The 144179-nt window shown below is 39.8% G+C and overlaps 10 protein-coding genes across 10 annotated transcripts in view; 5 read left to right on the top strand and 5 right to left on the bottom strand.

Moving 5' to 3' along the window:
• Positions 1 to 5712: 5712 nt before the first annotated feature.
• LOC119652602 lies at positions 5713 to 10699 on the bottom strand. Its single transcript, XM_038056833.1, has 2 exons — positions 10218 to 10699; positions 5713 to 6702 (listed from the first exon to the last, which is right to left on the bottom strand). Exons 1-2 carry the CDS (start codon positions 10543 to 10545, stop codon positions 6053 to 6055), a joined length of 978 nt encoding a protein of 325 aa, XP_037912761.1. The 5' UTR covers positions 10546 to 10699; the 3' UTR covers positions 5713 to 6052.
• A 5561-nt stretch (positions 10700 to 16260) lies between these two features.
• Positions 16261 to 17686, bottom strand: LOC119651334 (omega-amidase NIT2-like). Its single transcript, XM_038054880.1, has 5 exons — positions 17534 to 17686; positions 17127 to 17461; positions 16783 to 16951; positions 16488 to 16721; positions 16261 to 16425 (listed from the first exon to the last, which is right to left on the bottom strand). Exons 1-5 carry the CDS (start codon positions 17535 to 17537, stop codon positions 16334 to 16336), a joined length of 834 nt encoding a protein of 277 aa, XP_037910808.1. The 5' UTR covers positions 17538 to 17686; the 3' UTR covers positions 16261 to 16333.
• A 10438-nt stretch (positions 17687 to 28124) lies between these two features.
• Positions 28125 to 36413, top strand: LOC119652268 (alkyldihydroxyacetonephosphate synthase). Its single transcript, XM_038056253.1, has 5 exons — positions 28125 to 28705; positions 34300 to 34386; positions 34457 to 35642; positions 35711 to 35815; positions 35879 to 36413. Exons 1-5 carry the CDS (start codon positions 28626 to 28628, stop codon positions 36236 to 36238), a joined length of 1818 nt encoding a protein of 605 aa, XP_037912181.1. The 5' UTR covers positions 28125 to 28625; the 3' UTR covers positions 36239 to 36413.
• Positions 36414 to 41349: 4936 nt separating this feature from the next.
• LOC119652562 lies at positions 41350 to 45975 on the top strand. The gene is made up of 6 exons (XM_038056770.1): positions 41350 to 41869; positions 41931 to 42194; positions 44897 to 45023; positions 45096 to 45273; positions 45334 to 45536; positions 45595 to 45975. Exons 1-6 carry the CDS (start codon positions 41697 to 41699, stop codon positions 45895 to 45897), a joined length of 1248 nt encoding a protein of 415 aa, XP_037912698.1. The 5' UTR covers positions 41350 to 41696; the 3' UTR covers positions 45898 to 45975.
• Positions 45976 to 54068: 8093 nt separating this feature from the next.
• Positions 54069 to 87788, top strand: LOC119651177 (BCL2/adenovirus E1B 19 kDa protein-interacting protein 3). Its single transcript, XM_038054604.1, has 6 exons — positions 54069 to 54708; positions 77716 to 77896; positions 77962 to 78046; positions 86320 to 86390; positions 86450 to 86599; positions 86738 to 87788. Exons 1-6 carry the CDS (start codon positions 54666 to 54668, stop codon positions 86787 to 86789), a joined length of 582 nt encoding a protein of 193 aa, XP_037910532.1. The 5' UTR covers positions 54069 to 54665; the 3' UTR covers positions 86790 to 87788.
• Positions 87789 to 93608: 5820 nt separating this feature from the next.
• On the bottom strand, positions 93609 to 94745 carry LOC119651281 (integrator complex subunit 12-like). Its single transcript, XM_038054790.1, has 2 exons — positions 94308 to 94745; positions 93609 to 94226 (listed from the first exon to the last, which is right to left on the bottom strand). Exons 1-2 carry the CDS (start codon positions 94647 to 94649, stop codon positions 93696 to 93698), a joined length of 873 nt encoding a protein of 290 aa, XP_037910718.1. The 5' UTR covers positions 94650 to 94745; the 3' UTR covers positions 93609 to 93695.
• A 3451-nt stretch (positions 94746 to 98196) lies between these two features.
• On the bottom strand, positions 98197 to 106254 carry LOC119651274 (programmed cell death protein 6). The gene is made up of 4 exons (XM_038054779.1): positions 105986 to 106254; positions 105802 to 105908; positions 105468 to 105736; positions 98197 to 98462 (listed from the first exon to the last, which is right to left on the bottom strand). Exons 1-4 carry the CDS (start codon positions 106039 to 106041, stop codon positions 98361 to 98363), a joined length of 534 nt encoding a protein of 177 aa, XP_037910707.1. The 5' UTR covers positions 106042 to 106254; the 3' UTR covers positions 98197 to 98360.
• Positions 106255 to 106652: 398 nt separating this feature from the next.
• Positions 106653 to 113806, top strand: LOC119650812 (nuclear pore complex protein Nup58). Its single transcript, XM_038053950.1, has 7 exons — positions 106653 to 106708; positions 106761 to 106852; positions 112011 to 112266; positions 112330 to 112397; positions 112454 to 113097; positions 113152 to 113338; positions 113533 to 113806. Exons 1-7 carry the CDS (start codon positions 106653 to 106655, stop codon positions 113757 to 113759), a joined length of 1530 nt encoding a protein of 509 aa, XP_037909878.1. The 3' UTR covers positions 113760 to 113806.
• Positions 113807 to 123648: 9842 nt separating this feature from the next.
• LOC119652566 (pollen-specific leucine-rich repeat extensin-like protein 1) lies at positions 123649 to 137675 on the top strand. The gene is made up of 11 exons (XM_038056779.1): positions 123649 to 123915; positions 128398 to 128442; positions 128779 to 128918; positions 128975 to 129181; positions 129639 to 129727; positions 130309 to 130400; positions 130454 to 130728; positions 133748 to 133969; positions 134294 to 134575; positions 136884 to 137436; positions 137493 to 137675. The coding sequence occupies exons 1-11, from the start codon at positions 123843 to 123845 to the stop codon at positions 137531 to 137533; spliced, it is 2019 nt and encodes a 672-aa protein (XP_037912707.1). The 5' UTR covers positions 123649 to 123842; the 3' UTR covers positions 137534 to 137675.
• A 2145-nt stretch (positions 137676 to 139820) lies between these two features.
• Positions 139821 to 144179, bottom strand: part of LOC119650811 (mismatch repair endonuclease PMS2) — a 4498-nt gene continuing 139 nt past the window's right edge. The window contains exons 1-8 of the mRNA XM_038053948.1: positions 144063 to 144179; positions 143843 to 144002; positions 143569 to 143712; positions 142960 to 143507; positions 142274 to 142865; positions 140320 to 140961; positions 139969 to 140219; positions 139821 to 139906 (exon numbers count right to left, since the gene is read on the bottom strand). The exon at positions 144063 to 144179 is cut by the window's right edge and continues 139 nt beyond it. Of these exons, the coding sequence (XP_037909876.1) occupies positions 139838 to 139906; positions 139969 to 140219; positions 140320 to 140961; positions 142274 to 142865; positions 142960 to 143507; positions 143569 to 143712; positions 143843 to 144002; positions 144063 to 144155 (2499 nt within the window). The 5' untranslated portion in view covers positions 144156 to 144179 and the 3' untranslated portion in view covers positions 139821 to 139837. The remainder of the gene's footprint in view (positions 139907 to 139968; positions 140220 to 140319; positions 140962 to 142273; positions 142866 to 142959; positions 143508 to 143568; positions 143713 to 143842; positions 144003 to 144062) is intronic.

Genomic DNA, 144179 nt, shown 5'->3' with positions numbered 1-144179 from the left:
AAGAAACCAACGGCACGGCACGGGATTCTACCAACGGCAAATACACGCTGCGTTAACCGGCATGATGCAAAATATTGGAGGACCAAAACCACCGAGGATGGAGGAACCAGCTAACTACACTATACTTACAGCAAGCAACACTGGATCTCCCAAAATGCATTGGCATGACCCACTCCATCCCGACATATAAGCTACGGCGAACATTTGAAATGTTTAACATACCATAGGGTCCAGTAGAGGGTCCAATGATGAAGGCGAGCAAGTGGTTCCCGAAATATCAGTATATGCAAACCAAATAAATAACACTAGCGGAAAAGCAAAAACAATCTGATTATTTCAAAGAAATGAATGGTATCTACAAAGTGTCTTGCCCGGAGTGCCCAATATATTGAACAAACACAAAGGCTGGTCACCATACGGTTCATTGAAACAGCAAAGAAAAATAATAGAGAAGCTACAGAATACATGGTGGCCTAGAACATGGTAGAGGAGGGACACCACACAGCATCAGCAGTTTGAGGCAAGTATGAAACATCAATCAATTGGGCATATATTTGGATATTGAGAATTACAGTTTTTCCTTATTTAGATTAATTTATTAACTATTACGATAATGAAAATTAAGTACAATTATAGTAACTTTGGCTGGGTTTAAACAGGATATATAGTGTCTTAGTCTTATCCGAAAAATTATTGTCAGCCACCTTGCACTGAAGAAGGAAATACTTTTTATATAAAAAAAACTCATTTTTAATGAAGTAATAAAAACTTGTTGTTTCTTTTTCGTTGGTGTGGGTATTTATTCTTACAAATACCGATATTTCGGGAACCACTTGTTCCCTTCATCAGTGCTACCAAGTTTCGAAACTTCCTAATGCTATCTATAAAATCCTAATGCTATCTATAAAATACTCTCACCCCTTTAATTTCCTCCCATCCTTCCCAATTTCACACTGACCTTGGGTAAAATTCCTTTCTGATTCTCGAATAATCAGGAAATCAATAATTCATCCCGGGACGTGATGATGAGAGAACTTTCTAGAAGGGAATCATTTAGGGTTGCAATACGAACTGCGCATGGAATATCAACCCCATTCAAATGTGCATGTATCCATACATCCGTACATATGTGCGTCATATGTCGTCAGAGAAGATGCGCATAATAGGAAAAATCTGTAAAGGTGGGAAGACATTTTCAGCTGCCTGGGCGGTGATGGTTTGAAAATAACTTGACCTTGATAATTGAAGATTCTTTCTGCATTGCAGTTTTATTAAGGATGTGGTGATTCTCATCATAATCCTGATTTTTTACAACAAACAACACTTCAAAATCATAGAAAGTGCTTCCACCCCGAAATTTACTTTTATATAGGTGTGCAAAGTATGAAAATTCAATAATTTTTCACTAAAACATATTGAAGTCTTTGATAGTATGAACGAATGAATAAAATAAAATGAAAATGAAAATGTTTCTCTTTTTGAAAGTTGAACGTCTTCTAATCAACACGTCCACGTACACCTGATCCATTCAAGATTGTATTCGGCTAGAACACTCCATGACTCGGCGGAGACAGGTGTTAACGAAGGCTTGAAGCCTTCGAGTAACAGTCATCATCATCAATGGCACAATCGATATCCAGTCTAGGCCTGCCTTAATAAGGAACTCCAGACATCCCGGTTTTGCGCCGAGGTCTACCAATCTGAGGCAGGATAGGCCACGCCTTATTTTTTTGTCATAAATGTCGCCCCTATAAATTTTCGGGTATGGATCATCCTCATTGATTTTTTTCCACAACCAGCCGGTCATGATTACGTTCATAGATTTCATCGTCACATAGGCTATGTAATCGTCTGTCCTCATAAAGGGAGCCAAAAAATCTTCGGACGATTCTTCTCACAGACGCGGCCAAGAGTGCGCAATTTTTCTTGCTAAGAGCTCAGGTCTCCGAGGAATACATAAAGAGTGGCAAGATCATAGTCTTGTACAGTAAGAGCTTTGATCCTATGGTGAGACGTTTCGAGCGAAACAATTTTTGTAAACTGAAATAGGCACTGTTGGCAGTCAACAACCATGAGCGCATTTCATCGTCGTAGCTGTCAGCGTTTGTGGTTTTCGACCCTAGATAGGAGAAATTTCCAACGATCTCAAAATTGTAATCTTCCATCTTTAATGAAGTAATACAAACTTGTTGTTTCTTTTTCGTTGGTGTGGGTAATTTATTCTTGCAAATACCGATATTTCGGGAACCACTTGTTCCCTTCATCAGTGCTAACAAGTTTGCTCAACTGTAGACATTAAGGTTCTATTTATACTATTCTAAATCTATACTATATACTATGATATTATAATTATGACTAAAAACTTATATCTAGGTCCTGAAAAAGAAATAAATATTTAATTGACTTCCTAATAGCTAATTTATCTAAAAACTTATATCTAGGTTCTGAAAAAGAAATAAATATTTAATTAACTTCTTAATAGCTAATTTATCTATCCTAAAACTAGAAGAGATTATTTTACTTTAAGAGTTTTCTAAACAATGGGGAATAGCAGTTACCCAGATCTGAGTTCAACCTAGTGTCAACCGGTTGTTTGCTAATGAATCAGCTGTCATAAGCATCCAGCTGGTTAACCAGCTGGATTATTTCTTTTTCGATGATGTTCTAGGCATATGGGGCTATCCGACCTAGCAATATAGCAGAGAATATATTGTAGATAGTACTCAGCAACGTAATACTATCCAATATCCTGTCCAATCTCCTCTTCTGTTATATCCCTTCTTTCCCTGCTTGCCTGCGATGGCACCCAACTTGGTTCACAACGGAAATCTTTAATAACATTAGCCTGAAACATTCACTGCGAAAGAAGTTTCGGGCTTGTAAGAATGACGCCGACCTTGCTCACTATGCGCTCGACTCTATTACTCTATTAGTTTTGCTGACTCCACTGTCAGCTCCCCGCAACAATACTGCGACCTTCTATGCACCTACTTCTCATCCGTGTTTTCTCCCTCGACCACTTCACCCTTTTAACTGTAGACTGCTCCAAATCTCTGGCCATTCCTCTCCTTACCCCTTCCTTGATTGCGTTCCTCATTAGTAATCTTGACCCAAAAGTCGGACCTGGCCCCGGTGGGCTTCTTAACCTCTTCCTTCTTAACTGTAGAAAACACATTCTCCTCCTGTGTATAATCTACAACAAAAGTCTAGAAGAATGCTACTTTCTCCATCTCTAGAAAGAGGCCCTTATCATCCCGAACCTCAAAAGCGGAGACCCTTCTCCTGCTGTGAACTAAGGATGGGGCTTTCTTATCTCCTCTTGCTCCAAAATCCTCAAAGGATACGTGAACGACTGGTTGATCGCGTACTTCGGTTACTTCATTGTCAACGAGCAGCATGGCTTCTGGTCTTTACCAACTTCGTTGCTAAATGCTTTAATTCACGACAGGAGGTACATGCTATTTATACTGATTTCTCCAAAGACTTTGATACCATTGACCATAATATTCTCCTCTCTAAACTCTCTCTACTCAAATTCCCTCCCTCAATCATCTCCTGGCTTTCCTTCTATCTCTCACGCCGTTCCTGCAGAGTTTCTTTTCATGGTGAATCATCTCGTTTTTTCTCACCTTAGTCTGGTCCCCCTTCCACATCCGTGACTGTCGCACTCTTGATGTTGTACAACGCAAATTCACCCGGAACCTCTTTTACAAAAAGAACCTTCCACGGATTGACCATCCCTCATAACTCCGCACCCTTAATTTCCCCTTACTGCAGCCACGCCCTATCTTCCTTGATATGTGTACTCTTTTCAAACTTTGCAATTGCCTGATGGACTGCCTTGCCAACTCGGATATTACTTTCCGCACCGCATCTCATAACACACGTCGTAGTGCCGACATTTTTGAAGTACCCTTCACAAAGCTCGAGATTTGCTTTCACTCCCCAATCCCGAGGCTATGCCGGTCATACAACGCCCTACAGCTGGGGTCCTTTGACTTTGTCTCCTTCTTTAGTTTTAAGCGTAAAGTACTCGCTCCTTTCTCTGAGGACAATTTCTAACAAGGAACTTCTTTCTGTATTTTGTCTTAATTAAATAAATAAATAAATAATTGCGGCACTGCGTGATGTCATCATCATCAACGGCGCAACAACCGGTATCCGGTCTAGGCCTGCCTTAATAAGGAACTCCAGACATCCCGGTTTTGCGCCGAGGTCCACCAATTCGATATCCCTAAAAGCTGTCTGGCGTCCTCACCTACGCCACGGCTCCATCTCAGGCAGGGTCTGCCTCGTCTTCTTTTTCTACCATAGATATTGCCCTTATAGACTTTCCGGGTGGGATCATCCTCATCCATACGGATTAAGTGACCCGCCCACCGTAACCTATTGAGCCGGATTTTATCCACAACCGGACGGTCATGGTATCGCTCATAGATTTCGTCATTGTGTAGGCTACGAAATCGTCCATCTTCATGTAGAGGGCCAAAAATTCTTCGGAAGATTCTTCTCTCGAACGCGGCCACTGCGTGATGTCACCGTTTTTATGTATGGAGCAGGTGATACCTCTTTGCCAGTCATCAGGCATTGATACGCTGTCCATACACAGACCTATTGGTTCTCCCAAGCTTCCTTGTTCCGTCCGTGAAGTCGCTTTTCTGCTTGACGAAGTTCTTTGAAAGTGCGGCATTACTCGGTATACAGCACTTTTCCGACTCGTTGCTAGCTTACATTCATCATCGGACCAGCCGTTCCGATTTTTTTGTCACTGGGGTCAAGTATGTTTGCGGCCGTATCAATGATAACGTTCTTCAGTTGGTTATCAAGATGACCTCTGTTAGCTGCGGTTACTACGGCATCCATTTCCCCTCTTATAGGTGTTACGGAGGGCTTTGTTGTGGATAGCTTCAATATTCACTCTCACCTGATTGCCTGTCTCTCACCTAATTCTGGGTAGTGTTGTAATTCGACCCCGAAGCATTATGGCAACGAGATGGTCGTCCGAGTCTATATTGGTCCCCTTATATGTCCTGACATTCATCAAAGATGAGCGGTGGCGGCGCTCAATCAACACGTGGTCAATTTGGTTGTAAGTGGTTGTATGAGGAGAGGCCCATATTTGTCTGTGGACCGCTTTCGGCGCAAACCAAGTACTTTCAACAAGCATTTCATGCGATACTGCTAACTGAATAATCCGCAGTTCGTTATCATTAGTGTTTTTATGTAAGCTATGGGAGCAACGTATCGCCTGAATATGGGTTCCGTCCCTACTTCACTGTTAAAATCTCCAAGTATGATTTATATAAACGTAGAAACTTCCCTCCAATCAGTAAATTCTCAAGCCAATGGCTATACTCATCTGTTCTAGTCAAAATGATAGTGAATATACTATTCTTAAAAACAATGAGCACAACGTAAAACAGAAAATATTCGTTTGTCCGGTAACATAGTTTAATTTCTTGTCGACAAAAAAAAATGTAATCATACTTAGTCTACTTGCCATGAGATTCACAAATCGCCACCGGTTATCTATCTAAACCACAAAAGCACTTCGATTTATCTTAGACAATGCAAGCACTTTTTACGCACATAAAAATAAAGAATTACAAAAAAAAATTAATTTTTTCAAAGCGTTTATTATGGAAACTTTGGAGTAAAGAACGTAATATGTACATGAATTTATCTTGAAATAAAACAAAATTTGATTTAGACGAAGTAACTTATCAGTATAATGCATAATACTAACCCCTATTATATGTTTCGTAAATATTTGGAAAGAAATAAGCATCTGCTTTGTTTGGCATTCAATCATTTTATATTTCCATCAGAGTCTATTTGTTCAAAACTTAAATACATCCAATCTGGTAAGTTTTATTTAAAAGCATCGTATTTGATAAAAACAAACTAAAGTGCCTTAAAACACATAATCCAAAAGTTCTTTCAACAATCACAAATGATTGAATTACATTGTTCAAGTGGCCTAAATATTTACACAGTTTACCACCCAAACTTTCTACCAACTTACACTAATGATAAAACACGTAACTCATCCTTAATCAATTTCCTGCTTAACAGACCCATTATGATCGTGCAATCCATTGTGCACATATCCTGGATGAATTCGGCTAGCCTGCAAGCGTGTCAATTGTTCTATTTTTCGGGTTTGTTTAATTTTGCGAATTAATTCCAACGCTCCTATACGAAACTCTAGCTTCTCATCCTCCGTCATATTTCGAACAGATGGAGTGATTGAAGCGAAAAAGGCCGTATCCTCATCAGGCAATTGATACAACTCCTGCTGAGGTTCAATATACGGGTGTGATATTTGCTCTTCTTGCTGATGTTGAGCTTGTGCCTCCTCCATATGACATGGATCCAGTTCGTCGTTTGAGGTCGCGGATTCCAAAGTTTGATGATGTGACGTATTTGATGATGGTTGCACCCCTTCGAAAGGTTCAATCATCGCCATGGGCGAAATTTCATTATGCATACTTTCTTGGGATACATTCTCCACATAATCGATGTTAGATTGCGTCACGGTATGATCACGCTTATATTTTTTTCGATGCAATAAGAATTTCAGGTGATCATAATAAATATAATTTTTTGCAACTTCATAATTTTGTTCTGCCGATTGTTTTCGTTTTATCGAACGGATAAATGCATCACGTAGATTTCGCCACTTAGCTGTAATTGCCGCACCTGAAAATGAAACACGAAATGAAATAAAGCAAATAACAAATATATTTACTTCGCTTATTTATACATACGTCCGACTTTATTTTGGAAACGTTTTTTCTTGCTACAAGACAGACCACAAAAAGGATCCGATGGCAAGTGAAAAGGCTTTAACAGGAAATGATTTCCTACGGTAATGAAAGTTACGAGGGATACCTCAATACCAGACTAATCAAGTTTAAATGGAAGAAGTAGTGTTCAGGTGATGTGAAAGGTGCAGCTCATATTTCGTTGCATCAGTTGAAAGCCTTATTTTGAGGTAGCGTTATCGTGTATCTCCTCATAAGGCCTCATCTCCAACTACCCAAAGAACCAAAATTCCAAGAAGTCGACAACCTTTAAATCATCAGTTATTTTGACGGATCCTCTAGATACCGAATTGTTAAAGAAGGAACGGGTTCGACCACAAATTTTAAAACAAACATGCCAAGGTATAGATCGCAATATGCTGTAAAAATAATGCTTGAATTTGAAATATTAAGCACCATAACAAAATATTCTCTCTTATAATAAAGACAAGGTTAAATGCCTACACAAGCACCTCATCAATACTAAGGACTCAGTCTCTTACTATCAAAAGTCGCCACAAGAGAACGGATCCAAAGGATATCTTTTCAGATCTTATCATCGTACACCCTCAATTAAAATTGTGTTCGACTGCTAAAAATCCTTCGCCCTCAATGAAGTCTCAAGCAGGCTTATTCACTGCCACTTTCAAACCAGCTAAGTGCTAAATGAAGTGAAACGCGCCAACAGTGGGACAGTTGTCACAAAGTTTAGCCAAACCGAGTATCACCAGAAGACCGCTGCCTAAAATTGCACCCCAAACGATTTCTACTTCTTCTTTCAACGTCTTTCAAAATTTGTTTGAAACTTTCGCGAAATCCCACAATAATAAACAGCGACAATTAGCTGCTTTCAAACTTATCATGAATTTATGGAGTTAAAATGTCTTTACATACAACTTTGCGTCGTTGATTTCACCAAGCCCACATACCACTGCCCAAGTATTGGTTGGTCCTCTGGAAACACAATCCACTGCATTTCAGAGACTCATTTAAAAAGCACACATAATGTCAAGTTCACCGGATATACCACTATCCGAAATGATTACAATACTGGTGCTGCCTTTTAGACAGGAAAGACTCATGATTTGGGAAAAGTTGTCATCGAGAACCTACTTATCTCTTCCTCTGCGGTGCCAGTTGTTAAAACTACTGATAATTAGCGGATTTTGATAAGCAAATATTGACCACAGCGAGATTTTTCGCCCACACTAAGTGGAAGGAAATTTTCATTAAAATGAAAAAAAAAACCTAAGGCTGAATTTAAAAGCATTGCTCTCCTAGATTTATTCTCTGAGCATAATAACTTACTGTGAAGTCGATGATTGAAAAAGCACTTAGGAGATATTTGTTGAGCGTCGAGGCCTCCCTTGCCGGCAGTAAAAAAAAATTGGAAAAATTGTGAGAGAAGCGTCTTCGATGGTATGGTCACGCAATTCGCGCTAACGAGAATTCACTTGGGTTCTTAGCAAGAAAAATTATGAACTATTGGCCGCGTTCGAGAGAAGAATACTCCGAAGAATTTTTCGCCCCCTACATGAGGATGGACGATTCCGTAGTCTATATAACGACGAAATCTATGAGCGATACCATGACCGTTTGATAGAGTCAAATGGCGAAATCGATTGTCACGAAAATTGGTGAGATCGTGTGGTCTGTCGTTCCCTTTACATGCAGCAAGTGGGGCCATTTTGTATTAACTTTGAGGGGAGACTCCCCATACATGTGAATGGAGGGTGCAAAATCTTCTTTTTCACAGAATGTAGCTATGTGAGATACCAAATGAAAAGGTTCAATTAGTACTTTCCGCTCCGATTTGCGCTCAATATAATTCGTAGTCATGTCGTGTTCTACGAATTATATAAACGAGCACTCAACATCTGCGAGCCGCTACGGTCACGCTGCTCCCAGGGCAGAGGTTAGGCAGCGTCTGACGATTTGCCTCTGCCCTGGTAAGAAACCGTAAAGCCGTCATCGCTTGACTTTTTTTTATAAAGGAATATTTTGGGTTTTTAGCCATATATGAATGGAAAATGTGCATAGAAATTTTCTTACATATGATGAACATAAAACCTTTATATCCGAAGGGCCAGCTTCCGGTATTCCGACTTATTTATCTAGAGTTATTGCATTTTAAGTTTGTTTGTTTGACAGAAAGATTCTTTTGTTCAAATGTCACTTATAAACGTTTATCTAAAGAATTTAAAAAGTGTCATTCAATATATTTTTCTCACATAAAACTTGTGTTGTTTTATTAAGGGGGTCATCCCGTGTGTCGAATCCGCGGAATCGAATTTTTTTTTGGCATCAATTGTATCTAGATATAGTGTAGAATATATGGGTAAAGTGATTTTTTGATATTCGGATTCGTTTGGTAATTATAGTGTTAAACACATGATAAGTCACATGCCCGATTTATGTCGATCGCCGTAATGAAGCTCGTATTTATCGGTCCGAATGACGTTCAAATGAATTCGCTAAAAGGATAAGAATTGAAGCCAAGGCTGTACATGTGTTTCCTGAAGAAACCTAAGGTTTATGGATTAGGTATAGCCAATTAATAGTCAGTGAAGGTTTTATGGCTAAAAATCGCATTCTACTTTTTAAATGCTGTCACCATAGCCCAAAATCGATCCTACCAAATTCTTTGAAATTTTCACGACTTATTCAGAACATATTTCTACGGTTTGCAAACTAGGATATTTGCGATTCATTCAGTAGATTTTCTTCATATCAAAAAATTACTTTGCCCATATTCTACACTATATCTAGATACAATTGATGCTAAAAAACTCGATTCCGCGGATCCGACACACGGGATGACTCCCTTAATCAATGCCATATTTCCCTACTTTGATTTCATAATGGATGAGACTAAAAAATGAATCTTATTTTCGCTGGCAAAATCATATTTCGCTACTGCTAAAATATATGTATATATGCACATGTTTCCTACCCTCTCAAGTAAGCAGCTTGGCTTCAAACATACAGGCATGTGTACATGTTTCTTTTATAAAAACATTTAATTTTCAGCAACTGCCTTGTCCCTTCCCCAGCCCCATTTGTCCCTTCAAAGGATAGTATTGAGAACACGGGATCCGTACATACGACGATTTCTCCTGAGCCTTACACATGCCTAAAAACAAACATATACCCTCCATATACAAATGAAATTGCTACCCAGGCAAGTTTTTAAAAGGGGCAAGTGATCACTCCGATACACACACGTTGGACGGCTCAGCCCCTAGTAACTCTAGTAGTAAAAATATAAACAACCCCTACTCCTACAGACACAATACAGATCACTCGCACTCATACCAAACAAATTCCCTATGCGATGAAGTGGATTGAAGCGAGTGCCGCCGAGTGTAAAAAAAAAAATTGGAATCAATTCCCGAACTCAATTATTCTCACCTAGGATTTGCTGCTCTTGCCGCGAAAACGAGCTAAAACTCGGATACAACTGATTGTAAATCTCGTTCCAGGCTTCGTCCTTTGAAATCTTATTCACGTATTGAACGCACGTCCGGTCCCATAACATGGGTCGCTGCTCCACAAGCCGGATCAGGTCAGTACTTTTGAATTTCAACTTATGCATCGTGCACTTCACGCGGGACGACTTGTAAAATGGAAACTGTCCGACTTCCGCAAGGTTTCCAGACGGAAAATCGCTCGAACCAGTATTCATCCGACCGAAATCACTGACAATGGCGTCCTTCGCACGAATCGCGACAGACCGCATAGCAAAGTCGAACGATTTTCCATTGTACGGGCCTTGCCTTGGCTAACCTACACCAGCATAGAATGCCTCAGCGCCGGTCGCAGTCAGTCGTCTCTGTCGTCGCAGGTTTGATGGATCCGATAATTTTCATCGCGACGACCACGACACGATGCTTTCTGTATGCCGTTGTTGCATACATAGTTGACGGTGGATGTCGTTGCGGCCGCATCAGCGGTGGCCATGTTTTGTGTCGGTGAGCGCTCTGGCGATAAATGCGACAACGCATACATGCGCTGGCCATGAATCCGATAACGGCATCGCAGCAGCAATTTTATCGCACACTGCGGACGCCATGCTTGAAAGTGTGAGTGAAAGTTGCCCGGCAACTAACCCCTGATGAGTAATTGCTGAATGATTGAATTCAACTTGGTGTGGAGTTGAACAATAATGTTTCCAGCTGGCACATCGTGGCCTATTCCAATAGGCGTGTTGTCATCAGAAACGCTTTGGAATGTCTTGAAAAGATATATTCTCAGCTAACATGGAGGAAATCGGCAACTAGGCAAGGGGGAAAGGGATCGTAACTTTTCTAACACATTAGAAATGAGTAAATGACAATGTAATATTTTCATATTTATTGCTGGTGATGGAAAAAGTGGGAAATCAAAAATTATATTTCTCATTTGTGTTCATATTATACATATACAGTGAACAAAAATGAAATCCGGGCACCGTCGTACGAAATACCTAAGTGTAAAGAGGGTAAAAGGAGTTATATGGATTTTGTTTTTTTTTTTTTTACAGGAACTTAACGTACAGTCTGTTTGATACAGTGGGAAAGAAATCAATGAGAAAGGATACAATAAAATCCTTACTGACTTACAAAAGAAACTTCATTTTTGTATGCAAAATTGAAATCCGGAGAGTGCCAAAAAATCGTCATAATGACATTAAAAACTCAAAAAATGACTAGTTCAATGTTCGTATGCTAGCATCATATATATCCTTCACTGGCCAATGGAACGAATTCAACCAAATGTTGGACATTTGGCTGGATTTTTCCCCATTTTTCGAGAAGGCGTTCCATCAAGTATTTTTTGCTGGAAATGGGACTTTCGCAAGACCTACCGTCGACATAATCCAATTCTCAATAATATTGCAGTCCAAGGATTGTGGAGAGGTTTTGACTAGCTTCGGACAATTGAACACTACCTCATACGTGTTCTTCACGCTTTGTGTTCTGGGTCACTGTTTATCGTGTATCTTCTTTTTCTTTAGCCTTTGTCCCAGGGTCGACTCGTCGTGATCGGTTTCACAATTTTGTTGTCAATCGTAAGGCTTTTAAATCCCCATCTAGCGTATCGAGCCACCGTTGTTTCGGCCGACTTTTTAGTCGCATACCATCGACTTTGATGTTCAGACCAATCTTGGAGAATGAATTCTCGTCAGCGCTAATTGCATGTCCATACCATCGAAGATGCCTCTCTCGCAATTTTTTCCACGATCAGTGCAACCCCATATCGGCCGCCGATATCCTCATTTCGGATGTGATCAAAGAATGTCACGCCATTAGTCCAACGCAACATCTTCGTCTCCATTACCGCATGACGCCGTTCATTGTCTTTTGTAGGCCAACACTCAAAACCATAGAGAGCAACGGGACGAGCAACACTACGATAAATTTTCGATTTGAAATGTCCGTTGTTACGTCGGTCACAAAGAACACCAGTTGTGGAAAGCCACTTCATCCAGATTGCGATAATGTGTGAAGCAATTTCACAACGCAGTTTTCCATTGGCGGATAGCATTTACCCGAGATATTTAAATCGCTCGCTGGGCAAGTCACTGCCATTGACAGCAATTTGCCTTTTTCATGGAGATTATTTATTTAGATTCAGTCTGAGACCGTGTTGCATGAGGCGATCATTCCATTTTTAGACAAGTTGCTTGAGATTATTTTTGTTATTGGACGCTAAGAAAACATTATCTGCATAAAGGAGTGTACAGAACGCTGGACGTTGGATGTCCCGTGTGACAGTGTCCATAACAAGAACAAAGAGGAGTAGTGAGAAGGTGCTTCCTTGTTGAACACCAACAGAGTGGTCTTGATACACCCACCATACTCCGAACTTTACTTTTCGGATTGTGGTACAACAGTTGGACCCAGCGCACGAGTATCTTTTAGCACTAAGTGTTATCATAGAGCATACCAGATGAGTTCGTGTGGCACACGGTCAAACCCTTTCTCCAGATCCTGAAATGCAATGTAAAAAGGGTGATGTTTCGCGCAGTGTTTTTCCATAGTTCCGCAGTTCTTGACAAATCCGGCTTGATTCACGGTTATTTTAACGATTTCCCAAATACGGTTGTCAAGAATGCGTTCAAAAACCGTCATGGTATGGGAAAGTAACCGGATCGGACGGTAATTTGAACATTCTGCTAGACTACCTTTCTTTTTCCATATTAGAACTGTGGTACTTTCTTGCCAGTCAGATGGTGTACTACTTTTCTTAATAACTCGATTGAAGAATTTACTAAACCATAGTCTTGGGTCTCAGCTCTTCGTTTTCCAGAGCTCGACGTCGTCAGGTCTCGACTTCATTTGCGCTGACAGGTGGGATTGCCTCAAATGTCAACAATAATCGTGAAAGTGGAGGATATCCATCGTGGCTCGACGATCGGTAAGCAAAGTACGGTTCTTGTCATAAACGCAACAGAAGTGTTCGATACCCTGTGTGCGTTCGAGTCGGCTTTTGGCAAGTTTGTCGTAAAAATCTTTGTAATGGACCGCTCGGGTGATAGCGATTGCTTTCTTTGCTTCTTTGTTAGCATCCTTATAAATTTGCCAATTGGCCAGCGTTTTATCGTCGAGAAAGTTGTGATAGAGGCGTTTCTTTTCACAGACCTTAATTTCAACACCGTCATTCCAAAGCCAAGTATGTCTGACGTGAACGAAATATCCATATATCACTTCCGTGATCTGTTATGGGATTTTACCCTAATAGAATCAAAGAAATCGAGCTCAAGTCCTTCGAATACTAACCTGACTGGGTCATGCGTAATAAGACATTTTCATAAAATACTCAAACCCGGACTAATATGGGTCTTATTCCTAGTATTCTTAACCCTAGAGCTACCATAAGTCGCTGGTCATATATTTCCCTGAGGTAAATACTCAGTGGTGCACTAATACATAGGAGAAGTTACGCATCGATCTCAGGGCAGCTGATGGGACTAGCCGTTCAAAACTAGATAGTGTTTTTACGAGGTGAATAATTCTCTTTACTCTCTCGCTAATTTTGTTTTTATGCTGACTTAAGACGCAACTTCAGCTTCTATTGATTGTATTGAAACTACTTAGATTGTAAACAATCAACACCAGTTGAATATACATCAGTCGTTGGCAGTTTCCCAATTGGAGAGGCAAGAGGAAGCAACGTTACACACTAAATGGCTAGAAAATCTGGATTCAAATGCGATGTTCCTAAATGAATATTTGATATGATATATATTCAACTCAGATGCTAGTCTCCTTGAATTCTCATGGATTACAAGAATTGAGACCCTCCTTTCCACATTCTTTCATTCTTATTCTCCACCGGGAGCTAGGGGAGAATTGAAAAAGGGCGCGAAAGAGACTTCTGTCTGTTTCCCTCCTGGTGGGCGGATCATATATTCCGTATGGATGAAGATGATGCAGCCCGGGAAAGTCAACAGGAGGAATATCAATGGTAGAAAAATAAAGTACGACAGGTTCTGCCTCAGGTATAACGATGGCGTAGTTCCGGACGCAACGCAGCTGTTAGGGATATAGATTTCATGGAACTCGGTGCAAGAAGCACAACTAGCATGCTCCTTATTAAGGATGGTCTAAACCAAACGTGAGGATCCGTTGCTTCAATATTCGCATTAAATTTTGTGTCAATAAGTTGTAATGACTAAAGGTGCATTGCACGATGGTTAGTATTGTGCTCGGAGTGGAGGGGAAAGCCATCCATCAAACTTAAAATTTTGACGAAATTGAAGATTCACTCGCAAATATTGAAGCTCAACTAAAGTGTTCTGTCGACATGCTCTTGCACGCCTCTGTTTTGGCCAGGCTCATGAGAGGGGTGGGTGTGGGTGTGTCCCTTTAAAGACCTCAGCCCCTCACACATCATTATACAAAACTTCATGTACCTTTAAAAAGATACGTGCGCCCGCAACCGAATCTGAAAAACAAAAATATAGGAGCATCGTCCGAATAAGGCGGAAGAAAAAAATACGAGCTAAAATTGAAACACAAGTGCCCGGGTCGACATGGAAGATCTCCGACGGATCCTGCCTTAGATTTTCATGAGGCACGGACTTTGGGGTTCTCACTCTGCCTTGGCATCCTCAGGCCATAATATTGGTGGATGCAAGGTGGGAACTCCAGAGATCGTGCTTCATATGGATCTTAGACAGGAGAAGTATCGGTTTCGATCCGTCGTGGATCGTAGAAAAATATAAACTGAAATGAACCTTTTCAAGGCCTGTACTTTACTTACTGTACTCTACTTTAGTATGCCGAAATTTTTCCATTCAAAATGTAAGGTTGGGGGCATTATTGTACAATTCTAAATATGAAAATAACCGCCAAATATTGCTTAGCAACAATGTGGAAGCTCCTCCTGTTAGTTTACCAGTCGGCACATAACATCTCATGCGCAACAAGGGACCTGATATCATGGAGTTCAAAACTCAACAGTCTATAATCTAGCCAAATTTTTGTAAAACAAATGGTAGTTCATATATCACAGTTTTAACAGATAATCAAAAGTCAAGAGGCAAAAAGCATCCCGTTTCCAAAGACCCGCCTGCTTCTATATTACAAGTGCTACGAAGTGTATATCCACCCTCGCCGTGGGTCCACCGTCTCGACTACCCCTTCTCTATCCTATAATGATAAGAGAGTCGAGACTTGAAACATACAGACTATAATCAAAGGGCATGTGGGCACCTGTAGCAATCGGACGCAACAAGGTTATTCATATAAGAACAAAACCTAATTCTGGAAATGGACAATGATATCATATTCCCAAAATTCTGCGAGGATCCCAAAAACGAGACTTCATTAATTAGAGAGGATTAAAATTATTAGAGAGAAATTAAATATTATGATACCCGGACGAATCTAAAACAGAAGATGGTAAAGAAGCAGACAAACATGGAATTTATCTGAATGATTTGAGAGCCACTAGGTCCTTATATTTCAGGTGGAAGTGCACGATCTAAACAAATACATCAGTGAGGATGTACGTAAATAGTACAGGTCTAAAATCTATGTTCTTTCTGAGGGCTAGGCCTCCTTGAGGCTAATCAAAAGGTAAATGTACTTACAAAAAGAATTCCAGTCATCGCTTAGAGAGGACTAGGAGACCAAATAACTACAGACACAGACAATTTATGATGCAGGGGGGACGGCGAATCAAAACGGCTGAAATTGTGGAAGTGACTAAAATCGAAACAGTAGGTCTAGTAACCAGTCACTGTCCTTTACAAGAACATCTGGGCAGATGCCCTACGGTTGACTGTTGTCTAAGAGAACTGCCCAAAGCGAGTGAATAAAAGAAGATTATAGCATACCACACATCCCAACAATCTTCCTGAACTCCCATAAGGACAGGCTATATTGAACTGGTAACGACCAGATAACCACTTATACCTAACTATTTAGAAACTGATAATATTCAATCTTATTTTTCAAAAACACAGTTATAATTTTAGTCAACTTTTGCGAGTATATTTCAATTTCAATTGTTTCAATCAGTCTATGAAAAAATATCAGTTAGTGCTTCTTCCTTTCGCACGCATACAAATCAGTACGTCGTTGTTCAAAGAGATGAACTTGGCGGCGACAGTCTTGGACAACCTTCCAGTCTGTTTAGATGAAATATATCGAAATGAGACTTAATGATGTACGTATGTGGATAATAACTTACCAATATCGGTAACGACAACTTCATCGCCAATGCCAGCTTCCTTCACAATCTTTCCCCAGGGATTTACTACCATCGAATGCCCCCATTGGACGCAAGGTGAGTTTTCATCACGCGCTGCTGAAATTCCACAAACATATAATTGGAGGTCCAGAGCTCTGCATCGTAGTAAGGTCTCAAAATGGCTTTGTCCTTGGGAGGCTACCAGAGCAAATGGCCAAATTAACATCTCGCAACCTAAAAAGGGCATAGAGTTGGGTGAAGAAGGGGTTGAAAGAATTATTATATGGTAACATACCTTCGTTACGATATACACGGCAGAACTCGTCAAAACGCATATCGTTGCAAATACCAATTCCTACCTTGTGGCCGTCGATATCAACTATAGTGAAATCACTTCCTGGGGCGAATCCATTGGATTCAGTGAAAACAATATCACCTTCAATTGCCGTATCGTAAAGATGAATCTGAAAAACGATGCAGAAATAGAATTTTCCAATTTTTTTTCAAAACAAAGTCCTTAGAAAATAACTAAAGGGGGGGGGGGGGGAGACCATGTTTCCAGCCGTCTGGCGGTTAGAGCCTCATTGTATAATACTATCCTCAGCCCTGCAAAAAATCTAAGATATCAAGTTAACTCACTTTGCGATGTTTCCCAATTAATTTCCCAGCGGGTGACCAAATCGTACTGCAGTTATACACCTTGTTTCCATCCTTTTCCGGAATAGATCCTGCCACTAGATAGATATTCAACTCCTTAGCAAGTGCAGATAAACGCCCACAAGTGGGACCATCTGGAACAGGTTCCGAATAACCGGCAAAGTATTTCGTATCGTAGGGGGTATTGAAGCACTCAGGTAGGGCAACGATCCTAGGTTTCGACTCCTTAACCACTTGACGAACCTTCCCAATTACACGTTCCAAGTTATCATTCTTGTCATCAAAGACAAAGTGCTGGATTAATGCAATTCGTGTTGCTTTAATGAAGAAATTTCAGTAAGTTTTAGATATTTTGAAACGCGTTCTCAGAAGAAATGTTCTATACTCACTCATTTTGTGGCAATGAAGCTGTGCACGTTGGGTTTGAAATCAACGGACTACATTTGATGTTAGTCAGGCGCAGCCTTATATAGGTAGTAAGGTGGTGCAAACCAAAACAATATCAATATAAACACTGATTAAAATGCCAAAGAAGGTCAAGAATTGATAAGACCACGGAGCGGCACATGCAGATGAAATACGAATATGTCAACAGTGGGATCAGGGCAATAGGACATATTTCGAGAGTAGTGATAAATGCATATTTGTATACTATTCGGCATTTTAATTGGGCGACCCCTTTGTGTGCGATTCGCTTGAATCTTTCAGTTCCAGAGCTTTCCACAATTATTGTGAATGCTCTTTGAAATGGGAACAAAAATGATTTCCAATATTTACTATATTTCAAATATAATATAATTTTAATGATAATAATGGAATAGAAATTCTAGCTCATTATATATTAATGATGCATTTGGAGCTAATCCGTGAATGCCATCTTCTTTAAGGTTCATTTTTGATTACTATAAAAAAATAAAAAAAAGTTCGCCTCTGCTTGAACTCATAACTTTTTAAGATTCGCCCTAAAATGGAATTATTTATTTCAAAATAATAATAATAATACGGACTACTATGTCCAAATTCCGGATGATGCATCCAGACTCTGCCGTGGAGCGGATGAACCTCGTGACATCGGAGGTCGGGACGTGGTTTTTTGCTGCGCCCTTATTTTTACAGCATAAAGCAGGCGAGTCCTTTGCACGCAGCTGCATGTAAGGGAAACTGTGGACTGACTTCACTCAACTTGAAGCATCGATCTTTCAATCCTCTGAGTGGGGTGAAGATGGACCAAGATTGGATCGATGAATGAAAGTCGATGGAAATGCACGGTGAATTGTCTTCGGCAGTTATGGCTTGTGTGATGGCTTGTGCTGGGGGGTTCTTTGCTAGAACGGAAGAAATCATGTGTGCCATTCAGGGTGGCGTGGTCGCCACCCGAGCTTATAAAAAGCTCATTATGAAAAAGCGGATGGAGAATGACTAGTGCAGAATGTTTGGTTCGGCGTTAGAGACGTTGGACCGTCTCATTTCTGGCTGCACTGGTATGGCACCAGTGCAATACACGAACAGGCATAATGCTGTATGTAAGTTCATCCATCAAAACCTTGCATACAAGCATCGACTGATTTCGGGGTCCGGTTTACAGATATGAGCCGCCAGCATTACTTGATGGTTCTGCTTACAGCATGTATTTGGACCAGCAAATTCTAACTGATCGGCACATTCCACACAACACGTCTAACGTACTGTTAGTTGACAAGACGGATCACTCAGCGTATATTATTGATGTTGCTATCCTCCATAATAGCAACATTGAACAGAAATACGTGGATAAGAAGGTGAACTATGAGTCACTGGCTCGGGAAATCAAAGAAATTTGGCGTCTCGAGTGGGTGGTTGTAGTTCCCGTAATATTGTCAGCTACAGGTATTATACCTAAATCCCTTACGGCCTCCCTTGATGTCCTGGGACTTTCACACAGTCTGGTTCAAACCATGCAGATATATACCATTCTGCATACGTGCTCCATGTTGCGGAGAGTTCTAGACGGATTCTCCCAATAACCTACCAGCGGCCACCACCACCAGCGTCCCTTTATAAATTAATTAAGTAGGGTCATCCAAGCCTAAATGTTTGGCCTGATTTGACTCAGGTAATCATTTACAGCTGAGTCGACTGGTATCCGACGTTAAACCACGATACAAACCCCACTGCCAACAGTAAGATTTGAACTGCGATTTTCCGTACGACAGCCTTGTACTCTAACCACTCAGCTATCCAGACAGGCACCTGAATCTAAGCGGTAATCAACACCTCTCCCCCCCCCCCCTAAGTCAAGGTGTAACTATCATGCCGAGGGCTAAATGCTCACGGCGGTTAAGATGTGGCCATGAACGGTGAACTCTGGGTACCCGGCGACCCCCTGTTTCAACTAATCTTGTCACGGAAAATAGACACTCTGCCGAGATCGGCTTATTTTCCCCGGTGTAGGCCACGGTAAACAACAGCACTTCGAACGTGAAAATCCAACCCTGAGCGAAAGGGCAACCCTGAACTCTTCGATGAAGAATCTGAATCTAGACTCAGTTTCTCAACTTATTCAAGTGGGTACCAACCCTATTAGGACACAGTCCGTAACAAACGAACCAAACCTCTCCTTCTATCACCACTCCTGACCTCAGGCTCCAATCGGCGCCACCTGCTGAGGCTAAAGTCTTACCTACGGGTAAGCACCTGTCTTTAGGCAGCAAACAACCTCCGACAAACCGCCTTTGGGCAAAACACAACCCCCGGGCTGTGCCAATGTTGAATGAAAAGGATCGTCTGGGTCATCTGCGGCTAAGGGCAAACCAAAGCGATAGCGGTTTTCCGTCGATCCCAACTCTTCTCCTCAAATTCCTGCAAAGAACGCACATTGCATCCTATAGGGTACTATAATCCTGTAATGCACCGTTACGGATTTGAATGAAGTACTCTAACGCACTTCAAGGCACAGATCCAATTGGATTGTTCCGCCAGCGATTATTATTATTATTATAAGAAGTGGGATATGAAAACCCTAACGCGACACTGCCCCTTAAACTACTACATGGAAAAAATCTGAGTGGTGGTCTCGGCCGTGTACAGCCAATTTGAGGGGGAGGAAGAGATGGCCCTACACTTCGTATGCAGCTGCCCCGCCTTCTCAAGCCTCAAACGAAAATACCTTGGTGAGGTTTACTTCAACGAAGAGTCTGCGCATTCTCTGTCTCTGGAGAACGTACTCCAGGCCGATGAATAGGCGATCTCCGGGAATAGTACAATGGACTTAACAAAGGTCTGAGGGCTGGCAGCTGCGGTTCCCATACATTGGATTTTATTTAGAAAAAAAAAACGACCAGAGACGATTTTGTCCAAAGCAAAAGCAACTCATCCTACGGAGCGTGATCGAAAACGGTTACAAAGTGCCATTTGCTCCATTGACATTAGTAAACACGATGTGTGCATGGATTATATTAAATCAAAACACGCCTTGTTCTGACCTGAGCTTCGCTTGTTTGCCACCTTTCTGAGCAGCTTCAATTGTCTGTTGCCCGTGTCGTAATTTACGGTGTTACCCTCCTTCATCTCTTTCGTGCACTCTGGCTGCCGATTCCTTATCCTTACCCAAAATGAAATATAATCTTCCCCCAGATTAAAGTGCAAAGTTGCCAGCAAGATATTCATTATCAATTAAAACTTGCTTCCACCAATTCTTCTCTATTTTACTTTTTTTTCTTCAAATATTCAAACATTGCATAGCCCACACATTAAAAGGAAAACAATAGTCTTTCTTGCTGACAGCATTATCAGTAAAAATAAACAACGAAATATCATTTGAATGCGAAGCATGTGTGAATATAGAGGCTCAAAGTAGATTAAGTGGATGTGGTTAAAAAAGACAAAATTAATTCGTTAGAGCACTTTAAAACTTGAAAAAATCAAAATGAAATACATTATAAAGATACAGGAATGATCTGATTTAGGTATTGCTTCGAAATAAGAATAAAAGTGAACCTATTTCATTTAGGTATGTTCTAATTGAACAATTTATTTGAATGTTACAAATATATAATAATGACCAAATTATTATTTTAATAATTATAAATCTTTATCTACCAAAATCTATAATTCTAAGCCTTCTCACTGCCGTTATTTCACGGAATTATTATAAAACGTATATTGTGACTTAAAGTTCTAAATTCCGACTTTCATTATCTTACTGAAATTATGAACCGAATACCGATTGATCATGGATGTTTTCCTTTATCTTTGTGTTGGCTCGCTGTTTCAGGCTTATCATTTGTACAGGATTAGACCTGATGATAAGAAATTAAATCACATTCTTATTCAAAATTAAATAGGAAAAGATGGGTGAACAGGAGACATACACTGTTTATTGCAGTTTAGTTATCTATCGCCTCCACAGTGGGTCTCTCAAACGAACACGGAACAGCAACCGTAACCACAAGTTAGACTAAGCAGCTCACATTCCAGATCTTCTTTGTTGCCAACCTTTTCTCATATAAAGTTTGTAGACCCTATGAAACTATTGGCACAGCTGCAATTATTTAGTTTGTCTACTACGTTAGTTTTGAAAATTAATGAGCATCATTCGAGAAACTACACTTACCAATAAGGTATTATGCTAAATCCAGTACTCTGTATGTGACACTCCACTAGTTGGTAGCCTGATGACTCAGTTCATTGCTAATTATATTCTTAAGCTTGATAATGTGAACACATTTTTTGTTCCATATTCTTGTTGATGGGTGTTCCTTTAATATAATTAAAAACTCAAGTTCAAGTGATTAATTTACACAAGGTCAAAAATCCGTAGATATGAGGGTGGTGTTGATACTAACAAAAACATTTACAAGTAACGAGAATATGCTCGCTCTGGTTATCAAAATAAATTCATATCATTTCGGGTTCATAATTTATATAGCCACAGTTTGGCAAAAATCCATAGATATGAGGGTGGTGTTGATACTAACAAAAACATTTACAAGTAACGAGAATATGCTCGCTCTGGTTATCAAAATAAATTCATATCATTTCGGGTTCATAATTTATATAGCCACAGTTTGGCCTTGGCTTTCAAAATTTATTGCCTCTAATGATTTTGTATTCCCCGTCAACTGGATTCCCCCACCCTTTGATTGGTTTTCTTTATAGTTGACTATTATAGGGTGTCTTCTGCCGTTCTTTTGTAGATCATAATGGTCCATTGTACTTGACTCCTCCGTCTAACGCAATTTCCAAAATTCGCTTATGTATCACAGGATTTCTGCTAGTGGACGTCTAATGTGATATCTGATACTTCCATAGGCGGGGCACACAAAGGAAGTGTTCCGTGGACTCCGTTTCCTCATATCCTGAACATGTGCCCAACTAGTGAATTATGGCAAGTGGGAATCTCCTCAATATTTCTGCAAGCCTTCCTGATTGTCGACAGGATAAAAGACGGAGTGAAACGCTAGATTTCGTTTTAGAGAATTTCAATTCTACTCCAACCAAGCCTATGGCCAAGAAATGGCGAATTCAATCTAAACGAGCCGACCCTGCTATCGAAGGTGACAAAGCCTACTGAAGAAAAACAAGTCTCGGCATAAGATAAGAGACTTAAGAGTACAAATTCTGCATGGAAACATATTGTTTTTCAGATGTCCAGACAGTTTAAATCGTTTCACATGAATTCCTAATGTGAAGCATAATTCTAACTTCGTAATATGACTCCCAATATGGTCCTCGAAATTGTTACGATGAGAGTCCAGCGTTGCATCACCTTGGCATCAGCACGGTCACCAAGGAAAGTCAACCAACCAAACTCCCCTGACACCGACTGCCCGAGACAATACGTGGAACCGGACGGCACGTGCTGCAGCTAACCCGAATGCTAGCAGTTTGGCGAGATGTGAGTCTAGGCTCTTGGTTTTCACATATTACCTCCCTGTCAGGACACAGAGATTTTATCACGTGCCTTGACTCAGGAGTCAACAAAACTAAACTCACCCGAGGTAAATAACTCTATTAGAGACGTGACGAGGCGGATTGATACCACTGATTATTTTAAAGGAGCTAAAATGTCAAACGGCCTAATAAAGGAGAGGACTAACTCAGAAAAAAAAAACATAACGCGCGAGGAATGAACGGGGTAGGGTAAGCTCTGAGCCGATTCGGGCATCTACGTGGCGAGTGGCCCCCGTCTTCCTTTCTTGGGGAGCAGATGATATGGTGGACCTGCGGCCGCCCACCCAAACCTACTTGTTGGCCTCACGTTGCTTTGAATATAATGGGGGAAACCCTAACTAAACGGGAGGACTGACGCCTTCCTAGGAGGGGTAGAGCCAACCAACTTATATGCAATTCATAATTACTTTAATCTTACATATTCTACCGGATCGAAATTAAAACCAACTTAGTAGCTCCCTTCTGCCCAGTAAACAATATTCAATGTTATCTACTTATTTTTTTTTTTGTTCAATTTATCTGCAGTTTAAAAATATATGTATGAACCTATTTAGTGCTGGTATTTTATGAGTGAATATATTCGACGATTATGATAGATCCATTGATCCTATTTCACTTTTGAAAAACCTAACAACTAGGCATCTTATTACTATGAATATTTCGTAGAGCTAAGAATTAATAAATGACTATACCTTAGAGCTAAGACTTAATAAATGAATATTGCTAAGAGCTAAGAATTAATAAATCTAACTAAAGTCCACCTGATTACTATGATCTCCAATCGATCATGTGTTTGCAAAGGTATTACTCAAGCGATTTTTTTATCTTTTTTTTTTTAATTTCCTGTAATAGAAACACGTGTATAGCTCATACTTCTTCAATACATATCTTTTGTTCATTCGATGATCATTTTTGAGTGATATACACTCGCTAGAAAAAATGTGCGTACACTAAGCAGTTCCTGGTTATTCGTTAGTAAAACACACGAATAAATTAGTTTTATTGTTTGCATATTGCTTGTGGTCTTGCTGCTTTGATAAGGCCACTTTTACGAAATTAGAATTCAAGGAAACTGAAATAAAAAAAGGGTAATAAGAAAAGTCACAAATGTTCAGTAGAAAAAGTCTGCGTACAGCCACATAATTAGGTGATTCCCCGAAATATAAATCCTTGCCATTTGGAGTAAATTGATTGTGAGTTATTGGTTTATGGCTGTGTTTGAAGTGTGAAAAATAATGACGTTTTTTCGTTATTTTGTGTGTATAATTGTTATTATGGAATTGAAGCGAAAAGAGATTTGTGTAAGTGAAAGAAAAGTTATAATAAAATTATGGGAAGAAGGAAAAAGTTTCCGCGAAATAGCCAGGATAGTAGGAAGGCGACATTCATCTATTCAAAGGGTAGTTAACAACTTTAAATCGACGGGAATAATAACATCGAAGCCACGATCTGGTCGCCCATCGAAGTTGTCGATTAGGGAAAGGCGAAGTATTATAGGTTCGGTGAAAAAGAATCCACGAATAACTGCACCACAAATCGCGAAAGATATTGAACTTAAGTTCAACAAAAAAATTTGGGCTGATACTGCACGGAAAACACTCAAGAGAGCTGGTTACCATGGGCGAGTTGCACGTAAGAAACCATTTATTTCATTAACTAATAGGCGAAAACGAATAAAATTTGCGAATAAGTACGTAAACCAATCAAATGAATTCTGGGAAAATGTGCTTTTCTCAGATGAAAGTAAATACTGCATTTTTGGAATAAAAGGAAGAAAAATAGTATGGAGAAAAGCATGTACAGCATTGAATAAAGAAAATTTGATGCCAACGGTAAAGCATGGTGGTGGCGGAATAATGATTTGGGGGTGTATGGCAAGTGGTGGCGTAGGAAATCTGCAATTTATAGAGTCTACCATGGACAAATATGACTACCTAAATATTTTAAAACGTAATTTAAAACAAAGTGCTGAAAATTTACGCCTGGGTGACGAATTTTATTTTATGCATGACAACGACCCTAAGCATACGGCTGAGGTTAATAAGCTGTGGCTATTATAAAATGTTCCCAAACAGTTACATACACCCCCACAATCGCCAGATTTAAATCCCATAGAACATCTGTGGGATTTATTAGAACGCGGAATTCGCCAATACGATATAACTTCAAAGGATATGCTGAAAACTGTATTACAAGAAGAATGGAATAAAATAAGTGTTGAAGAAACATCTAAACTTGTATCTTCTATGCCGAAAAGATTAAAAGAGGTCATAAAAAGAAAAGGGTATCCTACAAGCTACTGATTTGTTTTTCATATTTACTCAAATATAATTTTTTTTAAATATTTGTTTACTGTACGCAGACTTTTTCTACTGAATTATTGCGATTCTTTTAATTTTTGGCTTTATAACCTGGTTTTTGTAAGACTTATAACTTAGTGAATTAAATACACTAAAACTACGGAACTATCTGTAATGTTTGGATAATAAATTCGCCACAAAAATTAGCTTAATTTTTTTTGTTTTACTAAGGAAAAGTATCATACTACTGAGTGTACGCACACTTTTTCTGCCTAGTGTATGTAACTATTTTAGTGACCTTGGACGCCTTTTTACATCGTATTCTTTTTCTAGTAACCCTCGTTTCACACGCCGCAGATAATCAACAACATACTGAAATCGTAGGTCAAAGCCAGAAACAAAATCGAAACATTTTTATTAAATGTTCATAAAGATGTTTGCGGCAAATCAAAATTTTGAATCTATACAGGGAACTGAAGTAAGATTACAACCGGGTAAACCAGACACTGGGAGTCTGTTTAGATTTCAGAGACTTTCGCATTGAATTTCGTCCTAAATTACCTGCTTGTCGGACAGCGTGGCGGTTCGATTAGAAGCAATTTTCCTTTCTCGTTCCTCTTGGCCAATTCCAAGTAAATTCGGAACATCGATGGTACGGGAAACTCACAACAATCATTTCTCAAGAGCAATTCGAAATGTTTCCTCTACGTTCTCTTGCTTAATTACTACGAATTGTTTTAATATCTTCTCCCTTTTCTAGATCCGAAGGCGGTGCTCGATTCAATAGCACGATACACAATATTTGAGCCGAGTTGGGCGGAAAACGAAACAGTCCGAGCTAAGAGAATTTCCCACTGGACAACTGTCGATGATTCCTAATTGTAAAATGTCTCCACAGTAGGGACAATTTTCCCTGATATTTAGTGTCAATTTGTATGAACCCGGTTTACGCGGAAATCGAGATCTCACTTCTTTCGAGGCTACTATCTCTTATTCAACATACAATCAATTCTTATATAGATGTAAATAAATAAGTTTTTCAACGTTTTAAAGAAAACATTCTGTCCACAACCTTCTTTCCCCGCCGCACCCAATTCCCCAGCCATGTAGCGTGGCAAAGCAGACCAAGGCAACCACAGAGATAAATTTCCCTTCCGTGGCCGAAGCATGAAGGTTTAAATTGGAATATTCAAACCTCGAAAGCGGCCAGGAAAATCACATCGGCGTAACACCTCCTTCTCCCATGGCACCTGTTACCACCTGCCTTTTCACCCACATGACCATTAAGGTCGCCGGCAACGATTATATAGTCATTAGTAATCACCTTGCATGTCTTTGCATCGAGGATTTGCCAGAAAGCAGCCTTCTCGACATCAAGTCAACCTGCCTGGGGTACGTAAGGTAGGGCGAAGAAGTGAATAGTGCGATCAGTTGATATAATGGTGAGCTTCATTAGCCGATCATCAAATCGTTCGACTTCTTTAAAGACGTCACGGAAATCCTCTGAGATGACAATACCAACACCGTATTGAGTGTGTGGACTACCAAAAATAGAGAAGTTTATATCCATTTTTACCGCGTTCGCGTTCAATATCGCAGCTTTTCGCACCAGACCATCGGGTTTCTTTCTAAACGCAGATATGAATGCGCCTTTTCTTAAGGGCTCTTGCGAGTTCCTGGGCTTTTCAGTAAGGGTGCCAATATTCACCGTGCAGACACATATTTGTTTTGTTTCTGTTTGAACTAATTTACTTACGTCCTGACGCCGTCCATGCGTCAAGAACCCTTGCCCAGTTCTCGATAGGACCGGGACCCGTCCTGCCGCGTCGACTTAGGTGAACGCCCTAGCATTTCTCCAAGTGAAATAATAAAAAAGTTGTTTTTTTCTTTTTCGCTGGTGTAGATATATTTACTTTTGCAAATACTAATATTTCGGGAACCACTTGTTCCCTTCATCAGTGCTAACAACAAGTCTTGTTAGCACTAACCTGATCTATAACCAAATCCGACCATGTTGTTTTTAACGACATTGGATGCATTTTTTTGGTCAGCCTGTCGTGGGACCTGTCACCATTAGAGATCAGGTGAGATAGCACAAAGTACGTTGCCCCAAACCCTCCTCCTTTACCTGGGATCGGGACCAGTGTACTATGTAGATAACATGGTGGAGTTAGAAAGGACTTTACTGGAGGAATTCAGGGACACTTATGAAACTTTGGAAATATTGAAAATAGCCAAGGATAAAGTTTGATCAAGGGGTAGATTCAGCAAACTTACTGAAAAGGTAGGCAAGTATTCTGCGAAAAACGGTGTAGATATGAACAAATAAAATTTCCCAAGATTGAGAAAATTTCAACTACAAACATAAATTTTCAAAGTAGTTTTTATAAGCTTCTACAGTTTATTATATTTATAATAATATGAAATATTCTTTCAGTTGTCTTCAGGAGAGAACTAGCTGCAATCGTTACAAATTCAAAGGCTTCACTCTGGCAATTCTATAACTTTCGCCGTATTCTTTGACTAAATTCGCTTGTAAACGTATCATGACAGCCGATTGGTGTTCTACCAATAATACGGAACGGTGTGAATGTGGAACGTCAGTGCATTATTTTTGTCCATTAAATTTGTTAGCGGTAAAAAGTAAGTGGAAACTGGAAAGGTGCTAATAGATTCCCTCGATTTTATGTTTAATAAAACTAGTTGTCTCCAGTTCCTTCCGTTACTTTGCAGTCGAGCGTCTTCAATTTGCACTAGAAACGAAAAAAATAGGCAGTGGAAAATCCAAAGGTCTCAAAAAATGCAACCAGGTGCCTCATGCCGGCAAATCCCGCTTCGTAGAGCATGGCCCGTACTGTCATGAAGACGCCTGAGACCGGCCCGCAAGCAACCGCGCAGACTCCGATTCCGAGTCGCTGCCGAGCAAAACAAAAATCGATTACCGTCAAACGCCATGTGTTCGCGTTGATTACCTCCTAAAGCCAAAGAAAAGTGACTTCGGCGTTTCTTAGCGATTCCGGCTGGGGAGTGAGTAATGTTACCTATCTAACGATCACCGTACACTCAGTCGCATCAAGATAGCTTGAACAATTGCGTGGAGTTGGAATTTTAAGTGGGAAACAAGTCGATTGACTCGCACTCGATTGCATCACATTGTCATAGCGCCACCGCCCGTGCGTGGATTAAAACCGCCGCTTGCTTGCCATAAACATATTTGAAGTGCAGAAGAGTCTTTTTAGCTGACCCAGAAATGGCAACGAATCTGAGTTCAGGGAGCGTCGTCGATGGAAGCCTGTCCAAAGAGGTGAAGAGCGTGATTCCCCGGAATAGGTAAGTCGAGAAAAAAACAGCTGGAAGTTTCCCACGTTTGGATGTCGTCCTCCGTGGATTATATCGATATATTCACCTTTTTGTCCAGTAAAAACTGGATAAAATCCGCTTTCGTTTTCATTGGCAGCCGTTCTGTTGGCCGCGACCCTATAAGCGTGATGATTTTGAGAAGTTGATAAAGTACAGATCCGTCCGGATCGGAAGCATTATATGTTAGTTATTCATCCCTGGATGATTAATGAGTAGAACCTGTGGCGATACGTTATCGTTCGTTGTCTCATATTTCATCTTATCAGTACAGTGATAGGTCATGCAAACTGGACTGGATATCGTATTAATGTGTGGTATTTAGTAAGAGCTAATAGTTGTAAACCTGTAGTAAATGCGTCATCTTCCATGTGAGATTATCCCAAAAATGGGAAATTACGGAAATTTATTTGCGATTAGCTCACGGTCCGCCATAATGAGGGCTCGGATACCCGAAGACCAAAGCAAGAGTGGACTAGCAGACAGCACTTAGCTATCGCTAATTGCGCTAGACGAGCACTTGCCTAATAACCGACAGTAAAATTATAATTCTATGAAGCAAGCTCCCAAAATTACCTTGCCAATTTCATTGGCAGGTGCTACTTGCAAAAAAGGAGATTTTTTTTTGATTTCTTTCTATTTCTTTGAAACTGGGAGTACTAGCCAAGTTTAAAGAATCAACCTCTGAATTACAATTACGATTTGTGAGGTAATGCAAATGTGATTTATCTCCGCAATTTGCATGGTGAGCGATAATAATTAAAATTTAGCTAGAGTACATTCCGAAGGGCACTGTGTAAGTCGTGCCAATATTCAGGGACTAGTTACGATTGGCGTCTTTACTACGCATTATTTCGAGTTTTCCTTATAATTTGCATTCATTTAGCTTCGTGATTATTTTATATGCAATTTCTACCAATTTTTCGAAAACAATAGACTATTAGCGTAGCATTAACCAATTGCAAAAGCAATTGAAACGAAATCAAAGATCATCCTAGAAGTTTTCAATAGAATTATTGTGTGTTTAAACATTCAAACGAAGAAAATTATACGCCTTCGTTTTGGATGTAGTAGGCATGGGTCGAAGTCTTCGATAGGCGCGAATTAACACTGCTATCAAGTTTCCAGTAAAGGCCCAAAAGCGGTGTTCACAACGAACCTAGCTATTGTGCTGCACGTAAAATGCTGGTGGACAATCTTCTTCAATTTTCAGGCTGTTAGGGTAACTGGGACTCTGTGTTCTTTTGTCGCTGGCCACGGGCAGTTCGGATGGTCGGACAGGCCATTACTTGTTAACTGCTTGAAAGGTACGGACGAATAATTCAAAGCCAAAATTTAAAATTGACACCTCGATCGCAAACAGTGCAACAATATTAGCAACCCTAGCACCTGGTGACAAGTGGTGATTCTATGACAAATTCGGCGAAGGAAAAAGTAGAGGAGACCGGGGCAAATCGTCTTATTTTGGGTTTGCGATTATAAATAAAATAAGTCGGGAAACCGGAAGCTTGACGTTGGTTTTGTGTTTCCCTATGTGAGGAGCATAACATAGTTCTCCATTGGCTTGTAGCATTGACCCGAGATATTTAAATCGCTCAGTTCTGGGCAGGTTACCGCCATTGCCAGAAGCGAGCGATTTAAATACCTCGAGGGGAAGGTTACTGCCACTGTCAGAACTCAATGCTATCAGCCAATGTAGAACTGCGTAACGAAATTGTTTCATGCATGATCGCAACCTGGATGAAGTTGCATTCCCCAACTGGTGTTCTTTGTGATCGACGTATCAGCGCACGTCCCTAATCTATAATTTACTGCAATATCTTCCGTCTGCCGCTCTGAGTGTTGGCCGACTATAAAAGACAATGAACGGCGTCTTGGGGTAATGGGGACGAGATGTTGCATTGCACTCGTGGCGTGACACGTTTTGATCACGTCTGGAATGAGAATATCTGCGATCGATATGGGTTTGCACCGATCGTGGGAAAATTGCGAGAGAGGCGTTTTCGTTGTTGCGGTCACATAATTCACGCTAACGAGAATTCACTAACCAGTATTGGTCAGAACATCGAAGTCAATGGTAAGCAACCAAAAAGCCGGCCAAAACAATGGTGGCTTGATACACTGGATAGGGATTTAAAGGTCTCGCGATTACATCCTGATCAGGCATCTGGTAGAATAAAATGACGAAACCGATCACGACGAGCCGTTTGTGAACGAAACAAAGGCTGAAGAAAAAGTAAAAGATGTGAGGAGCGACGGGTGCACGACAGTTCCGTGTCACATAGCTAAAAATTCCATTGCCCACTATTTTCCAGAAAGCGATTTAAATGAATCATTTGATGAAAAGCCCTGCATTGATAATAGTCAACATCATACGCTTCACACTCTGAGTTTAATATTATTAGCAAATGCCAACAATTTAACCAACATCAAATATAAAAAAGGGCTAGGGAGAATTAGATTCTTCTTGAATGGAATTTTAATATTTCACTCGAATGTCAATTATTCTCGTTAATTATGACGTCAGCATCTTATTTGTATGGCTTAGGATGCTGTTAATAAGCACGAAATTGATAAGTTTGAATTTCTATAACTTTGACACTAATAGTTGGATTTTCATGGAACTTGTCATGTGTATGCATGAGACTGTCCCCTATGTCGGTGCAAAATTTAGTACACCCAGGATGAACTTAAGGGCAGTTTTTTAGTCAAGTTTTAAAAGTTGACAATATACTATTAGTAAATTTATTTGAGCAGATACCGGAATGGGACATCTCTGGAAGATTAGATTTCACATAAGTGTTTTACACAAAACCTTAACAAGGGCTGCAGATAAGTAGATTCTTCATAAATGCGACTTTAATATTTCACGCGAATGTCAATTATTCCCGTTAATTATGACGTCAGCATCTTATTTGCATGGCTTTGGAAGCAGTAAATTCGCGCGAAATTGCTAAGTTTGAACTGCAATAACTTTGGCGTTAATGGCCAGATTTCCACGAAATTTAGCACGTATATAGGAAATATTGTCTTCTATGCTGGTACAAAATTCGGATAAATTTAAGGGGGGCTTTTCAGTAAATTTCTAAAAAGTAGTAATATACTATTAGTATGTTTATTTGAGCAGATATCGGAATGGGACATATTTTGAGGCCTAGATTTCATCTAAGCGCACCACCCTGATTTTTTTCGGATTTTTAGGTTGGGTAGTTTCTGAAAATGAGTCCTGTCTCACTTTAAGTGCGTACATTTTGACTCCTTACTCACGCACTTTGCAATTCATGTCAAAACTAATGTCAGTTTCGGAAAGTACAAATCGAGACTTTTCATTTGATACCCTACATGCCTATATCCGGTGAAAAAAAATTTGAATCCCTCCTTTGCATGTATGGGGAGCCCCTTTTAAAACCCACCTAAATTTATACCACTCGCTGTATGCGTGGGATTTCATAGTTCCCATCTGTCCACCAAATTTCGTTCGGATCGGTTTACCCGTTTTGCAGAAAAATGCATGTGACAGACAAACAGACATTGAATCGATTTTAATAAGGTTTTGTTTTACACAAAACCTTAAAAAACAGTTACTATTTGTTTCCAATGGTTCAACCCTCTACTTTACACGAAAAATTCGTGTGTTTCTTTTCTATGATATTTATCCAAGATAGAGCATAAAATATCAGGCCGTGCCACATGTTACGAATTACCCCGATACCGAGGTAAATCGTGACAGAGGTCGGGGCAATTCGTGACACTATATTTAATTAATTGTTATTCCTAAATCCTGACAAAACTCTAATAAAGTGGATCTACGCTATGCTAACGCAGAGATCGCTATATGCTGTGAAGTGGGTGCTGATCACTACCTAACTACAGAAGCTATCGCCACTTCTGTATAGTATGCTGATCAACTCACTACTATACGAACTGCAAAATCTGGCAATACACGTTCAAGCTTATGCGGATGACGCACAGAGCATTGGAAGAGTCATTGGGAGAACTGAATCTAGTTTTCGCAATACCTTCCGATTTTCGTATCCCCATATATCTGTTTGGTAGAAGATATGATGTTATCTTGAAACGAAGAGAAAACTGGGACGACCCAGAAGAATGCGTGCCAGTTTATACTGTCTTCTACACCGATGGCTCAAAAACAGAAAATGGTTCTGGAGCCAGAGTCTACCTCTCGAATAAAAACAAGAAATGAGCTTTTCCCTTGGGACAGGTTGAAGTGTATGCGATCCTAAGGGCAGCAAGCTGCATTGAGGGCGTTCAGCAGTCCATTGATCACTTCAAAAATCATTCAGAAATGTAGAAGTCGATCGAACTGTTTGTAGATTCAATACGTTGGAATTACTCTGGGTACTTGATCAATGTGGTGTAAAGGGAAATGAAATCTCAGATGCCTTAGCGAAAGAGGCTTCAACTTCTCCATGCCCGGAACGGAACCAGCAATTGGGGTGTCAGTAGCATTGGCTGATGCTGCTATCAAAAACTGGGAACAAGCTTCCCAAAATGACAGGTGACGGAGCCTTAATGCTGCTAGACACACCAAACTTTTCCTGTCAGAACTAAACAAACATAATGCAAAGTTTCTCCTGTCGAAAAGCAGGTAAGCTTGCAGAAGTATTTTGGGCATCCTGACTGGCCATGATTCACTAGCTGGGCATATGTTCAGAATAGGAATTATCCAAGATAATACGTGTCCATCATGTAATGCATGGAATGGAATCCACGGAACATTTTCTATGTGAGTGCCCCGCCTATGGACGCATTAGAAATCAGATTTTTGGTGCTGATGTGCTCCAACTGCAGCGGGTAGCATCACATCCACTAACGGAAATTCTGCGATACATAAACGAACCCGGGATATTCCAGGTTTCCATATAAAGTGTTCGGACCATAATCACAAAAGTATAGAGTGAAAAAAAAACTCCATTTGTGTTTCAGACCAATTGGATTTGCCATTTCATGCGAACTATTGATACACTTTTTTTTGCAAAATATCACTATTTTTTTACTCTAAGGGTTAATAAAAGTTTTTTTTAAAAAACCCATTGAAGAATAATGACTCTTAAAACGGCCGTCAGATGAGAACACCCTCTTGATTCGATGAATTGCATAAATATCATGCCAGGAATATGGTTGCAGCAGCATTTGTTCGTGCCTAAAGCCGTCAGTATTTTGGTTTCACGTTTGACTCTCGAATTTATGAGCACCATTTTTCCATTGCGTTGTAGGGAAGCGATTGCTTTTGAGGATGTTTGAAAAAAATGGTATTCGGGTTGCTACTGCGACCAAAGCGAACGTATAACTCAAGCTATAGTAATCATTTCAATTGTCTTGCTCTTTTTGCATTAAACTTGAAAACATGTCTGCCGTCGCGTACATGCATTGCTATTGCCAAATTGCTTCCCTGTATATATGCATTTTGCTCCAAAATATTTTTTTGTTGAATTTGTTAAATTTAAACGGATTTACCACCAAATAATATTTAAAAACCGATACTAAATTACTTTTATTTAAATGAACCCAAACTTTATCTGATTCTCTCTTTTCTTGTTCTACAGACAAGATGTCCTGAAGTGGTATGGGTGGGGATATAAAAATGCAAAATTCTCTTTCAAAAACAACTCAATAACATTTGAAGGAGATCAGTGAGTTTCATATAAACCAAATTGAGTTCTTATCTTTATAATTGTATTTTACGTTATTCACGCATTCCAGGTATACTTTAGGAGGTCAAACCTTACCGCATTTCACTAAGTGGGTGGAAGATCAATTTGACTTTAAACTAAGCGATATCGAACGATATCCTAACATTCCTCAAGAATTTCCAGAACCAAAAAGAAACGTCCCTTTCCTCGAATCGCTACAATCAACTGGGATATTATTTTCAGATAAAGGAGAAGATCGTTTGGTTCGTTGCCACGGTCAAACCTTACACGACATCTACACTTTGTGGGAAAATAGTTATGAGAGAATTCCTGACTTGGTGATTTGGCCGAAAAATCATAATAATGTAGTGAATATAGTAAAACTTGCCAATGAACATAACGTTGTCCTCATTCCTTACGGTGGTGGAACATCGGTTTCGGGGTCGATAACATGTCCCCAAAATGAACCTCGCATGATAGCCATTGTGGATACATCTCAAATGAATAAGATGCTTTGGCTAGATAAACAAAATTTGACGGTTTGTTTTGAATCTGGAATCATCGGGCAGGATTTGGAGCGCGAATTGCAAAAACTCGGTCTGACCGTTGGTCACGAACCTGATAGTTATGAGTTCTCAACGCTTGGTGGATGGGTGGCAACGCGAGCTTCGGGAATGAAAAAAAATGTTTATGGAAATATCGAAGATATTGTGGTGAGAGTGAAAATGGTAACTACGAAGGGCGTGCTAGAAAGAGAATGTTCAGCGCCACGAGTCTCCTGCGGACCAGATTTGAACCATGTGATACTAGGTTCAGAAGGAACACTGGGCATTGTTACTGAAGTTGTACTTAAGGTTCGTCCACTACCACCTGTTAAGCGATACGGTTCTTTGATTTTCCCTGATTTCGAAAGCGGTGTGAAATTCATGCGTGAAGTCGCTAGACGCCGCTGCCAACCAGCTAGTGTACGTCTTATGGATAACGAACAGTTTCGTTTTGGACAAAGCTTAAAACCTGTTAGTTCCTGGTTTCATAGTGCAATTGAGAAAGCCAAACAGGCGTATGTAACTAAGATTAAAGGTTATGATTTGAGTATGGCTTGCGCGGCAACTCTATTGTTCGAGGGTGAAGCAGAAGATATTCAAAGGCAGGAGAGTGTGATTTATGAAATCGCCAAAAAGTACAAGGGATTTCCTGCTGGAGGGACAAACGGTGAACGGGGATATATTCTTACATTCGTCATTGCCTATATACGAGTAAGTGTCTTGGATCGTATTCCATGTAAAGCGATATAGTGATAATGTATAAAACTTTTCCTTTGCAGGATTTTGCTCTCAATCATCAAATTGTTGCTGAATCGTTTGAAACATCGGTACCTTGGGATAGATGCGCTCTGCTCTGCCGCAACGTCAAGTACAAAGTAAAAAGCGTAAGTTTGAATTGAATTGCAAACGAATGATGACTGCCTGACCTAAATATTCATTATTCTTAGGAATGCGAAAGACGCCACATAAAAAACTTTTTAATATCTTGTCGAGTGACGCAAACTTACGACGCCGGATGTTGTGTTTACTTTTATTTTGCTTTCAAATATGTTGGCATCAAGGATCCAGTTGGAACTTATGAAGCAATAGAAAATGCAGCCCGTGATGAAATCTTGGCATGTGGGGGATCACTATCGCACCATCACGGTGTTGGGAAAATACGAAGTAAATGGTATCCAAAAACTGTTTCTGAAACAGGAGTAGGACTTTACAAGGCGGCGAAAAATGAATTGGATCCTAAAAACATATTTGCCGCTGGAAATTTAATTCCCAATGAACATGATCATCATACTAAAGCCAAACTATAGTATTAATTTAGAGGTATTATCGTTGTGTTTCTAATTTGTCGTAAGAGTTTTGATTTCGTGTCATTTTATTTTTACTTTTGCTAAAGTACCAAAGATGCTACTACTGAACAATACTAGTAATTATGTTGCCACATTCGATTTTAAATAAACAAAATTGAGACTAGTTTTTTCCATATATTTGTTTATTTCATCTAAGAAAAAAGATAATTGAATCAAAAGATATGCTATTTCCGATCCTCGCGACAAATTAAGCCTTGTTGTGCAGAGCGGATGTGTCGAATTAACACACTAAAAGCCTAAAAGCTAGCAAAGAGAAGGAGTCTGTTTAGAAGGAACGATTTGCTTTTGTTATTATTGAAAACGCCTATCTATTTGATTATCGTCCGTTTCATTCTTACTCACACATTGTTTATTGGCCATGGAGACACTCTGAAATGTTGACCTAATATGCAACGATTACAAATTCCTTTAAAGACTTCGCAAGCAAACACCATATGGGGTTTGAACAAAATTCCAGCTCGAGCCGCCAACCATTACAGATTGCAACTTGAGACACCATCATTCCTTCCTTTTGTGAAATTGTTCGTCAAATTTGGCATTGATAATGCCTGCATCTTAGCGTTGTATCGCTCCTCCATAGTTCGACAGTATGAATGCAAAATACTTATAACTCCAAAAGAGATTTTAAGTGAATTAGAGGCATGTCGTGTGTTTGGACACACAATTTAAAATCAACAAAAGAGTTATGTAATATGTTTGGTTGCTATCCAAGAAGAGTACGAGAAAAAGAGCACTATTGCTAGTTTGAAATAGAAAATGCCAACCTCTAAAGGAAGAAAAAAATGCACGATCAAGTAGACAAAGTACTGAGCAAGTGGTTTCAACAACTAAATGCCAAAAACACAACAATTACCGGTCTGATGTTAAGAGAAACAGTAATTAAATTCGTTCAAATGCTTAACGTTGGTGGTTTTGAGAGCGAATCTGGGTGACATCTAATATTGGAACGTCTGTGAAAATGTTTCCATTCATAACGCAAGTGGTGGAGGAACTGAGGCTTACCGCCGAATACGTAGCAATTGCTTGGTGAATGTTTTTGCTCTGCTTAAGCGTTTGTTCCTATGTGATTTTTTTCAGAAATCGTTTTTTCAGGTAGTATACTGCAGAATTTTGTTCGGAAATCGACAAAAACCGCCTAGTAAAATATAACCCTAAGCCTGCCGAAATCAAAGTAGATTTTTCTTTAGTAGCTGAGGGACCCTAAGTCCGCCATTCACTTGATGGCAGACCTGACGAATTGGGAAGCAACATACTTTTACGGTTGGTTCCACGGACCCCTCATTCTTGTGTAAGCACCGAAGTTGTAAAAATTGTATGACTTGCGGTTTCGTCCAAGGCAGAGGTGACGCAGCGTCTAAGAGTTACCTCTGCCGACCAAACCACGAATCATATACACTGCAGAAATTTCAGACCGAAATTCAAAATATTTATTAAGTTATAGCATATAGAAGAGCGCACACGCATGTTGACGTGCTTGAAAGACGAACATTTTAAACGCGTTTTTTCTCGGAACCAATCTCTTCAGCCGGTGGGAAGCACAACTAAAATTCTGTTCAACCGGTCGAGTTGAAATTTTTACACATTATTTTACATAAACGTAGTTCTGGTCCGAACCACGATTATGCATTTTCGTTAATAATTTCTTATTTTTATTCTAGATTTGTAATAAGAAATAGACGGGTATTTTGAAGATTTTTCTTTACAACTCCGCCATTTCAATATTAAGTAAGGTAAAATTATAATCGTGGTTCGGACGATGGAGACTAGTATACAGAATAAAAAAAAAAGTGTTTAGTTCCAGATTACCACAAATGGAGATATACTTCCCGCCAGCAACCCAATTTTTTTTTATAGAGGCCCAAACAGGATACAAACCATTATCAAATTCATTAATTGAATTTTAAATCATAATTCAAAACCCCAATAATAACATAAAAAGATTGAAAAGATTGCATTTGTTTTTATAGCCAAAAAAAATCTAAAAAGAAAGGTTGAAATGTCGACCGTCTCATAGGAAAATCTCCTTAAACTTGAAATATGAAAGTAGCTGCTTTCGTAATACGGTTGATTCAGTCCTGTATTACGAAGCGACAATGCCCCTGGGATAAAAATGGTTAAACAGAAATTAACGTTGCTTTTTGTATGCGGACCTGGTAGACATATTCTTACAATCGGAAAACTTTAGAGGCATGACGGTTTCAGTAACCTATTATAATCCATAAAAAATCTAGTTCCTACATATGGTGAAGTATTATCTGCACTTTCTGTAAACACAGTCAAAGATCACACAATTTCTGAAATAATTTAATTTTTGTTTATTATTTTTCTTTTGTTTATATGAATAATTTGTACTGCCACTTTTGGAAATAACAATTGAGTTTAATATTTTGTTTTTCATTAATGGTTAAATGATTTTTTAATAAAACCCAGATGTCTCGTTTGGCGGAGAAATCGATTTATTATGTGTGTTATAAGCAAAATGGCTTTTATCCTAGTTAGAGGACCGCGTTAAACGACTGTTGATTGCTTTTGGGCGGACTCCACTGTAAAAGTCAATGCCCCAGTGTGTTTTCGATACAATGCATGTTCCGACTAAATGCGTTCGATGAGTAGACGGTATTTAAAGCATAAAATAAAACGCCATTCTTGCATCCATGGCCTTATAGCTTAGCATTTCCCTTATCCCAACTTATCGTTCTTCTACTTTTTCTGAAATAACACTAAATTACGTTAATATTATATAATGAACTCCTAATTTGCTTCAAACAGAACATAATAGAAACTAGTGATGGGAAATATGACTCCTTTCAGTGAGTCGACTCAAAAAAGTCGACATTATTTTCACTTCGCCTATTGCACTATGAGGGAAATTTCGTATCGAAAACCTGAAAACTGCCTAGGCGAGCCTTGGAGTTTTGCGGGACGAAAAATGTGTCAGGAATGTAGTTGCGTTCTGCGAATCATGTGCGATGGTATTAGTTCACCCGACCGCGTTCGATATAGAAATTTTCGAGCTTAGTCCCAAAACCAATCATAGAAGACGGCGATCCGAATAATATTGATGTTTATAGCTGGTTTCTTAGTTACATATATTTGCACACACAGAAGTGGTATAGAAACCGGATACACAATACATTAACATTTGTGCAGAATACACTGCGATCCTGACTCGATCGACTAAATTGCAATTAGTTGCATTCAAACCGTCAATAAAAAAAGGTTCAATTCCGAAATTCAAGTTGTTTCATTCCCAACTCCCTAACTCCCATTGCTCCTGCTTCTCACAATAGCATGCATATATGTATGTGCATACTATCTCATGTTGTTCACTAAAACGTGATATGCTCATGCGAAAAATTGATGTGACATTGTAATTACGTGACTTGCTAGAATATCACTTATATGTAATATTAGGTGTCGAATTTATGAATATTTATGTTATGCACTTCATCCCATATTGAAATTTGTACACATTTTGTTCATACTACACTTCACCTTATAATTTTTTTTATACAAAACGTATATATAACAAGCTACAGCTAATTTCAACCAGCTGACAAAACACCGATTGATATAAACAACTTTTAATCTAAAGTTTAGTATGCCTAACCTTTTAACAGATGACAGCTTTCAGCCTTTTTGATAAAGATTCAACCAACCTTTGTATAGTTTGGGGAATTATTTCCTCCCATTATTGAAGTAAAACTTTTTAAGATCGTTTTTCCTCAAAATTTGGTAACTTCGTTTGTTTTTATCAAAAATAGCCCTTGAATTTTCAATTGCAACGAAATCAGCTGACTGTTCTGGCGGTGTTATTAAATAAGGGCAATTATAACTGAGCCAAAGCACTGCCACCCCATGGTGGTTTACGCCAATGAAGCTGAAAATATTAAAGTTGGACTCGTCAGCGAATATGACATTGACCCAAAAGCCGGTGTTCTTATTAATATGCTCTTTTACAATCAAAATATGACTTTGCTGTTTCTTTCTACTTATTAAGGGGGTTTTTCATTGATATTCTACTATGAAAGTCATGCCCTCGGAGGACTGGTTTCTACTACGCCCAATGAATCATAATAATCCTAGTTTGCGAATCGTAGAAGTATGTTCTAAATAAGTCGTAAAAATTATTTTCGTCACCCGATTTTCAACATGCAGTTTCGAGAAAATAAACCATAAACATTCAGTTTCTTCAAAAGCGTCATGTAAAGCCAATTATTGCCCCTTAACTTCAATTTCCGCTCTTTTAGCGAAGTCATTCGAGTGTCTTTCGGGCTAGTAAATTTGCACTTCATTACGACGATTGATATGTGACGCCTTATCTGTTTAACACTGTAATTTCCGAATGACTCGAAATATCGGAAAATTACATTGCCCAAATATTCTACACTATATTTGGATACAATTGATAGCAAAAAAAATCGATTTCTCGGACCCAACACACGGGATGATCCCTCTTCAATTTTCTAACATGTGCTGGTTGAAATAAGCTGTGAACCACTAAACAAACCAACCAACCCTTAAGGGTTACAAGATTTTCAGGTGGAAACGAGTTTTTTAGTTTTTTATTTTCAATAGTGACTTACATCACAACATTCGTTGCTTATTTCTAGCTCGAGTTGTTCTATTGCAATGTGTGGCTATTACATTTGTTTGGCCTACCCGACTTTCTATGTAAATTTATTTTTCTGTGTACTTCATATACAATACACACATAAATCTTGCCATTTTTTCTTACTTAAAGGTGGAAACGAAATAAAGCCGCTTTAACAGAATTTCATACTTGAAGAAAAACAGAAAAATCATCCCTTTTCTTCCGCCACCAATACGCTGTTCGGATCCTCAATCACCGGCCGCCGACCCCGGTGTTCCGTCAAAATCTAATAAATATTTACAGACGGAAAATATAGACGAGGCGTCTATATAAACGTAATCGACACAAATTCGGTAATTGACCTCCCTTTGTTTACATTGCTTCTCAAACTGTCTGTGTTTATTTCCCGGCGCCAGCTGTTGACGTGGAATGCGAACGTCGGTCATCACGAAATGTGTAGAAATTGAATCGAGTCAAGTTCATGATGAGAACATTCTTCACTAGAAACTTATCTAACTCACTTTCATAGTTGCGTACTGTACTCTCCCGTCGGCAAGTGAGTTGCCTTTCATCTTTGTGGAGTGAAGCGAGCAACACTTGAGGGTGCACTTCAGGCTTCAAACGCATGTTCTATTGTACGTAAATTAAACACTTGAGTGGTTATTGATTATCACCGGTACTTGGATAAGATTATCAATCGTACTTGGAGTGTTCCCTGCCAAACACTTCAGAAACAATACACCGCAAGTGTGAATAGTAGTGACTTTCTTGCCCTTCCCATCATTCGTTGCCTGATAATCGAAGATGCAGCTGTCGGACATTTCAGACAAATTCACAAACGTAACCTTAGATGAAATTATCCAGAAAGCAGGAGGCACTAAGTGCACGGGATGGTCATTTGGGTCCGGCTTCAAGAAAGGAGATTTCTACCTAAGCGAAGTGTTTCGCTTGAAAGTGGAAGGAGAAGATGCCAATGGGTGAGTTGATCATTTCGATGCTTTGTTGGTATCAATTTTCTAATCTAGAAATTCGTTTCAGCCAACCATTAAATGTTAATCTAGTAGTCAAAGCTTTACCTAAAAAAGCTGCCAGGAGAAAATTATTCCGTTCCGATATTTTCTTCAGAAATGAAATAAATTTTTATAAAAAAGTTCTTCCGGCTTTCGAGAAGTTTCAGAAAGGAACAAAGGCGAAAAATCCATTCAACGAGTACCCTCAGTATTATGCCTCCCACTGCGACGGAGTGAATGATTTTCTTGCTTTGAGAGACATCAGTGAATTAGGCTATGGCGCTGCATCAAGGTAAATATTTAACATATCATCACCTTGTAGTACCAATAAGTCTCTAATGAAGTGAAAATATTACTATGCATCAGAAGTGTGGGTGTGCTATCTACTAAGATAGGTGAACATATCAGAAAAGCAGAATGGCGAAAATCAATGTACATTTACGTAACGTACCTTACATGGAAACTGATAAGTAGGTTCCCTATAACGATTCGAGCGACGAATCTCTGTTCATGAACCAATAGAGAGCTCGACATTTGTGTTTGATTTGTTGTTCTTTGTTCAAGCGCAGTCCAATATATTTTGCTTGGTGAGACTGTGTAATTTATATTCCAGCAATCTCAACCACCGGGCACATATCTCACCGCCCAGTAATTGTGACGTAACTGCATTCCGTTTGATTCTCTTTAATCATCTAGATTTGAACCAATCACTTCAAAAAACCCGTATCGTCAATAAATGTTGATATTATTAGGTTGTCGTCTATTGGTATGACCGAAGTATATATTAGGCATACAGAGGACTTATACACTTCTTTGCGCCCCCATGTTGACATTGTTGGTCTCGAGATGTGAAATTTATATTTAACAATAGTTATCATTCCGATGCTTGTAGTTCTTTTAAATAAAACTGTGTAGCTTTCCCTACTACAATATATTTATTATAATTTCGTCGTGGATTCTAAACTCCGTTGTGCTGGACTCGCTAGTTCCACGCCGACGCAGGCCATCTTCGCCAATACGGATGGACCTCCCCCCACAAACCGAAGTTTGAATCTCACTGCAAAAGAAATCATTAAATTAAAAATCTACAACAGAAAAGTTTTTGAGAATATCTATTCAAATCTTGCCGCTGAAAATGGTTACACGCCCTGTTTCAAAGTCTTCGGAAAGATCTTTCATCAGATCAAACCCGCCCGAACACTCACCAAGTCCATCGAAACCTAAACCACCCAAATTGCATCACAATGTTGCCCATTTATGGATGAACTCACTTCCACCTGCTTGGAACAGATGTAGCGCGCTCGGTGGACTACACAGGCAGTGCTGTTGTTTTTTTTCTATATCTGGGAATGTTCACTCTTCAATATAAGTGAAGGTTCGATCGTCCCTGCTGAGCTAGCCGCCAACAAATTTACAACCCGTGCAGTACAGAACCGAGATTTCCAAAAAATTGTATTTTTACCCGGCAGCCTAAGAGCGGGCAAATGCATGGTATCTCAATCACCCACCCACTAGCTGCAGAAATTCATACCTTAGTTGAGGATTCTTACCTTGAGTAAGTCGAACTAATTTGGACTTAGGCGTACAGCCGGGCTCCTATTAATAAACTAGCACACCAGGCTGCCAAAGAGCTACCCTAGCGGGCACATCCACAAACGTCCTCCCGTCCTCTCATGGCTTCCAGATTCTTCGCCAACATCTTCCGATGAATTCCAAACAAGCCTTGGTTCTCCATGCTAGGACTAAAATCTAAAACCACCAAATTTGTTAGCCACCTTGTCACCAACCACAACTTCAACCAGGTCTTCCTGGTCGAATAGGTGTCTCAATCACGGACCGCTGCGAAACAAATGACCACATCATCTTCCACTGCCTCCACCAATTTCGTCCATGGCACTCCCTCTTCAAAGAATAGAAATATCTGGCTGACCTTTTTAATGGCATGAAACACGATAATATAATTAAACTAGCATCTTTCATTGAAAATTCAAATGTTGATATCTAATACCACACAGCAATCTGGAAACAATGGTAGTCAAAATCCTCGCAGCTGACAATTTCAACTAGGAAAACTACTCCTTACACAGTCTACTACAGCGTACTCCTTACACAGTCTTTTTGTTGTTATTATTTTTTCCCCTACACCTTTCAATGAGACTGTGTTTCAGTTTCATTATCATCCCAAGCAGGGAAACAAACACAGACATCCATGGCGGCTAAATTTTGAACCCAAAGTATCGAGATTGAAAGGCTGGTGCTCTACCCGATCAATCATAGCACCGCTAAAACTATTATCGCTGAAAAATTCTGTAAAACCTGTAAGATCTGCTAAAGAAGAGATACAAGTACAGAATTGTGAGATCTGTAAATTGTGATGATAACTTGAAGATCTATTATGATGGTCAGATGAGGAAGATCAATATTATTATCGGAAGGAAACTTGTCACAGCATAGTACTTTAGGGACTGCGTACAGGGAGGATGTCCTTGCCCGTTGCTATGGCCTCCTGTCATACATACTTTATTATGACTTATGAAAAGGCAAAGGAAATTTAATAATAATAGTGGCGTAACCGTTGGCGGAATAATCCATATTGTACCCTGTAGGAGGCAATGTGGTCAGCTTTGCGCTCGCCCGTGATTATTACCCGGATTTGACTCAAATACAAACGCTCGATTCGAGTTTTCCAGGAACAATATGCTTTTAAAGAAAACTTCTAATTGAACTCCGCCCTGTAGTACCACCAATTATCCAATTATAAGAGAAAGGTGAGATAATTGATACCAAATATGAATGAGGCGGCTTTGAAAGGCATGTCTATATGAAGATTGTAGAACAGTTATTTTAATCCTAAGGATGAAAAATCAGAAAGATATGAAGTGTCAATATTACATAGATAGCTCCGCTCATCTAGTGTTATTAAACCATAATAAACCACTAAAACCTATATTGAAAACCACTATGACAGCAATAATAATAATCAATATTCCCTAGGCAAGAAACAATTGACTATGAGCATTGCGTTGCGATTATGAAATCACTTGGAAGGTTTCATGCTGTTTCGATAGCGTTCAAGGATCAGCAACCGGATGAATTTGCCAAGGTGGCTCAATCCATCGAGGTAAGATATAGGATGGAATATCAACTTTTCAAAATATTTACTCAAATAAATTTCTATCAACTTCTAAAACAGGAGACATATTACAATGATAAATTCCGTGCCTGGTATACACCATTCCTCAAAGACGCTATAAAAGTGGCCGAACATGCAGTTTCAACCGAATTCCCAGGGACTGTATATGAAGAAAAGTCTAAAAAGTTTCTGCATGATGATGTGTTTCAAGTACAAATCAATTTAGTAGAAAGGAAAAGTATAGAATTTTCGATTGTAAAGTAAGGGAGTGAATAAAATCCATTTTAATAATTTTCAGATAAATACTCGGTCATTCAACACGGTGATTGCTGGATGCCGAATTTCCTTTTCCGGTACAACGAAAATAAAGTTCCGGAGCATGTGAAAATTATCGACTTTCAACTAGCACGATACGCTTCACCTGCTGTCGATTTATCGTTCTTCACGTACTCCTGCACGGATAATAAAATGCGCACTCAGTATTATGACTCTATGTTGAAGGCAAGTGAAAATGATTTGTTCTTAATTCACTTAATAAACGTTGCATTTCTCATTGCAGATTTATCATGAAGCAGCTGCAGACCTAATTAAAGATCTTGGTTCAGATCCTGATAAAGTTTTTCCGTATGAAGGATTTCTGAATGAAATGAAAGAGGTTGGCAAATTCGGTTGTGGAATGGGAATTGAATCACTACCACTGTCCATGCAAGAAGAACATGAAGTCCTCGATATAGATGAAATTGCAACTGATCAATCAATTCTAACGGATGTGTGGCAAATTGCCCCATTAGAGGACAAGAACAGTCGCCTGCGTTTAGCGGAAGCATTCAAGCATGCAATCGATATGGGATACATTGAATAATGAAAGAAAATTTAATTTTACTCTAATCAGATACAATTTAAACTTTGCGCAACAAAAACAATTTGACTTCATATCTATTGCGAACATTTTTTCCCATTCAGAATTTTTGTGGATCTTATCAACGTATATTGTCTGAAATATAATTATGAAAAATTCAAGTTCGCAATTTAGATGAAGTTTGCACCAGATGCGTTTATGCATTTTCTATAAAATGCGGCTTTGCAAGAGAGCTTTTAAGGCGAATAATCCTCTAGATAAGCTTCGTCTAAGCAATTGAAAGCCGCTGGCTGAAAAAATAACTCGTGAAATCTTTGAATATTTAGATTCTCTTCTCCAACACAAACAATCTAAAAACTGGAATGGAAGTCTAACAACGAATAGAACAAACATTGCTTTTCCCAATCATCATTGAAATCATTAAAAGGTACAAGTTGAAAGATCCGGGTCCAAGGTTGGGTCCTTCTTGTAGATGCGAAAATAATAGCTAATTAATGTTTAATCAATACCCTTTGGGTACCCTGTGAGGTTAACAAAGCAATCAAGGAGATATATAGTAAATCTCCGCCCGACCAATCTTTATTTATCCCAAGAGGTTAATCGATAGGGATAATATGAAGCACTCTTCGCTGGATAGTATTTTGGAAAACTTCATAGCCTTTTAAATGCGACATATGGGGACAGGGAATGTGATCAGAGTAAAGCTGCGAAAGAGTTTCAAGTGCAAATTGGAATTTGGTTCTGTCCTGTCGGCAATATTGGTCCACATTGCCATTCTTGATTATGTAGAAACTAAATAGGGTTACATTATGTGATAGATTAAGCGATGTCAAGGACGAAAAGCAGATAGTTTATTTTGACAGCTGATGATACTTTTGTATATCACAGTTTGCATTTCTAGGCATGGTTTCTGTTTAAAGTAGTTCTCGTTAAGAACAGGGTTGTAACGATTGCGGTGGTAGGCATCATCACTTTTATTCCGAGTCTTTAGCTTTGCAATCAGAAACATCCTCTTGACCACAGGTTCTGCAAAGTCAATACGAATCCGCCCCTAGGTTCCTCGAAGATATTCCTTACCAAGGAACAAAATACCGGGTCACGGATTTCATCGTAATTATTCCTTGTCCGCAATTCGCAGCCATTTATTTTCAGCATCAGGAATCTCACATGTTAGAAGGCAGCCTGCCCTCTTCCAGAAGGCGCGACACCGCCCCTAAATGTCGATCCTTACCTGCTTTTCGAGCAATGTACTCAACTCGTGTTGTAAGCTGATTGACATCTTGGAGGATGAAGTAGCCATTTCATCAGACTTTTCTCTCCTATGTTTTATGTGGAATCTGCAGCTGAATTTGGTAGATTGTCTTTGGTTAGGGTGTTCGAGACTTATTCAAAGATGTAGTAGTAATTTCTCTGGGTGCAGGATGTGCGATAGCCGATTCTCATTCGAGCAAATTGTGCCATGACAAGCATATAGTTCTTTGTCGCGGCCGTAGTTCAGGGAAGCCGCGCCCAAAGTAACGAATCGTATGGCATCAAAACTTACAGTAAAATTAGTTTGCTCTTGATATCCTCATATGCTTCGCCAGTCTTCCTGTTTCAGCGGAAATGTCTTCCTTAGGCAGCCTTTTCAGTCGTCGGCTACTCGTGGGCAAGTCTGACATTAATGTTCTGAACGAATAGTATATCCCTATATCCGAGGAATAACTGATTTGTATATTCTGTGGACGTCAATTCGGTGACCCAGGAATTCGACGGAAAAGCAAGATCATCACGTGTCGTGTCTTGGAATCAGCGAACAGTTCGCCAAAGTTCCTTTTTCGGGGAAGTGGATTATCCGCTTTCATCTTGGTCGTCTTCTACAACAAAATGATTTAGTATTCATGTTTCCAAGGAGACATTTGTTTACTTTCTCCTGTGATGACTTCGCTGGTAATGTTCTGAAATCTCAGCAGGCATTAAACCGAGTCGATATTCTTCTTCAGCGAGATATTGTTTTTTCATTGATTTACAAACTGCGACTAGATATGCATTTCGGCCATTCTGCTTGCCCCACGCGACTTAGTTCGACTTGAGGAGAAACTTGTATTCCTTCTCTACTGCGCCATATATTTCTAGGTTGACTCACTCATAAATCATACTAGAGCAGTTAATTCCAAATTTCCACTAGAAAACGCCACGACACAACAAATGATTTTAAGTCACACTCGCAACCATTCCAACCGATAACGGCAAAATATTGTTCTGCTGATACAATTACTAAATCACTATTATTAAGTTATGTGCAGGTCAAGAAAATGTCTGTGTCTGCCTCAGACCTCGCGTTAGTCAGTCGAGAGCACAAACTCTTAGACCACCGTAATACATCGTTAGCTCTCCAGTGTTGTTCCTTTATTATCTTTGTTTATAGGACTGAAACTGGGAGAATTTCAATACGAAGATCAACTATCTTCCTTGAAATATATAGAACCCCAGGGAACTAAATACATCTGTGTCGAGCCTTATATATACGAAGCGTTTTGCCCGATGTCGTCAGCAGTTCGTAATTGTATGATGCTTTTAATTTTTTTTCTAGATCTTTCGAAGTTACTTGATGGTCTTTGTTCCTATGGATGATACAACTTAAGAATATACAACCATAATGAATTTATTGAGCAACCATTGTCCCTCTTGATGTTGTTAAGCCCTTTTCGAATTTTTATGGCTGCATAGCTTTTCTATGGATAAAATGCAAAAGTTTTTGAGAGTATTTCGGTTTTGTCAAAGGAAAATTAATATTCTGATTCTAATTTGTGCTATGCTTAAGCCGACTGTGGCGTCGTTGGGCCTTTTTCGCATTCTTTAATGTAGTGTAAACTGTAAGCGCAGAAGTCTAGAATTTTGAACACGTCTGGTGTGTATAATGGTGGACTTTTGCCTTTCGGATTTTAGAAGATCTGTTTTCTAGAAGGCTTAAAGATACTGTGGATAAGGATTCTGCTGATTTCTTCTGTTTTGCCTTTCTTATAAGGTAATGCTGCTATTGAGTCTGTTCCGCTTTGTGACTTTTTATTTTGTTTGAGGTTTGTTTGTTTTTTATTGGCGCAATAGATTTATCTTGACTGGTATTCCTTGAGGACGAGAGCTTATATTACCGATTTTTAATTTATAAGTACAGTCAAACCTGTCTAATTGGACCACTGACCGGATCCATCACAATTGGCCCGATTACAAGGGAATACAAAAACAAAAAACTATACATATGTATATAGATGCATATTTATTCTTCTTACTTAATAGTGCATACAAGGAAATACATAATACAAAATCCAACTCATATTATGCATCACCAAAAAAATCGGTTTTTTTCCAACCCTTTTTCTTTGAATAATAGCATTTGTGAGATATTGGTTACTTTTTTTCCAAATTGATCCAAAGTTCACCTAAACAGTTATTAATTACACAAAATTAAGACAATTTAAAGCTTCAACTTAATCTATTGTAGCTGAAAAGTCTGTAACATCAACTACATCTTCTTCGGAAATATTGAAGATTTCATCTTTTTCACTCGAAGCTGCAAGTGAATTGAGAAATTCATTTTCCCAATTTAAGGACCATGGTTCGGATGTCAAAATGTCATCATCCATATTAACCACGTTTCCAGGAATCGTTTTATCCTACGTCAGATCCGGGCGATGATGAACTTGATGAAAAATGAAATCCACTATATTTGAAACAGTCTCGCTTACTTTGTTCCATGCAATCTTCAACCAAAAACAAGCTATTAGTACAGTGATAGATTTAGTCAAGGCTGTCGCAGAAGTAGCTTCATCGATTGCTGATATTAAATGACATATGCAAAGCTTGCGATAGTGTGTTTTAAGGCTTCTTATGATCTCTTGATCAATTGGCTGTACCGAACAGGCGGTGTTTGGTGGGAAGAATGCAAGCTTGTTTTGTAAATCAATATTGCTGAAGAGAGAGGATAACTTTTACAATTTTTTTGTCAACTCTTCAAAGAAATGCGAAGTTATCCAGGCTCTCCTGTAATAATGACTCTACGTCGTTTATGTGCAATATCTTTGAAACCGCTTTAAGAATAAGAAGACTGACTGTTGATAAATTTGAAACATCTTACCAATCATTAACAAAGGTTCTGTTTCACCAAGCGTATTGCAGAGCACAGCAATCTCTCAATATCCTTTCGTTAATTTCCCAACAATGCACTTTCCATTCTTCAAATGCAAAAGCGTTGCTTTATAAAATAAGCCACTTTCATCAAGATTGTAAATGTCCTTTAACTCATATCCATCGCATATTTTTCAAAGGTTTCCTTTAAACTTATCAACTAAATCTGAATAGCTTCACCATTGATTGTTTTAAAAACGATGTTGTGACGTTTTCTAAAACACTCAAGGCATTAATTCGTTGCTGTGAAATTGGTAATATGCAATTTCTCGGGAATTTGTTGTGCTTTGTGTTGCAAGCCTACTCCAGATATAGGTAGACCTTTCTGTCTACCCAGGCAAAACCACATATAAAAAGTACTCTCACGTGGTTTCGTATAAACGCTTAGGAGGAGGTTTTCAAAGTACTATTCCAGGCATATTGTATCGTCTAATTGTGTTCCATGGGTCCGATTAGCAGATGGTTCATTTACATAGGTTATTTTGTATGAAAAACCAAATAAAATGGGGCATGGGTGGGCCGGTTATAGAGTGTATCGATTAGGAGGTTTGACTGTAATTTTTTTAGAGCGGTTCTACGATATTTGGTTTCTATGCTTGACTTTTTTGAAGGATAAAACATAACCGCTAACATATTTCATTTATTTTAAAGCTATTCGTGGCCTGTAATAAATAAATGGAAAGGTGCCCACTTTTATGTATATTTATTTATATAATTTAAAAAGTTAAGCAGGAAATATATTATCAAGGTAGATACAACGTATAGGAAATGATATGTATTTGTGCAAAGGAGAGCTTTCGTTATTGTAGAATGTGATTGAAATAAACCTGCAATTTATCAATAAATAATATCTTGACTTTTATTTTGAATAAGTGTTGTGTGTTGAACATATTGTAACAATGGTCTCAAGGGAAATGAACATAACTACAATATTTTTTTGTTCTTCATGATGGACCGGACCAATTGGTACAATTTCCAAATAGAGGTGATGATATCGTTTTTTTCGGAGTAGGGTAGGTGAATGCGTTTACGCAAAGAGTGTTGGACTCCCGCAAACAGTACACCGTCGGACTGCCAACTAAATACCTTCCTGTTCACAGTGCGATAAGCAGACGCCACTTCCAAAGTTTTCCGTCTCTGCACTTGAGCTAGGCGCTTCGATGCACCTCCTTGTCAAGGGCATCAGCCCATATCTCCGCACCATAGAGCAGAACGGACTGCGTTGCTTCCATAAGAAGGCATCTCCTAGTAGATATAGGGCCCCCAACTTTCGTCATTAGCCGAGTCAAGGCCAAGACTTCAGTTGTAGCCCTGTCCGCTGCTGCTTTGATTTGCTCGAAGAAGTCCATCTCCGAGTCGAGCATTAAACCAAGGTATTTAAACGCTGGTTTTCACTCTATAGTCAACTCGCCGATCGATATGGGACGCAGGGTCGGAATTCTATTTCTGGTCAAAACTACTTCGGTTTTTTTCCCGCGCAAGGCTAAAACCATGAGCATTCATCCGTTTACCCGTCGTATCAATATGCCAAGTCTGTTTTGCGTCCGGCAACAAGTGCCACAGCGTTGTCTGCATAACCGACCAGGCGCCATTCTTCTGACATTTCGACTCTCAGCAAACTATTGTATGAAGCGTTCCAGAGGTCCGGCCCTAGAATGGATCCCTGTGCTACTCCCGATGTGATCTCCACCATCATCTAGCCCCCTAGCATCTCATAGAGTAGGAAGCGATCTTTCAGATAATCCCTCAAAATCCGCAATTGATAGCTAGGCACGTGGAATGAGTTTCCTAATGTGCCTAGCATATCTGTCCATCTTACGGAATTGATGGAATTTCTGACATCAAGTTTTATGCGAAGAACTATCTGCCGAGATCGGCGGCTGTGTGCCTCGCCTCGATGATCCACAACTTCCATAACAGCATCCGTGGCTTTTCCTGTTTTGAACCCGAACTGCCTTGGGGATAAACCGAGCTAGCGAGTTTACTCCTGATGAGCTTTTCGAGCATTGTCCTGGCAGCTTCAAACATACACAACGGTCGGTATGCAGACGGGAGCTCCGGGTTTCCTTTTCCCCTGCTCATCAGCGCGAGTCTCACTACCTTCCAGCGACAAGCAAAAAGGCCCTCCTTCAAGCAAGCTTTGAACGTCCCGAGCAGCAAGTCTGGTCGTTGGCGGAACACCAGATCGTAAACTTTCGCCCGGATACCATCAGAACCTGGCTACTTCTTGTTTTTCTTGCTTTTCTTTGTGAAAAGGGGGCAATTCTCGACGCTTTCTGCGCTAGTGACATCAACCCGTATGGGATGTCTGAAGAATAATGCTCGTACAATGTAGTCCACCTGGTTGATACTTAATATGCAGGGCTTCCGCGCGTCCCCGATTTTCCGTTTGCCTGTAGAAGGAGATGCGGTCCAATAATTCCTCCAGTTCCATAAGTCCATTTTTTACGCCTTTGTTGACCCGGGGGGAACGTTGACGACCGCATACGCTTCGCCACTGCCGCGCATTTCCTGATGAGCCTTTCCTCTTCGACTCTAGCTAGGACGGTCGACTGTAGTTCTACTCGGTTCGTGTCCAAATCCATCTGCTCAGGACTAGCGATTCTGACTGGCTTTTTTTCTGGGACAGGGACATATTATATTATATTGCAGTTACCCCCCCCCCCCCCCCCCCATTTGGTAAGTCTTCCTCTTTATTTGGGAGTCCCGGGGTCACATCGGGTATTTCAACCCTCGCTGCCCGCCTAAATCTAGTCAGCTTTTCCTCCTTCCCTGCTATTTTGTCGATTTTTTTGTGTAATTAGGTTTATTCTCTATGAACATTCACCAACCCATCGTGTGCAAGGGAGCGAGCCGCAATAGTCAGGAACGGGTGTGCCCTTGGGAACACAGCCCCTACTCCAGTTCCTTGAAACTGGATCTATGCTTAGCTAATGCCGGAACTCAGGGACGGATCAGCACTCGCTCGAGGCTACGCGGTCCACTAACACCAGTTCAATGCACACTACCTGACAAGGATCCCCCCTGATACCATGTCACAACTTACACCTTGGCAGAGCTAGACTCATATCACCCCATCGACGTCGACGGCGCTGAAGACACCCAGTGGGTCCCGACGTGTACCGGTCATTCGTATCGTATCCTAAACGACCCGTTATAGCTCACTGACGACTCCTGAGGACGATGATATTGCTCTGGATCAGTAACATGAGTACATCCGAAATGGTTAAATCTATGATCGAAATTACGTTGCCCCCATCAGGCAAAAATTGCGAGATGGCCGCCTCCGATATTATGGTCACTATTAGCTACTACTGACTAGCTAAAATTGGAGTGAACATCAAAGTAACTGGGAAAAGATCCCAAAAGTCGGCCGTAGAAGCGATGGCCATAAACCAATATGGCAAATATTAAGTCAATTTATGTTCGCACTTTCTTTTTTATTTCTAATGAAGAATATAATATTTCTTCAATAATTTTCACATAGCCGACTACAGGAGACATCAGAATACCAATTTAAGTAATATTTTTAAAAATTCGATTCAATATTTTTAATTATATCAACATACCCTATCCTGTTTTAGAATGCTTTCTCAAATGTTTCCACAGTATTTAGCGATTGTCGTCATAAAATCCAAAACCCATAAATAAAGGAGCTTGCGTGCATCAGAGGAGGAAGCCCATTGTTGTGCTCGTACAGATCCCTCAATGATAAATTAATGAAACGGCCCTTCTATCCGAAACCCAGTTTGTTTTCTCTAACTATAGTAACATCTCGTATGATAGAAGTTCACATTCAAAAAAAGGAAGCCTAAAATTATTTGCAGGCGTCATATTGAACAGCATCATGAAAATTGACTATTATGAGATGCCTTACAACTGTTCGATTCAAAAACCAATCAGAGGAACGTTAACCTGTAAACGGACTGAAACTAGTACTACAAACACCGTACCAGATTATTGTAAACACTAAACTTGTCTAGACGTACGTGACCGAACGTTGGCAATCGCGCAAATATCGCGGCCGTGTACGACCAGTGGACGAATCAAAACAAAGACGGACGTGGTGTACGGCAGTTTCGTTGCAAGTTGCGGGGATTTTCGTCTTAAATTCAACGCAACAAGAGCAAAAAAAGTTGCGATTTCATCATTCATTTCTCAGTGCCTGGTGCAGTAAACTTGGTCTTCAGAACGTACGATTCGCCAGTGGGAATTGTTTAGCAAATCTGTGTAGTTCGGATCCACGTCAACGCAAACAAAGGGCGGCGAAGAAAATCTGACGGCAGTCGTACAAACGCCATTTCAGGCCGCTGGTTCCGTGTGTAAGTGCGCAAATTTCCGTAGCGGGCATACGACCTGATTGCGAGAGTAGCGGAGTTTTTGTAAACGGAAACGGTTGAAATTCTGTTGTTGAATCGAGGAGCCAGTGCCATTGAATTTGCAAGCGTGCCCCACAAGTGAGGAATGCGTTGTTGATTCTCGGCGACCTCGAGTTCTCCACATTTTCAGTGAATTCATCAGCGGCTCCATCAAGCGAGAGCTTTTGTTTTCAAAAGTTTCGTATCTGTGTTTCTTCTATTGCCTGCAGACCACTCAACACGACAAAAATGACGACCACACCACCCAAAACAGGAGACGACTTATTAGGCGGTAAGTGTGACATTTGCCGAGTGAAGAGTTTATAGTTGGGCAAAACACCTAATTCGGTGCGGCGCAGTTAGTCGAAAATATCGAAAATACGGGATGACAAAAGATCAAAGGCTGGGTGGGATGTTGTCGACTGGCGAAAATATTTAGAGATCGTTCGTCATCGCCTCGGCGGCCAGGCAACGCAAAATTGCAACAAACAAGCCAACAGGCGAGTGAGGCTTTTTCATTGCCACGAAGAGATTTTCTCTGCGCAAAAGATCTTTACACTCCACGACACGTTCTTCACAACGCCTGGGACAGGTGCCAACTATAAAGAATGGGCGGTCGGGAAGGTCAGCTGCAGGTAGTCGCTAGCCTGCAAAGGCGGTTAACCTATTGAAGGATTAGATACGAAACTTGCCGCTCAAGATATTGTCGAAACAAATAGATTGGCATTTTTCTATGCGCTAGTTTTTACAAGACTACTGCGATTTAATCCTAGATCGCTTTGAAATAGAAATTCGCAGAAAGTAAATGTGTTTATGAGAGGTGACCTTCGTGTCACTCCACATTGTTTTTCTCTTACGTATGGCGTAAACAAAAGACGTTGAAATTTGTTTTTACCGCTCAAATTTCAACACTGGATGAAATAATACATAACCGCATATACAATAATAATAAAGATATCTTCCAGCCTTGTCTGTCAATGGACTGCTCCTTGGAATATGGAAGCCGGTTTTTTTTTTATTTTCCTTCATTTGAAAAGGAGGAATTATTCCACAAAGGGCAAGGAAATGCATGTGGTGTCCGGAATCCCAAAAAGTTGTAATAATTCAAGTTTTTCCCATGCACTTTGTGGACTTCCCACTGGTCACGTATGTGATACGGGCGATAGTGGAGAATCAAATAAAGGTGGAAGAACATGGCGGAGTGGAGTTAGATTTTATGAATTCATCTTGGCAAATGAGCGTCATTTTTTGGAACGACCTTGACATTCATTTTAATGAAAGTCAAGCAGCCCCTTCCGTCAACAGTTCGATCTGAGTTTGAGCGTTGTATGAAGGTCATTTGAGAGATTTATTTGCATACAAACATTTGTTCTAAATTGTTTCCTACATGACAGGAAAATGGCACGGGTATAGCTTTTTGGTTATACATTTTTAAGATCTTGGGTAAAAAGAAATCTAATTCTTGTTAACTATCATTAATGAAAAAACCCCTCTTTGGTTGCACGCTTCTGTTGCCAACGGACACTATACTATAGACCTAGAACATAGGATCGGTCTCCCATTAGTCCAAAGCTACAACAAGCGCAATTGCTGATCAAGAAAATTATCCAATGAAATTTGTCAACCTAATCAGATATGGAGTGACTCATGGGAGGCTGACCGTGTGTAATGATAGTTCTTTGAGTGGCTCCTGGTCTTAGTATTAGTGTGGACGTGGCACGACATGGTTCCCCTTATGATTGTGCCCAAACCTATTCCCTTTATTGTTCCTTGCTTGTACTTCTTCTGTTCTTCCCTTTCATAACTTGGAAAGAAGTTCTAGTTTTTCAGAAATTTCAATACACATTTAACTTATGTTTCGATGATAAAAATGGTGATAAGGCGATGTTTGACAGGCATCAAAGCCGCTCTAATACGCGGAGGTTTCTAGTCCCTTTTGCTCCAACGTCGTAATTCCCCTTACTCTATTCTAGTGCGGACAACCTTCAGCATTTTTGAATTCTTTCCAGAATTTAAATATTTTTGAAAATCCCTTCGGAAAGCTCGAAAGCTATTTTCACTCCCTAAATTTTCTACAGCTTGACCCTGTTTCTCTTCTCAATTTTAGGCATTGAATAAGTTGTTTACTTTCTCCTTCTTCTATTCAGATATTCTATCTTTCGTTGATCACGAATTAAGCCCCTTTTTTGAAATTCTCAATATTAACGGAGACACGGGCGTTTAAAATTTTTCAGAAGATTTCTCCACATTGTGGCCATTTTCCCAGCACCCATATCCCTCAACCTCTATACCATTATACAGATCTGATTCTCACTTTACGAGCAGGGAGTCAAAAGTAACGGGAATTTGTAACCGTTGGTCGGAGAGTGTGGAAACTCATTGTTCGGCAAGGTGTCCGTTACGCTCACCCCACCTCAGTGGACGTGCGAAGTTATGTCGCTTTGATGATGATGTGAAGACCGTCGCCGAACCATTGATCGACGCTGTGAGATGTCTGGCAAGTTAAATGAACAATACTTGTTCAATTTGAAACAACAAAAAAAATTGTGATAATAATAATATTTATTATTATAAAAAAATATATCTTAACTCTAATACTGACAGTTAGGTAATGAGCAACGATTCAATAGTCGTTCTCATATTTATAGTATGGATAAGAACGACTCTGCTCTGTTGATTTCCCATCATAGAACACAGTTCGATCCTTATCCTCTCGTTTTATGATCACGTTACATTTCTTCGTAACCATCAGATAAGATACACATTTGTTTCTTAAGATGTTATTTTCTTATCTTTTAGTTTGTTGAAGAAATGCAATTCCTTATCGATATTGGATTGTGAGTGTTTATACATAACTCCTCCATCCTTAGATTGATCAATGTCCTCATGATCATTGTTTACATTTGTTTACATTTAAAATAGAGATTCATTCCTATTAGGATGAAAATCATTGTTAATATTAATGATGTTCCAAGATATAGTACATGTTTTTGGTATTCGACTTTAATCTCTTTTATTTCTTTGAGATTTTTTTATATGTTTTAGGTGCATTTCATTTTCTGGATAAATTATTTCTAAATTTTTTATGTTATTGTATAATGGTCTAGGAATAATCTGTTGTACTTTGTCATTAGTATTTTTGTATATTTTATTGGATATTACTGTGTGTAAATAATTTATTATTTTCTCTCTGTCCTCTTCATCTAAGACTCCAAAAAGTTATTTAAAACCAGTACCTATTACATTTATAAGTCCTCTTCTAGATCTCGTGGGGTCCTAAAAAGAATTTCGTAGGTCTTTTTAGATTGTTTTTGCTTATTTCACGATTTCTATAAAATAATTTATTTTCTTTCTGATCTATTGGAACACTTCTAAATTTTGGTAAGTGTTTATGACGATGTGTTTCGTAGTTTTTTATGAATGCTCTTTCATGGTTGTAATTTATATTTTCCCTATTCTTGTTAAAATACTTTAGCCGTTTTTGCTTTATTTCTAAGTTTTTCTGAGAAATTGCTAGCCTTTGTTCTGGATTCATATTGAATTGGATGTTATACGGTTTTTCTTTTAGAGTTGAATGAATAGTTGAGTTATATTTTTCAACAGCTTTATACAAATTTACTTTGAAAGCATTTTCTTTTTGAGTTACACTAAGGATCCTAAAATGTTCTAATAGACTGCTGTGAAATCTTTCAACATTTCAATTCCCTGTATGTGTATTTGGTTTAGTAAAGTGTATTTGTATGTTATTTTCCCTGCAAAAATTTTTTATTTCAATATTGTTAAACTCATTGTCGGCAATAATTTTGTTTGGTTTCCCTAAATTCGCCATTCTTTCTTGAAGTTTTTCTTTTACCGTAACCATTGTCTTGTCTTCTAGTTCAGATATGTGAGCATATTTTGTCATTTTGTCTATACTTGTTAGGAAATAATGATGTTTTATATGGAATGTATCAATGTGAATTACCTCATTAATATTTTTTGGAGTTTCGCTAAGTTGATATTCCATTTTAATTGGATTTCTATCGTATTTACACCTATTACATGTTTCACAATTGTTAATAGTTTTTTCTATTTCTTTAAATAAGCTTGGGTTATATACGTCATTTTTCAATTCCTCATAATTCTCAATTATACCTCTGTGATTTGTTTCTTGGTGTTTTTTATCAATAATTTTATGTAGATCTTCTAAATTAGATACATCCTTCAGAAATTTTGTTGTTTTGTAAAATTTCAACCTAGTGTTATGAGAAAAAAGTTCTATTAACTTATTTTGGAGTTTGTTGTATTCACGATCTTCCAATTCACTATATATGGCTATTACCCCTTTAAATATATATCTTCTTAATATGTTAGATAGATCTTCGGGATTGTTAAGAATGTTTCTTGAAATAAATACTCTTTTTTTATTAAAATGTATTTCAAATTCTGTACTAGGACTATCCTGCAAAATAATTTGTGTTTTATATTTATTCACACAAGTATCATTTATGAAAATATGTTCATTTCTTTCTTCTCTAGAAGTATGAACTGTTGCCATGGTTGCGTCATCGTTTTCGTCAATGTGATTTATTTCATCGCATTTTAAATGACTTAGAAAATCTGCAACTTTGTTCTCTTTCCCTTGAAGATATTCGATTTCATAATCAAATTCGTTTAATTTAATTTTCCAACGAATCAATTTTTGATTTGGTTCTTTTAGATTATTTAACCAAACTAGTGGTTTATGGTCTGTTTTTATCTTAAATTTTACTCCAAATAAATATGGTCTGAAATACTTAGTAGCCCACACAATCGCGAGTAACTCCTTTTCAATAGTCGCGTAATTGGTTTCACTATTGTTTAACGTTCTAGAAGCATATGCTATCGGATGGCTGTTTTGAGATAAAACGGCTCCGATTGCGAAGTTAGATGCATCTGTTGTTAGCGTGAATTGTTTCTTAAAATCAGGGTATTTCAATATCGGATCTGATATTAGAACTGCTTTAAGTTTTTCGAAACTCTTTATGTATTTGATGTCATTGATATTAATTTTCTGATCTTTCTTTAAACATGTTGTTAATGGAATTGCTATTTTCGCATAATTAGGTATAAATTTCCTATAATATCCGGTTATTCCTAGGAAACTTTTAATTTGTTTCTGTGTTTCCGGAATTTTAATATTCTTTATTTTTTCAACTTTTTGTGGGTTGGGCTTGATTCCATCTTTAGTTAAAATATGCCCTAAATACTCCGTATCTTTTTGTAGGAAGCTACATTTATCCGGTTGTATTTTCAAATTGTATTCTTTTAATCTGTCGAATATTTTCCCCATGGAATCTATATGTTCCTGTAGAGAAGTACTAAATATAAGTATATCGTCAAGGTATACGATACATATTTTATTAATATAATCCTTAAGGACATGATTAATCATTCTTTGGAAGGTAGCAGGTGCATTTTTCAATCCGAAAGGCATTCTCACGAATTCATAATGACCTGTATTAGTTGAAAAGGCGGTTTTAGCTCTGTCTTCGGGTTTAACCAGAATTTGGTGAAATCCCTTTGCTAAATCCAGCGTGGAAAAATAGTTTGCTCTACCAAGTTTGTTTAAAATGGATTCTATGTTAGGAATTGGCATTTTGTCATCTATCTTTTTTCATTAAGCTTACGATAGTCAATAACTATTCTCCATTTAGCTTTACCACTATTGTCCATTTTTTTTGGAACTACCCATATCGGACTGTTATATGGAGAAGTTGACTCTTGAATAATATTTTGTTCCAACATTTTGTTTATTTGTAATTTGACTTCCTCTTCGTGAACTTGAGGGAATCTATAAATTTTAGAGAATATAGGTTTCTCATCTGTCGTAACAATCTCGTGGAAAACGTCTTTTACGTTTGTGAGATTCGTTCCTTCCTGATAGAAGAGGCCTTTATACTCTTTTAATGTTTTACCTAAAGCTTTTTTTTCCTCTAAATTTAGGTGACTTAGATTGAACTCGCAATGTTCAATTGGTTCTATGTAATTAACATATTCTAATGGACATGAATAAGTAAATGGGATTTGCTTTCCGTTTACTTCAAGAATTCCCTTTCCTAAATGAAGTATCGCATTCATATTCTTTAAAGTGTTATTCCCGATTATTCCTCTAAAGTTTTTATTCCCTAAATCAGTTACATTCCAATACATGTTAGCGTCGTCATTGAATTCTGATGGTAAAGCGGTCAAAGTTTCATGAGTTATAACTTGCGAACCAGTTACCGTTTGGACTCTTAGAGGTTGAGAGAGTTTTAATAAATTATTTACTTCACGTTTATCAAGTAAATTGACAGTACTTCCCGTGTCTATTAATATTGGAAGTTTTTTATTATTAATTGAAAGTATGACTACCGGTAAGACATCTTCGAGGCGTGTATTGTAAAATTTACATCTACATCCATTGGTTCTTCACGGTTTCTAGAAACTTGTGTTGAAGGTTTGATAAAAGATTTTTTTTTCAAAATTTTTACGCGAATTATCAATGTTACGATAATTGAAAGAATTATTGGTGTTACGAAAATTTACATATTTATCTTTAGTAGAACTAGCACTAGCACGATTGTGACTATTTCCTTGATGCCTTTTATTACATGATTTCAATAATCTAACTGCGGATTCTAATTCTATCACGTTTTTAGTTTCTAATAAAATAACTTGATTTTCACTCAAACACGATTTAAACTTTTCTAAAACAAACGATTCGTTTCGGTCAGGACTATATTGATGCGGCTTATTTGCGTCTAACTGATATTTCCGATTCATTTTCACTAATATTTGACTTAGGCAGTTGTACACATTTAAAAAGTTTTCATGGTATCTTATACTATTCACCTGATTAATTAGCTCCATGTATTCCTCCTGTACTCCGAATCTGCTGATAAGTGCCGTTTTCACTTGACTCCATGTGGGGTTTATCAATTTTCGAAGTTCTTCTCGAGCTCGTCCTTGTATCTTTGATTTAACAATTTTCGTTAAATACAGCTTTTGCGATGCGTCGGTAACCATAGCCATGATCGTTTCTCCTTCGTCCAAAAAGCACTCTAGATCATACTCCTCGGTTCCATTGAAATTTGGGATGCTTCTCGCTTCTCGTAGAACATCGTTGAAACTGATTGTTGCCATTTTCGTCACTTTGCTGGGAAATTTTCGTTTCAATAATTATTTTCGGGTTAAGTTGCTTAGATTTTCCGCAAAGAGCGAAAAAAAAATTTTGGAAATGTTGGCTTTCAAGCTAACTTGCTCGAATTTCTCGGCAAGGGGCGAATTCTATGAAAATTCAGCCTAGTCGTCAGTGTAAGATATTTTTTTGTACTTTGTAATAAGGATCTACGCCGGTTTCAAATTAAAATTTGACAACGTTTCTATGCAAAGTAATTTGACTTTTACGTTGGGCGATCCTACCGACTGCGCCAGTTAAATGAACAATACTTGTTCAATTTGAAACAACAAAAAAAATTGTGATAATAATAATATTTATTATTATAAAAAAATATATCTTAACTGTAATACTGACAGTTAGGTAATGAGCAACGATTCAATAGTCGTTCTCATATTTATAGTATGGATAAGTAACCATATGTTAAATGACAAGAGAACGACTTTGCTCTGTTGATTTCTTATCATAGAACACAGTTCGGTCCTTATCCTCTCGTTTTATGATCACGTTACATTTCTTCGTAACCATCAGATAAGATACACATTTGTTTCTTAAGATGTTATTTTCTTATCTTTTGGTTTGTTGAAGAAATGCAATTCCTTATCGATATTGGATTGTGAGTGTTTATACATAACTGGCACATCAAGGAGTTCAATACAGAGAATTTTATCCGAATATTTGCACATGACAAAGGGTGCAGCCAAATTTGTCCCACGCCTTCTTACAGACGAGCATCAAAATCAGACATGTTTTGAGCTTCGAAATCAGCTCAAAGAGGACCTTATATTTCGGCCAAGATGATTACTGAAAGTCCTGAGGGTTTAACGTATCTGCCGTGTAGGCATAATCCCACGGTCCTCTTCGGACACGGGTTGAATTTGTGACCACAATCAGAGCCCCGCCATAACTGGCACAGCCACATACTGAGTGCAGGCTCAGAATTCATACCAGTGGATGCGAGACCTATCTAACACCTCTGCCGCAATTAAGGGGTAAGGCACCCGAGTTGTACAGCGCAACTCCACGCTTGAGCCCCGAGGAGCTCTGCCTGCGATGTATGAAACTCCCATTAGGGGGCCAACCGCAAATAACCGGGCCGAGAACACATCCTCCAGGAATTCTCCTAGAGCATATGCTCTCAGAGGGCCATCCCGGTTCCCATGGTACCAGATAACCTCCGGTGAGGCTTCGTGGCAGAGCCACTTCAGATGAGCCCCTTGCCGACTCGGATCTGATCGCCCTCCTCGAGTACGTGGGGACGGAACTCCAAGATGATTACTAGTGATGAATGGTTGTGCTAGCAAACTAAGCAATCATCAAAGCAGTGGAAGAGAGCTGGCTCCTGACCTTGTCCTAAAAAAGCTCGCCAAGTGAATTCAAACATCAAGACAATGCTTATTTGTTGCTCCGATTGCGCAAATTTCAACACTGGATGAAATAATACATAACCGCATATACAATAATAATAAAGATATCTTCCAGCCCTGTCTGTCAATGGACTGCTCCTTGAAATATGGAAGCCGGTTTTTTTTTATTTTCCTTCATTTGAAAAGGAGGAATTATTCCACAAAGGGCTCCGATTGCGCAGAGGTGTTGTGCTCGTTTCCTGTTAACAACTGTTAACAAGAAGTTATACTTGGAGGTTTTGATGATGACTAAAGTGCCGCCCCCACACTGTCCTCTCTGTAAAGCAGTTTTCGATCGATTTCGCGTCCGGAGAAATTGTCAAGGCTGGTGGCTTTACTCCGCTTAAGAGCACTGAACTCAAAGATACTTTCACTTCGCCTTGAAGAAGCAGTGTCCGGATAGCTGAGTGGTTAGAGCGCAAGGCTGTCATACGGAAGGTCGCGGTTCAAATCTCACTGGTGGCAGTGGAATTTGTATCGTGATTTGACGTCGGATACCAGTCGACTCAGCTGTGAATGAGTACCTGTGTCAAATCAGAGTAATAATCTCGGGCGAGCGCAATGCTGACCACATTGCCTCCTAGTGTACCGTTACGGTCTTGAATGAAGTGCTCTAACACACTTCAAGGCCCTGATCCAACATGGATTGTTGCGCCAACGATTATTATTATTATTGAAGAAGCATTCCGTATTTGCGTGCCACGATGGCTTGCCATATCATCCACAAGAAGTGGTACGACGGTGATCTGAAAAGTTTCCGATCTAACAATGATACAAGACATTTTTTCTTTAAATTTATTTTTATTTTTCTACATATTCTCCTTGTAAGTGTTCACACTTCTCCCAGGGATGCTTCCATCTATTTAACCCGTCCAAACAGTACTCGGCGTCTTTCTCCTCAAAATAATTCCTTACTAAGGTGATGGCCTCCACCGAACGCAATTTTTAGATTAGGGAATAAATGAAGTCACTTGGGATTAGATCTGGTGAATATGAAGGGTGGTCAAGCAGTTCAAACCGTATTTCGTGGATTTTCGCCATTGCAACCACAGAGGTGTGAGACGACGCATTGTCTTGGTGAAACAGAATTTTTATTTTCTTCAAATGCCGCCGTTTTTCTGCAATATCTATCTTTAGCTTATCGAGTAACGATACGTGCAGGGGTTTTTTCCGTTTGAAGATAATTGATTAAGATAACTCCATGAATATTTCAAAGAATAGTTGCCATCACTTTCCGATCCGAAAAAAACAGTTTTTGCTTTTTTTGGAGTCAAATTTCATCCTCAGTAATTAATTTTCGCAAAACTCTGATTTATCTCTCCTAAACTTCGCCAACAGATCGTTAGAAATGTTCATTTGAAACCATTTTTGCTCTAACGTGGGCAAACGCGACACTCAACGCGCGGGCAGCTTTCTCATGTCTAAATCTTCATTCAATATGTGACAAACACGTGTCTGCTATGAATAAAGTTTTCCCACTGGGCCGAGGTTATATTTCATTCCATTCCAGGCACAGTATCGGCACGCAAGCGGTCCCTTTCGAAGTCATAATATTCATACATTCATAATATTCCCACTTTATTGTGGAAGGCCTAAAGAGATAGAAATTTGTGGACCAGGAGCAACTTGAAAATTTCGAAACTTTCTATCGGAAAGCAATCTAACTCAAAGCGGAGTCAATATCTAAGTGAGCCACAAGCTGCGTTAATAGGGGTGACTATTAATAAGGCATTATATTTCCACACCTAGCCCTTGAGAGGTTTAGTAAACCAAATAATTGTAACGAGTTTTTTAAGAAATATCTATCATTGATCTATCGGCACGCATTTCTGCATTGCTTCACCTCACATTACTAGGCGTACCAAGAGTGATTTTCAAAATCTCGGCACGATTGAATTTCCGCCATACCCAGGGCATGGTCCTCATTTTGCACGCTGCGACTATCATATACTATCATATTAAATTTTACACTTAATTGAACAATTCCTTGGCGGAGAATAGAATCAAATGGCCTTTACTTTGGGTCTTGGTAGCTGTTTGTTTTTTTTTTTTTGTAAAAATTATTACGGAAATGTTCAATCAATTTCAATTTTGAAATCTTCATTGTTTCAGGTGTTTGATGCGGAAGACCTTTGTGCATCGGACGAAGCAAGTGAAAATAAAATCAAGTGCTTTGAAGCTTCTGATTTTAATTCAGAGGTCGTGTGCGGAACAGCTTTCGCAGCAACAAGCCCACACTGCCATAGAATTTTCTCATTCACGGCTTGACATATCTAGCTGACGGTCCACGTCCATTCCATGGCTTAAAGTGGCCAATTATTACTACAGGGGGCGCCATTTAAATTGAAGGCATCTGGCAACACTATAACTTTTGACAGAACTGTCAAATCGACTAATCAAATACCGCGTTACAAACGTCAGTCTTAGGAGATTTTTCGCCATGGACAGATACACTCCAAAAGAACGTGCTGAAATTGTACAGCTATACATTCAAAATAACTTCTCAATTGTGCAAACACAACGTGAATATCGAAAAATAAAGAAAGTGAAAACTGCACCGACTGACGTTACCATACGACGTTTTTACGCGAAGTTTATTGATCACGGCAATCTTAATGATGCCAGCCACGCGTCCAGAATGCGCACATCACGCTCCGATGAAAACATCGCGCTCGTTCAAGCCAGTGTTGATGCCACTCCAACAACTTCGACCAAACGCCATTCTAAGGAATTGAACATCCCGGAAACCACTTTGAGACCCATTATTCGTATAGATTTGAAGTTATTTCCGTACAAAATTCAAATGGCACACAAATTAAACCCAGCCGACTATGTGCGTCGTGTCAATTATGGCAAATGGGCTGTGGAAATGGCTCGAAATCAAAGTGACTTCTGGCAAAAAATCATTATGTCGGATGAGGCACATTTCTCATTATCTGGAGGTGTAAATAAACAGAATTGTCGATTCTATGCCACTGAAAACCCACAAATAATTCATGAAAAGCCTCTTTACGAACAAAAAGTCACAGTTTGGTGCGGCATTTGTGCAACAATGATCATTGGGCCGTACTTTTTTGAAAATGGTGCTGGTGCTACCGAAACCGTCAATGGCGACCGTTATCGAGCTATGATAACCGATTTTATGATGCCGATTGTTCGTGAAAATGATCTGGAAGACTTCTGGTTCCAACAAGATGGCGCCACATGCCATACATCTCGTGCTACAATGGATTTATTGCGCCCATTGTTTCCTGGTCGCATAATATCGAAAAATGGTGATTTTGACTGGCCACCGCGCTCTCCAGATTTAACGCCACCGGACTTTTATTTGTGGGGCTATTTAAAATCCAAAGTATACGCTGGAAAGCCTGAGACTCTGGCTCAACTTAAGGACAACATTCGAAACGAAATCGCCGCCATTACGCCTGAAACGTTGGCCAAAGTGATGCAAAACGCCGAAAAAAGGACCAATTTGTCCATCAAGTCCAAAGGCCAACATTTACGCGATATCATCTTCAAAAAGTAGTTAAAACAAATCTCCCTGAAGCAAAATAAATGACTACGTAAAAAAATTGAAAATATTTGGTCTTTTATTTATATTTTTTTTTAAAAAAACATCCCTTCAATTTAAATGGCGCCCCCTGTAGTAGAGTTGACATTTATATTGGGTGAATTTCATATTCCGCCAAATATACACGACCTTACATCCGTAAATACTGGTTTTTGAAGTGAATGCTGATACATCAAGTCTTCATCATCATTACGAGAATTCAAAAGAGTGAATTCACTTCACTTATTTGCGGAATATAGGACATCCTCCCCAATCTCCCCCTGCCTTTTGTTAATTTTTTTTTTTTCAATGAGACTGCTTCAGTTTCATTATCATCATACTTAATGCGGTGTAAGTGATCCATGAAGAACCGGGACTCGAATGCGAGGTAGCAAAATCTAGAAATACTGGGATTAAACTTTCAAGTTCGATATTAATAAAAAATATGGTTTTTTGAAATCTCATGTGTATGACCCTTTGGAGTCTTACGTACAGTAACTCACATATAAACTTAAGAAGGATAGCCCTCATGGCGTGAGAGCATTATTTCCGAAAATGAAGTTCTCAGACGTTAAACTGTTGCCAGGTAGCACATGAGCAATTTAAATGCCTCAATTTTACTATCGAAAAACACTACAGCACACCGTATTCGTTTGGAAGCAAACACAATCATTACGAGGCCAACCTTAATTGTCAGGTTATCAGGATTTTGTATTCTCGTGCCCACTTTGAACAGGCAGCCTATCGTCTATATATGCTCTGTTCATACGTTCATTGGCTTCTGCGTCTGTGCCATCGTTACATTGCTGTTAGTACTAACTGATCTGAGTTTTCTCTGGAAAGGACTCAAAACTATCCGAAAACTTCATGGACGACCTAGCAAGGGGACAAGTTAATGTTGAAAGCCTGAGTCATGTTTTGTATTTTTTCTAAGCAAATTAACCTTTGACTTTTTTCTATAGAAATTCTTATCATGATCGTTGTTTTGAAAATTTGGGAAAACACTTTTGCCGATTAGTCAAATATCGATGAAAACCAGGGATTTTTTGTAGCTAACAGCTTTAACCCTAAGAATCTTTTCCTGCAAGCTGCCCATAATGAACTAAGGTGGCATTTAACAAATCCTCAACACTGTACTTTCCCGCCGCTATCTTTCATCTTTACCTCGAACGATATCAGTCATAGTAGCACGAGGAGAGAAATGTTTACATGAACCATATATTTACGATTCGGAGCCATGTGTTTGTTGTTTATTCGAGTTTTCGTCTTAATTTTTTAACGATTACTATGCCCAGACAAGTTTTAGAATGACGTCAAGGCGGGCGTCAGCTACGGAGAACGGCCAAAGTGATTTTCCGCCTTGCACGTTAGTTTCGCATGTTTCAGTCCTCAATGAAACGATAAAAATATATCTATTCCGACACTAACAGCGCATTGGGATATTTTTAACCGTGTTGAATCACAACAAATGGGGAGCACCCTGTACTTGAATTTAGATTGAATTCCACTTCAATTGGTTTTTGCTGGTCAAATAGTGGCTTCAGATGATTGACAGGAATGGCACACTTACAGGCTGACTGTTTCAACACGCATTATTCTGTGCACAATTCATGCCCAGAAATTGCAAAATTATATCTCTTCATTTCTGTTAAGTTGAATCACCTAACTATACCCAAACTTGTTTTGATAATGGACTATCATTTGAAGATGTTTGAATGTTTCATCATTCGACTAGTGTTCGGCGTCGTGTTGTTATTTTTCCCATTCACCACTACTAGCAGCAATGGCAAATGCTTTGAGTTAAACAAGGAATGTTGTACGTATTTTTGGTTTATTGCGACTATTTGGGGTTTCATACGACTCGTGTATTTAACATGAGCATCATGTCGGAAACTACACTGATTGCGTCAGATAAATGCACTTTCAAATCTGAACTTAAGCTACTGAATCGAATAGATGAAACACGTGTCGATGTTTTCGGTGTTAAATCTTTGAAAACAGTCTCTTTGAATCATAAAAAAATGGTCTAGCAAGAATATTTGGCAGGGTAAGGACTTTGGACCTGCAAATGACAAGAATTGATATTATTCATGACCGGCTGCTTCACGTCTTTTTTTGCTCTGAATTTACAACTTTTTATCATTTTCTGTGACCTACAACCATTTTTCGAATGACTTAATACATTGATAGCGATAGTTTCAGCTGATGAAATCATCAGTATTTTCAGACAGGTTTTTTAACCTCGGGAAACCATGTTGTCTGGTAAATATTCTTTGGAGCGAGTCATATTTTGAATTTGTTTTAGTTTCAGCATTGTAAATTATAAAGGAATAATATACATTTATTTTTGTTGATTAATTTATATTCTAGTATTCTACCTACTTTTCTACCTCCTTGATTGGCTGAAAGGGCGTCTATTCTATGCGAGGTTTTAATAACATATAGAATGCTTCACTCAGGAAAAATGAACACTTTCATTGCCTAACCCTCACAGAGAGCCGGAAGGCTACCACTGCTAGATTTTAGGAGTTGTAATAGTTAGTAATTATATTCTGCGTATCTATCGGAACTATGGAACGTGGAAATTTTTCCTGGGTGTAATCATATAAAATAGGAATTATAGGGTCTCGGAAAGTATTTTTTAAAATTTACATCATTTCTGATGGGTACTAATAAGGAAGCAAGGAGGAGCCACAAAATGTGATAAAAACCGTTCTCGAAAACTATTTAAATATAGTTTGTAATGGCGCTTTTGCTTTGTAGACCTTAAAATATTAAAAATATATTTCCAAACTTCTCACATTCCTTATTTGATTCAATTTAATTGAATGACTTATTTTTTACTTTCACTACTCAAAAACGTGTTATAGCAATAAAAATCAATCTCATTTGGTGCTTTATTACCATGCAATCTATTAGGATCAAGCATTTTTATTCATTCGTAATATGTAGACTACACTATATTAAGGTCAATCTTATCGGGATTGACTAATGAAATCAGCTTCAGAATCATGTGTTTGATAAGTTATCTTTAGTTGATTTTATGTAAATTCCACATTTATTCAAACCAAAACTCAATAAATTTTCCGATATGCCTTTTTTTGACAACATAAATGGTATAAGAAGGATAATAAATGTTTGCATGCATACGGATATGTACAGTATCAAAGAAATTATATGTATGTTCATACGTTCTACTACGAGGGTGGTCCGAAAACACTGCCTAACAATGATACAAGACATTTTTTCTTTTAATTTATTTTTATTTTTCTACATAGTCTCCTTGTAAGTGTACACACTTCTCCCGGCGATGCTCTCATCTCTTTAACTCATCTAAATAGTACTCAGCGCCTTTCTTTGCAAAATAACTGTTTACGAACGTGATGAAGGTGAAAAACCGTGAGATGTCGGGTTGATTCTTTTTTTGTTTCATTAGGAACATACTGGTTTATTCACAGAAAACTTTTGGAACAATTGAGTTGACAATGTAATTTAATAGGTACATTGTAAATAAAGGACAATAATCAGTACGTTTTCGTTATCGTAATTATTTTTTTCCCTTAGACCACGTTCAACTATTGACATCGTCGAGATTTTTGTAAGCTCTTGTTGATTCATATAATAATCGTTAGCGCAACAATCCATATTGGATCAGGGCCTTGAAGTGTGTTAGAGCACTTCATTCAAGACCGTAACGGTACACTACAGTATATTGTAGGAGACAATGTGGTCAGCACTGCGCTCGCCCGAGATTGTTATCCTGATTTGACTCAGGTACTCATTCACAGCTGAGTCGACTGGTATCCGACGTCAAATCACGACACAAATCCTACTGCCACCAGTGAGATTTGAACCGCGACCTTCCGTACGACAGCCTTGTGCTCTAACCACTCAGCTATCTGGACGACTAATGTACCATAAAAATCTCATTGACATTCGTGCAGACGTTTTTGAGAAAAGTATACCTCAAGATTTCAAAACACGATTTTCCAGGAGAGCAAATTTTCTAAAATCGATATTTTGCATTATCGAGTGGCTTTTATATCGAGTCACCCTCTCATCCTGGTGAGACTGACTATTTCCTTACCCAATTTTTAAGTGGGCATGGAATTTTTCAGTCTTACCTGCACAAGATTGGAAAGGCGCGATCTCCGGATTGTGTGTTTTGCAATGAAGTTGTGGACGATGCCCAACACACTTTTTTTTCTTGTGGAAGATGGGATAGGGTTCATCAGCAGCTCTATTTAAACACAGGGGATCTTTCTCCAGACGACATTGTTGAAGAGATGCCTAGGAGTGCTGACAGGTGGAGCCGCGTTGCCCATTATGTTCGGGTCCTTCTCGTTGCTAAGAAGATAGAGCTCGACCGGCGGAGGAGGTGGATGGCAGGGGGTTCCTTGAATTGACAGTTCCCTTCTTCCTCTCCCCTTCCGTTGGTGAAAGGAATTTGCTTATTTGAAGGTTCCGCAAGGCGGGAGAGTTCGGGGACTAGCCCGAAGTAATGTGACAAACGGTTCCAGGCTAGCTCTCTGACGATGGCGAGGTGTTTAGTTGATAGTCCAACGGCGTACCGAACCGGGAGTTCAACGCGGTATGCGTAAATGCATTCACCTACCCTACCTAAAAAAGAAAACTATTCACCCTCGGCGTAGCCTTCACTTTATGGTTGTTTTATGTCCTGTGATCACGAAAAATATTTCTTAAACGCTTTCGGAAAGTTTTTTTTTTTCATTTTTGATCGTTTTTTTTTATTCCTTTTTGATGGAATAGGTTTGGTGGAATTTTTGAAGCGTTCCCAGTTTTATGATCTTTCCAATATTTATATCAAAATTGGCAGAAGAAAAAGATAATTTTTTTAATGAAATAATAAAATCAATTTCTTTTTGTCATTTTTGGCTCTAGTCTCCCCTTAAGTAAATTCACTCATTATTTCCAATGGAGTTTAGACTACGACTAACAGCCGGCCATTCCAACATTGCGATTTTGTTCAATTCCAAAAAAATTAATTTGGTTCTAAACGTGATTTGCTGCGTTGTCCTGTTGGAATATCCACTCTAAAGCCAATAAACCATCACCGAAACTTAAAAGCGTGTTACGAACAAGCCACTATAACAACTAGAGTTTATTTTATGCTGTACAAAGCAAATTAAGGACCTTCTTTTAAAATTTACAGAGTATCCTGTTTGACATTCTGGGTGAACTTCCTCCCAAAACTATTTTAAACCATAATCACTACCCAAATTGAACTTCTTTTAAACACTAAAGATGTCGGATTGCCACTCAGTATCCCAAAATTTTTGGGCGAGATCCGATCAGGCCAATTTTTAATGGAGATACAGGTGAGGATCTGGCAACCTTTTTTGATATATGATGTATTCCTCTTTGCTCAACTTTGTTGAATATGTCATATTGTCAAAGGTAAAGGTTAAGGCATGGTGTTGCGATCTCATAAAAGAGGTAATAAAAGAATATATTTAAATAAATATTTCCCATCTGCATAAATACGAAGCTACAATGCTCTGCAGTTAGGTCGACTGGCATTCTTCCAATATCCAGTAGTAAATCGAACATTACAGTCTTTTTTTTCTTTATAAAAAACCATAACTCGAATCGATGATACGAAAACATTAACGCAATTAGCCCGTTCCCTAATAATTACTTGAAGTACATTCTTCACGAAAAAATCACTATTAATTCCTAGTAAAATTTCATCCTCCATACTTAATTTAGAACTCCATTAACTTTATCATTAAAGAATTCAGGACGAACGAACTTTGTTCATAGAATATTGACTCTGGTCCGTTCCTGGGGTATTTTTTTTAAAATTAATTCGGCTAAGCTTGCACGAGCCCTCGCTTGCTGCGTATAAATAGATACCTTAGAATGGCTAATTCCAGCCAAAAGGTAATAACCTCTGGAAAAAAACGCAAGCCAACCTAAAAATCGATAAAATACGACTAGCAAATGGAAAAATCGTTAATAATTAAATACACGTACATGCTTTGTATATGAATTTTAGTTGTTCTGAGGAGTCAACGCACCAGACGTTTTTAGAATCCCCTTCTTACGCTATGGTTTGTTTGTAATGCAGAACTAAGAATAAAAACTTTGTAAACAAACGCCTGAATCTAAATAAACAAATATACAAATCTTCTCTAAGTTCACCTTTAACGATTTCGCCGGTTCTTCTCCATATTACGTATTATATATGCTTTGATTTGTTTTGTATTTTGTTACCCAGTGGCTTCTTGAAGTAGAACATTTATCTAGTTGGACAGATTTTCGATAAACATGTCTATATAGTGTGATGCAGGGTGACGCGATGGAGTGAAAGTTAAGGCGAAGTTCTATTGCCATACATTACATATGATTATTATTATTATATTATTACATATGATTATTTTTTAAATTCGAAATCTGATTATTTTGAATATCAAAAAAAATGCACTAAGCTTTTGGGAAAAAAAAATGATAAATTTATCGTTAAGGACAAATTTTCGAATGAGAAATATAAAAAATTACAGTAAACAATCCATTGACATTTTTTAAATTATTTGTATTCATCATGAAGTCAATATTTGCTAGTTTTCATTCAACGCAGTTCGCAGTCACTAGTGAAATCTGCGACATGAACGCAAGCCTTCGGAGCCACAGACGCTCTCAAGCTGCGTCACGTCGCCCCACGTCCCTAGAAAGTTCAGCTCCTTAAACCCGAATGAGAGATATTCTTGGCCTAAATGAAATTAAGTTGTGAAACTCTGCAGATCAATCTTCTTTCTTTTCAAGCGCTCTGCTTTTGTATTGTTGCATGTCCAACAGTACGAGACGTGAATCCGCTCTCGAATTGATGATAAAAGCGCTTTTCAGCGATTTCAGTCGTCTACATGAGTAACTATACACTAATCGGAAGAAGTGTCCTAGATGGTGACATAGTCATCATTGTGCTTTATCCGAACGACAAAGTTCGTTCTTTCACGTTACTAGAGCACATAATGGGGGGACAGTACGTTGGCAACCGTAACAATAATGGTAAGAGGTTTTTACATGTTCGCAACTATTACTGCCTCGTCACGGGCGGCATATTGTTCAACCTGTAATATCAGTTGGGTTGAGAACCAACAAACATCCAATCAAATTGACCACATCACGGAGTTGCTTTCTGAACATGTAGTAAGCAGTAGTAAGAGGGGTACTAATATCGTCATCGACAGAAAGCAACTACGTCTGCTTGCGAAGGGTGCGAGGCATCGACCCCTGAAATTCAATATGCCTCGTTCTCTACTGTGATTCTCCAGCAGTGGTTAACCTTTTCTTTTGTGTCCGGGAATATTGACAACCTGCGGTACAATATTGATAAGCACTATACTGCTGCCAAGTGCCTTTATCTCTGATATCAGTGTGCATGTGCAGAAATGTGAGAGGCGGATCCATGAATATAAGAAACGGAGAGCTCTGTTGATGGCATCATGTCTAGGCACAAGCTGCCACAAACTAAAATGGTGTTGATATATATATAGCGTTATCATCAGGCTAGCCTGAGATCAGGTCATCTTGTACCAATGAAATTAATACTCATTGCGAAGCAGTGTGTGGAGTTTACACTTCATCTGTTCATCATCGATCTCGAGAAGACATTCCATTGATTAACGTTGATAACACATGGGCCATTAAGTCTAGAGACTAACCACTAAAAACCTCGAAAATCAACTTTATTCATCAAGATAGTTGCCTTCCATAGCAATACCATGATTCCAGCGCTTTTCTACACTTTCGATGTCTTTCTTATAAAACATTGTGTGGGAGAATTTTGAATCGTGAAATTTCCAATCGTTTTCATCGACTTGTCAATCGGCGCATTATCCTGGTGAAACAGCAGCCTTTTCTTTGCCATTTGAGGCCTTTGCTGATTAATAGCGACAACCAATCGATCCAATAATTCAATAAAGTAGGCGCTGTTGATCGTCTGGCCCTTCGGAAGAAAGTAAAAAACCAAAATTCCGTGGATGTCCCAAAACACAGAGATCCTTAACTTTGCCTGCTCACTGTTGTTTCTTCGGACGCTTTGGAGGGCTTTCGCCCTTTCATTTCCATTCGTCTGATGCGCTTTTCGACTCCATTCGTCTGACGCGCTTTTCGACTTCATTCGTTTGACGCGCTTTTCGACTCCGCAATGTAATGATGAATCCACGTTTCATTCATTGTATGTATCGACCCAAGAAAACTTTTCTATCTCGCGTGAACAGCTGCGAACAGCGCTTTGACTCGTCAATCCGCTTCTTCTGTAGATGTTCAACCACGTTTAAATTGTTGCTTTCGACTGGTACTTTTCTGGGTTATACTTTTTCAACCATTTTTCAGCTTGAACGGTATTTTTCCCATTAAAAAACAATGTTTGATTAACATGTGAAATTCGGTTTTTCTATCGTTTAAACAAACACAAATCTATCGTCACTTACCCTTCAATATTTCAAGACCTACTAGAACGGATGCTATGAAATTTTCACACGTATTTTTTAAGAGTTGGTTCTACTAAAAACATACATAGTATGGTAATCGCGGCGCGGTGTTGGTGTTATTCTCGGAACTTAATGACCCATGTGTTATATAACTGAAAATCAACTGATATTTTCCCAGAAGAAGCTACAACCCAAAACTTAATATGAGAAATGGTGCATATACGCAGTTTTACTACTTTTCCTCCTTTCCTACCTTGAAATTCACAAGTATTATTGGTATTATGGGAAGAACAGGGGTTGAAAATCATAATCGATAACATCTACCACGATCAAATCTGCGCAAGGACACAAAAACTTCAGAGCTGTTACCGTACAAGACAATGATCTTGCCAGTTATCGTGTAATCCTCGAAAACTTGAATTGGGTAAGAAAAATTGTGAAATGTTGGTTCCGTTTGATTAAAAAATCCTCCCCCCACATGAGCCGACTCATAAATGCAATCAAAATCGTAAATAATTTCTGTCGGTGATTGTTTCCATTGGAACTGATGCCGGCCCAGCTAAAATCGGCTTCCGATTTTTATATATTGGGTTGGGGGAAAAGTAATGTCGTATTTGTGATCGAATTTCAACGCTTTATTTAACATACCTAGAATTATCCGATTTAAGTCAAATATGCGCCATTTTGTTCGCAAACTTGTTACCATTTAGAAGGCAACTTCATTATCCCCCCTTCCGCTTCAAAAATGGGTCGAATTCGTTCCGTTTTAGCAGTGTATCGCAGGTGTTGATTCGGTCCAAGAGATTTTTTTCCGTCAACTCGTGTGGCACCCAAACATCCAGCTTTTTTTGGAATGCAATCTTCTGCAAATGGTTCCAAACGGTTTTATGGTCCTTACCCAGTTCCTGGCCAATCGAGCGAATGCTCACATGCCGGTCTACTTGGATGATTTCGACGATTTTATCGGTTTCTACGACGATTGGCCTACCAGTACGGGGTGTATCTTCGACATCCACTACCCCAGAACGAAATCGATCGAACCAACGCTGCGCTGTGCGAATCGTTACAGTATCGGACCCATAAACTTCACAAATTTTTTTGGCCGCCTTCGTTGCATTTTTACCTCTCAGGTAGTAAAAATGTAAAATATGACGAATTTCTTCCTTGATGGACTCCATCTTTGACGCGCTACACCTTGAGCCTGAAACGTACGATCACAACACTGTCAAAGAGACACTGGTAGCCCAGATTGTCGTCTTCAAATCGCCGTATAGTATGACCCGATGCAATAAGTACAACACAAGATATGTTTAAATGTCGCCATCTATTGAAAAAATACGAAATTACTTTTTCTCCATCCTAATACTACTTTCCATCTCTCAAATCAGTTCGCCATACTTAGCTGATGAACTCATACGACGCATCATCACAGAGGACGATAACCACAAGCAAGCAATAGTCATCGAAATTGCCTCACTGAAATGAATTAAACACAAGAAAAACATTGAAGCCGATCAAAAGTAAAACGGCGAATAAATATTATTTTCTCTGCAATTCGCGATATTTTTCACTTGGAATTTTTAATACTATTCAAACCAAACAGAACTACGGATCAAGAAAGTCAGTACATGTTACTATACCTACAAAACTACTGTTATTAGAACATGGAAACTGCGATCAAAGAAAGTTTCTTTGAATATGATGATATGATCTGATTCTATTGTGCGGTTGGCTACGCTAAGGAAACGCTACAACTCGATGAAGCTCAAAGCCACTTTTGTTTCGGCCGGCCTTTCGGTCTTTCTTCCCATCGACTTCGATGCTTAGACAAATCATGTCCATACCATCGCAGACCCTTCGCAATTTTTCTACGATCGGCGTAAAACCATATCTATGGCGGATATCCCTATTTCGGAAGTGATCATGGCGTAACATTTTCGCCTCTATTACCGTGTCGATTGCCTTTTATAGTCGGCCAACATTTAGAACTACAGTGGGCAACAGATCGAACAAATTCATCCAAGTTGTACTGATGCGTGAAGCAATTTTGTAATGCAGTTCACCATTCAGTTCTGTGCAAGTCAATATCAATGACAGTGATAGTGCCTGGACCCCACAGCACATTTTAGTCAAAGGTAACCACAACCGGATTTCTGATCTCAGGAACATAACCGGAAATGTCGAGCTAACCAGAAAGAGTTCAGTAGGCCAACATGTGACTGCCGCATAAGTCAAAGACCCACTCACTATGTAAGAAAGAAATGGATTTTTATCATTTCTTCACTGCAATCAAGGCCAATTTCCAAGAGCTCACTTTCTGTAACATATCAAGGAAGTTTGAGCCAAGTTGTTACTATGTACTCGTGTTATCAAACCTCTTTCTCATCCCATAACAACTCTATGCGTATTTGCTTCCTAAAGGTTGTTACTAGTTTGATGATGATACTTAGAACGGATATCTGACTTGACTTGAGGTACCAAATATTTTCTCTCTAATGAAGAGTTTGATAGCTTCTGCGTTTATGCACTATCAAATACATTGGAAAAGAAGTATTTGGTGTAACCTCGTCAATTTGAAGAAAACATTACACACAATATCTGATGTTAATCAATCTTAATTGTATTTTTTTTATACTGTAAGAATCATTTTCAAAGTTGCGCATATAAAAAACAAAATCACTAATCCGCTAACATGTTTTCGTCTATTTAGAATCATGGATTGAATTGAACCCAAGCGGAACTGGTGTTAAGAGCCCGGACAGAATTACACCATTGCCATTTTCATCTGGAGAAGAGTACTTAAGATTATTACGTGAAGCTCAAAGAGAATCGAATCAATCAAGTAGAGTTGTTTCATTGGCCAGTTCCAGACGTGATACACCCAGAGATAGGTAAATTTGTCTTGGTTGGATGATAACAATTAAGTAAATATTTTTATCGGTGATATTTTTTGCAGCCCGAAATCACCTCCTAACAGTCCAAATACAGAATTATGCCCAGATGAAGAACTCAAAAATGTATATATCAATTATTGGGGTAAAGTAAGTATAATTCCATGAAATCGAATTTTTAGGAACTTCATTTTCATCAGACTTTAATTATTTGCTATTGATATCAAAAATTCCAAATTATATGGTTGAAAAAGTCGTTCAGTCGAAATGATATACCCAAAAGACATTGATGTACGGTATCTCATCGCAGAAGTCTTAAAATTCACACATTAATAATTAATTGGTTAAAATTGTTGAACATTTCCTCATTTAATTTAATTTTCAAACTGTAAAAGCAATGCATATGGATTCGTAGCACTGTTATTAGATATACATCTCACTAGACTTTAGAAATCATTCTAGATTTTTTTAATCAAATTTGTGATTAATTCGTTAAGCTAAATAGTCTGGATTTGATTAAAATTTGATCGTGTGTGTGTGTGCGTGTGTGTGTATGTTTGAGGTGGGGGAGAGGCAAAGCCTCTGAGCACTCAGACCTTAGTGGTCCATTGTACTCGATTCCCCCGTCTAATGGAATATCCCGGATTCGTTTATGTATCGCAGGATTTCCGTTAGTGTATGTAATGCAATTCACTGCAGTTGGAGCACATCAGTACCAGAAATCTGATGTCTGATGCGTCCATAAGCGGGGCATTCACATAGAAAATGTTCCGTGGATTCCGCTTCCTCATTACAGGATGGACCCGTATCATCTTGGATAATTCCTATTCTGAACATGTGCTCTGCTTGTAAATTATGGCCAGTCAGAATGCCCACAATACACCTGCAAGTCCTCCTGCTTTTCGACGGAATAAACTTTGCAGTATGTTTGTTTGGTTCTGACAGAAAGAGTTTGGTCTGTCTAGCAGCATTAAGGCTTCGCCACATGTCGTTATGGGAAGCTTGTTCCCAGTTTTTGATAGCAGCATCAGCCAATGCTACCGACACCCCAATTGCTGGTTCCGGTCCGGGCATGGGGAAAGTTGAAGCCTCTTTTGGTAACGCATCCGAGATTTCATTTCCCTCTACACCACAATGACCAAGTACCCAGAGTAAATCCAACATATTGAATCTGGAAAAAGAATTCAATCGGTTTCTACGTTCCTGAACGATTTTTGCAGTAATTAAAGTACTACTCAACACCCTCAATGCAGCTTGACTATCGCTACAGATTGCGATGCGCCTGCCCTTCAACCGCTCGTCAATCATCCAGGTTGCAACCTTTAGGATCGCATACACTTCAGCCTAAAAGACCATTGTGTATTGTCCCAAAGGAAATGCCCACTTCTCGTTTTTAATCGAGAGATAGACTCCTGCTCCAGAACCATTTTCTGTTTTTGAGGCATCGGTGTAGAAGACGTCAGTATATGCATTCTTCTGGTTCGTCGCAGTTTTCTCTCCGTTTCAAGATAACATCATATCTTCTACCAAACAGATGTATGGGGATCTGAGAATCGGAAGGCATCGCGATAACGTTTGAACGTTTACTACCACCATATACAAAACTTGACATGTAAAGCCACTGACCCATACAACAGCCACGGTCTTAGGAGTTTGTGGCATCAAAACGGCGCATCAAAGCGTTAATTGGGCTCCTCGGAGCGGCCACTGATACCTACCTACCTATCTAAAGCCGCCAGCTAGTTTGAAACACACGTAATGTATTATAACTTATAACCAGCATAATCGCGATTCTCATATTCTGACATTAGAGAATAGTGTCATGCATAAATCGATCACAGGTCGACGCCATTATTGGGGTATTACAGGCTGACTAGCACTCATGCTTGCGGTGAAGCAATAACATTCCTTTAATAACTTTCTTCTATAGGCAGCATCCTATAGACATTTTTTGGTAAACATCTGAAATTAAAGATAATCTCATCTGGTCTGAAACGCAGGTCGTCGAACTGTTTATGCTAGCAATTCTGCGCAAATTTTGGAGTCGTGTGCTTTTCATCAAATTTACGTATAAACATCACTTAGCGTTTTTTGTTGAAACGAAATTATTCATAGAAATGCTAACTTTCTTTTGAATAAGATGAAGTAAGCGAACAGATCTACTAATTTTCCATTATTTACGAATGAAATTAGATAGAATTACCCTACATGGAAGCAAGAGAATATGCACATGTGAATGTAACCTTGAAAAAGTACGTCAAATGTATAAGAGACATGTGTGCACAAACGACGAAGTCATAAGTAGGAAATGTTAATGAACTAAGTCGCAATAATAAAGACTTTCTTGGCGTCATTGCACGTCTTGAATCGTGTCCGAGTACATATAATATCTTAGAATCGTCCAGTAGCGCGTGGTTGTGCGCACGTTTATTTTTAGTGAAGTTTCGAGACAACTCAGCAGGGCATAAGATGAAAGAAAAAACAGTGGGTACAATACAATAATACAAAAAAAAATATTGCACTTGACATATTAGTGCAAATTTGATGAAATGTTCTGCTTTCTTTTGAACGAGACATCCGCTAAACAAAATATTTTTCCTTCGGTTGTCCGAACAAAGAAAAATGTTATTGCGACGCGCATATGTTGTTGTTTATTTCATTTTGTTTTGGTTGAGCACTTGACAATAATTATGAGAACGTAATACATAGTGTCTGTAAAATTACCGACCGAATACATGCGCCGATTTCTTTATTATCTGAGAAAAAAATTGTTATTAATTGTTTTTAGATTAAAGTATGTTGTACGATATTTTAACCAAATTGTATTGATAACCACAATCATCCAACTCATGCTTACGAGACTGTTTTCTTATCCTATAACTTCTGAAGTTGAAGAGTGTCGAATCACTTTCTCCGCTCTCTTTTAATTCCGTTCCAAAGGTAGCTAAATTTAACTTGCATAGATCAGTAGCATTTTCATCATGTCATTACGATAGATTTTTATAACTACAGAATAATCAGTTTATTGTTCTGGCGGAAGTTTGTTGAAAATTTGAGATTTGACTAAGTTTTATCAGTTTGATTTTCTTCTCAATTTATATATTCTTAGAAGTGAAGCTTTCACTATTAATGATATCTCGGTGTTCCAACCTGTGTTGTTTGTATTTGAGAAGATTTCTCCTCATTATAAATCTACATTCAATTGTGTGCACTAATCTGAGACTTGTGTTCAAGGTAGAATTATTGAGCAAATCCACACTCACCCAACGTTTATTGCGAAAACAAACACTTCTGTAGACCTGCAACAGATGCGAATAATGTATATTTACATATAGAACGCATGATAACATGTTCGCTACGACTCACATAGTTGGCGCGTGATACCGGTTTATTTTGGCATACGAAACATGCGTCTAGCCCCATACTTGGCAAGGAATATGCACTTCCTCATTACTTAGTTTGTGACTACCATTATGACTAGTCATGTGACTTGGACTGAATCTGTGAAATTGAAATGAAAAATTATTATAACATGTTTGTAATATTATTAACTGTAATTGCGTTGGTTGAGTTTCAATCTCTACATTTTTCAAAAGTATATATATAGAGTGAGAAGAGAGAGAAAATGCCTACTTTTCATATCATCATCATCATCAACGGCGCAACAACCGGTATCCGGTCTAGGCCTGCCTTAATAAGGAACTCCAGACATCCCGGTTTTGCGCCGAGGTCCACCAATTCGATATCCCTAAAAGCTGTCTGGCGTCCTGGCCCACGCCATCGCTCCATCTTAGGCAGGGTCTGCCTCGTCTTCTTTTCCTACCATAGATATTGCCCTTATAGACTTTCCGGGTGGGATCATCTTCATCCATACGGATTAAGTGACCCGCCCACCGTAACCTATTGAGCCGGATTTTATCCACAACCGGACGGTCATGGTATCGATCATAGATTTCGTCATTGTGTAGGCTACGGAATCGTCCATCCTCATGTAGGGGGCCAAAAATTCTTCGGAGGATTCTTCTCTCGAACGCGGCCAAGAGTTCGCAATTTTTCTTGCTAAGAACCCAAGTTTCCGAGGAATACATGAGGACTGGCAAGATCATAGTCTTGTACAGTAAGAGCTTTGACCCTATGGTGAGACGTTTCGAGCGGAACAGTCTTTGTAAGCTGAAGTAGGCTCTGTTGGCTGACAACAACCGTGCGCGGATTTCATCATCGTAGTTGTTATCGGTTGTGATTTTCGACCCTAGATAGGAGAAATTGTCAACGGTCTCAAAGTTGTATTCCCCTATCCTTATTCTTGTTCGTGCTTGTGTTTGACCAGTGCGGTTTGATGTTGTTGGTTGATTCGTCTTCGGTGCTGACGTTGCCACCATGTATTTTGTCTTGCCTTCATTGATGTGCAGCCCAAGATACTTTTCATATATCGATGTTAATTTTTTTTTTTTCAAAACTCATGATGACACAGCACTTCCTAGGAATTTTGCGAAGCTATGCATGATTTCGATTATTTTATGAGGGAAAAATGAGAAAATGAATATTATTTACACAAGTGCCTCTGTCCTTTGAACTTAAATCACTAAAGAAAACACCTTCCAAAAAATGCCAAACAGTTAAAGAATGGATTTTGGATTTTTTAAATTATTTGGAAACATAACAAAAGTGCAGAATTTAAATCAAATCAGTAGGAGCGCAACATAGTCACCGTTCCGGGAACTTGTTGTTGTCCATCCAGGAGGCAGGCACGGATATTTATATCACCTTTTTTTTTCCTGTTGCGTTGCGTAAAGGAGCGTGCCCACTGGGAACGGGACGACAGAATATTGCATAGTGTATTTGCAAGGTAAACATTGAAAACGCTATTATTAGCTTATGTTTGGTTTAGGGAAATGTCTCCGGCTGCCTCGGATAACAGATAGACAAATGTTTGTGCATGTTCCAGACATCAGACAGACAAAATGTTTTTTGCATCAGACAAATATGGGTGTTTATTTCAACCATTTATCGGACTAATGTCTGCGTTGGCATCAGACATCAGACGGACAAATGTCTGTTCCAGACAAAACGTTTTCCTGCATCAGACTAATATCTTGGTCTGTTTCACGCATCAGTCAGACAAATGTCTGAGCTGGCATCAGACATCAGACAAATGTCTGTTTCAGAGAAAATCTTTTTCTGCATGAAACAAATGACTGTGTCTTTCTCAGCTAAACGTCTGCTTCAGGCTGTTTCTGTTTGAGACAAATGTCTGTCTGATGTCTGACGCAGGCTTAGATATTTGTCGCAGAAAAAAATATTCTCTAAAACAGAAATTTATCTGTCTGATGTCTGATGCCGACTCAGATATTCGTCTGAGGCCGACTCGGATATTTGTCTGAGCGATGTGTAAGACAAACGCAGATATTTGTCTGATGCAGAAAAAGTTTTTGCCTTGAACAGACACTGATGACTTACGCCGTTGCAGACATTTGTCTGACAAATGTTTGCCAAATGTGTGAGATAGACACCCACATTTGTCTGATGCAAAAGAAAACGTTTTGTCGGTCGTAATGTCTAAAACATGCACAGACATTTGTCCGTCTGTTTGCCTTGCAAATACACTAGGCAACATTCTGTCGTGTTGTATCGTTCCCAGTGGGTGTTAGCCATTCACAAGTCGATGGGAAACGACCAAAAGGAAACAAAGATGGCTTCATACGCTGGATGATGAATTCAAAGTTTCGCGACACCATCCAGATGAAGTTGTTGATCGCCCAAAATGGCGGAATCGATCAAGACGATCCAACCCCATTTCTGAACGGAAAAAAGGCTGACGTAGAAAAATGTGAGCAAGTGATATGATTACAGCAGCGAGACGGCACAGAGGCAGACACGAACATTCATGATTATCGGAGGTTATCGCACAATGAAAGCTATACAGTTTTTTCATACATGCAAAAGGGGCTTGTAAATTTTTTTTCCCTGAATATAGTCATATTGGGTATCAAATGGAAGGTCTATTCGAAACCAATCTTAGTTTTGACATTTGCTGGAAAAGCGAGGAGTGCGGGGAGCCGAAAATGATGATTTCTTTGGACCCAAAATCACGAATTTTTCATTTCCAAATCGTTCTATTACTAATAAAATTATAATGAATAGTTTGACGTTCTGAATATACATATATATTACGGGCTGCGGTGTTGATCAGGGCAGTATGTCCACTAGTCTATTTTCTAGCATCTTGTCTATCTAAAAGGCAAAGGTATTTATATCACCTTCAATCTGTAAGACACAAAACTACTTTATTTGTTTTTATTAGTTCATCTGTCAGTTGATATAGAGCGGTTTTTGTTGACTTTTCTGCTCGTTGGCATGGATCATAGAGGAATGCATGCAAGAGCGTTGATTCTAATGTTGTATGTTGCTGGCATGGATCAATACAAAGGATATCAGACAAGTTGATCTGAAAAGCTTGGAGTGAAATGTATTATTTTATCACTTTTTTGAATGGAACAAACTTGGCCCAACTCCATGCCTAAGGCTACACTACTCCTTACCATTTTCATGAGGGAATCTGAAGTAGCTTCTAGACCCTTTTGGGATAGTGTTGGAAAAATTCCCCTCTACCCTCGCAATTTTGAATTTGCTGCCATATCCGTCGTGAATATTGTAAGAAATAGACGCTAATATATTAAAACCGAAAATAGTTTTAGTATATAACCTCAATACAACTGATAGTTTGATATACTTCTCTTCAGAAATATCAACACAACGTTGCAATCACAATTCTTCATTGTAATGGGATATGATATGTTTTAATATTTCAACCTGAGTTGCATTAAGAAACAGCTCGATAGCTACAACGCCTTCCGCACCGCCTGTGCAGGTTTTGTCAAATCCACACCGTCACATGCCCGCGAACCTCTGCCCAAGTACCGAGGAATGATTCTTACTGCAAAGAAAATCATTCCATTCAAATCTTTCAATAGGAAATTCTTTGAAAATATTTATTCAAACTTTGCAACTGAAAATGGATACACTACTGCGTCAGGACGTTTGGAAATATTTTTCATCAAATCAAACCAAGTCGAGCATGCACCAGGTCCACCAAAATTCGAACCAAACTGGAATCAATGTTCCGATCAACCCCTCCCGATCTCTCATTGCAACAAAGTGTAGCAGACTTTTAGATGAACTTACAAATTGTGGCTTATACACAGTACGTTAGAATGACAGGCAGCGCTGTTGCTTTCTTTAGGTCAGAGGAATGTTTCCTGTTCAATCCCGATGGAGCTTCAATTCTAACTGTCATGTTAGCAACTATCAAATTTCTAATCCAAACAACACAGGACCGAGGTCTTCGAAACATTATATTTTATTAACCAGCGGAGAATGAAGAGTGCCAACAAACTTCTAGAACAAAACAAAATTCTTCGCTAAGACCTTCAAACAAAATCCACCCAAACTCTGGTTCCTTACACTTGACCTGAAATTCGAAACCACCAAATTAATTAAGGTCTCCCAGCTAGGATCCGAAAATTCGAACAGCGAGCATATCATTTTCCACTGCAATAGATACCAACAATAGGTTACGGTGGGTGGGTCACTTGATCCGTATGGATGAGGATGATCCAGCCCGGAAAGACTATAAGGGCAATATCTATGGTAGAAAAAGAAGACGAGGCAGACCCTGCCTGAGATAGAGCAATGGTGTAGGTCAGGACGCCATATCGAATTGGTGGACCTCGGCCCAAAACCGGGATGTCTGGAGTTCCTTATTAAGGCAGGCCTAGACCGGATACCGGTTGTTGCGCCTTTGATGATGATGATGATAAATACCAACAACTCTGCAGCATTCCCTCTTGAAGAACACAAATGTCAAAATGACTCTTTTAAGGGGATGAAACACAAAAAGAAACAGCAAATTGGGCATGAACAAACTCGCACATAACATCACAAATCAGCTATAAATGCAATACCGCCACAAAGCAAAACGCAAACATATACTTACAAATAGAAACACAGCCATATCTAGTTCCTGAGGTCAACTACCGAAATCAATGTTATCATCATCCCTGGTGTTATTGCCACTGCCTGGTGACTTTGCAAGACCGCTCCACCTGAACGTAGTGACTCACCTAAGCACTGCGTGCCACCCCAAATCCATACAAACAAAGAATAATATTTCATGTAGGCTTGAAATCACCATTCATACATTCTTTTATAAAATTCGTCGGCAACTTTATTATCGCTGCTTGACTTTATTCTTTCCAACAAACCTGACACGGATATTTTTTTAAAATTGAGCAATGGAACGGAATAAATAAATAATTTTTCCTATTTGGAATGATATTTGTCAACTTGCAATCATCCAATCCATCAATACGTACCAGTTCATAAATGAGTAAGTTACGAAAATGAAAAAAAAAACTATTTTACAGGAGGGTGAAGCGCAAAAAGATACAGACTGGATTTGGGAGTGGAGCAGTCGACCCGATCAACAACCACCAAAGTAATTGACATTTTTTTTCTGTTTTACATTCTTCTCAAGTTTGCATTAACCACTTTTAGAGATTGGAAATTTGAGCATCCCAGACGACGAACGCCTGGCTATTCAATTCGCTTAGCTAAAGTTGGAAAGAACTCCTTATTCTCCAGAGAAGTCTTATATTCGCTTTTGTTAACAAATGTATTGTCACTGCTTGTCGGAGCTGGACTAGGGTAAGTGAAGATTTCATTTTATTCCTTTCTATAGCCAAGGAATAAATATTAAAGGCGAAATCTATCGATTTTTGGGATTAAATGGATGTCGTAGTAACGTAAACTAGATTGTATATTTTTCCCATATTTTAATTACAGATTATGGCTAAGCAAACGAGGAATATTATTCACACGGGTGGTGATTGACTAAGGATGGAATATCCTAAACAAGAGAAGTAGAACGGGAAAACTTGTTTGATGGCTCATGGGAGAATGAATGCTTTTTATATACCGGATGATAAAACGATAACAATTTTTATACAACATGATTTAAAAATAATCTAACGCTACACACATTACACATAATAACAAAAAGATACATCATAAAATTATGCTTCTATGAACAGACATGGACAGGAAAATAATTTTAGAACAACTACATTATACAATTATTAATTAATCATATTGATAAAGAAAATATTTTTACTAAATCAGAAGCAGAAAAGGCAACAGACTGTCGTTTCTGTGTATGAAAAATAAGAAAATTTGTAATGAGTGGACCTCTTCGTTTCACTCTTTATTTTTTATTTAAATTATTCCTTTTATTTTTAATGCAATTGTTATTGAAGGAAAATGTTTAATTGAAAATTTTTAACGAAAAGATAGATAAATACTTCAATGTGAACTGTGAAGAAAGAGCGTTTAGTTTGTAGTACGAAGAAGGCATTTTGAAATCGAAAAATATATATAAATTCGGCTTTAGAACTTTTAACTTAACAATCATCACTCTTTCATGCTGTTTGAAAGTGCTTTATATTTTTATTTTTTATGATAAAATTGAGTATCACAGTGTGTTGGGTTGGTCACCAGTTGATGAACACGGGTGGTGGTCGAACGCGACATCTACCCTTTCGATTGAGAAGGTGATGCATAACTATACACTACAAGATTTCCTGCGAATTTATCCTTTAATTTTATGGGAAGATATATAGTTTTTGTTATGGCGGAAAATCACTTTCAATGACTGGAATTATACAATGGAATATGCCCTCTTAAATGACTGCATAAATTATACAGAAAGTAGAAGGATAAGGTTTCTATTGTGACTGTATTTTTTTCGGTGATCTTAAAATTACCACACTTTTAAAAAAAATTTGAAGATTTTTTGGTAACCACTAGATGTTTTTAAAATATATCTATTCAAATTTAATTTCTTCTTCTTTTTTTTATATTGTTATAGTGAAATACAATATGATTATAGCATTTATAAAAATTCTTTTCATTTATCGTTGGGCATTTGGTTATACATAAAGCATAATGGAGTAAGTAGTAAAATTCTTGATTTTCACAGACAACGGTTAATGAAAGACTGTAGCTTATATTTATTGGTTTTCATGCGGGGCCAGATTTGAGAACCGTACAGAAGGACTAGTTTGACGTACACAATTTGGCAAACGTTAAGCGAGTTTTTAAAATTTCTTGCATGATGATCCGTATCATACTGCCAAGGTATGTGAGTGATAAGTGAATCGTTGAATAAGTTAACCGTCCATTGCTTAATGTTCTTGTGAAATGTTGCAAATTGCGTGTTCTTCAAGTTTTTTGCCATTTATAGTTCACACTTCACTATCAAAATAGATTTTGGAGCAAGCCAGAAGCTGGGAGCCACCTCAATGACTTTCATTACTTTATATATATTTATAGGTTGTCTTTTTTTAAAACTAATTACTCAATTCAAATATACGTCGGCCGCAATTTCAGGGTTTGGAAAAGTGTAAACACCAATCGGATTGCGATCGCCGAAAAGAACGACCAAGAAGGAAGAGTTATTCCAAAAACGTAAAAGAAAGATGGCGAAATTGACCATGAAAGTCCGTCTGCAAATTTTGAAGCTCCATCGAAGTGCTCCGTCGGCAAGTACTTGCACGACTCTCTGCTGGCCAGGCTCGGGAACGTGGGGGTCCTTTGAGCACTTCGATTCCTTACGTGTCATTTAAGAAAAATTCACATGGTTTGGTCTCAATTCTTCTTAATTGCTATGGCATTTACTAACGGGGCAGAGTGCTCAATTGTTCGAAACGTGTACTACCCGCTTTTGTGAGGTTCGAGAGGTGATCGAATGTTTGAAGGCATCTAGATGAAAATCGTATAGAAAATGACAGTGTATAACGACAGCAAGTCGAACTGCAGCAATAGCAACGGGTTACTATATTAAACGATGATAATAAACACGATAGGTCGTAAGAGGCAGCGCTGATTCTTTTTCCTCCAACCGGACCCATGGCTGTGATTCATTTACGTCCGCTGTCCTTTAGGTTGGTGATTTGGAGAGTATTGCTCCGCTGTAGCGTTCCGCAATTTTTTTTTAGGTTTTCGATACTGTTCTGCTACCCTAACCGGCGTGTTAGTTAAGATGCCACCGTTCTGGTGGTGGATCCCGGAGGCGTGCTCCCTCCAGCTGGGGGCGTCACGAAAAACGGAGATTCATTCACTCTATACTATCAAAACCTGGACTTCTGTTTCATCTACTTGGATGACGTTTCTCTTCCACTTAGTTCGAGCATTTGGCAAATCTTGAGTGCATTCTTCAAAGCCGCCTTGACAATGAGCTAATTCTTAATGTTGAAAAGTGCCGATTTCTCCAGCAGCAAGTAAAATTTTTAAGAAATCCTATTACCCCTCATGGCATAAACCTCACCAGACAAGGTGCAAGCGATCGCCAGCTTTCCGATGCCAAACCCTTATAAGGTTCTTCAGCATGGTAAACTTCTACTGTCGCTCAACACCAGGCCTCACTAAACGCCTTCCTGCCTGGTCCTAAAACCAAAGAATCCGGGGGGTTTCTAGTTTCCAGAAGCCGTCTAAGCGTTTCAAACTATAGAGCAACAACTGGACGCTACACTTTTGGCATTCCCTCTACAGGATGCTTCCCTAGCTGTGTTCATCGATGCCTCAGACATTGCAGTAGGCGTTGTTTTTCAACAGATGGTAAACCAAAGCTGGCAACTGTTGGGTTTCTACTCAAAACAGTTGAATCCTACTCAACAGAGTTATGGCGTCTACGATCATGAAACACTATCCGCGTATCCGCCCATCAAGTACTTCCGTTTTTTCCTTGAAGGCACCCTTCATCATAGACTGCCACTAACGTTTGCAAAACTTTCCCTCGCCAACTTCGGCACTTAGCCTTGATCAGCCAGTTTGCATCGGACATTCAAAATATGTCCGGTAAAGACAGTTTAGTCGCAAAGCCTTTGTCTCCAATCTCCACAATTGATTTTTCTGCAATCTCTGTGCCCCAGAAGGATGTCGCAATTGTTCAGAGCAAGTGATGCAAGTTCAAGGAGTTCGCCATACTCGGCTCACCTTACAATATTTGCGAGACCACCGAAAAGGGACCTGAGCCATATATTCCGGTCGCTTTTGATAAGGAAGTGTTTCGCTCCATGCATGATATTGTGCACCGGTATTCGGACAACGAACCCGCTAGTCTCCAGCAAATATTTCTGGTTGTCCATGAACAAGGACATTCAATTCTTGGGCCAAAGAGTGTAAGGTCACTGGGCATGCTAGAAAGAAAGCAAAAGTATTCCTTCGGTTGACAAAGCGCTTCCACACCATACACTTCGACATTGTAGGCCCTTTGCGAGACTCGTATGGATACAAGTATTGCCTCAATCGGTGGCCTGAAGTAATATCTCTGAAGAACATTATAGCACAGCCATATGCTAAGGCACTATGTCGAGAGTGAATTCCGCGCTTCGGTATTTATTTATTTAATTAAGACAATATACACAACAAATTCCTCGTTATATGTTGTCCTCAGAGGGAGGAATAAGTAAAAGGCTTGCCTTACGTTTAAAGCTAAGGAAGTAGACAGAGTCAAAGGACCCAAGCTATAGGGTGTTGTAGGACTGGCATAGCCTCGGGATCGGGGAGTGAAAGTAGATGTCCAGCTCCGCGAAAGGTACTTCAAAAATGTCCGCACTAGGTGTATTATGAGAGACGGCGCGGAAAATAATATCAGAGTTGGCAGAGCAGTCCATAAGGCAATTGCAGAGTTTGAAAAGAGTACACATATCACAAAAGATACGGCGTTGCTGCAGGGATATTCAGCCCGTGGATGGCTCTTTTTGGAAAAGAGGATCCGGGTGTATTTACCTTGTACAACTTCAAGAACGCGACAGTCACAGATGCGGAAGGGGGACCAGACTACACAGCAATATTCTAGGATGTCACTGACAAGGGAGTTGAAGAGTGTTAAGGAGGGCTATATTGAGGTAAAGTCGGAGGTGGAACGTAGATGATGTCAACGAAGTGGGAATTGAAACGCAGTTTGTCATCGAATATTACAGCCAAGTCTTGGAAAAAGGTCAATCATAAAAGGAGTTGTCCACTAAGAGGATAGGAAAAGGATGTTGGAGATGGTTTAAGCGAATAGCACATCCAGTGGTATTTGCTCACATTCAGCGTCAACTTGTTAACCAAACAGCAACGAAACAGAGTTTCAAGTTTAGGTTGCAAGAGAGTACAGTCCAATGAAGACGAAACAGAGATCAATAATTTAAGGTCGTCTGCGTAAAGCAAACAAGGGCAGGTGAGTGTGGACCCGAGGTCATTGATAAAAAACAAGAAGAGTAGGAGGCCAAGTATAGAAGGGAGGAAGGAGAGAAGGAACGAGATGAGTAACCATGAAAACAAAATCTGCAGGAATGGTATGAGAGATAGGAGGAAATCCAGGAGTTGATTAAAGGAAGGAAGTTGAGTAGAGAGTGTTTGAAGATCAAAATATTATGGTCAACAGTATCAAAGGCTTTGGAGAAATATAGCATAAATAGCATATACCTCCTGTCGTAAATTAAAGCATTTAGCAACGAAGCTAGTAAAGACCAGAACTTTTGATCTCGTAGAACTATGCTTCAGGAAAGCATGCTGCTCTTTGACAATGAGGTGACCAAAGGCCGAGATCAGCCAGTCGTTGATGTATCTCTCGATGATTTTGGAGCAAGAGGAGAGAAGAGAGATGGGGCGGTAGTTCACATCAAGAGAATGATCTCCGCTGTTAAGGGTAGGGATGATAAGGTCCTCTTTCCAGAGATGGGGAAAGTAGCATTCCTCTAGATTTGTGTTATAGATTATACACAGGGGGAGGGAAATGTGTTTTTTACAGTTAAGAAGGAAGAGGTTAGAAAACCCCCGAGGGCCAGGTCCGACATTGGTGTCAAGATTACCAACGAGGAACTCAACCAAGGAAGGCGTAAGGAAAGGAATGGCCAGAGATTCGGAGCAGTCTGCAGTTAGAAGAGGCGTAAAAGGTGGAGTGGTCGAGGGAAAAAACACGGAAGAGAAGTAAGAGCATAGAAGGTCACAGGATTATTGTGGGAAGTTGGTAGTTGGGTCAGCAAAAATGGTGGAAGAAGGGAGAGATTGGGTGGGATTCCGGGAATAGCGAGTTTAAGACCAACACGATTTCAAGTTATCGCAGGTAAGGGCGCTTTTTTAATCATAGACTTCACAGTAAAGCGCATAGCCTTAAAGTGAGCGAAGTCAGCGCCATTTTTAGAAGCCTGAAACTTCTTCCGTTGTGAACCATGTTGGGTATGAACACAGGGAAGCAAGGGAAGAAGGAACATGACGGGAGATCGGACAAGATATTGTAAAAGGTGTTAAGAGCTTGATCACAATCTGAGTTGCATAATATCCCAGTTGATAGACGCTAAAACTGAGTTGGGAACGTCAAAGTTGGCTTTACCGAAGTTGAATTTAGTAGATTTACGCGCAGTTTTAGAGTTTAGACGGAGGAGCTTCGTTTCAAATTCGATAGGGGGGTGGTGAGCGTCAGTTTTGACATACAGAGAAGTCCAAGGAAATAAAAAGAGTTGGCGCCCGTGGAGAGTGGAAAGGAGGAGATCGAGAGTGCGACTCAAGGAGTTTCTGGTGTTCCCGCCATAATCATTGCAGACCAGAGAATGCAGTGCGAATTACTCTTTACAGGGCTCGGAAAGCTCCTTCGATTCAAACGCCAGCGGACAACCACATACCATCCGCAGTCCAACGGATGTTAAAACATTGGCATCGGACGCTGGAAGTAGCAATTTTGGCACTCGACGAGTCCTCCTGGTCGCAGGAGTTGCCTTTTGTTCAGCTTGGCTTCCGAACAGCGGTTCGCGAGAAGTTTGCTGCTCTGCCCTGCTGATCTAGTGCACTGAGAGGACCTACGAATCTCAAGTGACCTAGTCCTTGATAAGAGAGGCGGTCAAGGGGAGATTGAATTGCTACGGCTAGAACGTCAACCGGACCTGATCTTCCAGTTCTCCCCTTGATTTCCCAAGAAGCTTGCACTTATGCACCACTATTCTGCGCAAAATTCTACTAGGGCGAAATACACAACGCCAATCCTAGGATAGATGCGTAATCGGGAACGAAGTCTCTTCTCAACGTGCCTCTTATTCGCTGCCACTTCCACCTTCCTTCCTTCCTTCATAACAAACGAAATGCTTAGTGGACGGCAATTGTAGTCATTAATCTGTTGATGGTTGCTTTCGGAAAGCTTAAGAGAATGCAGCACAGTGGCTCATGTAGAAGAAAAGGGGACTCTAGGATCCTATTATCTTATTTCGTCTTAATTCACAAAGTCCATTCCGCATCATTGGAATTTCTACAGTAACTAAATTACTTACACAAGTATGCCGTTTATACAGACCTGACGACAGAATAATTGCGTTTGAATCCAGAGTAGAGACACAATGAAATAGCTAAAACTTTAGTAGAAGGGCCCGCATAATTCTGTTCCTGGTTCGGATCTTTTGTCCAAAGTCCTGCATTAATGATAAGCGAGTGCGCATCCCCCTCACTTATAATTTTTTAAGCAATTTGAATTTCATCTTACAAAATATTTAAATAAAACAGTTATATTACGATATTTGGTCTTTTATTTTCAGAGTTTTGAGTCGAACTTCTGTGATATTGAATTTTCTATAATTTTCTTCAGTTTCATGCGAATTTTCTTCTCATTCGTATCTTTCTATCAATCGTGTTAACAGTTCTTGAATACTAATGCTTCCTGCTTTATCGATATTATACAATTATAGATTTACAGGTAACAAAGTAGGACAAATTATTTTTGCTTACGTTTACTCTCCAGCTGTTTGGCCGCTTTCTTCTTCATTATTTGCAACCGTTGGTCGGCACTGATAATGTTTATGTTGGGTGTTACCGATGAAGACGAGGACGATGACTTGGAGCTACTTGAACTCCCAATTCCGCTTGACGATGTCGATGCGCTCAACAAGTTACTGAAGGGGGATTTACTTCCACTGCTACTGCTCAGTTTAGACGAAGATGATTTATTTTTCGAGCTTGATGAAGAGTGCTCGTAACTTTTCGAGTAATGTTTTTCATATGAGGAGGAAGAGGATGACGATTTTTCGGGGGACGATGTGGTCGTAGGAGTTTTCGTCATCATTAATTTGTTTTTACAATCACTGCAGCACCAGGAATACTCCTGTTCATTTGCATCATCATCTGAGATGTGAGGTTTGTGGCATTCCTGATGATACAACGAGTGGCATTCGGCACATTCGATAAGACGGTTTCCGGCTTTGACCACCATTACGCCACAAATAACACAAGCCAGATCCCCGAATTCCTGAAAAGCAAGCGAATGCGTTTCAGACAATGAGTCAAAAACCTGCATCGAATCTTTTCCCATATGGCTGCCCTTATTTACCTTCAGATTCTCTTCATCTGATCCACCGTCCCCAATTGATATAGACACTGGCTCGGAGCTGGTGGTTACAATTTCTTGGCTAGGGGTTGCACTTGACAAAGACTTTGTGGACGACGTAGCCCTTTCGTCTGATTTTCGACGCTTGATCGTACCCGGCGAATGCGACTCCTCCTCCAGATATTTCTTACTTAGAACGTTTATGAGCATTTTCCGGGACCCATATCGCTGTTTAATGATTTCGTCGAGAGTTAAACGAATCTTTTCTGCTGAATCGGGGCTGGGTGAGTGAAGGAACTTGAGCGCCTGCTTTATCGTTGGATCCACTTCCATTGTAGCACTCATCTCGAATACAAGTCCTTGGAAAATCAGTTCGTAACCGGCCAAACGTAGAATGCCAATTTTATGACAAACATATGTTTATATTGTCGCGGTGTGAAAGCCTCTTTGACTAAAAATACTATAGAAGTTGTCTTGCATAGAGAAGACTTGAACCGTACCCGAGATAAGTAACTTTTACAGCGGCTGCATAATCTCAAATGGCGGTAATGTCGGTTCTATAGGAAATCGTACTCTATTTTTTGAAGCGTCTGCCTATATTCAAAAGTGTTTGCTCTTTGAATGAATGAAAATTTCCAAATATAATAAAAGGAGGCATTATAATCAAATTCTTTGAATTTCGGCGAATAATAAGCAGCAAAATAGTGAAACGAGAAGGAAAAGTACAAAATTATTTTTTAAAATAAATTCAGTGAAACAATTTTGAAGGTAAGATTTGGTAAATGTTTCTGACTAAATTTGTGCCTGATATTGTTGATTAATAGTAATTGTTGGAGCAACAATTCATTTAGGTTTAGGTCACTCAAAACCGCAACGGTACACTACGCTCACTGATTTAATCTAGTGTTACAATGAGAGTTTATTGCATCACCTTGGCACCAACACGGTCCCTAAAGATGTCGACCAACCAAACTCCCCTAACAGGTTTACCAGCCGTGAACAATATATGGAACCGGGCGGCACGTGCTGGAACTAACCCGAATGCTAGTAGTTCGGCGAGATGTGTGCCGGAGTTCTTGGTTCTCAAATATTATCACCCTCTTAGGACACCGAGATTTTATCACGAGCCTTGACTCAGGAGTCAACAAAACTAAACCCACCCGGAGTAAACTACTCTAATAGAGACGTGAAGTCTCTAGGCGGAGTGATACTACCAAAGATTTCATTCCCAAAGGAGCTAAAATGCCAAACGGTCTTATAAGGGAGGAGACAAAATCATAAAAAGCAAAACGCGCGCGAGATGGACGGGGAAGGATTAGCTCTAAGCTGATTCTGGCATCTACGCGGCGAGTGGCCCCCGTTTGCCTTTCCTCCTCATAGGGGCTAGTTGATATGATGGTCCTTCCGCGGACCACTCCAACCTAATCATTCGCCCCTGCCGCTTTCAATATAATGGAGGGAACCCTAAAAAATGGAAGGATCGGCGCCCTCCGGAGGAGGTCAGAGCACAAACGACTTAATTACTCCATAATTAATTTTATTTTTGAATTACTTTTGGGTAAATCGTTTTTCTTTCTCTATTTCTATGTCGATTTTATTATATTACCAATTCAACAAAGAGAAAACAACAACAACGTCACCCGCAGCTCCAAATTATTTGCGATTCCTGCTCTGAGCATAACGCCAACAAACTCAATTTTCAGGCCCCACTTTTTTTTAGGCGAATTTCTTGATTGGACAGGGTCTGTGGTCAGGAACGCCTCGTGGCACATCGAGCATCAATTAAAGACATACTAATACGTTTTTCCTCCGTTCGCTCGATTCCTTGCGCTAATCATGAACGGCGTTCCGTGTCTTCAACAAAAATTATACTCCCGAAAAATAAAATACTTCCGAAAACAAATACAAACAAGGGAAACGTGAGATCAGCAGCAGATCTCCATTTCCCCCTTGAGTCCCAATTGCCCGTACTCAATTCCACCACTTCCTCTCGAAAAGCTTCCCGTCTCTGTTCTTTTCGAAAAAATAATTCCTCATCATTCCTCCATCCACAACGAAAGATTTCCCTTCCGTGGCTGAATCCTGAAGACTCAAATTTGAAAATAAAAACCTCAGAAGCGGTCAGAATTATATCAATGTAACAACATTGTTCCAGAAGTCTGAAAAAGAAGGGCTGGGACCTAACAATGCGGCTTAGTGAGTTCTTTAATCGGATTATTGAGAAGGGTAGAACACATCCGACTGGCAAGAAAGCATGACTGTTGCAATATGGATAAAAGGCAGTCCAGGAAAATGTTTAAATTACCGTCCCATACCATGAGGATGATAACTGTATTCGCGACATGGTTCAAATAACAGCCGACCATGCCGGTTTTGTCAAGAACTAAGAAACTACTGATGCAATACTCATAGAGAAACGCCGCAAGAGGCATAACCCTCTCTGCAGTATATTTCTGGATTTAGAGAAGGCGTTTAACCGTGTGGCACACAATTCGGTACGCTTTGCGTCGCTCCTCTTTGTACTTGTTATGAGCGCTGTCACACCGGACACCCAGCGTCCAGCGCCCTATGCAGATGATGCTCTCCTAGCGTCTTATAGCAACACGGTCTCAGACTGAATCATGTAGTTCGCTCTGAAGAGAACTTACTTCTCGAGACTGGTCTGAACATCGAAGTCGATGGGAAATGACCCAAAGGTCAGCCAAAACAACAATGGCTTGATACACTGGATGATGAGCCTCTTAACTCTACCCAGATTTGGCTTTTCACAGAGTAAAATGGCGCAACCGATCAAGGCGAGCCGACCTCGCTTTCAAACTGGACAAAGGCTGAAGAAGAAAAAGTAAGGAAATATGAACTGAATACCATTACCGGTGTAATTAACATTCATTGGAAAAACTTAATTATGAGCAGACGTATAGCACTGAAGAAGGGAACAAGTTGTTTCTGAAATATCCAGATAGACTTACCAGAATAAACAATCACTACCGAAAAGGAAATTGTATTATTATTCCTATTGATTATCACTACTAGAAACATCAGAGGAATACACTTAGTTGGACAGTTGATACGTTCAGAATAAGCACTGGAAGAAAAACGGCTGCAATATGTACAGACAAAAGTGGTCAAAGCATACTTAAATGGGAATTTGATTGAACAAAATATATGCTAAGACCATGAATGGAGTACATCCCCGTCAATGAGGAAAAGCTTGCATAATTTAGAAAAGAAGGTAACAAATCACTTTCCGAAAATATGCAATGAAATCTTCAAGATTTTACTGTTGATGTAGTGCTTAAAATTCCAAGTTTGAGATGAAGAAAAGAAAAATGTCTAGAACTATTAAAGGGAGTCTTTGAAGTTATCATTGCCAGTCGCGACTTCTTGCCTATACAAACTAACTAAATTGTTGCATGTTCTTTGCTGTTTACCCTTACTTGGTTTGTAATCGTAAATCAAGAGCAATAATTTTCGATTCTCCGGGGGAGTCATACAACCCATTGCCGGGGTTTCCTCTGCTGCAAAAAAAAGTTAAGTACGTTAGCCTTCTTTCCAGCAGATAGCTGGCCACAAGGGTTTCGAGATAGCTTGGTATATTCGCAGGCGCATAATACTTTTGTGGAGCAAATTTCAAATCTTACTCATTAATGATCTTTGCTTCGGCGTATCTATTTTTCCTCGCATAATTTTAATGAAATGTAGTTCACAGAGTGCAGGTGTATTTGGCTTTGGAAAAATGGTCAGAACAATGAAACCCAGAGAAACTTGTTTACCCGCTTTATTTTAAAATTTGAAAAATGATAACATTAAAGTATCTTCCACTCTAGAAATTTGTATATAGTTAATTTCATACTTACATAAACTTTAAAATATAAACAAACCTCTAAAGGTGTATACAGTAAGTTTTGTTCTGGACTTTTATTAAGAATACATGTAACTTTATAAAATTAATCTTATCTTTTATTTATGTACAGCGTACAGGAAATTCAAATTTCAGTGAATGTATTATACATTGAGGATATTTATTGTTTGACAACTTTTGAAATTTTCACTTAATTAAATTTTTAGGGCGAATACCATACTCAAAAACTGCTCGTAGTGAATAGTAATGACTCCATCCATGTCTGTGTCGTACTGTTTGAAGGCCGAAGTTAATGTCTGCAATAAGATTGGAAGGCAAGTTAGAATTGTGTTTTTATTTTATATGCTGACAAAAACCGTTGTTAAAGGACAATCAGAAAGGGTTAACAATTCAACATTTGTTTGCTTGTTCGTTAGATTTAGATATCTATGTCGCATAGTAAATAACCAAATATAGTGAAACATTAAAATACCATTCCCCTTCAAACACTGAATCAGGACCAATCTCCAGGGCCAGGAATCTCAAATTCAAAGAAAAGTTGAATGAATCCACGTTTAAAACAATTCAAAGTCCGCCTAAACCTTCAAAACAACAGGATTCCAACCAAAAACAACTCTAGGTAAAGAGGTAGCCGAGGATTTCACAGAGCTGGTTCAATACTTTAAACAATTACTAAATGCAACAGAACAATCTACCCAACTTGAGGTAGTAAAGGCCAAAGATGTGTCCGTCTCGCAACCCACCTTCAAAGAAAAAATGATTCAAAAATAAATAAACACTGAGTATAGAGAAGCTACTTGCATAACTATTAAAAGCAGATTAAAGAAAATCTGAACCGATTAATCTACGACGGAATCCAAATCTTTCTTATATATAAAAAAAGCGCCAGGCTCTGTTGTCAAAACTATAGAGAAATGTCGTTGCTGTGTGTGTATGATAAGACGTCGAATTTGAACGTAGCAAAATTGTTCTTGGTAAAACAAATACTAGAAAAATGTTGCGAGTGCAACGCCGATATACATGTATTAAATATTCGTGGATTCCAAACAGTGCTTTCTGTATATAAAGTCCTGGCCAAACTAGTTAGTGTTTCCTGTTCACTCCTTGGCGGACAATAGCGCATCCACATAATCAAATTGTGCTTCAGTTTCACTATCATAAGCTCACAGCAATGAGACAAACACAAGATGAACACAGACACCCATGACGACTGCGGTTCGAACCCACAGCAGCGAGATTGGGAGGCTTACGTTCTACCTCCTCAACCATCGCGCCGTCGTCAATTAGTTGAGCATATCAAAATTAAGATAGGTCAATAAGATAGATAAAAAAGATAATAGTAAGAGCGTTGGTACACGACACGACTTCATCCGCGAAAATCACAAAAAATCCCGGTGACGTCACATGCAACGATTTTTAAGCGCTCCTTGTCATGTATGATGTGAAGCGACTATTCTACGGCTCTCGCATGTGAAGGACATCATGCACACGCATTTACTAAATCGGATTTGTGAGCTCATTCGAATCACTATTCGCTATGGATTTCACGCGAACGCCCATTTAGGGTATCCTTCGAGTTGGATTTCTCGACCACTACGGCAGCGAAATAATCGCGGAAAGTTTTTCGCGACCGCAGGAAATCAAAACCAAAAATCGATAAAATCTTGATTCGATCTACCAAGTTCTTCAGTAGTAAGCCCTGGACGATGATCCAGGCCACGCCGTAGAATGACAAGCCCTCAAACTAATTTTAAGCCCTGCAGGATACCACAGGGAGTTGAAAGTCTCATGTGGGTCATGTTGAAAGAATGAATGATAGAAGAATTTCTAGATCACCACTCAAAGTCAAGCTTCGAAAAAGATGAAGTGACTCGATTAATAGCGCGAAATTAGAGGAGAAAAGTGGAGTTCTCATCCATCCACCAACTTTGAAACGCCAAGGATCGACATCAGACTATTGCGCCATAGAATAAGATTTGTTTATTTGCTACAACATACCACTAATCTTTATCTATCCTTTCTTTACCGATTAAACGTGCAATCAAGGCAATTTTGTAGCAAACTATGGATGGAACCCAGAGATATAATAAAACTATAAAGTGTTATCATTTGAGATAAAGAAAAAACAATAATTGCTACATATGCATGCGTCACGAAGTTAATGTAGAACATACATCATGCATTAAATGATAATGAGATTGTGATTTATCTGAAAATCAAGTAAGTTTTGTGGTAATTTTGGAATTGCTCGAACAACAACGGTTCATGGTAATATTGAAAAGAAATATGAATCAAGATAAATTGTTTGGAGGAAGTAATAAATTTGTTGGGGTATCAACTCATATTATTTTGTGTAAATACTGCTATTGCTGCTTCTATAAAAACACTAAATAAAAGCAGCACATACAATTGAAATTCACTCTGATTTTACAAGAATCTGTCTATCCACCATATCATCAATGGATGCCGAGTGCATTTGCGGAAAAATTAGCAAATATTTTCTCGGCAATTTTCACAACGAGGACGGGATTTCGTCTACATTCGTTTATCGATGTTTTCTTCTCCTTCTATTTACTTTGTATAAGCTTAATGGATCTTGATATTACAAGAAGTGAAAATGTAGATAACTTAAGGATGGGGCTGCGAGGATTGCAATTGAAGTGCATTCTCCTCATAGCTAAATGGATTTGTCACAGTACGGAGTTGGGCGGATGCCGTTAGGCAGGTTTTAGGATACGATTCGGATATAGATAGCGTGAGTGACACCAGAAAAAAAAGCATGGAAGCCCAGTACTCATCAAAATTCTCCGGTAAGTTCTTCAATGCATCTACCTTCCGATCAGCAAGATAGTTCTCCTATTGTCGAATAAGGGTTGGAACATGTAAGGGTTCGATGTTCAGCTTGAGAGGTCGAGGCTTTTTATCCTTACGAATAATATATATAGTATCAAGTAATGATCTCGTTCATATATTCTGAAGACAACTCTTAAGTCTGCTATTGATACTCATTGTCAGTCAATCCAGCATGAAGGACTGTTAGATCTAATAAGAGCGTTTTCGCTTCTGACTGTCAATTATGCCAGTAGCTTTTGTTATAGCCTGTAATTGTGCATCGCATCTGTTATTTTTCTGGTTCAGTTTTTGCAAGTTAACGTCGATTAACAACTGTGTGAACCGCGTGTTTTTCCACAATCTACCTTAAGGTAAGTTTTGGTAGAACAAATTCCGTGATATGGTACTGAAATAACAAAGTCATGCGAGTCGTAATTTTTTTATTAGTTTATTGAGTTCCGTTGCACTTCTAGAATACAATTACTAATTATCGGGAGTGCAAAAACTTGAATTCGCTTACAGTAACTGGCCAAGGGGCATATGACTGTGTTATAGTTTCGTTACAGTGATATCGTCAGAAATAAAGGGCAACGGCACTGAGCGTTCTGTTTACTATACAAATTGTTTGCAGTTTTCAGTTCAAGACGCGGTCGAATGGACTGTGAACTGTCCAGGCCAGGCGTAACTGATAGACCTGACGTAGGTTATCTCCTTGACACAATCGACTGTAACATGATCAGTATATTCTATGACAATGATTTACAGCAGATAATTCCGACCGATAACCAAAATGGCAGATGGTTAGATCTTATTTTCACCAATTTTAAAAAACTCAAAATCATTAAAGCAACTAGGCGTGGACAAAGGATCCGGTCCTGACTTAATCCCTCCTTATTTTCTGGAGCAGTGTGTTGACTAATTGATAACTCCTTTGTATATGAATTTTAACAAATCATTTTCCCGAGGGGTTTTTCCATCTTTTTAAAGATGCTCAATTCACACACCTATCCATAAAAGAGAAGGAAGAAGGCGTGTCTCCCGCAACTAAAAAGGAACAAATTGTACCAATTGGTCCTCGAGGTTGGGGGTTGGATAGGGCTGACAACCCTACACGGAAAACCGATGTTACGAAGCCACAGAAGGATCCTCGGACAGGATGGATTTTAAACCGACGAACCCGGCAACGGAATAACGATTTGCACACTTTCTCATGGAACGTGCGCTCCCTGTGCAGACCGAATGCTGCTCAGCAGCTCACCGATAACCTGTCCCAATATAAGGCTGATGTAACAGCGCTGCAAGTGATGCGCTAGGTACTGAGTTCCTGGAGAAGACCCACTACATCATATATTATAGCGGCCAGTCTCATTGTGAGATTTCAAATACGTCGCCGCATATGCTTATTGTAGTTTCGGGTTAAGCCTCATAAACGTTCACGTCCCTACAGAGAAGACTGCAGAGTCGGAGAAGGATGCCTTCTACGAGGTAGTTGAGCGGATCCTCGAAGCCGGTCCCAAGTATGATATCAAAATCATACTTGGAGATGACTTGTCTTGTCTGCTCCCAAAGCTTACAAAGGGATACCAATGATAACAGACTGCGGATTATTCAGATAGCAGTATCGCACGAAATGGTTTTTGGGAGTACTTGGTATGCGCGGAAAGCGGTCCGCAAACATACGTGGCTGATTGAAAGCCGCCACCTCTCAGCCTTCATGAATGAACGCGGGCACGCGCAGAGACCTATCAAGAACTCCGTCGAACGGAAAAGCGACTTCACAGATGGAAGAAGAAAGCCTGAGAGAACCAACAGGTCTGTGAACTTGAAAAGTACAGGGAGCAATCGCATCAGGCGCGGAAGTTTTACTAACAAGTCAGCCTTACACGCTTCAATGCTCAAACTGCCGAGACAAAGAGGGAAATCTGATTTCCGACAGAATGGGCATATTGAAGCGATGGGTTGAGTATTTTCATGAACTGCTCAACAACTAAAATATTGGCGAATTGGAGGTCCCGGCAACTGAAGACGACGGATAAATCACCACCAAACATAAAAGAAACATTCCATCTGCTTAAAAAACATAAGTCGCCACGGGCCGATGGAATTACAGTCGAATTGGTTAAATATGGAGGCGACCAATTACACCAAACGGTTCATCAACTGATGGTCAAGGTGTGGGACAGCGAATCAATGCCTGACGACAGGCGGCGAGGTATTATCTGTCCCATACATAAAAAGGGGGATATCACGCAGTTCAGCAATTATAGAGGGATCACGCTGCTAAGTACCATCTATAAGATATTCTCCGCTATCTTGCTAGCCCGGATCGCTCCATACGTCCAGAACATCATTGGCCCATACCAAAGAGGCTTCACTTCAGACAAATCAGCAACAGATCAGATTTCCTCTCTGTGGCAAGCGATGGAAAAACTGCTGGAATATGGCCATCTTTTCATCGACTTTAAAGGCACTTATGACAGCATAGCCAGGGTAAAACTGTACAGGGCCATGAGAGAAATCGATATCCGGGCGACATCAACCAGATTTAGCAGCCAGCGCGAGATCTTGAGCTTCACATCAATGAAGTCAAGACAAAATATATGGTGGAAATATCAACAACAAAACCAACTAACCAACAATATCAAACCGCACTGGTCAAACGGGAAGAATAAAGATAGGAGACTACAACTTTGAGACCGTTGATAATTTCTCTTAAATAAGGTTGCAAATCACAACTGATACCAGTTATGACGATGAAATCCGCACACGGTTATTGGCTGCCAACAGAGCCTATTTCAACTTATAAACACTGTTCCGCTCGAAACGTCTGCCCTTAGGGTCGTAGCTCTTACTGTACAAGAGCACAATCTTGCCAGTTCTTTTGAATTCCTCGGAGACTTGGGTTCTTAGCATATCCACATAAGGATGGACGATTCCGGAGCCTACATAACGACAAAATCTATGAGTGACACCACGACCGTTTGGTTCTGGAAAAAAATCCGGTTCAACAGGTTGCGGTGGGCGAGTTACCTAATCCGTATGAATGAGGATGATCCAGCCCGGAAAGTCTATAAGGGCAATATTATGATAGAAAAAGAAGACCCTGCATGAGATGGAGCAATGATGTAGGTCAGGACGATAGGCAGCTTTTAGGGATATCGAAACTGGCCCAAAACTGGGTTGTCTGTAGTTCCTTACTAAGGCAGGCCTAGATGGGATTCCCGTTGTTGTGGCATTGATGATGATGACTATTGTATTATGTATATTACGTGATGCCTTGTTTTGATTAAATAAATAAATAGAACACACGCACAGTCGAAACTACTCATATAAGACAAACACAAAACGTTTCATATCTGAATCCTTCACCTTATTGTTTCTCAGCTTTTCGGCTGTAAGGTAATCATTTTGAATGATCCCCGATTCATACACTCCCCTTATTTGAGGAGTTCAATATTCGTTCGACATTTCCGTTCTCACATCTACAACTAGCACCAATTTGACTGGCCATGAAAGTACCACAAATGAGAATCATAAGGAACGGACGCTGCATACTGCAATGCTCTCATATCACCTGATCCAATAAATTCTTTGCCGCTAAAAAGGACGAAGTTAGCGGCTGTATCTTGCCATATTATTATTTCAAATTCCATAGAAAAGTTTAAATGCAGGCAGGATGTAAGCTCAATACAGGATTACAGTACCCTATAGGAGGGCAATGTGGTCTGCATTACGCTCGCCCGAGATTATTACCCTGATTTGACTCATTCATAGCTGAGTCGACTAGTATCCGGCGTCAAATCACGATACTGCGACCTTCCGTACGACAATCTCATGCTCTAACCACTCCGCTATCTGGACAATCTCAGCTCAATAGAATTGTGGCGCGGCAGGATTCGCGGCATTCGAAATTTCAAATGTGACGATCTGAATTGTCTAAAAGATTTCGCCATGTTCATTGGTGAGCCAATGATTAATAATCGAACTTCGTAGTCACAAGGGAGAAAACTTCATTGTGGACCAAAAGCGCGTTCGTGTATCAACCAATCAGATCGTTCGGGACATTTTAATGCTAAGACATGAAGACCACCTAATCGTACTTGGCGATGTAGGTAATTGTTTGCGTCAGTTATCGTAAACTGCTTTAGTACGATCTTTGGTGTTTTCCGGGGCGCACAGAAAAAGCGCTTTAGAGCGCGCGCGGAATATTACCTCAGAGTCTTAAGGAAAGTGTGTATGAAGTAGGGCATTGTATGGTCAGTAGAAAATAGACTCCAATGTGTGAAACTAAAAGTGGCTTTATGTGTACGATAGGTATGCCAATATGTGCCCAAGAAAATCAGCACATTGAGGTCTGCTCGCATGATTAAATACTGAATTATGAAATGGTGTGAAATATTAAGATAAGCGAATTTTCAAGAAGCATTGTCCCATAACGTTCTCCATGTTTATAGATTTTGCATACTCACATATAGAATGACACTGCACTGAATGAAATCGTCAAATAAAATTGTTCCCCGACCGAAGCGATCAAATTTCCGCATGAGCGTATCAACAATTCCGTCCGACAACCTGTACCCGAACGCCGTCAGTGCAGTTTTCAGCTCGTTCTTGTCAATATTCCCGGAATTATCTGTGTCGAATGATCGAAAGCAATTCTGCCAATCGGTCACGTACTTCCACAGAGCACCGAAATCCTGAAAACTCACAGTTCCGCGATTCTCTCTGTCAAACATACCTGAAAAACAAGACCAAGAGATTCAGTTGGCACCCCAGACTTCTTGGAATAAAATGATTCATTACCGATCATAAGTCGTACTGTTTCTGGATTGAATGGACTCCATGTCCCATTGGATAGCGCCATTTGAAGTTCATCTGCTGAAATGTACCCGCTTCCATCTTTGTCCACTCTGGTGAAATTAAATTAAGGCACATATGAATCATGCAATCAATCAAGCATAAAACAATAACTTTGCACAGTACATACCGTCGGAATATGTCCCAGAGAAATTGCTGATCCGGCACGCCAGACTGATAAGCCATTTTGCAATTTTATTCACGTGATTTGCAGTTACTCCGTGATGCAGGTAAAATGTATAGCGAAAGCGTCACTTATGTTTCACCGAATTTATTTGGTTTCTCCCTTCATCTGACTTTACAATACTGATGTGGATTTTTTCCACTTCCACCCCGTTTATGTGACAGGGTCTGATTTCTGGTTTTCGAATGTTCTACGCCACTTGTCAAACAACATTCAACTGGTCGAATAACGACGATTTATGGCAAGTGTAAACATGGACTCAGATGACTTGTGCTGATGTTAGTTCCAATAAGAAGTTTGTTCGCTGCTTCTATATTCATATTTTCCTCTAATCTCCCATTGTAAAGTTATTAAAATATATTTATAGCCATACCAAGATCCTAATAAAAAATTCGATGAATGAAAAGAAAATCAAATTGCGAACTGGAATAAATCAGAGAGATATAATAAAATGGTTGGTGTCAAGACTACTGTTATAGAAAATTTGAAGTTGTCCAGCTCGTTTTTCACCACATTTCAAACATAACCAAATTTTAAAGACAATTGTACAACAGAAAGTGATCTCCGCCTGATATATTATTGTTTATAAAGTAATTGCGAGGAAATATTAGTTATGTCCGGTTTCGGTCTACCGCCGACAACCACGGCTCCTAGTTTTTCATTCGGAAGGTAATGTCTTAATTCGGTAAACTGTGCTTTTATGATTTCCAAATATTTGTAGCACGAGTTCGGCGCCAACTTTTGGAACGCCACAGGCCGCTGCAAATACAACGGCTGCTTCGTTGACTTTTGGAAGTTCGCCAGCTGCTCCAGGTAAGTTGAAAACAATTAGATTGTTGTGGTGGAATCGCTGCCTCCGTATTTAACAACTGCGGATATTTCTTGAGATCTAATCTCAGTCTGATGAACACCCTCCGGTATACGCCGGAGGCATATTGTCAAAAGCAAACTCTCATTTTGATTCTCAAAATATGCCCAAGACTTTACTGACCGTAACTGAAGTTGGAGTTCTAATTCCAAATCCCAGGCCTTCCTAGACGCCTTTACAATCTCGGAAAATCTCTCAGTATATATCACTAGCTGCTCCTCACTGGTAGCTCACTCCGACCACCACGCCCCCGGCCTCTACAGCAAATTCTTCCCTCCCTTCCCCGTCCGCACAAATGCAGATCCTTCAATCCGACAAAATGGGATGATTTTCAACTTACGAAAGTGTGCTGGGTCCTCTTGACAAATCGCGCATTCACTCCAATGAAGAGCTGGCCATTTACATTAGGAAATTCAAATTTGCCTTCAAAACCGCAACTGACAAACGTGATCCCGAGGAAGAGCCTGGCTGCTACAAATACGGTGGTTTTTCCCCCCTCAATCCTCCCCTTAGTCCGCAACAGAATCTAGACTACTACAGGGAAAGAAACGATAATTTCATCGACTACAGAACAAATGCAACGCTGACTACCGTCTCCTCTCCGAAATTATTAAAATCCTGTCCAACAAAGTCAACGGAGTTATTAGATCCGAACTGAACGCTTCCTACAAGTAATTTCTCAAATCCCTCAAGCCTGGCGCCCAAGTTTAAGCAATAATTAATCGACTGACTCGAAGGAAAAAAAACATCTCTCAACGTCAATTACTCCCCGATAAAAATAGAAAACCATCGGTTCCACTCCCCTGAGGAAAAACTATCTGCCTGCGTAGACTACTTTAGCCGCTTATTCAGAGACAAATCACGCGCGAACTCCATTTGAAACTCGGTAGTCGCCACTATTGTCAACGATGAAAGGTTAAGTTTGAAAGGGTCTTATCTTTGCCTCTTTTCTCCCAGCCGCCCAGCTGACATAGAATCGACTCTTTCGCCTCCTTTATCTCCCAAGAAGAATTTGAGTTTACAATCATCCGTTCCAACAATAAAAAATCATCGGTCCCTGACGGTATCTCCAACTGAATCCTGCGGGAGTGTGTGTCTACCATCAGTAAATTTCTCGCCATCCCCTGCAACAAGTGTATGAGTAACGGACACTTCCCAGTATCCTGAAAATCAGCTCCGCTAATCATCATCATCAACGACGCAACAACCGGAGTTCCTTATTTAGGCCTGCCTTAATAAGGAACTCCAGACATCCCGGTTTTGTGCTGAGGTCCACCAATTCAATATCCCTAAAAGTTGTCTGGCGTCCTGACCTACGCCATCGCTCCATCTTAGGCAGGGTCTGCCTCGTCTTCTTTTCTACCGTAGATGTTGGCTTTACAGACTTTCCGGGCTGGATGATCCTCATCCATACGGATTAAGTGTTCCGCCAATCGCAACCTATTGAGCCCGATTTTATCCACAACCTGACGGTCATGATATCGATCATAGATTTCGTCGTTATGTAGGCGACGGAATCGTCCATCCTCATGTAGGGGGCTAAAGAGTTTCCACTTTTTTTTGCTAAGAACCCAGGTCTACAGTAAGAGCTTTGACCCTATGGTGAGACGTTTCGGACGAAACAGTTTTTGTAAGCTGAAATAATCGTGCGCGGATTTCATCGTTACAGCAGTTATTGGTTGTGATTTTTGGTCCTAGATAGGAGAAATTTTCAACGGTTTCGAAACTGTAGTTTACTATTTTTATTATTTTGTCTGATTGATCTGGATGAAGGCAGCTTGTACGAGTCGGTTTGTTCTTCCCATGATGTCAATACCGTCAGCATAGACCAGTAGTTGGGTGGACTTAAAGAGAATGGTGCCTCTCGTATTTATCTTAGCATCACGCATCACTTTTTGCAGAGCCAGATTAAAGAGAACGCATGATAGGGCATCCCTTTGTCTTAGACCATTGTTGATGTTGAATGGTTTTCGGTCTTATCAATTTCATCGGGATACCGAATTCTCTCATGGTCGCGTACAGTTTTTTCCTGACTATGCTGTCATAGGCTGCTTTAAAAGGGATGGAAGATGGTGCAACTGATGGCCATATTTCAGCTGTTTTTCCATCGCTTGACGCTCTCCTAAAACCTATTTCTAAGGAGGGTTGCTCTGACAACCTAAAAGACATGAGGCCTATCTCTTTCCTATCCAATTTTGGAAAAATTTTCAAACGTATTGTACTAATTCACCTCAACAGACACTACTCCTTTATCATTCCAATTAATCAATTCGACTTCAGAAATCTCCGATCCACCGAACAGCCAATACTTTACCTGCAAGACCACATCCTCAATCACCTGGAATATAGGCAATGCACCGTAACCTACGCTCTAGACCTTGAAAAAGCATTCGATTCTGTCTGGAAAGAGGGCTTGGTTTTCAAGCTAATCCTGACTAATTACCTCCTCCCCTTGTTTAGAATACTTGGGAGACTTCATCTCCATGAGAACTTGTCACATGCGCCTCGTCGGACTTTGCTCCATCGTAGACTCAGGAATCCCTCAGGGCTCTATTCTAGGCACTAAACTTTTTAACATTTTCCTCCATGACATTCCCCTACCCCCCGTAAACTTCTTCACTACCCCAACAGCAGCCCAGGCTGTCCCTCGCCCGCCCTTTCTCCCCAACGACAATGGTCCACCCGCATCAGGAGGGATCCCCTTCGCAGATGACACCATACTGTACGCGAGTGGGCCATAGAACCAACCAATAGAATCATTGTTTATTTCAGCCGGTGGGCCTTCACCATTAATTCTCATAAGTCTGAGGTTATCTGCTTTGGAAACCCCAGCAGAAAGTGAAACTGGCACACAGTCCCAAAAAGTAAAAACCTATAACTAAGCATTGCCAATCACACTCTCAAACCAAAATCAAACATTAAATACTTGGGAATTTCTCTCAACAGCAAACTTAAATCCAACCCCCACGTCAGATTATCTGTAGCCAAAAGGCCTCATCTGCCTTAAAAAATGACCTTTCCTCTCGGGCCTTATTTAATGCCACTAAGACTCTTTTAAATAAAACCCTAATTCGACCAGTCTTGGCCTATGATTTCCCAGCATGGGTTATGTCACCCAACGTAGCCGAAGCCCTCCAACGTTTCAAAAAGACCATCCTCAGACAATGTACACCCAAATACAGAAGGCCAAATTTAAAATTTCAGAAAAATTCTCTATTGTACGACCTCTCCGGGTCTCATAATTCCACATATGATCAAACTGTTACGCGTCAGACTGAAGAAATGGCTGTCCCATCCTAATCCACTGTTAAAAAATTGAGTAAAACGTAGCCCTTTCTCAGGTTGCTATTACCAACGAGAAAATACTGCGCTTTATTGTAAACTCCCGCTCAATCCCGCTCACCGGTGCCTAAAAGCCTCATGTCCTCATTTACCAACACGGAGCACTGTTTTGTTTTATCTGTTTATTTAGTGGTAAGTTCTTAGCCCGTCGCCAGCAGTTGGCTGCTGTTCGCAAAGTTCAGACTTGGCCACCAAATGTAAATATCTATCAAGTTGAACTTTATTATGGATGAGCACATCTGATGTGGCGAAAGTCCCAGGTCTTACCTATTGCAGTCCACCACCGGCACCATGTCAATCTGAAGGATCTCTGATATTATTTCTTGATATAATGATGGAGCCGAGATGAACTCCTAAATGCTTGACTGCTGCTAGTTGGATTTTCACTCCTGATAAGGTGGATAGTATGTAGATTCCCTACCGTTTCTAATGAACATAACTAGTCCAGTCTTCCTAACACTCACTGTGTGTCCGTTGCGGAGGCACGAGTTGCTTATTATTTGTAGAGTTGCATTCAAGCGGTCACATACTGGGTCCCCATATTTGCCGATAATTATTGCAGGAGCCGTAGCAAGCCATGGGGTCCCTGAAACATTCTCTCGGGAGAGACTTCCTTTCATCCACATATAGTGGATCTTCCTCCTTTCCAGCCTCTGAAGAAAACAGCTGCGGATCGACTCCATGATTTGCCGCGTCATAAATCGCCGCGAATGATGCATAATTGAATACATTTTCATTGTTCTTGAATGCGTCTGAAGCGTATCCCTTTTCATATATTGTCTTTTCAATTTTTACTGTGAGCTCATTAAGTGTTGGCTCTGTGGATTTTTGTTTTTGGTAGAGATGCTTCTTATAGGCAAGTGACCATATAGGAAACTTGTTGGTTCCATGCAAGTGGGTTTCCTTGGTTTGGGAATAAATAGCACCTTAACATGCCAAGTAATTGCAATATAAGCGTGTACCTTATTCCTGTATTCCTTCTATTGCTAGATCAGGAATTATGCCATCCATTATGATCGGACCATTGACAAATTTTGTGATGTGATATACAGAGTATCGCAATAATAAATTTCCTTTGGTCACAGTGTACACTAACTTCCACTTCTCGTGCGTATCATGTTCACCATTTTTCTTAGTAGTCAATAGAACTTTGAAACTCCTACGTTCACCGATGCCCTTCTAGGATTTCGGAGTCAACCAGGGCCTTGCTTATCTTCCGCAGTCAGTCAAGTTTTATGACGCCAATAATTTAAGTGGTACCAGAGAAAAAAGCACTTTCGAACAGCAAAATAACTTTTCCTCCATAAAACGAAAGCTGGATCATGTAGGCGTTCGGTGTTGAACATAATTTGCTTGTGGGCTATTGATCAGTTGAAACGCAAAAGACCTTTTACCAGGCTTTGTGCTGGAATAATTTCCCGCAAATAGCGAGGCGGTAGAAGTTTCAGAAATGGACAAATCTCTGACTGTTATCGTTGCAGACACCAATACGATATCTCCCTCTTACATGTCCTAGCAAGCTGTTTTCAGAATGGACTTTGTTGTTCTCTCACAAACTACGATCAAAGGTCACCTTTAGGGAGCCTCTCCTGGACTGCATTGAGTTGCTCATAAAAAGGTTCTTTTTTGTTCTTGGGACGCGAAAAGAAATCACTCCAAACCTCAACTATGATTTACTGTCAATTTTCTCTCTACTTTTTGTTTTCAGTTGCAATCTATTGAGAAAAATAAGAAGCATTTACATATCATGTATTTTTTCAGCTTTCGGTGCAACGGGACTCACATCTGGTAGTTTCAGTTTTGGTGCAACCACAGCTGCACCAGGAACTACTACAGCAGCCGCACCTGGTTTCACTGGCTTCGGTGCTCAACCAAAGACCACTGCTCCTACATTGGGATTCAATCTAACAACAAGCGCACCCGCGACGGGTTTTAGTTTCGGCGCAACTCCTGCAGCTACAGCGCAAACTCAACCTCTTTTAAATTTCTCAAAAACCACGACTGCACCGGGTCTAACGTAACATTTTTAAGCTAACTTGCAAGTTCGAATGTATTCACTTTGGTTATAACAAATTTTCAGATTTGGTACAAGCACAACTACAACAGCTACTCCTTTCACTGGCTTCGGAACAGGTGGCAGTTTATTTGGTAAGCAAATTATGGAAAAAGATTTTCATATCAAATTTATTATGATTTTCTTGTAGCTAAGCCTGCTGAAACCACTGCAACAAACATATTTGGGACAAGTTCTGCTCCTACAACTGCACCTTCTCTTGGACTAGGTGGAACTGATTTGAATGCCTCGCAACCAAAGTCAACGGAAGGCAAGCCAGACAGCGTAAAGGCTAAAGAAACTCAAGTGCCAGATCAAATAATTAAAACAGTAGATAATCTTAAGAATTATATCAAAGAACAGAAAACATGCAGTTCCGAAATAGCTCGCGCATCGTCGAGAAAACTGTTCACAGTATCAAATGAAATCCAATGTCTGAATTGGTCACTACAAGAAATAGCTAATAATTTAGAAAGTAATTACAGCAAAGTGAAATTGCTACGTTCGGACACTTCGCAAGCTATTCAATGGGCTGAAATGGCGCAACGAACCCAAGAAACGCCCATGGGTTTGCAATTCGAAAACACCGCACCATTCCATTTTTTCCAACAACTTGTACAGAAATACGAATCAGACTTAATAACGTTCCGTACGCAAGTGGAATTGACAGAGAAGCACATGCGAGCGCTAACGAATCCGCAACAGTTTACGGCGGACGATTTGAAGCGCGGATTGCAGCAAATTCATGAAAGTTTTGTGGCTTTGGCAGGAAGACTACAAGAATTACACACAAAAGTGAGTGAACGTCCAATTGTCATTTGTCCAACTAATGCACTACGAAATTTCCAGGTTGAAGCACAAAAGGAACAATATCTGAACCTACGCAAATACATGTTACGTGATAAATCTAATGTATTCGCTGAACTAGAGGTTGACGAATCGAAAACAACTTCAACGAAAATATCATCGGGTCCAACTCCATTTTCCATGTTGTCCAGTCTGCAGTTAGGAAAGACGTCGGTTACTCCGAATCAAGGTTTTGGAACATAAATCAATAAATAGTAAATTCTGAATAAATGATTGTACATTTTCCGATCTAACGTGAATTCTGACATAAATTAACTTCAATATGTAGTTTTGCAGTTGGTCTGAATCTATTTTTCTAATAATTAAATATAAATTGTTGCAACTTGGATTTTTCACATTTTATTGTTTCATTTTTTTGTTTAGAAGCTTTTGTTCAAAGTATTCAGCCGACAGTCGGTAACATATTCCTCCGAAATGAGACTGTTGGAACCAACAGCAACCAGAATATTTGGGGATCACGTCTTGGAGCGAATGTTTTCGGCACTAGCAAGAGCATCGGTGGTGAAAGTAGTAACCAACCAACTACAACAAATTGGCCAAATTTTGATTCTGATAAAGCGACACTGAATGTAAAGCGCAGTAAGAACTGAACAATTGAATAGTGTAAGTTCGGAATTTGTGAATGATTATTTATAAGGAAAAAATAAAATTATTTAAAATGGTTTGAAATAGGGCTATTAGTTCGCAAAGCGTGAGTGAAGTTAAATATTTAATATTTGTGCCCATCTTTTCTTAATTTGCTTAATATGCGAGTAAGCCACCCACCGTCTAGCAGAGTGTCCCGTTGTTAGGTCGTGGCAAGTGATAAATGAAAAAGGTGATAGGGAGTGTTATCCAGAACAAGTTTCGTAAACGTTACATTAAATTCAAATAACATCCAAAAGCAACGGAATGAAATTATCGAAATTATCACCGAGCCAAGAACAATTTGAGAATGAAATTTGGGCGTTTCAGGTTCCCAGTAGTCTTTAGAGTAAGAAACTTTAGACACGTAGCTTTGTGGTGTATTATTATTTTAGTGGCATACTATTCATTAAAAATGAAATCATTGTACCAAACGATGGTTGGACAGAAATATAGTGATAATTTCATATTAAATGCTTTGTAGCGTGCAATGGTATCAGACTGTGTGAGTCAGGATGCTGGACAGCGAGACCCTACGGCCAAAGTAACATCCTAGGCGAAGTACTTCGGGAATCAGTGGTATTCCTTAAGGACTACGCCATACGCAAGTCGAACTTCATTAGAAACTTTGCTATGGACTTTCCACCCAGGGCAGAGTGGAAGGCTAGCGGCGTGTTGCACACTCCGATGGATTAGTCGTATGAGTATGGCGCCAGACCCGGCATACTCTACAATTCGCATTGCCGAAACAGCAGGGAAGAGGTAGAAACCCTCAGGCATTTCTTTTGCGCTTGTCCAGCTCTAGCTAGAGCCAGGCTACGAACACTAGACAGAAGACCTCAGAGAGATCTCTAGCTGTAAAGTGGGAGAGCTGGGAATGAAATGGTCTGGCTCTGAAGATCTGAGCCCAGATTCTGCCTTCTTACTCTTATCACAGCAGTCATGATCTTAGTAGTTTGTCGCATCAAAATGGCGCTCCTGCCATAAATAGAATCATGAGACTTCAAATCACCATCCATCGCATCCAGCCACAGTTGTTTCGGCATTCATTCCGTTCGTTTCCCATCGACTTCGATGTCCAGGCTATGTTTGACGCAATTTTTTTACGATCAGTGCATCTTCATATCAATGGCGGATCATGCCGTGTTACTCCACTTGTTTAACGTAAAATCTTCTTCCCCATCATTGTGAGGCACCGTTCATTAGCTGTTAATGACAGTTACGTCCTGGTGGTTTTACGTGAGTACTTGTCGTGTAGATTTGACCCCATGGTCTTCTTAGTACACGAATTGATTTTGTGAGCACAATCAGAGCCCCACTGTGACAAGTAACAACGATATTAGTCTATATTGAGTGCACCTCTTCCGAGCTAAGTAGTACGGCACCCGTCTTAAAACGCAAATCCATGTTTGGGGCTTCCTTTTCTCCGCTTGAACGTAATTACAGCCCCCATAAAACTCCTACTAAGGGCCAACCGCTAATAACCGGGCTGAAAGTACATGAACCGATAATTCTCCTGAGACATGTAAATTCAGAGCTATCCCGGTAAGGTAAGATTTCGTGGCCGAAGCTGCTTTAGATGTACCTTGTATATAATCCTTGAACCATTCGCCTACTGCATCTCGGCCAACAAGCAAAGGTGAGCACGCCGTTTCCCGATGCCACCTCATGGAGGTTCTCCTCGGCCACTTCCTCTACGCCACCTCAGAGCACCGTCGAAATTGCTCCAAATGTCGATAGTGCTTGTGGAAATGGTTGATAAACAAATTCTCCCATTGAAATCTGCTCGAAATATTTCCGTCATCTATTTTTCCCGGCCGTCGATCGATAAGTCAATATAGATCTTTCGTGCCGAGTGCAGTTTATCGCAAAGATCTTTGTAGTGGACTAAATGGTTCGGGTAAGATCGATCGCTTTCTTTGCTTCAAGGCATGCTTGTAAATTTGTCAAAAGGCCAGTGTTTTATCGACGAGAAATTTATGGCAGAGGCGCTTCTTTTCACAGATCTTCTTTTGGAAATAGTCAGTTGAAAGCCAAGTATTTCAGTTGTTGAATTGCTTGCCAGGCTAGGTACCCCCCAGTGTTGTATAGGCCGATTTGGGGATTACGCTTCTTCGCTTGATTCTTTCACATTTGTAATGGTCGGTAATCGCGTAAGATCATTTCTCCTACTTTCTTACAAAATAGCCCCCATGTAATTCGAGGCGGGCCAGTGCCTTCTTCACGCTGTTTTATTTGTAATTTGATTCGCAAGATAGTACGCACGATTTCTAGGAGCAATGCTCTCATAGGGAACGGCTTTGCAATCATTGATCGATTGCGTTTTACTGTTCCGACTATAAAATGTAGAAAGATGAGACAATTGTTCGATGAACCATGTATTCACAAGTACAAGGTCGTGAGTGCTCGCAAAATTGGCTCTAGGTTCGTCATCCTCATTGCGTGCTCCAAATCCTTTTCCCTATGGCACCTATTATCATTTACCATTTGACTTACATGAACATTAGGATCGCCTGCAATAACGATATAGTCATCGTTGCAGGTCTTTATGTCAAGTTAACAGAAGGCATTTTTCGGCATTTGGTCGACCCGTTTATGGTGCGCTGGTCATCAAATTGCTCGAATTATTTAATTCCATCACGGATACCTTCTGAGATAGCAACGTCGATATCATATTGAGTTCTGTGGGCTCCCAAAATAGAGAAGCTTATAGTCATTTTAAGCGCACAACTTTTGGCACCGGGTTTCTTGCAGAACGTAAATATTCATTCGTCTCTTCCGAATTCCTTCCTCTTTTCAGTAAGGGTAAGAAAATTTAGGGTGCAGACACGTGTTTGTATGGTTTGCACTAATTTTGTTTTACGTCTTAACGCAGATCATGCATTAAGACCCCATGCTCACTCCTCGATAGGAGCGGGACCTGTCCCGCCGCGTCGATTGAAGTACACTCTCTAGTATTTTTTGCGATGCTTTCTATCCACGCTTTTTACTTGTATCCGGATGGCTCAAGTCGTTAGAACGCCTAGCTGTCGTAGCGGAAGTTCGCAATTCAATACACTGCATCACACACATGGCAATAACACCAGGCCTTATGTGGGGAATTCTCGCGCATTTAAAATGGAAAACATGGAAAATAATATTATCTATGAGAAAAAACAAATGAGCTTGAGGAGAGCAAAAAGAGCAGGGTTAGAAAAGAAAGAAATGCGCACTGCTTCAGGAGGTAGTTCGTTCTGATCGCTGCACGGAATCGGCTGAAGAGAATTTATCAAAATTTGGTTTGCAGAGTTCTTTGATCCCAGATTCAGCACAGAATTCGAGGTTGTTGCGTCCACATTAATTACTGCTCGATATTGCTTAGCATTTAACTGTCTTGTATGTAACCAAAAAGAAAAAAAAAAGCATTTTATTCCAAAATATATTTGGAGCATTTCTTGTGTGTTAACATTTTAAAAAAATTATAATTAAAATCTAAATAATTCTAGCACGCCAAAAAGTATGAATCATGAGAAGATTTTATAATAAATAATAGTCATTAGCACAACCGTCCAATTTGAAACTAGACCTTAGAGCGTGTAAGAACGCTTCATTTGTCAAATTTGAATTACTTTTTCGTAATCACTTCAAACGTGATTTTAACAGCTCGCAACATTTTTTTCCGCAACTCTATATGTAAAATTAATTTTTGCTAGAATCGCGAGTCTCATCGTTGACATGTTCTATAACTGAAATCACTAAACTTATTTACTAACAAGGATAAAACGTCGAGTTCGAGTATCAACTATATTTAAACAATAAATATAAATACATATCTCAATTTTCTATATCTACAAATAAGAGAAAACGTACGTGGGCCATTCAATAAATCATTGAGATCCTTAATGGCAATCATAACCTCGAAAAATATTTCCTTTTAGTAAGCGCCATCCCTTATTACTGCCTCTTAACAGTTTAGCTTGACTGATAACTATTTAAAATTACTTAAATAAGTTTAAATGTAACCGTAAATTTAAGTAAATTATTCGGGATGTCTTGCGGTCGGAAGTCGTCTATCGATTTGAATAAAATATTTTATGGAAATGATGCACGTTGAATGAGGCCATTATTCAAAAGAACCATGCTTCCGACCTCTAATTTTTCGGAAGTCTTAAGTAAGTTGAAGAGTCGCGAAGAAAAACCGAATTGAAGCAAATTATTACCGAAATGAAAGTGAAAAGCACAATAACTTTTTTTTCTAAGGACTTATTGAATCACCCTCGTACATTTTAATTTATATTATTACAATTCTTCGAAATATGTAATTACTGCCAGCGAGCACAAAGAATACGTCAACGTAGTTAGAGTAAAAAAATAGTTTGTTTTATTTTCAGTCGAGTCAGTTTTCTATTTCTATCCTATACATTCCTTCGCAACTTAACTGACAATTTTGGTTCTTTTAAATTATTCGGTGCCGCTGTACGTTTTGGTCTTGTTGTATTCTTTTTCTTACTAAAATTCGATGATGTATCTATCGATAAATGCGATGAAACGCGTGAAGAGGAAACTCGCGAGAAAGACATTTCGCACGATATGTTTTCTCGTCTTCTCCTTTTCATTGTTACATTTTGCCGAACTGATAAGTGCTCATACTCTTCGCTGATATCTGCTGCTTTCAGTAGATCTGATTCTGCTATTCGTTTTATTCTGATAACACACTTTCTGAGTAACATGCTTGGATGCGCTTTGTACGGGGTACTGCATGGTGCTTTCATGGAACGGAAATTGGCAAGAATTGTATCCTCGTCAATTGCTATTTGTTCAGGCACGATTGCTCTGGATGGAACACACTGTGAAACCTCATCGATTGATGAAGCTTCATCTTCTTGCGATGTAAGAGTGTTTTGTGTTGTCAGTGTTTTTCTCAATGAACTAGCTCTTTGTGATACAATCGATGAATTTTGGCGTGCAGACTTATTCTTCAAGGTGGAGTACGACAACGATTTGGATGAGATACATGTAAGACTTAGCTCTGCTGTATTCTCTTCTCTGATTGTGTGCATTCGACGGTATCCTAAATCTGTGAATAGTAAGAGGAAGTTTCAAACTTGAGTATGCTTCGTTAGAAATTTTATAATGCGGATACGGTAAATCAAAATCGAAACTTTGAAAACCTGGGGAACCAGTTCGAAAGAGTCATGGTTGGTGCACTGAGTTTGCGCAACTATATCGGTGGGCTCTAAAATTTAGTGCCAAACTTAAAATACAGATACGATGAAATTACCCGACTCAACTGAAAACAGAGTCAACTGAAAACTGGCCGATACAGTGCACATAAACTGAACAGACGCCAGACCAACCCTGCGTTTCTGATATACTTTGAAACACATCGACAATCGGCGTTAACACCAGACCTTAACTGCGGCCTATAGGCAAGAACTTTGGTTCAGGATGGTTTAGCGGTTAGATCGTTTGGCTATCGCAGAGGAAGGTCGCGATTCACCATTTATAATGTGACTGCACATTGTACTGTAGTCCTGGTGTGTACCGTTAGGGTCTTAAATAAAGTGCTTTAACACCCTGTACGAAGTGACCCTACTATTAAGAAAACGCTATGGATCTAGACTGAGGAGTAGAAAAACAACTCCCCCAATCCAGGGTGTCCTGCGAACCGTGCGCATTTCATAGTTTACAGTCGGGAGTAACTGATTGCATTCAAACGGAGCCTCTCGGGGACCCGGTCGCCTCAGTGAGTAAGTTTTACCTTACCGTGATATGGGGGGCTACAAAAATAAAGAAAACTACAACAAAACAAGCGGGACCCCGTACCGCATACAAACTGGTTAACCAGGCCGAGGCAAGCAAGCAAGCAGTAGATCCAAAGTCAACATTGGTATACTGCGAGGACGACTACCAACAAAGACCAGTGCTCAAAAAGCAGGGACAAGCAAAAACACGTCTGAGATCAATATGTCAAATGTCAGGAAGGAGACAGGTCTCAGTGGCGCAGGTGCTAAGTGGCATCTGCGTTATCTGAAGGAAGGCCTGAAACCAGAATAGGACCTTAACAAAGCTCAGGACTCACCTAAACGATCTTTATTGGAGCCAAGAAAGCGGGAAGCAACGGAGGTTAGCCCGCGTGAGGGGAATCCTCCCAAAAAATCCAAACCTGGACCCAAGAGGGGAGAAAACCCGGGTAGGTCAGAGGTGAAGGCAGGAATCAGGAAGTCTGCCATTAGCTATTCTAGTGCGATCAAGCGCATTTGACTGACCATACTGCCAAAAAAGTTCCCCGAACAAATATTAACTCGTGAGGAGCAGGAAAATATCGAAAACCTTGTCGTCAGGCAGATGTGCAAGGGATGGACTGCGCAACTTGTGCTCACCGGGATACGATTTCGACCAGGTCACATACTGGTGGACAGCCCGACAGAGGACACTGGAGTTTGGCTTAGAACCATAGTTCCTAAATTGCCAGGTTTGGAAGGAACAAAACTGTCAACATATGCTGGGGATGATATACCAGGAGCATACATGGTGACAGTGTTTTTTCCGAAAGCTGCAACAATAAAGCCGGAAGATCTTATGGACCTCCTAATTGCTCAGAATGAGAACTTTCAAACGCAATTGTGGAGAGTCTTCAGAAGCAAGGTGGAGGGCAAGGGTAAATTCCTCACGATTGGAGTAGATGATTAATACCTGTAGGCATTGAGAACATTGAAATAGTGCTGGCTCAGAAGCCCTGGGTGTACGGGGAGCAGATTCGCGGTTTGCGAGGAGGAAGCATGCAGGTGATATGGGACTCTTCTTGTGAAAAACCAAGAGCCTGCACAATTCTTAAACGTAATTTAAAATATATATGTCTTTCAGAGTTCCTGATCGGGGACCTTGTGGCTATCCAAGTTTCACTTGGAATCGTGACATCAGGCTACTTCCCAGGAGACATCCGGGTTCCACCGGAGCTAATCGCTAAATTGGTGAAATACTGTGAGAAGAGGGCGTTACCACTTCTCCTCGGCTGCAATGCCAACGCCCATCACGAAGTCTAGGGAAACCGTGACACCAATCAAAAAGGTAAGAAGCAACCAGGCTTTACAAAGCTGTAGCCAAAGACGGGGCAATATCTGTTTTAAGAAGGAGCATAGGACATTTACCGAGAACAAGGAACACAGAGTATACCTGCTTCTCAGAATTTATTTCCCGCCGTCCTTTCCCACGGCGGCAGGCGGCAACATTCTGCCTGTCATTCCAACAACAAATAGAAGGGAAAGAAGGGAGAATTGGAAACTAGCAAAAAATATATGCTTGGAAGCTTGGGTAAGGTGGGCAATGGGAACTTTTGAACCACTGATATTGCCCGGAGTAGATCGCATCTTCCCAGCATTAATCCAAAGAGGCCTAGAAATCATCTTAGAGTCTCTTCTGAGGGTGGTAAGGGGCAGCATAGCCAGGGGCAAAGTTTTTATTCCGCATCCTTTTCACATTAAATCTTTAGACCAATTTGCGTAACACTTTTCGTACTCAACATAACAGACTATATTAGAGATAATGCTCTAATGAGTAATCCCCTAGATCAGTGTCAACACGCTTGTCGGGTAGGAAGGTCAACCGAAACTGCCATAAAAATAAAAGAAATAGCACTGTGTGCGTTTGGTAGCGGACGAACTCCTGGACGAGCTAACAAATACTGGAATACAGGTCGAGAGTTACGCGGGCGACATTGTTTTAATCTGCAGGGGCAAATATGAGGATAGTCTATATGATAGAATCTAAACTGGATTAAGGTTTACTAGTGCCCGGAGCCAATCCAGCCAAAACCACCATAGTACCATTCACTAGGAAACGTAAGCTTAATCACCTGAGAGTCACACGGTTACATGACATAGAGTTGAAACGAGAAACCGGGGTTAAATATTTGGGAATTCCGCTAGACCAAAAATTACTCTGGAAGACGCATATCGAACGAAGATTGATATTCTTCCTAGGCGGTACCCCGAATTATTGATACCAAAAGATAACATGCCAATGAGGTTTCACTTCGATAAGGAGTTTGAAAGACGTTGGAGTAACAATGCCAACTGGGAGGGGACATACGGCCTAAACCAGCAACTGATTACTTAGCACACTTACAGATCCCTCACAGCAGAGAGAGCGAGTGCCCTGGTCATTGGTCCAAGGAAAATGTTTGGAACCAATGGGTAAGCACACTAGCATATTCCAGGTGGAAATATACGCAATAGACAGATGTGCCTCCTTTAATTTCCAAAGGAACTACAGAGGACCGAACATTGCTATTCTGACTGACAGCCAAGGGGCGATCAAGGTGCTTAGGTCCAACCAGGTGAACTCTAAATTGGTATGGGAACGCCTTGATAGACTGAATGCGCTCGGCTCGTTCAATAAGGTCTGGATACTCTAGGTTCCAAGCAGGCACAAAGGATTGATTAAACCTCACCAAGAAGAACCTCCGAATCACACGGGAGATGCTCAGCTCATCTTATTTCCATATTGAGCTGCTAGATAACAACAAGATTTGTGTGAGCTTCTATCCTATTCAATTGCAACTCGGGCGGGAGATTTTCAAAAATAAAATTGGAAATTGGCGGACGAATGTATCCTATATCCTGTTATATTCCAACGAAGAATGGCGCAAAGTACATATTGGACCACAGAAAGTTCCGAAACAAAAAGTTAAGTCGACCTAGTGACAATGCTGAAAATGTTGGACCCACACAATGTTGGGATCCGAAGGAAATGGAAACTGATGTTCGTAAAAAGAAACTGGAAACTAATGTCAGTAGTGGTCGCTAAGAAAGTTCTCCAGAATAATTCCTCTCTGCAACGTGAGCGAGAATTTGGGTGATATCGACTGCAGTGTATGCAATGCTCTAAGCGAAAAGAAATAATAGTCCTTGCTCCCACAAACGAGAAATTACTCAACAATGGAAGAAAAATACTTTAAAATATATAATTACCTTGCGAGTCTTCTGCACTCTTCTCACCCTCTTCTGTGGAACCATCAAGGTCCAATTCACTGGTTGATATGTCTTCGCGCGCAGTTTGTATACTTTCCGATTCGACTTCCGCGGGAGCTTCATCATCCCATCGTCTTCTGGTTTGTACGTATGAAACCGCACTTTCTTCTGTGACATCATCACGTGTTGGGCTTACATTTTCCTTATTGTACTCGTCCACTTGCATCTGCCGCAATGTCGGCCGGACTTGTCGCACTGATCGCCGCGATACATTTTTGTCCTGGCTGTTCGTCAATCGAGATTGATTCGACTCGTTTGACAGCTCATCGGTCGGTTGATTCAATTCTTGCATAGCAGCATTGCAGGCTTTTGAAACATCCCTCAATAGTTTTAAATGACGTTGATTCAACATTCGCACTGCATGTTTTTCCACCATCAGATTACGATTCAACGCTACAATTTCCTCCTTGAGTTTGTGAAGTTCCTGGCGTAATTCTTGATTTTGCAAGATTAAAGCCCGATTTATGTCTTTATACATGATTACTTCTTTGATAAAACGCAAATAACACCATGCAAAATACCCGTAAACAACTCAAACACATCACAAGCAATAAACGGCTGAAAACAATCTTTAAATCCCCAACCGTTGATCGAACTTCATTTGACATATGTAGGTTCACAATGGAGAGTGCCGATTGCATGATTTAGAACGTCCTTTGGTGCGTAAGAAATTTTCCTAAGAAATATATAGATGAAAAATAAGATTTACAAAAATTCATCCAATTTACAGGATAGGGCAGTAATTATTTAAATATGCCAAGAATCGCGTGAAACGAATGTTCATATCTATAAATTGAACATTGAACGATCATATTTTTTCATTTGAAATTTTTCGAAATGTGGCAAACTTCATCTGATAATTTCTTGACGACGGCTTGACATGTCGGTATTGTTTAGTGATTGTGGAGATAAATTTCTTCTAATTTAATGGATATTGTTCTACTAGTGTGACATAAATACTGTCAAAAAGTGCAATATAAGAAGAGTTGATTAGCAGATTTCCATTCTACGCCAACGGGAACGCGAAAACTGGACGTGATGGCGTTGCCGGCTAACTATAAGCAAGTAGCGGCAAACATGTCGGCTGGAGGTTCAGGTGGTTCAGGCGGTCGTAAGTTTTCCAAGTTCTTTGATTGTAATATTTTCCATTGAATATATATTGAGAGGAAAGCATGGTATTGAAAATAAGCTTTAAGACAGAAATATTTTAAATGGAAATGATCGAATAGAGGCTGATTGAATTTTTGAAGGATGGGATGGTTTTGGTTTGTTACTTTCGCTGCACTTGGACCTTTTAGCTATGCTTGCTCTGTTTGTGGAGGTGCAAGTGGAGGAGTTAATTGCACAATATCTCAAAGCTGCAAGTTTGTTTCTTTCTAATATAGCTACTTTTTCCAAAATTGAGTTTTCGGGTTGGTAGATTGTCAGTAATAAAACAGTTGAAATTTTATAAATAGATTTAGTTGGTTGCTTAGGCTGACCTTACATGATCAGTAATTCATCATTCTGCCGTAAGTCAATTCACCAAAAATGGCATGATGCATTCTTCCTTTTCTTCAGCCTTTGTCCCGTTCACAAGCGGGGTCGGCTCGTCGTGATCGGTTTCGCCATTTAGCTTTATCGAATGCCTAATCTGGGTGTAATCTCGAGGCTTTAAATCCCCACCCAGCGTATCAAGCCACCGTTGTTTAGGCCTGCCTTTTGGTCGTTTACCATCGACTTCGATGTTCAGACCAATCTTGGCAAGTGAATTCTCGTTAGCACGAATTACGTGACCATACCATCGAAGAAGCCTCTCACAAATTTTCCACGATCGATGCAACCCCATAACGATCGCGGATATCCTCATTTCGGATGTGATCAAACCTTGTCACGCCACTAGCCCAAAGCAACATCTTCGTCTCTATTACCGCAAGGCGCCGTTCATTGTCTTTTATAGTCAGCCAACACTCAGAACCATTGAGAGCGACAGGACGGACGACATTGCGGTAAATTTTAGATTTGAGATGTTCGTTGATAAGTCGATCACAAAGAACACCAGTTGTGGAAAGCCACTTCACCCAGGTTGCGTTAATGTGTGAGCAATTTCATAACGCAATTTTCATTGGCTGATAGCATTGACCCGAGGTATTTAAATCGCTCAGTTCTGGGCAGATCACTGCCGCTGACAGTGATTGTGCCTGTTTCATGGGGATCGGTCATCGAAAATTCAGTTTTGTCTAGATTCAATTTGAGACCGTGTTGCATGAGGCGATCATTCCATTTTTGGACAAGTTGCTCGAGATCATTTTTGCTATTAGATTGATGTGTTAGTATAAACAAGACGACAAAAAAGTACTCCTTGTTGCATGGGTTTCAACCTCCGAACCATTCGAAATTCATTTTCAAACTAACAACACAATGGCAACCATCAGTACAGACGGACTGACAGATTAAAATTTAAATATTCTTCAGCCCATCAGTCACTACGATATAAGCATGTCGTCTGACATAATTTTGTCATTCTACAGGGTGCGGCAGCATAACTTCCTTTTTTCAAAACTCAATAAAAACTATTGTATGCATCGGAAAATATTTATTTATTTTTTATAAGATTTCTTCTTGGATGTTGGTCTTCAAATCTTGTAGGGTTCTTGGACGGTTCACATAAACACGGGATTTCAAAAAACCCCATAGAAAAAAATCACAAGGGGACAGATCGGGAGAGCGTGCCGGCCATTCCAAATCGCCTCTAATTGAGATAAGGCGCTCATGAAAGTGTTCCCTCAAAACAGCCATCGATGCTCTTGAAGTGTGTGCTGTTGCACCGTCTTGTTGGAACCAAGTGTCCCCCAAATCCAAATTTTCTAGCCGTGGGAAAAAAAAATTCTGTAGCATGTTTACATACCGGTCCGAATTCACTGTCACTGTAATCTCATTTTCCTCAAAAAACCAGGGACCAATAATTCCAGCTGAGGAAATTGCACACCACACTGTGACTTTGGGTGAATGCAAAGGCTTTTGATGCAATTCTCGAGGGTTGGTGTCAGCCCAGTAGCGCATGTTTTGTTTGTTAACCGACCCACACAAATGAAAATGGGCTTCATCGCTAAAAAAAACAATAGCACCCTCGGGAACGACATCAAGAAGAAGCTCACACGCGTTCATCCGAGAATTGAAGTCACGTTCTGAAAGTTCCTGCACTATCGCCATCTTATAGGGATGAAAATGAAGATCATCACGAAGAATTCTTCTCACAGAACGATCGGATAGTCCAAGGGCAGATGCGTGTTTGCGCGCAGAACGCCGTGGCGATCGCAACATTGACGCTCTCACTGCTTCAATGTTCTCAGGTGATCTAACGGGCCGAGGGACTCCAGTTCTTCCTTTTGTCGCACTTGCAGTTTGTCTGAATGTAGTGACCCATGTAACAATTGATTTGCGGTCTGGGACGGGAGCCAACGGGGCTAAATTAAAGCGATTCCGAAATGCACGCTGTGTTGCAATAACCGAACATCCGCTTGAAAAGTAAACCTCAACGGCAAAGGCACGCTCCTCACTATTCCAACGCATGATGGCGACTGAACCGTGTCGGGACAAAACTTTACAGTATCCCCTCTTGAACGAGACCACTAGCGCACCGCTATGACATCAACTAACTGAGTGGCGCGCATTTTAAAAAAGGAAGTTATGCTGCCGCACCCTGTACCTCACGCCAGACCAATGAAATACTGATCGTGTACGATCAGATAGAGATATTCTCTGAAAAGTTGTCTTGGCCCTTCCCAGAACTGAGTAATTTTTAGTATCTCGAAACAAAACTATTACTCAACGTCGAACTCTAAGGCTCCGATTGCTGGCTGGCTACAAACGACAATACAGTCGCCTTGCAGTTATGGAGACGAAGATGTTGCGTTGGATCTATGCCATAATACCCTATGATCACTTCTAAAATGAGGCAGACGTTTTCCATGTTGTGCATTTTTATGTGTACTGGCCCCCATAGTCTACACTGTCTTCAAAGCGAAGTGAAATATTTAGTAAGAGAAATTTATTGTCTATTTTTCTAAACGTAATCTCAATTAGGGAAAATGCATTCATGTTCTTCATTTTTTTGAAACAACCCACGCATGCAGAACGCCCAAAATCCTCTGGCCGTTAAATACACTTTCCTGCATTTTACATGTTTTGGCTACTATGACTCATTCTGCTTGTCGCAAAGATAGGTAAGTAGGAAAGGTATCAATGGCCGCTCCGAGCCCAATTAGCGCGGTAGTGCGCCGTTTTGGTGCCACAAACTCCTAAAACTAAGAGATTTCTAAAAAATGGTAATATACTATTTTTAACTTTATTTGTGCAGATATCGGAATGTGATGTATTTTGAGGCCTAGATTTCATATAGTTGCATCATTGTGATTTTTTCAGATTTTTCGGTTGGGTAGCTTCTGAGAATGAGACCTGTTTCACTTTTTGGAGCACACATGTTGTGCCCTACCTTCCCTAGGTTTTACCCAATATCAGAAAAAAGATCAGAGAAGAGTTTCGAAAAGTACTAATTGAGCCCTTTCATTTGATATCCCACATGACCATGTTCTGTGAAAAAATCTACACTTTCCTTTCGCATGTATGGGAATTCAGCACAAAATGGCGCCCCTCGCTGCTTGTAAAGGGACACACAGACCACATGTTCTTACCAAATTTTGTAAAAATCGGTTCAGCCGTTTCTGAGTAAATGTTTACAAAAACCTTAAAAAAGGCCACCATAGGTATGCTGTACTATCAACATAACTCGCATTCAATAACAAAGTTGATTATGCATGTGGATGCATATGGGTTCGTCATCTGGCGAGCTGACTGTAATGCTATTTCAGAATGTAATATTTTAATTCCCCTTCAGTAAGAGATATTCTCTTTTTATATTTTTTCTTCTACTCCTTTTCTATCCTCCTCTAATACTCTTGCTTCGTCTCCGAAGCCACTCAGGGGTGATCGCCTAAGACTTTGCAGGATTCGCGTACTGCATCACGACCAGCAAGTCAATGTGAATACAGCGTTTCAGGGTGCTAAAACGTAGAGATTCTCTTTGGTCATTTAGTGTCCGATAGGGTTTACAACGTTGCTGCCCCGTTTGCATCCTCGCCACCTTAGAGCACCCCAACAGCGGGACGAGCACACATAAGTACATAAATATACTGGACGTACCGATTCAAGTTTGGGACATATAAGATAGAGAACTAAATATTGAACCAACTCGGCCATCTCCCTGTTGATTCATAGTTGATACAATCGAAGTAACTACCAAAACCGCATTCCATTCCAATCAAAACTCAGATTTGTGTAAATGATCTTTCAGTAACTATTCGTTCAAATCACGACCAATTAACTATTAGATTTTCGATAATGTATACATAGTAGTGCATATGGTACATTGCATTGACGGCTTGATTACTATTAATCGTAATGGATGAGAGTAAACTGCAACAATCATGCTAAGAGAAAATTGTATAGAATTAAATTATTTAAGTTGTTTAGTTTAATTTAACAAATGAATCTCAAAAAACCCAATTGGATAAACAGATTTTAGGGCTATGTTGTTATCATGTATTTCCCTTAGATATGATGTCGCCATCAGCACCTGCAACTTCCAACATTCTAAAAGGTAAAGTTATAGAATACAGTGTCAAAATTACCACATAGTTCCTAAAATTAAAATTGCAAAATGAGATAAGTACACAGTTGAACATTTTTTTGATTTCGTAAAGAGCCTTGAGAAGGATTATTGTGTAAACTAGCAAAGGATAACGGAAGAGTATGATTGTCTGTTAGCTTTCTTATGCTTTGTCAAATGAGAGACGCTTTTAGTTGAGTATGTTTAATTTTGCTTGATTTTGTGTTTGTTTTAAATTAGTTAATTTAATTTAAAGACATGTAAGGGCGACTGATGTCGTTGTTTGGAAAGTATTGAATCATTATGGACTTTTACATATTTATTCAGAGCGTTTGAGAGCGTCCGGGAGTAGTTCAGCAGCGGAACGTAATAAGGATGCTCCACCACTTTTCGCACATAATAATCATGGCAATCCAGCATTCACGCCACAGAAGACTGGGAAGGGTGGCGCAGCTGTTGTAAGTAAAGTAATGGCTTCAACACTAGTTTGAAACGGAGGATTAATTTAAGTTTCCCCCTTTAGGCCGACTCGCGTATACCGAAACCGCCAAAACCGCCAGAGAAGCCGTTGATGCCGTATATGCGATATTCGAAAAAGGTTTGGGATAGCGTGAAAGCGGCAAATCCTGACTTGAAATTATGGGAAATCGGAAAAAAAATTGGGAGTATGTGGAAGAACTTACCGGATGCAGAGAAGCAAGAGTATATCGACGAATATGAAGCTGAAAAGGTGCATTTTTTACTATATTAGTTACTAAACCTATTTAATGTTGTCAAAAAGTTAAAGTTTAGTTGTCGCTTTGAATTCTAGTTTATTAATCGACAAATATGTTGAGAAATCTTTCAATTTTCTTTGTATATTTATTTGATCTTGAAGGTAAAATATCAAGAAGCTTTGAAAACATTCCACTCCAGTCCAGAGTATATAGTATGGAATAAATATAAGACCAAACAACGAGGTACAATCAAAGTTTTCCGAAATTTCAAAGATCTTGTTTCACATCACGGGGTGTCCATTTGCTTGTGGTTGCTTCTAACTATATTTTTTCGTACAGCACATACTCATATTTATTCCATCAAGATCTGAAACCACACTTCATTTATAACCTCGTCATTTGTTGGTGTTTCATTTGGTTTCATTAGTTTAATGGTTTGTTTGTGTTTTGTCTGTTTTTTTTTCCTTACAGATTGAATATGAGAAAAGTTTGAAACTTTACCATAGCTCACCCGCATATTTGGCTTTCACTTCCGCTAAAAATAAAGTCAAATCTGGTACGTTAAGAAACGATTTGAATAAGTGAATTGAGGATTGTTAGCAGTGCATTCACTTATTGCCTAGATGCAGATGTAGATGAAAAATGAGAAAGAGAAAAACATTTTTAAAATTCAAATGTAAAAATCTATTTAAAATTACAATGCACTGCTCGATTCTCACGTCACTCAGCCAGAATATTGTTGTGTTTGAATATTGTTTGTGCACATTGACTCTTAATTCGGGAGGCAAATATATCGCGAGTAAATGCGTGAGCTACATTTGTTACAGGATCAATGCTTTATATTAATTTTAAAATAGATTTATCATCTGCAAAGGAAGTCACTAAACGCTTTTAAACCAAGTTTAAGATGCCTCTGGTTAAGGGTTGAAAACATTGTCATTAATAATATCATTGCTTACATACATCACTTATAATCCATGTTCATTGTCCTATAATCAAGTTTATGTTCATTTTCGGGAATTCCAATCCCGAAAATGAATATATAAATATATTTTCTTATATTGAGCCCAAGGAAATTTCTCGCTAGTAATATTGCTATCTAATGAATGCAAAACATTCTTTACTTTCAAACTCTAGCAAGTGTTGACGCTGATGTTCACGAAACTCCTCGTGCAAGCTCTAAAAGCCAACAGGAGCGAAGGATTGATATTCAGCCTGCAGAAGACGAAGATGGTATTAAGGATGACTGGTCTAGAAGTGCACATAACTAATTGATACCATTTCAGATCAAGACGATGGTTACTCATTTAAGCATGTAGCATATGCTCGCTTTCTTAGAAACCATAGACTAATTAATGAGATATTCTCAGATAGTGTTGTCCCAGATGTTCGGTCTGTTGTGACGACTCAAAGAATGCAAGTGTTAAAGCGTCAAGTTACTTCTTTGACAATGCATCAGACGAAGTTGGAAGCGGAATTACAGCAAATGGAGGAGAAATTTGAAGCGAAGAAACGCAAATTGATTGAATCTAGTGAAATGTTTCAAGAGGAGTTGAAAAAGGTAATATTTATAGAAAGTGTGGATTCATAATTAAGAGTTAGTAATGTCCTGTGAAGTCAACTTTCATTCCCTTCAACGCGCATGGAGGATTTTTTTTATTTATGACTATACTAGGTTGTTTAATAAGTTTTGCGGATCGAAAAGAAAAACACATTTTTATGGTTTGAAATACATTTTATTATTCAGTATAGTCTCCGTGAACATCAATACACTTGTTCCAGCGAGATTCCAATTTATGAATTCCATCCCTAAAGTAACTGAACTGTGATGACCTCATCATCATTATCAACGGCGCAACAACCGGCATCCGGTCTAGGTCTGCCTTAATAAGGAACTCCAGACATCCCGGTTTTGCGCCGAGGTCCACCAATTCGATATCCCTAAAAGCTGTTTGGCGTCCTGACCTACGCCGTCGTTCCATCTCAGGGTCTACCTCGTCTTCTTTTTCTACCATAGATATTGTCCTTATAGACTTTCCGGACTGGATCATCCTCATCCATACGAATTAAGTGACCCGCCCACCGTAACCTATTGAGCCGGATTTTATCCACAACCTGACGGTCACGGTATCGCTCATAGATTTCGTCGTTATGTAGGCTACGGAATCGTCCATCCTTATGTAGGGGGCCAAACATTTTTTGGAGGATTCTTCTCTCGAAAGCGGCCAAGAGTTCGCAATTTTTCTTGCTAAGAAATCAGGTTTCCGAGGAATACATGAGGAGTGTCAAGATCATTGTCTTGCACAGTAAGAGGTGAGACGTTTCGAGCAGAACAGTTTTTGTAAGCTGAAATAGGCTCTGTTTGCTGCCAACAACCGTGTGCGGATTTCATCATCGTAGCTGTTATCGGTTGTGATTTTGGACTCTAGATAGGAGAAATTGTCAACGGTCTCAAAGTTGTATTCTCCTACCCTTATTCTTCTTCGTGTTTGACCAGTGCGGTTTGATGTTGGTTGATTCGTCTTCGGTGCTGACGTTGCGACCATATATTTTGTCTTGCCTTCATTGATGTGCGGCCCAAGATCTCGCGCTGATCATCGCCTGCTCGATCTGGATGAAGGCAGTTTGTACGTCTCGGGTCGTTCTTCCTATGATGTCGATATCGTCACTATAGGCCAGTAGTTGGGTGGATTTAAAGAGGATCTTATCCCTTGCATTTACCTCAGCATCACGGATCACTTTCCCGAGGGCCAGGTTAAAGAGGACGCATGATAGAGCATCCCCTTGCCATAGACCGTTGTTGATTTTGACTGATCTTGAGAGTGATCCTGCTGCTTTTATCTGGCCTCGCACATTGGTCAGGGCCAGCTTAGTCAGTCTTTTCATTTTCGTCGGGATACCAAATTCTCTCATGGCCGTATACAGTTTTATCCTGGCTATGCTATCATAGGCGTCTTTAAAGTCGATGAAAAGATGGCGCAACTGATGTCCATATTGCAACAATTTTTCCATCGCTTGCCGCAGAGAGAAAATCTGATTTGCCTGGAGTGAAGCCTCTTTGGTATGGGCTAATGATATTCTGGGTGTATGGGGCTATTCGGCCTATCTTATAGATGGTACTCAGCAACGTGATACCTCTATAATTGCTGCACTGTGTGATATTTCCCTTTTTATGTATGAGACAGATAATGCCTCTTTGCCAGTCATTGATTCGCTGTCCCACACCTTGAGCACAAGTTGATGAACCACTTGGTGTAATTGGTCGTCTCCATATTTAACCAATTCGGCTGTAATTCCATCGGCAACTTATGATTTTTAAGCCGGTGAATTGCACGGACTGTTTCTTCAATACTTGGTGGTGGCAGTATTTGTCCGTCGTCTTCAGTTGGCGGGACTTCCAACTCGCCGATGTTCTGGTTGTTCAGTAGTTCATCAAAGTACTCAACCCATCGCTTCAATATGCCCATTCTGTCGGAAATCAGATTTCCCTCTTTGTCTCGGCAGGATGAGCATCGAGGTGTGTAAGGCTTCATCCTGCTGATTTGTTGGTAAAACTTGCGGGCCTGGTGCGGTTGCTCCCTGTACTTTTCGACTTAACAGACCTGTTGGTTCTCCCAGGCTTTCTTGTTCCGTCTGTGTAGTCGCTTTTCCGCTCGCCGGAGTTCGTGATAAGTCTCTGCGCGTGCCCGTGTTCTTTGAGAATGCAGCATTACTCGGTATGGAACATTCTTCCGTTCCGTTGCTAGCTTACATTCATCGTCAAACCAGTCGTTCCGACTCTTTGCGGCTGGGGCCAAGTGTGTTTATGGCCATATTTATGATAACGTTCTTCAGGTGATTGTGAAGATCATTTGTTGATGCTTCATCTCCAGGATCCCTGTTGACTGCGGTTATTGCGGCATCTATTTCCCTCTTATTTGTGTTGCGGAGGGCTGCGTTGTAGATGGCTTCAGTATTCACTCTCACCTGATTGTCAGAGGGGATTCTGGATGGTGTTGTTATTCGACGCCAACGAGATAGTGATCCAAGTCTATATTGGCCCCCCTATATGTTTTGACATTCATCAAGGCTGAGAGGTGGCGATATCCTGTATTTTTTCTACGATTTCTGGAGTTGTTGCTGTTTTTTACGTTCTTGACGTGGATCGTCTTCAAGGCTTGTACGGCCACTTTTAAATTCAGCAAACTATCTTCTACTGTACTAATTGAAGGCGAAGAGCCCGCATACGCTTTCGACATTCGTTCATAAATTTCTTTTGCTTTTAAACCTTCCAAAAATAAAAATTCAATCATTTCACGATACTTGATTTTTTTCATTCTAAAAAAAATAATGTGACACGTCGATACTAAACGGCTTGTAAACAAAGAATGAATTGACAGATTGAAATGAAACTTCACATACTTTCATATGAAGAGTGTACCAACATAAAAAAAAAAAAATTGAAGCTAGTAGCAACACTCTCTCTTATTGAACCGCAAAACTTATTGAACAACCTGGTAGAGTCTAAATTACGCTTTATATTTTTGAGTATCCTTCATGTCTAGTTCATTTCTAAAGCTGAACACTTTATATTTGAACAGCACTGCAAACCGGCTGTTGACGAAGAAACGTTTCAAAAAATGGTTCAACGGCAATATGATGAGCTTAAAAAGGAACGCCAACGTGTTTTTGATGATCCTGCATCCGCACAACAACAGAAAGTAAAACCAGATGAACCTCAGAAGCCTCCTTTAAGTGCGCCTGTATCGAACCAAGGCCAGCCAAAAGGAAGCGAACCAAATACTCAAATACAGGAGCCTGAGGTATGTTATTTAATAAAAGATAGAAACATGTGATTAGGAAGGGAGGATTTCCTATAACAGCCATATAAACAAATAAAGAACGTTAAATATCACGAATGGACGGTAGAGTTGTATTTGCTTGTATTTTTTGCATTTCATGTTTAACCGTCTGGCAGATGATAGTGCTTGACAAATTTATGCAGGTAATGGATGCTTGAAATAGAAAAAAAATCGAAAACGATCAGGAAATACGCTTGATGTAATCTAAAAAATACTAAGCGAAATTCCATTTATGCTTGCTAATTGATTCAAAATAATAATTTCAATTACACAATCGAATTTTAGCCAATGGAAATCGATCCACCAAAAGCTACAACTGCACCACCCAGTTCGTCGATTAAAGTTCCAACAATTGAGAAAGCTAAACCGATACAAACTGTCATTCGTCCTGCTACGCCTCCATCCATTCAAAAGGAACCAATGCCAATGCCAACTCCAGAAACACCGAAATCTTCTAAGCAGTCACGTAAATTGGATCACGGTGGGGACAAGAATGAGCAAAATTTTGCATCTCAACAATCTCTAAAGGACTTAGCTCCTGAAAAACATGACACACCTACGCCACCGGTAAGTATTTAAATATTTAGCATGAATGTAGCAACCTTAGATTTTAATATGAGTTCACAAGGTAGATAATCTCGATATTCTTCTTATTGGGACGACACCTAGTGCTAGAGGAACTTGTGCGCTACGCCAAATTACTCTAACACGATCCGAAGAGAAAATTTCGAAGTATGGCTGGTATATCAAAACCGTTCAGTGTTTTTATCGGTGTTCATTGACGACGCTAATCACTCAATTCTTGGATGTGCCGCTTAAATTTTTCATCCCAATGGCCATATTGTCGACGTGCCTTGCCTTAGTTACGCTTTTTCTTCCCTTAAGTCCTTGTGCTCTTGCTAATCTAACTCTCATCGGAAATTCACAGCAAGGATAAAGTTTGGAACTCCATGTATGAGCTGAATCCGTTCTCTTCAAGGCTCTAATAGTTGAAAGTTAAGTCTCGGAGGAAATATCTGATTGGATTGTATAAGAGCACGGAGATTTGAAACTCTTCATCATATCATAATTTGTTTTGTGACTTCACAGTTTCTTCTCTTCGAGGTACAACCTTTCATCCACTTCTTTGTAATGAACTAAAGGGGATTTCGAGATGGTTAAGCGACCATCCTGAGTGGCCGAAGATGACCTAGAGGGAAGAGCTAAACATAAAAAGTTGGCGGAATTGACTGTGAAGGTCCGCGGTCTGTTGCTGCCTCGCGGTATCAGGAATCCTCTCGATTGTTCCAATAGATGTAACGGAAACCCCTCAGAATTGTTCAAAAAGCCTACACAACACTTTCACCCCCGACGGAAATTGGAAGGATGAACGAGTCAAATACTGAGTCAATATTGGCATAGATTCGAGGCCAGGGTTGTTAAAGGTTTAGTTTTCGTGTAAATTTTCCGGTGAAGAATAACAAACGCTGCGGGGAAACGCAACGACTTGCCTGATGAACGGTGGGAACTGACGTTCAATGAACACTACAGTCGCAATGTGAAAGGAAAATTCCTTAATTTTCTTGAAATTCTGTTCATGCACGCGCTACTCGCAGGCAACTGGATTACAAGACCGAGCGATAAGATTCCCGAGATATTGAGTGAGCAGGGAGGAAGAGTAAATGTAAAATACAACAATTACAACCGGCCAATGACACAGTCTAGCCAATACTCCTTCCCGAATAGTATTTCTTCGGAACCGTACAACAATTCATAAAAATCGAAAAGAAAATCATCAAAAACATTTGGAGTCGAAAACAAGCATAGCGTGTTCTCTACGCCGAACGCAAAAACCTTCCCAAACTATGAGCAATTTCCCAAATGCTCGCACTCGATGTCACACAATTTCAAGCGAAACTGACGCAGGAACGAAACTCAACACTAAGTGGCCTTTTTGCGATTCAGATTTTCCACTCGACAAAGACAAAATTTGGTGGCTAACTTTGCAAGTTTTCAGGCTATCAAATCCAAAAAATTCAGAGAAAACTGCAGGAAACAAATTACAATGTCTTTAGATAAATTCTCCTTGATTGAAAAGGAAAATCGCGGAAAATAAAAACGGTCCTCCAAAAACTCACGTCCTCCCTTTGATCCTTTGTTCTCCCGTGCCCATCAGTTGTCTCTCGATGAGCCGGTCCCGCTAAACCTGGCCTTGAACTCCTGGAGTTCATGTTGCCAGCAACATACTCAGTAGCGTTGACGGACGCGGCAAATCATTCCCCTCTATTACGATTAATTCGCCCGAATGCATTCAATAATGTGCAATATGCGGCGAAATTCAAGGTAATTGCACACTATCGAATGCATTATTTGACCAAATTAAACCAGAAAAAGGCGAATAAAATCCCGCTCCCGTTGCGAAGCCGCGGCCACTACATCTTCTTTCCTCTATTTTCTTTTTTCCTCCATTCTTCTCTATAACGCCACACTCTCTTGCTATCAATTTGAGGTTTTTTCTTTCTGTGCATAAAAGTGTCTAGGATACGGGCCTTAATCCATTATTCGCTTATTCGTGACAAATAAGACAAAGAACCAAACAAGAAAAGACAACATTATGAGGATAATGAAGCAAAATACGGCAAAAATTTCGAACTTGGGTTAATAAATCCGTTATTCTTTTGATGGTCGCCCTTCCTGCTGTCCAGTAATCGGTTAGATATGATGGAAAGTTCATCAGCTTGGTAATAGTGGAAATGTTCTGATTGTGTGGAAATGTAATGCAATACCCATTCAGGTTAGGTACCTCAAGCAAGCTTTATGTGCAATGATCTAATGAATAGATAGTTTTACGCCATTTGCATTCCGATAACAATTTTAATACAATTTTTTTCTTTAGCCTCCTACAAGCCATGTTCCTCCACCTGCACCTACACAAACCACCATGTTACAGCAGACGGCTCCTCCACCAGGTTCCGCAACCGATACACCTTCAACGGTACCACCTGCAGCTACGGGATCACCGACCATTCCCCAACACCATGGTCCTCCTCCACCACATCATTTGCCACCTCATATGGCTCCACATCAAAACATACCCCAACATCCGGGTATGGCCCATCCACCATACGGTGGCTACCCACCATCTGGAGGTCCCCCACGATCACCATATTATGCACCTCAATATGGACCTCACCCTCCACAACCATATGGGCAATATGCACCTTATCCGTATCACCAACAATATGGACCTGCGCCACCATCTCATTATATGGCTGCAAGGCCACCACCTGGTGGTCCACCCATGCATTTCGGCGAGCATGGCGGACCACCTCAACAGCAACCGCATGGAGGGGCTATGGAAGATCATCATAGTGGATACGGTCCACCACAGATGCCGGCTGCCAACACTCCGCCGAACGCAACACCACCACCTCCTTCAGCTGAAAGTGGTAAGGGAAATAATGAGGGAAGAATATGTATTTCAAATCAGCTCCTTATATTTCAGAAGGCAAACGGGATGCAGAGAATAAAAAGGATGGCGAGTAAAAATGCTAACTGATGGTTTTTTAATATCTTAAAAGTATTTGGTAATTTTACAGCACACAGCGAAAACTAGTAGATGTGAAGGAGTTTGTTTTATATATTGTAACTAAGCCAGAAAAAACATTAAAATGGTTTCGTAACCAAAGCGAAGTTGTTTTACTCAAAATTAAATAATATAAACTTCCTCCTCGAAAACACGAAACCAGATACATAGCATGTGACTGTGTTCCAGCGATAGTACCAGCTCCCCTAAATAGCAATGGATACCGAAAGAGCCCTTTATCTAACTGAGTCTAGCTCTCTCCGAGTTTCCTTGCAAGACAATTCTATTCCATCTTTTACATACTTTTTTTTAAGATTACCTCTTCGTTCCTCTTTCCAGATTTATCTCATCGTCACTTTCACATTTCTCCAAAAAGACCAAAAACGTTCTCTCCTCTTTTCTCATTTGATGGCTTCACCTTCTTCGACGGCGGATTCCTGTCTTCCGAACGGGCCAAAATTATCGGAATGCGGTGCTGATTAGCTAACCGCGATAGAATTCAAATACTTCTTACAGCACAGATTCCTTAAGCTTCAAGTTAAAATTTTCTTTTTTGATGCCGCTTATTTTCTAATTGTTCACTTTGATAATCTCACTAATGTGTGCTTACTTTCACTTTGATTTCAGAAGGGGCGAACCGCACCACAAAAATTAAACCTAACGCCCAAGAAATTTTCAAGCGCGTTATCCAAGAGACATAATCCTCCACCGTCTGCGTCTCCCTCCTTAATTTTCAAACCGCCCGAAAATAAACACAACATTCGACCTCGACAATTTCTGAATCCTTCGCGACCAATCTCCACCTCCAACAAAAACGATCTCCTATCCCATCTCCTGTTCATCAGCTACCCCTCCGATCAGCCGGTCCCGTTCGTCCTCAGTCCTCTAAACAGGGCCTTGAACTTCGAAGTTCATGTCGTCTCAGCAACAAGAACAAAACCCCATACCTCGCCCAGAAACAAAAAACAAAACGGCTAGAGCATGCACCCAACACGGTGAACCCGTCGCTATGCCGGAACGTTACATTATCACATTATTTGCTTGCACTATTTGCGAAATTAAAATAAAATTTGAAATTGTGGAAATGCAAATGGGGTTAGGGGAAAGGGACTAATAGTTTTTTTATAAAATAAAAGTGCTCAATTTAAAAGTTACATGTTGAAGTTGAAATTGGAATGTAGGGATGGGAATGGGTAAATTGAAAGTAATAAATTGGGAAGGCTAACGAGTGAATATTGCATATTATTAAATGCATTTCCTTCCTACTCAGATTGTCTCTGGACAAGGCAAAGCCGTGGCCACTACAATCTAGCGTATCAAGCCATTCGATATTCAAACCAATCTTGGCGAGAAAATTCTCGTTAGCGCGAATGACCATATCATTGAAGACGCCTCTCTCGTCGTTTTCTATGATCCATGCAACCCCATATCGATCGCGGATATAATCATTTCGGTTTAGGTACGACGCAGATTGAAATGAAATGGGCTTGCAGAGGGTTTGACCTAGGAAGACTTGAGTCTCCATTGAATATCGAGTTGCTCGATAAGTCATGGCCGATTTATTGAAGGACGCTACAAGGTCTGAATGCCCGGTTAAGTTCGATGAAGAGCGATTGCATCGCGGAAGATGATCTGTGCGTGGTAGGACTGTGGAGGGAAAAGCTCGACGGAATCAGACAGGCCTTTACGTTCAACAAATGCGACGACTTAACGAAACCATCCAGCAAAACGGCCTTATCGGCGTTATAAGGCCCCCTTTCAATAAGATGATGTCCGTCTTCACACCGCCAGCATGACCAAGGAAGCAATTCAAACTCTTGATTGGGAATTGTTTCTTCATTCTCCCGACTTGGCACCATTCGATTTACTTCTCTTCCGATTACTTCATAACGATATGTGTTGCCTTTCGTTTAAGAATGACGTTGAACTGCAGGCTTGCAGGGACGAGTTCTTCGAGTCGAGACCGGGGAGGTTTTTATCGTCGAGGCAATGAGAAGCGACACGAGCAGGTCATAAAAAATCATGGAGGATACATTGTCGACTGATTCGTTATTATATTTCCAATATTTATCACCAATATAATTGGATTTAAAAGAAAAGGAAATCTGGATAGTTTTGGTTTTATTTTTTTTCCACTTCTTAATCGTAGTCACGTGATCCTTCTTGAGGGCCCTCACTCACTGATATTATTTCATAATGTTTCCAATAAAATATAATCTCTGTCATTCTACGTACACAATATACATCACAAAGTAAAAACAAAATTACGTTTGATCATTAAGCATTGCAAGATTCACCAGATGACGCATAGTTGGTCGTCCGTGTGGACAATTCTGAAATGAGTGATGAAGATAATAAATTTTTTTTCTTTGAATATTTTTTTTCCAACTCTTACCCACGGTTTGTCAACCTCTCCCATATGATCAATCAATTGCCTCATCGTAGTTTGCTTCAAAGCTGTTCCGATCATCACAGATTTTCGACACGCTCTTGATGCAAACATAGATCTAATACGTGAAGGTCGACACATGGTATTTGGAGGAGCATCATGAAGCATGAAAATCAACTCGTCGATGTCGTTCTTTCCGAACTCCCAATTCTTACTGAATGGCTTAGAGAGCAACTTGACTCTCCTTGTGGCAGGTGCTATTGAGTTTACATGGAAAATAAAGTTGCATTTATCGTTAATTATTTGAAAATCGGTTTGGGGTTTTAAGTGTTTAATCCACATCGGAGGGACGCCTACCTTCTTGATCAATTTCAAATTCAAATCCATTTGCTTTGAATACTTCCAGGTTATCCATCAGAATCATTTCATTTACTGTGGTAAATTCCAGCGTTTTCGGAACTGCCAATTTTTGAGATTGTAGTTGTGTGCTTCGTTGAAGCATTTCAAAATTATACATTTCATCGGTTGCATGTTGATCGACAATGAACAGATCATCATCAAATTTAACGATAATAAATCCAAGGTTATACTGTCCAATTATATCCATTCTTGCAAACATATCCTTTGTTATTCCTCCTTCAAGTTCTTCTTCGGCGTTTTTATTTTTACTCGGATTTATCTCGGCTTTGAACTTCAACTTTGCGAGGTTTGCTTTGTCACGAGACGATTTGGCCAGTTTTTCTTCGCGTATTACCAAAGCTTCAATCTCATCGGGAGTAATTGAAATAGTTTCACTCTCCTCGAAAAATGTTTTGCCAATATCATTGCTGTCGTCATCATAAACGAGGTCCTGCGAAGGAGGCTCTTCATCGCTATCAGACGCCGCTACTGATGATGTGTGTGTTTCAGCAATAGCTTGAACTTCTTGTTCACTTCGAGTGGTTGAGATCGGTTCAAATATTTCCATTTTCACGGCTTTTACAGGCGGTTGATCATAATCTGGAATAGTCACAATCACAACTGTTCATTGATGTTTGGGTGCCACACGAGTCGACGGAAAAAATCAAAGAATCAAGGCCTGCGGTGCACTGCTGAAACGGAACGAATTCGACCCATTTTTGAAGCGAATGGTGACTGGTAGTGAAAAGTGGATCACGTACGAAAATCTCAAGCGAAAAAGATCGTGGTCGATGCGCGGCGAGCCGGCCCAAATCATCGTCAAGCCCGAATTGGAGCAAACCAGGAAGATTTTGCTGTGTGCTTGATGGGATTGAAAGGGAGTCATCCACTATGAGCTGCTCAACTATGACCAGACCCTCAATTCGGTTCTCTACTGTGAGCAACTCGATCGTTTGAAGCAGGCGATTGACCAGAAGCGGCCAGAATTGGTCGATAGGAATGGTGTTGTGTTCCACCAGGACAACGTTCGGCCTCACACATCTTTGATGACCCGCCAGAAGCTACGGGAGCTCGGATGGGATGTCCTATCGCACTCACCGTATAGTCCGGACCTGACACCAAGTGATTACCATCTCTTCCGGTCCATGCAAAACGCTCTTGGTGGTACTAAGTTGGCCTCAAAAGAGGCTTGCGAAAAGTGGCTGTCTGAGTTTTTTGCAAATAAGGAGGGCGGGGGGGGGGGGGGGGGGGATAATGAAGTTGCCTTCTAAATGGCAACAAGTTTGCGAACAGAACGGCGCATATTTGACTTAAATCGGATAATTCTAAGTACGTTAAATAAAGCGTTAAAATTCGATCACAAATACGACATTACTTTTTCCCCAACCTATTATTTCGGGAGCAATTTACCCCCTTCTACTACTACTACTCAGCTTTGTACTGATGAAGGGAAGCTACCCCTTGTCTAGACTACCAGGTGTACAAGCTTAAACCCGCGGTTTTTTTCAAGAAAAACACGTTTTTTTTTATAGGAACCAAAGAAAACTTTCTTCAAAATGCTATAATATCTACACATTTTTTCTACCTCTCGGGTAATTTATGGATACCATGCCAATAAAATTGCCCGCAAATGCTTCTTTCCGGAAACAAAACTGGACATGATTTTTGAAGAGAAAAAAAATGTTTTTGCATGAAATTGCTAATGACATGCACTGACAATTGTTGACAAATGTCGAACTAAAAAAAAATATGGCGTGCTCATAGCAGCTTGATACGCTCACTGACACCATCTGTGAACAAACAGCGGCTTTAAGCTTGTACACCTGGTAGACTACGAATAGCAGACAAAAATCTAATCTATTACAATTGTTCACTTAATATTCGATCGTATAATATAAATAACGGAACATACCATCAGTATCAGCGCTAGGACTCGAGCTACTTGCTTCCTCTTCAGTAGCACTCTTCTCCGGTGATCTAATGGCCAATTTACTTGTCTCGTTCTGCTGAACTTTGCAAGGGCTCGTCTTAGCCGATGGAACACTGGACCCCGCATCTCTTTCCAAATATTGCTGTATTTTGGCCAGTTTCATTTTTTGAACTGTGATCTCATCCATCTGTTTCCTTTTCGTCACTTTTGGTATCGGTTCGTTACCGCCAGTATTTCCGGTTGCTTTCCATTGCGACAACATCGATTTGAATTTTTCTTGAGACGATGTCAGATCAAAGTTTTCATCATCGTCCTCTTTCTCCGCAGTTTTATTTAGGTCTACGCTATGAATTGTCTGGTCTGGTCTAAATGTTGACGGTACGACTTGGAATGTTTTAGTTAGCGCCAATTTTATAGCCAGGATGAGAAGCTTTTCATTGTTGATAAGAAGCTGACGCTTATCAGGCGTTAGATTCACATCTACATCTGATTTAGACGTAAGGATGTTCAGGTAAACGAAAGGATATTCACGAAGATTGTAACGATGATATATTTCATTTACCGCTTTGATTATCTAGTGAAAGGTTGGGAAATTCGGATGAGTTATGAACTTCTTTGGAATTTTTTGGTAACAATTTACTTAAGAATTGAAATATATTTTTCCGTACCTGCTTTGGTTCGCATGGTCTGGAATTAACAAAAAAGTATTGACGGTCTTTAAGCTTGTGACCGCTTCCATGAGCGCAGCTCGAAATCCAACCCTCGAATTTGAACTTGGCTAAATGACTTAGCTCTATATTGGATGTACTAATATCCAAGCTAGTGTTGAGGTCTTGCAAATCAAGAATATTTCCCTCCTCTTTCCCTTCCTCAACAGGTTGTTTGATTTCCATTAAATTCTGAATCTCTTTTGCTCCGTAAATATCCTCGATGTTAGCGAGTGCGGTTTGACTGCCTCTCGTGCACAGGAACGTCTGCCATATGCCCTTGCTATTCTGATTTGTACAAATTATTCGAACCCCTTTCGTTACAAGGCAATATGCTCGTAAAATTTGGCACATTTTATTGAATTCTGCTTTAATGTTTTTGGAGAGCTCCCTTTGCCGCACGGGAAGAGTACCAAAGATGTTGGTTAATGTCACTGTCGTCCCTATGCAGCGAGCACATGCTGTTTGTATTTTTATGTTTCCCGAATGGTCCAGTTCAAGTTTGGTTCCTGAAATATCAAGAATCGTAGATGGCTTAGCGATAGACGAATCGAAAGTTTAAATTCTAACCGATTTCAGCTGAGGTGTGTCGAGTTGTTATTGATACATCGCACAACGCGCATAGGGAACTCAGTGCTTCTCCTCGGAACCCGAAGGTGTCCACTGACCGTAAATCCTCGAAATCTCGGAGTTTCGAAGTGTAATGCTTTGCAGCTGTTTGGGAGTGGAAATGGTAAATTGTTGAGGTTTCAGGATTCTAACTAAACTTATATGATTTGTCGCAAACACACAGTATGCAAGTATAGCATTTAATCGCTACTAATTAAAGCCAGTTGATGCTTACTCAATCCTTGAAAGTTCTTCTCTTCAACGCCTGCACCATTGTCCACAACCTCAATCGACTCCAGTCCTTGTTTCTTGAGTTTCACTTCCACAAGGGTTGCACCGGCATCTATGCAATTCTCTACTAGCTCCTTGACGGCAATTGCTAAACTCAAGACGACCTAAGGGAAAAACACCCCCATGAAGTCTATTAAATTAAATTTACACGATTTATTGTTTACCTGTCCTGAACAGATCCTGTGAACAGTATCCTTCCCGATGGCTTTGATCTCCTTCGACGACTCGTCGGCGCATTCAATTTGTTCAGGTTCCATGCTATAATCCGCTTAAATAATTTT

Source organism: Hermetia illucens, chromosome 3 (assembly GCF_905115235.1).
Source record: "Hermetia illucens chromosome 3, iHerIll2.2.curated.20191125, whole genome shotgun sequence".
In the NCBI taxonomy this organism is placed as follows: Eukaryota; Metazoa; Arthropoda; class Insecta; order Diptera; family Stratiomyidae; genus Hermetia; species Hermetia illucens.
This window is presented reverse-complemented; position numbering and strand designations above follow the sequence as displayed.

Bases quoted from the DNA above. Each gene is read 5' to 3' on its own strand.
- LOC119652566 (XM_038056779.1), top strand. From the start codon at position 123,843: ATGGCGTTGCCGGCTAACTATAAGCAAGTAGCGGCAAACATGTCGGCT. The intron at 123,916-128,397 runs GTAAGTTTTCCA...TATTTCCCTTAG, and splicing joins TTCAGGTGGTTCAGGCGGTC to ATATGATGTCGCCATCAGCA. The intron at 128,443-128,778 runs GTAAAGTTATAG...ATATTTATTCAG, and splicing joins AACTTCCAACATTCTAAAAG to AGCGTTTGAGAGCGTCCGGG.
- LOC119651334 (XM_038054880.1), bottom strand. The intron at 16,722-16,782 runs GTATGTTACCAT...TGCCCTTTTTAG, and splicing joins CCGTGTATATCGTAACGAAG to GTTGCGAGATGTTAATTTGG. The intron at 16,426-16,487 runs GTAAGTTATTAT...TCATCTAAACAG, and splicing joins AGTTGTCGTTACCGATATTG to ACTGGAAGGTTGTCCAAGAC.
- LOC119652602 (XM_038056833.1), bottom strand. From the start codon at position 10,545: ATGCGGTCTGTCGCGATTCGTGCGAAGGACGCCATTGTCAGTGATTTC. The intron at 6,703-10,217 runs GTGAGAATAATT...TTTCATTTTCAG, and splicing joins GCAAGAGCAGCAAATCCTAG to GTGCGGCAATTACAGCTAAG.
- LOC119652268 (XM_038056253.1), top strand. From the start codon at position 28,626: ATGGCAACGAATCTGAGTTCAGGGAGCGTCGTCGATGGAAGCCTGTCC. The intron at 34,387-34,456 runs GTGAGTTTCATA...CACGCATTCCAG, and splicing joins ATAACATTTGAAGGAGATCA to GTATACTTTAGGAGGTCAAA. The intron at 35,643-35,710 runs GTAAGTGTCTTG...TTTCCTTTGCAG, and splicing joins TCGTCATTGCCTATATACGA to GATTTTGCTCTCAATCATCA.
- LOC119650812 (XM_038053950.1), top strand. From the start codon at position 106,653: ATGTCCGGTTTCGGTCTACCGCCGACAACCACGGCTCCTAGTTTTTCA. The intron at 106,709-106,760 runs GTAATGTCTTAA...AAATATTTGTAG, and splicing joins CCTAGTTTTTCATTCGGAAG to CACGAGTTCGGCGCCAACTT. The intron at 112,398-112,453 runs GTAAGCAAATTA...ATTTTCTTGTAG, and splicing joins AACAGGTGGCAGTTTATTTG to CTAAGCCTGCTGAAACCACT.
- LOC119651274 (XM_038054779.1), bottom strand. From the start codon at position 106,041: ATGGCTTATCAGTCTGGCGTGCCGGATCAGCAATTTCTCTGGGACATA. The intron at 105,909-105,985 runs GTATGTACTGTG...TAATTTCACCAG, and splicing joins CTCTGGGACATATTCCGACG to AGTGGACAAAGATGGAAGCG. The intron at 98,463-105,467 runs GTGAGTATGCAA...ATCTTATTGCAG, and splicing joins AGTGCAGTGTCATTCTATAT to ACATTAACTTCGGCCTTCAA.
- LOC119651177 (XM_038054604.1), top strand. From the start codon at position 54,666: ATGACGACCACACCACCCAAAACAGGAGACGACTTATTAGGCG. The intron at 77,897-77,961 runs GTAAATTTGTCT...TATTTTTTGCAG, and splicing joins CGTGATACACCCAGAGATAG to CCCGAAATCACCTCCTAACA. The intron at 86,600-86,737 runs GTAAGTGAAGAT...TTTTAATTACAG, and splicing joins CTTGTCGGAGCTGGACTAGG to ATTATGGCTAAGCAAACGAG.
- LOC119651281 (XM_038054790.1), bottom strand. From the start codon at position 94,649: ATGAGTGCTACAATGGAAGTGGATCCAACGATAAAGCAGGCGCTCAAG. The intron at 94,227-94,307 runs GTAAATAAGGGC...CTTGCTTTTCAG, and splicing joins CAGATGAAGAGAATCTGAAG to GAATTCGGGGATCTGGCTTG.
- LOC119652562 (XM_038056770.1), top strand. From the start codon at position 41,697: ATGCAGCTGTCGGACATTTCAGACAAATTCACAAACGTAACCTTAGAT. The intron at 41,870-41,930 runs GTGAGTTGATCA...AATTCGTTTCAG, and splicing joins GAAGGAGAAGATGCCAATGG to CCAACCATTAAATGTTAATC. The intron at 45,537-45,594 runs GCAAGTGAAAAT...TTCTCATTGCAG, and splicing joins ATTATGACTCTATGTTGAAG to ATTTATCATGAAGCAGCTGC.